Below are 120,312 nucleotides of genomic sequence, written 5' to 3'. Positions count from 1 at the left end.
TCGGTTTTGTCACGAGACCGTCACGCGGTGACAGGCGGCTGATTCATGCCGACGCCGAGCTCCTCGCTGTGACAGAGCCCATGCGATCAAACCCACGTCCGTCGGTATTTCTGCTCCTGGGCCGAGCGATCGATTCCGGTTTCCCCTGGTAACAAGGCTTCCTGATCACAGCCCGCATGTGTTGTCCCTAAAAACTTCTCAATCCATTGCTTCATTGCAGCCAAAACGACAGCAAAGTAGAGGTCTGGAGGCGATGCAGTCCTTACAAGCTTTCTGAGGGCAGGCTGTAGACACATCAGTGCCTTCCTGTCAGGCAGAAACTCGGTGATTTTGCTGGCCACCAGGCTCCTCGGGGGGCAAAGCCATGGTGAGCGCCGCAGCTGGGGAGAGCTTCTCTGGCTCTGCTCCAGGTGTCCCAACAGAGCACAAGGGGTGTTAACAAGTCCCTATAAAACTGGGACTCTGTACGTGGGCCCCCCACGGAATTGCCTCAACAGAAGTTAATGGTTAAAAAGGGGGGGGGGGGGGGGCATTTGGAAAAGCTGCCAGCCAAGCATTAGAGAATGAATTCTGCCAGCAAAATGCAACGTATATCAGGAAAAAAGATGCACATGGAAGTATTATTTCTTGCTGTGCTCAGACAGACTCAAACTTTTACCCAAAATTAACTGCATTTGACTCCAGCAGGTGTTCGGACTGGGTAAATCCCAGTAAAGCAAGGCTCCTGCCCAAACACAGGCCAAGAAGGAAGGTGATAGGCACGAGAACAGCTACGCATCTGGCCTCACGCACAACCTACCGAGCATGACAGCCAAATAAGGGTGGTTGTGGGAGAATTGCTTGGGTTTGTAAGGAAAACAGCCTGCCAGAAGGGTGCCTGCACCAGTGCTCCTGGTACAGAGCAGTACTGCAACCTGTACCAGCACCCAAAGCCAGCCCCCCCCAATTGGGACCCAGCTGGGAAAACCGGGGAAATGCCTTCCCTGCTCCAGCACCTCACAAACTGAGAGCCCCAGCCCTGCTGTCCAGCTCCCTCTGTAGCTGCCTTCACAGCTCACCTGACCTCTGCCCATCTTAGTTTCCTTCCCTCACTGCCTCTTCCTCTGCTGTCATTTCTCCCACCCACGGCCCAGCTGCGTTTGTACCTGCTCTGACCAGGCTTGCGTGCAAAAGGATTAAATCATCCTTTGAACCAGATCCAAGGGACAGCACTGGGCACTGGAACCTTAAAATATTAACCCCAGCATCCACTTTGCACTTTGGAAGTTGTTTCTCCTGCATTGCAGATGGGGGGTGAGCACTCCCGCCGTTCACCATCGCTCGTCCTCTCGGAGTGAGCCGGCAGGCAGAGGGCGTGCAGCTGATGGAGAACAAACGCACGAGGCGAGCCTGCTCTTCTCCGTGAGCTGGAAACCCAGAGGCTCTTCTATCTTGCGTTGGGAACATTTGACTCAGCAGCCCAATTTCACCCGCTGCCTCCAAGCCTCTCCTCCCCAGGGAGTGCTGCCAGCAGGCAGCTGGGTGCAGGCAGGTTTAAGGGGGAAGGAACTGGAGCAGAGGCTGCACGTAGGGGTAGGATGCAGCAAGCTCCTTGCCTCCAAGGAGCAGATTAATCATGGCTTGGGAAGGGAGAAAGGCTTTTAGCTGAGGCTTGCTGAGCCCATTTTACCCGTGACCCCACGCAGCAAGGGAGAAGACCCCTTCAGAGCATCCTCAGCCCCTGCCACAGAGAAGGGGCCATGACGCGGACACAGTACGTATTTTATTATTAAAAAAATGCATAAAAACTAATGACATGCTTCCCAAAGTTAGAATCTATATGTACATCTGCGCTTCCCAGGCAGCTGCAGGGAGCATAGCCTTCTGCCCTCTGCCACCGTGTGCACTGCACACGTCTGTTACCCTTTGTTAGGTGTTATCTTCTCACCTGCATTTACGAAGAGAAACCCCTTAGTGCCTGGGCTGTAAGGTTGTGCAGTTCCTATCTGTGACCGAGGAACCATACGGAGCTTCTGGAGACAGCTGTAGGCTGTATTGTGGTAGGAAACCTCACAGAAAGGACCCATGCCCAAGCCCCAGACTGGAATTTCCCTCCCTTACAAAGGGCTCGCCACAAGGGATCAAACTGGACCCAAGCTTTGTAGCGAGCCCCTAAGCTTGCAATAACCAAGAACTTGGCATTGAACAATGGGGTGTCCCGATACTGAGCCTTGCAGTCTAACTCTACTCATTGGTCCCACCTTGGCAAACTTGGCAAGTGATGACAGCGGTGGTATTTGTTTCCAAGGAAGAGCAATGAGGAATCCTAAGTCTTGTGGTTCTGCCGAGTTTTCAGCGCATTGGAAATAAAAGAAATCAAGATCTAGCAAATATTTAGGATAATTAGAGTAAGATGTAACTGCACTTCCTTGCTGGGAACCACTGCACAAAGCAAATGCTGATTTTACATTAAAATATTAAATTATTAAAAACCACAGAAGCGCTTGCAGTTACAGTGAGTCAGACATGCTGATTGAAAAACAAAACAAAATCCAAAGAGCAAAACCATTAATTTTGCCCTGTCTGGAAGGCTGCAGTGATACAGGTCTATGATCTGATGTGGCTTTTACAGCGTGCCAAAAGACCTCCTAAACAGAATGGCCAGTGGTTCTCAAGTTTTTTTGTGATGACAACTCCCTCTCTTTAGAATGAGATCTCCCTGTTCTTCCCCCCAACACACACGCACACCTTCCCCGAACTGATTTCACACCTTCACCACAGCAGCTACAGCACTGGGTTATTGGAAAAAGTCACTGAATGGTTAAAGAGAAAGATTAAAGAAAACCCATTCTAAATCAAATACTGAATCCTGCCCCTGGTGAAAGTGATGCAAGGCTGCCACTCTGCAGCTAAGCAGTCTCCTTCCCCTCCTGGAGGACAGAGCTTAGCATTAACTGGCACTGCTTCCCCTTACTGCTGGCAAGTCCTCTCTACAGCTTCCTCTCAATCCCTTTGAAGGTAGATCCTGCCCTCACCCGCGCCAGCTGCTCTCCCTCCTTCCCCTTTGAATGGCAGCTGCAAGTCTGGTCAGACCTGAGCTGATGCCAAACAGAAGAAAAAATACAAAAGAGGTGTGTGGGGTGAAGACAGATGCTGGATTTTCTTTTTTTTTTTTTCTTCCTAATTTCACCACTCATTGAAACATCTGAATCTCCTAAGAGCCCTGGGCTGAAGGAGCTGCAAGTGTTACCGCATGAAGTGTACCAGATGTTCAAACTCAATGCTGGGTGAAAGGAGATCTGCAGATTGAGAACCACTGAGGTAGGCAACATGTCTAGGCAGCACTGCTGGGTGAACACCAGGGGAATTTTCCCTGGTGTCCTGAATGACAACGTAAATACCCACTAGTGTTTTCAGAGGTACCAGTCCCAAGTCATGCAGCCAGTACCGAAGACAACATCTACACGAGAGCGAGCGCTGACTGAACACAGAGGGTGCATTCAGCTCTGCTCCAGCTGTCAGTGAGAAGGACCAGAGCACAGACTGACTGCCCACCTCGGCTTTGACCTTCTTTCAGCGGGAGGTGATCAACCCCCCACCCTACCGCCCCCCCTCCCCAAATCCAAGGGGGTGTCAGGGTTGTGGTCCGTCCAAGCTGTCCACACCTGCAGCCCACACAGCTGGTGAAAGCTGCCACAGCTGCCCACGAGCTCCGGCCGGCGTTGTTCAAAGCCATTCCAGATCCGGCATCGGAGCCCCAAGCGACGCGGCACCGTGGCTGCACACATCCCGTCCCAGGGAAGCAGAGTGTCACTGCTATGTACAGACTAACAACTTTTCTCTCCTTCTGTCTCCAGCTCATACAGAAGGCTTTTGTCCTCCCCTTCCTGCCCATCTGGATGCCTTGCAGCCTCGGCATCATCTCCAAGGCACAAGGGGCTCATGATGTAGCGATAGTCACTCGTGACAGCAGCAGCTGCCCCAGCCACGGTCTCATCACCGTCCGTGTTTGCAAAGGAGGCGTGCAGGGCAGGGTCACTGCCGGACACCTCTTTGTCCTTCCCAATGTTGACATAAAGAGGGTCCTGACTGGCAGAGAGCGTGGACATCCTCCCCCGAATCATTTCCAGCTGGTACCGGAGCATTGCGAAGCTCGGGCGTAGCTTGGGCTCGGGATGCCAACATCTGCACATGAGATCGTAGCTGCAATAGAGGAAGAGAAGAGCACTGAGACCCCACACAGCCACCCCAAAACATCCCAGCAGGGGCTCTGCACAGCGCAGCTCTGCCCAGCCATCAAGTGAGGGGAACGCCTGCAGAGGAGGTGAGTGGAGCCAGCTCCTCACCTGCTGCTGGAGGGCTCCGTCCCACCTCTACAACACTGGAGCTAGTGCAGCCCTGCACTGCTCCGGCATGTGCCTTGGAGAGGTACCACTACCTCAAGACATCCAAATTCCCTAACCTACAACATGGGTGAACATGTTCTGACCTCCTCCAGGCAGTGGCTTTGCTGAGCGGAGAAAATAGAGAATAGCAAGAATTTTAGCTTCAGTGTGTGTTTATTTGCACAGAATTTGCATAACTTTTGTTGTTAAATTAGACTGGGTACGTCCTCAGGGTATTAAATACATTTAGAGCGAGGCATTTATTTCTGCAGTCACAATTAAAAAGCACTGAGAGTTTTCCAAAACTCATTGGCTTTGGCTTCGCACAGGTGATGGCACATGGGCAGGTATTATGGATCTAAACTCGTTCCTTCCTATTTTCAAAAGCATTTTAATCAAAATAATTATTTAGAGAGTAATAAAAGGCCTGCCAAGGGATGCTGAACTTCAGCACCTGTTTGGTGCTGTTACTGGCTGCAGGCCCTGTCTTGCCACGCAGATGGTGTTTATCCTGCGGCCAAACGCCAGCCAAAAGCAGCAGTTGCCTGAGTGCTGGTGCGAGGAGATGGCACCAGGGGACGGGGGGTGATGGGCTCTGCCCCTCAGCTCACACCAGCCTGGCTGCAGCATGGCCAGAGCCATCATCCCCCTCCTCCTCCTCACACATTGCCCCCCAAAGCAGCAGCTGTGCTCCTGTTTGCTGTCACCAGTTCTGCAGGGAGCAGGGACAAAGCACAGCGCTGGCACTGGAGAATACTGCAGACAAACAAGCCTCAGTTAAGCTTGTAAGCCGAAAAGATCTGATATGGCCCTCACTGGGAAATTAAACAATTCATGATAGCTTTTACTATGTCCCTCACTTGCCATTGGCTTTATGAGCCTCTTTTGGATCTCACACTAGGTTTGCAGAAAGCTTCAATGCCTCAGTTGCCTGAATCCTGAATTATGTCCCTCTCAAGTGGCCAAAACAACTCTAAATGCTGAGCATAAAACAGAACCTTCCTATTCTGCAACACCAAATTAAAATACATGCTTTTACCCTGCCGGGTAGACACCAGGAATTCATTCGAAAGAAAGGTAAGGAACTATTGGCTGTAGTGGATCAACCCCAAAGCCCATTTGCCTCAGGATGCTGCCACTGACAGCAGCTGCCGCTGACAGAAGCCCAGAAGAAGCACATAAGCCAAGGATGAGCATATAATAAGGTGTTTCTGGCATATTTCCTTGGGTCTCAATCACTTGTAGTTCAAAGGCCTCTCAAAATGGAGGTTACTTTTTCAGTAGTTTTTGATGAATTGTTCTTCAGTGCCAGGCAGCTCACTGAATCTCTTCCCTACATTTGGCATCTTTAACATCCTATGGCCGTAAGCTCCACAACTGGGAACCACCGCTACTCACAGCAGTCAAGATGCAGACATAATGAATTTAAGCAGCGGCATAAGAATGTTTTCATTTAAGCTTGGGAACAGTTAAAATGAGCTGCTGAAAAGACAAAAGTGCACAGCTTCAGTAAGGAGTACAGATTATTCATTTACTTGGAAAAAAAAAAGTCTAGGGAGAGGAAACTATGTGGAATATTGCACCATCACAGCGTGAGGGACGGGGACTTCTTGCTGACCCTTTCACACACTGGGTATGGCTTGAAAAGGCCACTAAAGCCAGCGTTTGTAGATATGCCACAGGACTAAAGCAGGAGCATGGACTGCAATGTGCAGTTCTGTGCTCCGCAGCAGGCTACTTGACTCCTTCCTGCAAGTCTGGAATTGCCTGAAACCAATATCCACAAGGCTGTCCTGGTTTTGTTTTAGCCTGCAATTTAAGGTGGGACACTGAACTACAGAACCTTAAATCCTGTCTCCCGTGCCTTTATCATCCTGATTTCTGTGCGAGTAGTAGATCCAAGTTTGAAAACTGGAGGCCTAGCTTTGAAAAGCACCTGCAGTCCACTGCCTTTGCAATCTAGTTTCCTTGTAAACTTGCTAGACTGTTCTTCAAAGATGCTGGCCTGAGAAGGCAGGGAACAGTGAGCTTTGGAAATGCAGTTACGGTTTCTACAAAGCCAAGAGCTTCTAGCATTGATACTGTTCAAGCTCTTGAGCCAAAGTAGCTGCTTGTGGAGCTACCACGGGTTCCAGGGAGCTCTGCCAGCAGAGCAAATTTGATAGCTAACCCAGAGACTTTCTAGTGAATGCCTCTGTGTGCTGGTAAGTGGATGGATTCAGGTCACAGTCTCAGCCAGCTGCCCCCGTTTCCGTCCCATAAGCCAAACCTCTCAAGGAAGCACAAGTCAGCAGGGAGAGGAAGTACTCACACATCTTCCAGGCACTCCGGCGGCTGCTTCAGCCTGTTCCCGGTGATGAGGTAGTTGTAGATTTCTGCGTTCTCAATGCCAGCATAAGGGGTTTGCCCTCGGGTCACAATCTCCCACATGGTCACCCCGAACGCCCACTGAAAGGGAACAACACAGAGAACTGGTGAGCTCCCCATTTGCGCGACATGGACAAATGAGAAGGCAAGTCCACAGGCCTGAAGGAGAAAACTAAGGCAAAACCCAGTCAGAAGGCAGCAAGGAATACGGGAGAAGGTATCAGAAAAGAAAAACAGAACAAGCAAACAAGGGAAAAGGAAGCAAAAATCTCGGAGGATTGAGAGAAGTTATGTGGAAGAATGTCTAAGCACTGATGTATTCCTGCTACAAAGTTCCATCAGTGCTTTCTGTAGGATGGAGTATCATTGCTACACATGTACATGACTGTATGGGTTACGTGCAATTGAGATTAGGTCACCTTCAAATTTTAATGCAGAAAAGTAAGAAAAAAGAGTGAGTAAGAGACTGTCCATAGAGAAGAAAATGAGGAGGATAAGGGAAAACGTGAAGGAGACGATGGGGATAACAACTGAAGAATGAAGAAAGACCAAAGGACAGCAGGAAAAGGAGAAAAGAGTTCACTTCTTCTTCTTCTTGACATGAGTCACTCATGTATTTTTAGTCCCAAGCTCTGAGAATACCCAAGGCAGAGGTGGCACTGTCCCTCCAACACAAGCTACCAGACAAAGTCCCTTTTCCCACCACTAGGGAGTTTTCCCATCCTCCACGAACACAGGATTCCTCCACTTCTGCAGAAATACAAGCAGCCCCCGAACACACCAAAGCAACTCACCACATCACTGTGTGTTGTGTACAGATTATCCGCCAGACTTTCCAGAGCAAGCCACTTCACTGGCAGCTTGGAAGCACAGCCCTGACGGTAGTAGTCTCCACTGTAGATTTTCTTAGAAAGCCCGAAGTCTGCAACACTCACATTCATGTTCTCATCCAACCTACGGGAAAGTGTTAATGACTAAGAAAAGCATTTAATGGCTACCTCAGGCAAGAAAAGAGGTACGTCCAAGATTTCCTGGCCGGGAAACTGAGGTATGTAGTCATCAAGTATTACCCAGAAGGATAATGACTTCATCTATTTGATGACCAATGTGAAATAGTTGAGTGGTCTCACATCAGTTCCTTGAGACTAACAGGGTGACAATTAGGAACAAGGAAGTAAGCAAACAGCCACGCTCAGATGATCCACTCTGTCATCCAGAGTGAACTCGGATAGTTTCTGCAGGCTCAAAGATCAACAAACGACACTGGCATTGCTCATTGCTGTCCGTGAGACCTGTACCCTGTGTAAGTGATCAAAAAAACACAGTGCTTGCCTAGATTGCACATTACAAATGCTTGAACTACATCTGCAAGCCATTCTGATCAGGCCAGGCTAATTTTCTGAATTGATCCGTAACCTGCTTAAACCTAGGCACTTTAGAAGGTAGTACCAGTGAAGCCCATAAAGATATTATGCTTCTCGGTTTCATAACGGACTCTCCTGCTTTCCCCAAGATGTGATGAAATAGGCATTCAGCTTCCTCTGAAGGAAGTCTGCTATTTTTTTTTATTGTTCTTTAAAAACAGGAAAACAGCATGGGTTTCTCAGAAGTGTTGGAGCAGACTAACTCCTCATTTTTCATTACAACCATCAGGCTCCTGTCTGTACATCCGGACGTTTAGATGCCTTTAGAAATCAGTGTCTTCTTGTTGATTTTATTGGTTGTGGTGGTTTTGTTCAGAGGCAGAGTTCTGTCTGCCAGAATGGGTTGTTCCTTACTCCATTCTCAGGGAGGAAGCAGAGAGGAAAGGACAAAAACCAGACTTTTCTTCCCTTCAAAGCAGGCAAGGCAGTTTGGGGATGTGAACAGCAATGTGGGATCATGCAGCATGTTCACCATGCAATTATTTTTAAAGGCGTTCTCCATATTAGCCATTCTTCACATGCTTTCCAGGAAATTCTACATTTCTTATATTGTGAAAATCAAGTCCTCCAAATAGACGCAAAGAATACAGATTTCAGGCTATACTTAAAGTTCCTTTCTCCTAACACAGCCAAACCCTTTTTCTCCCGTTGGTTACATTATAAGGCGGAACAAATAGCCCATGCTGACACACAGCTATTAGAATGACTAATTACAAGCACATATTGTAATCAACGCAGTGAAAATATATGCTCAAACCAATGATGGGATGGGTCCTTATAAATAGGGACAAGCTGGAAGTTGAAGGTTAAGAATTGCCCCCCACAGCATTCCTGGAGACGATCCCTCCCCACTTCTGTTGTGCATCCCTCTATTATCCCTTCTGGTCATTCTCTAAAAGCTCATGGTTCACTTACATGCAGTTCCGAGCTGCAAGGTCTCTGTGTATGAAATTTTTTGAGCTCAAGTACTCCATCCCGCTGGCAATGTCAATCATGAACTTGAGGAGTGTCTGAACAGGCAAGTTCTGAAAGAAATAATAGTTTGAGGTCTGTTCCTGGACACTTTCAATGACTTATGGCAAGACTGCAAGATTTACTGCTAGCTTACTAAGCCAGAACATGTGGATACAGGGAGGGAATGGAAAGCACAAGTTGGTCCTCAATGTGCATGGGATTAAATACTTCAACATCTTATCCCAAACACAGCTTTCTCTGGTATCAGAATCTGATCATCTATCAACACCTTTGGGAGACCAAGCCCAAACTGATCTGCACGTTCTCTGAACATCCACACCCTCCCTAAAGGAATTTTAAATAAAAAAGACTTACAAAAGGGTTTTCCCCAATCCGTGACATCAGCAGAAAAGCGTGAAGGTCTCCATGCTTCATGAAGGGCAGGATCACCATGGGAATTGGGAGACGGCCCTTGGGACGGCTCCGTAGACTGACTCCTGGAGAGCACACACAAAGAAAAGAGGTTTTAGCAAACAGATCAGGACCATCTTACAGGCTGCTGGGCTTTTCTCTTACAAATCTGGAGGAAAAAGACGTGCATTTTTGGTGGATAGGTTCTAAGCTCGTTTGCGTGCTCCTGTAGTATTTGCAAGAATGGGAGGAATGGCTTAAATGAGATTCTTACTGCAGGTGTACAAGGGCTGCACATTTGTTTTGAGCACTTACACCCACTCCAACCTCTTCTAGGCCTGGGCAGGAGCACTTGCTTGCTCCCTACAACACCACAGGGGTGGCTGCACCACCACTGCTGTTGGACAGCAGCACAGGTGGGCACGTGAGGCTGAAGGGGATGGTGCAGGAGCGGGAAGTGCTCCATGACACCACGAGCAGCACTGCTGGCTTACCAATCAGTTTGGTGACATGCGGGTGGTCGAACTCCTTCATGCACGCAGCCTCTCGCAGGAACTCCTCGATGTCTGTCGAGGTGAAGATGTCCGCTAGAAAAAAAAAAATCATTAAGTTTTTTCCTCAGTGGGTGGCTCCAAGGGACGTTGCAGATAATGATTATCAGAAGCTTTTCGTAGAGGATGTTTCGCACATCCTCTCAGACCTACAGCTAGATGAGCCAGTTTACAACAAAAGCAGAGCCTAACACTTTCTCCTGGGACAGAATGCAGTAAGCATACATCAGGGACATCTGGTAAATTGCTTCTTGGCACAGGAAAGACCTGCCAATTAGCAGCTCTTTTCTCAGCAACAACTTTCCTTGGAAGCCACAGAAATCACGTGTGGATTAAAGATGTTAAGAATACATTAGCTAAAGGGACCTAAATTACAGTGTCAGGGAGAGGAGATGGCGCACAGAATTAAAGAAGACACTAAGACAGAGGAGATGGCCTGGAGCCCCGAGCTACAGTGGCAGAAATCAACTCATCTTTGATGAGGATGGCATGAAATATCCACACTTTCGCATCTCTTAGCACAAGTGAGTCTTCTAATGCGCTGGAGCTCAGATTTCTTAAATAGCCACAGTAGTGGAGAGCTCAGACTAAATTCAACAATGACATACATCAGCATAAATTTGAAGTAAAATATTTCTCACTTATTACCCGAGATTTATGGAATTGCAACAATATAATCAAGAATTAGTCCAGCAGTCTACCTCCCCCACTGGTGCTGCTGAATTTAGCGGGAGCCCTCCAGCACTGCTGGCAAGATCAGACTCAGACCTACACAGGAATATTCACATTATTTGCTGTAGGCAAGCATTTTAATATGATTCAGAAGACAGAAGTGGATTTCCTTTCTACAGCCAATGGAGAAAGAAAGGTGCCTCTGGAAGGTGATACAGAGTTCAAGTTAGATGGCTGAACGCAGACAGTTTGACTATTCACAAAACTGCTTGCAAACTGATTTATTTTACTGTTGAAACTGGAGAAAATGATATAACTCACACTAACTGGTATCAGTGCACTTAGTACAGACTGGCATTCTGTGGCAGCCAATTTTAACTTCAAAGGTAAGCAAGCGTGACTCTGCTTTCAGCCAGTCACAGTTAATTTTTGCCCTACAGGCACGAGGGCTAAAATAACATAGGTTAACATATATATAGGAATGCACACACACTGTTTCACTTATACCTGCTAATTGCTTTTGCTGTCACACATTTCTACCTGATGAACGTTAGCTGACCTTGTTATGTATACTCCTCAAACAAGCGACTGGAAGGCAGTTAGACTATTCTGTCACCTACTCCTGACGGAAGTGAGTTAGTTTGCCCCTACATTCAGTCCCAACACTCTTCTGTTTATTCTAGGACACATGCTTGGAGAAATGTGTTTTTCACTGCTGGATTGTTACTGCAAAGCAGACCTGCCTGAGCTGTCTGTGCCGCATGATGTAGTACTGTGTCGAATCAAGCAACTGAACAAGATCCTGTGCACACAAAAGCTGTAGCTATGACTTGCTTTTGGTTGCAATCACTGTTTGTTAGATGCTGTACAATCAACTAAGGTGGCAGAGGTCCTTCCCGGAAGAGTTACTACAAAGAGACTGAAATGAAAGCAGTGGGAGAAAACACTTGTAGAGGGGTTGAGTGGGAAGCTCAGAGAAGAGGAAGGAAGAACGTCAGGAGACATTTGCTGGAGAACAGGACAGACAGCATTTAATCTTTTTAAGCTCTCTTTCTCTTAAGGACTTCAGGTAGCCCTACTGCCACTTACCTTTTAGCATCTTTACTGCCACTTTCTGGAAAGAGCCATCATCTAGCTTCAGTAGTGCCTCTCGAACTGACCCAAATTCCCCTGTGAAATGACCAGAGCAGGCAGTGAGGGAACAGCTTCTACTGAAGAACGTATGATTCACAGCAGGTTCACACGAGGGGTCGCTGACAAAGAAGCTGAGCAAGCACAAGAAATGCAGCTACCAGCTTCATTTTTTCCATTCTGCAGCTCCACTCGGCAGTTTTCAGCATGTGCGTGCCTAGAAGTAGCACTACCAGCAGACAGACGCCACTGTGCTGGCAGTCCAGAAAACAAAGGAATGCAACAGGCAAAGAAAGCAATCCTCTACCAGGCAGACAACGCAGAGTCAGAGCATAAACCGGGATCCCAGGCAGGCATTTCTGGGGAAGACACATCATGAGAAATGCAGCTACGCAAAACTCTGGTCAGGGAAAGGACTGTTAGCTGGAGAGACGAGTGGATGAGCTGGCTGAGGAAGCTCAGTGCTGACCATTTTTGGAGGTGACAGCTGTCAGAGCTTACAGTCCAGTAATGGTGCCAGGACTCAGTCAGTTGAGACACAATCAGGCCTTATCTCTCAAAATTCAGGGAACAGTTTGCATGAATCATTGCTGGCCAGACAAAACATACAACACCTACCTGTGTGTACATGGTATGTTAATTCATACAAGGAAGAGTTCAGCCTTGTGTGTTCTCAAAGGGAGGTTACAGGAAATGCAACTAGTTAAATCCCTTAAAGATTATTTTACCCTGGAATAGCTTTATACCATAGCATAACAGCCTCTTTGCATTAATTCTGGCTCTAGATTTGCTCTCCATAATTTGGTAACTAATTACCCCATCCAAGATGTGTTACTGATGAGAAGAAGGCAAGAATGGCACCATGCCACATACCCCAAAAGCATCATCTTTCCACTATCTTTTCAACAGTGTCCTTGACTACTGCCTGGCATGTGTTATTTCACAATAATCACAAGCAGTGGATCAGACCACAAAGAGGACAAAAGGTAAGGATCACAGCAATTTTATATTGCTCCTGTATTTTGGAACTGTTTCTCAGCTGCAGAGTCAGCAGAGCCCAAAATAACACAGCCATGCCCTCTTCTAACACACACACTGAGCATGAGTTTGGGGGAATGGGGCTGACAATACTGAGCAGATCCTGCCAGCTGGCATCCTTCCACCAAGGGCCCCAATACAGCCAATTCCCACTTTGTTACCTGTTATGAGGGCAGCCCAGGAGGGTTAAAGCAGGATCCCAGAAACTGGCTAAGAGCTGACACTGTTAGCATTGTTCAGCCCTCTGACCTTCTGCAGGAAGGTCATCTTCCTGCTCTGAAAGAGCCTTCAGAAACAGATTTGTTCTGGGAGGGATGGAGCGGAAGAAAGCTCCCAGTGGGCCAGGGTTAAAGTGAATTCAATAAAACTAGTCTTATAAAGAAAAAGGAAGCCAAACACTCCAGCTCCCTTTTGCTTATGACCCCTGATTTATGATACTCTTTTAGTTATTCACTTTATCATTACACACTTTCACTTATTCCTAAGAGATTGCCCTCGGCTTGAAAAAGTAGGATGATTCAACAACTAGTACACTAACCAGCCTGCAATTTTGGAAGTCTAAACCCAAAACCATCTTTTTACAGAGTTCCTGGGCCAGTCTATTAGCTAAAGATAGGTGAGAAGCACCCCACTTTAACTCTGCCCATACCTCTTGACCTAAAAATTTCAGAGGAATGGTAAGAGCACCTGTGTGGGAGATCCAGCTGGAAACCTACAATAAGAGTTCCCATGAACCTAAATGAGGACAAATGCCAGCAAAATTCAGAACCTGTTCCAAATGTGCCTCCAAATTCCCAAACCAAAATCTGGAGCCAAACCACCTGACATGCTGAGAACACATGAAATTGAATCAATGTATTTGTGAGGCATTGTGGTGCCTGTGGTACATCATCTGTCTCTGTATTGTCTTAGTATATTTGAATGTATGCTGGTATGGAAGGAATTTTATATCATCCCTTTGTAAGGAGAAAGGAGAGAAGCTTAAGTGAACATTCCTTTGTTTAAACCTCTGAAAGAAATTCACACCCCAGTGAATCAACAGCACTTTGGAAAGCTGAACATTTTGTGACTCTGTAGAGCCATACTATAGGTATGGCTTAGCTAATATTCCCTCAGTCACTCAAAACTTTTGAAATCTTTTACCCCAGTGGAACAAAGTGTCATTGAAATTGCCAGCTACATACAGAAGAACAGAAAACCAGTTGCTTGTAATTGCTTCTCTGTGCTCAGCAGTAAAGGCAACACACGTGGACTTTTACTGTAAATTCTTATTCAGGTTTTGGTTCTTACCCTTGCCTAACATCCTTCCCAGGGTGAACTGCTGTTCCTGGATTAGGACATCTTTGAGTTTTGTCTTCAGCTCATCACTGATCCCCACACTCTCCACTAAAAGAAAACAAAAGAAGGGTCAAATCATGGGTACTTAAATGTTCTGTCACAACATCAAGAGTCACCTGTTCTAATCTCATCTCCAATCTGATTGGAACTATTGTAAATAGCTGAGAGTACAGAATGCAATCAGAAGGGACACTGGATGGACACCAGCTCATCCAACTTCATTTAAATTGATGGAGCTGTACCTATTTTCAATAGTCTGACTGGCACACAGACTATTTTAAGAACAGTACCAGTCTCACAATACCTGGCTGAATGGGTAACAAGGTCCAACACTATGTTCACTAGACTAATGAAAAGATCTCTAAATCTTTGGGAGCAAAGTCAAAGACAGCTGGAGCATCATCCTAACCCAGCTGTTCAGAGCTGATACAGAGAGCTGTGCCCAGGCTGAATCAGAAGGCAGAAATGGATCATCTGAACTCTGGCCATTCCTGGGACTCAATCTGCTGTTTGAGAAGTTACCAGTTCCTGGCCTCCCAGGACTGATCAGTTGGTTCATGCTTATAGAAAACTGAGCTAAAGCATACTGCTAATATTGTTAAGCCATACTCATTTCACTGTTACATTATATTACAGTTAAAAGAGTCCCTGTAGTGTAAAACTGGGGCAGAAGAGCGATGCATTTGAGTGTAAGGCATTAAGTTTCAGTCATCGTGAATTTAAGTGGCAAGTAAATGATGCTATGTAACTGGTATGGTAACAGCAACTCTGGCCTTTCACTTTTGCTATCATCCACAGACTGCCTAAGCATCGTTGTATATTATTTCCCATATTCTTGATCCAAAAACATCAGGTTCAGGGAAAACACAGAGCACAGTATATGCATGCATGCAACTTCTCACATAGAATCAATTCAGGTCATGTTACTTACACGTTGCTTCAATGAGCTCTGGGCCCTCCCTGTTGAAAGACCTGGCAGCTCTGAAATGGACTGCTGGATCCCCTCGGCCAACCACACTGCCAAAGGCATGGCTAGAAGGCAGAAAAGGGTGTGATAGACAGTATGCATGATTGTACTCAAACCACAAATGTTTTTGCAAAATAATCAGTCTGAAAACCACACTGGAAGAAAAAGCAAAGATGTCTCTAAGCAGCACAAGGAGAACTTTCCTTACCCAAACCGTGTTTCCTTCCTTCTTTTCCGAAGCAGAATAAGAGCCAGGGCAACAGCTGTGACCAGCGCTGTGAGAATGCCCAATGCCACAGGAACCCAAGATGTCCCATAAGGAGGTTGTCTCTGGCCACCTAGATGATGCAGAAAACACCAGTCAGCAAACAGAAGAATGTCAATGGTAAACAGACCATATCAGGATATATAATCTTTGTTTTTAAACGGAAAAATCATCTTGCTGAGGTTGATATACACAGGGTAACATCGTGCACTGGAATGTGGCATAAACAACTACTCTAGCTGTTTGACGCAGCAAAGGCAGTGCAAACACATCCAGTTATCAGACCCCATTCTTAGCTTGAAGCACTTAAAAAGTAAGAGGCAATGCTCCAGATTATACTACTTTATACGACATCATGATCTGGGGCACTTTAAATTGGAGTCTCATGTTAAAACCCTTACTTAGTAAGAGGATTTTGCATACAAGTTTCACTTTGTCCTGTTGGTGGCAGCCAGCAGAGGCTTGACCAGGCTACATAGTACTGCCCGAAAGCCATCCAGATAACATTTTGAAAGACAATAGCTCCTTGTGGCTATCTGGTTAAGGCCATCTACATTTCCCCTCCCACAAAGAGAAGCACCTTGTGGGACTTGGTACTGGCTGTAATCTCCCAGTGTCGTTTTTTGGTTTTAACTTCTCAATGTCTCTCTGCCAAAGAGAAGTAGAATAATAATAAAAAAAAGTTCCCTACAAGTCAAGAAAGAAGTTACCCAGCATGCAGGTTACAATTCTGGTCCAGCATTTGCTTTCAGATTATGCATATTTTGCCTACAAACTCTCCTCCACAGAAGACATGGACATGCTGCCAATCTGAGTAAGCTACCAGTGAAGGAAGATTCTGCACCAGTATGGTTATGAAGAGAAGAATATTATCTATGCTTGGCAAACAGCAGATAAATTAATCCAATTCCCTGAGAGATTTCTTCTCCAAATACAATTGCTGAAGATTAAATGCCAATTTGAATAGGTTTATTAAAATCTCGGATAGCCGTCGTATCTTCTAATTGTTTAAGAACAAATAAGTACAGGTAACAGATCCCTAAGCACTTTTCACCTTGCTCCCTTGCACATCTTCAACAGTTGACTGTGCTTTACCAGAAGCCAACGAAGAGTCATCTAAAATGGTGTAAATAATCCTATTATGTTATATGCCATGAGAGTGTAAGTAAATCTGTCCTTAAAAGAGATGGTAGGGTAATGGGCTGAGATTGGGATGAATCTCTGCACAGATGTATGTGAAAAGGTGTGAGACATTCTTACAGGCAGAGCCCTGGCAAGCAAAGGGCTTCTGCAGCTCGTTTGCTAGTTTCATTGTCAAGCCTTATCACCCAAGTTTTCAAGGAAACACTGTTAGCCTAATAAACATGCAGGGCTTAAGGAAACAGAGCTCTAGAGAATTCTGCTCTTACAAAACATTATCAGAGCTTTAGCACCCATTCATCAGCATCTTATCTTTTTCAGAGACTCTCATGTTCTCTTCCCACCCAGAAGGTTTTATGGACTCTGAGTTTTATGATGCCCCTTTTTTGCTGCTCCTTTTGACCTGGCCTTCAAAGCTGCTAATGAGGAGGGAGAGGGATCAGAAACAGAACTGCAACTAAAATACAATGCAAGGCAACTCCAACCCTCTCCACAATTCCCAAGCCAATCACTCAGACTGTTTCTGCCACACAATCAGGGGAGGAACAGGTAACAACACTGAGGTAAAAGGTCCTCTCTGACAGCTAACAATAAGGTTTCCTTGCACCCACAGTGAGACAAGTCTCTCTCTGACTGTTTGTCTACTCTGCCTGGTCTGGCCTGGTAGAGAGCAGGACTTAGGTCACTTTAAGGGGGGTTTCTCCAGAAGGAAGACAGCTGAAAACAAAACACAAAGCGACTCCTTGTTTCTGAACTGCCAGGAGTCAGGAGCCTATCCCACAGTTTACAGCAAACATGTCAGAAAGAGATGAGAGTTGAAATTCACTGTTTCTCCTGCTCTGCCCCACAGATCTTGGCTTCCCACTCTTGCCACTGAGCTAAGGAGGATGGCTGCAGCCCAAGAGAAGATCAAGCTGCTTCTCCTCCCCCGGCTCTGCCGCTCTCAAAGCTCCTGCTCTCCCCTCTTCCGAGCAGCATATGCCTTACAACTGCACAAGGCAGACAGAAGATGCTAGTGCCAGATGAGCTTAAATGAGTGTTTAGGAGCCCTTTGATGATAAGAACGCTTTTTATTTCTGTAGTAGGTCTTTTATTGCAAAGGTGTACAAAAAAAACAATCCAGGAGACCTCTCCTGCTTATCATCATGAAGATTACAGAGAGAAAAAATGCTATTAGACCACCCTATTCCTTGCCGCAATGAAACAGGTTTCTACAGAGGATGCTTCTGAACATATTAAAACAACCTTTGTTAATAGTGCACAAGATCTCTGCATAGGCAGGGTGGAGCTCCTACTAGCTCGCTGTGATGACAAATACGCCTTAAAGTTTATACAAGCTTAGTCATCCCTACTGCCGCACTGGGAGCTGGTCAGAAACCACCCCTGGCATTTCTCACAGAAAGCAACCAGTGCCAGGCTTGCTATTTTAGGAAAGGAAGCAACTTATTTTCTACCAGGCCTGAAACAAAACTGCAGTCTTTCTGCAGCTCTGCCGTTTAAACGGCCTGTCAGCTTTTCCACAGTGAACCTTTATTTCCAGGCTGTTATGCTTGTGAACAAATTATGTGTTTTCAGACAGCACTTGGCCAAAACATGCACCACTCCTGACGCTACTTTTTTTTTTTTTTTTTTTTTTGAAGTGGTTTGGTAAATAAAAACAAGCAAACATTTTGTGCTTTCAGGATTATCCCATTCCAGCCTCATATAAAATGCAAATCCTGTACATTCCCTGGGGTTTCTTGCCGGTGCCGGCTACTTTCTGGAGGGATTTTCTAGTCCTTTCAGGTACTTTTCTCTGTATTTGGCTGCCACAGAAGACAACAGCAGAAGAAACATGATGGAGCAGATGCCTAACCTCTAGTAGAGCCAGCCCTGGACCTCTGCACCTATTCATTCTGCTTTGAATAATTCAATAATCCAATTCCACAGTGAGTGTGTTCACACACACCCTTGAGTACTGCCTTCATCATGAGAACCAGGCTGCCAAGGGGCCTTTGAATAACCTGCACATTAAAGCCAGCATCAAGTGGGGCTGCAGTTCTCCTCCCCTAGCTACTCTGCCCCGCTCCCTCAGCTCTTGCCTGCCTAGGAGCCCCACTCCAGTTCCCCCTGCCATTCCTCTGCCCAGAGGGATCCATGTCCATATGATTGCCCAAAAGATACATGGGTTGGGAAGAAAGCAGCAGCACGTGGGTTGGCACCAGAGATTACAGACCGATGTCTTGGCCCGCAACAGGAGCTGGAAACAGAACACAACGTGTCTCCCCTGCACACTGTCCTGCCCTTCTCCATAGCCTGACTCCTATTTCTCACTCACTGCGAAATGCAAGTGACAAGCAAATCAGCAGTGATGAGCCAACCTGCCCTTTACCACTAGGAACGCACTCTGCACTTGCATCTTGCATGCTCTTTGCTCCCAACACACCCTTTGCACAGGGCCCAGGCCATCCAGCGTGGCTGCTGTACCATTACCTCCCTCTTTTATCAGTAGCTCAGTCTTTCCATGGTAAGCACCACGCGGGTTTAACATAAACACATTCAGTAAAGTCGCCACAAAAAAGCTATGCAGCCATAGTTTAATTCAGGCTCAACTTAAACAAGTCTGGAATGGCCTCAAATTAAACCAAAGAGATTTGCACTTTCGCTATTGTGACTCCCCGTGCCCTGCCTTTAAAAGAGACAGAGCAGCAGCCAGAAGCTGTTTTGCCAATACCTGCTCCTTAAATGTTATTTGATTCCATTCTGCTTGATAAAATGTGCTGTGGCACAACGTCATGTGGCTCAGCCAGCCATTAGCACCAAAAGAACAGGTGTCAGAGAGGTCACAGCAGTCCCAGTCACTTCTCTCCTCCCACGCAAAGGGGTGCAGAGGACACTCACCCATGACCTCCTGGGCTTCGAGCAGGAAGAAGTCACTCCATGGCCCGCAGCCGGCAGAGTTCAGCACGCACACCCTGATGATCAGGTCTTTGAGAGGGTTCCACGTTGTGAGGTTCGCTTTTGTGTCCTGCACAATCATCTCCCCCTTGAGAGTAAACAGTAACGAGCTGTAAGCTGCCTGAAAAGGGAGCTAAAACATCTAAAATGTCACCTTCAAAACAAATCACTGCTGTGCAGCACCAACGCACAGGGGTTGGGAGCTGTGATTCCTCTGTTCCAGTCTCAGTTTTGCCCCTAACTTAGGGTATCATCTTGGGTTTCTCTTCTCAAAAAATGCTAACAGCTTCTCAGGGTGTAAGAAAGACAGCAGGTTTAATGATTCTGTTCTTTGAGATCTTTCTATGAAAGTTGCCATAGAAATGTTATTTTCTCCTGTTAAAAGACAAAATTCTTTCATCTGTTTTAGACACAAAGATGCACTATCACGCTGCAAAGCATCTGACAATTTTGATTCAGAGGAGTCTTGTCTGGTTTGCCTTCTTAACCAAATCCCAAATTGCAACTAAATTTTATGGCCAGTTTTCACTTTGGAAGACAAGGCCAACATATTTGCAGCAATTTTGGGGATCTTCTTACAGATCATTTGCAGTAAAGACACAAAGACTTGGCTGCCACTGCTTACACAATGTAAATTAAATGGGGATTCACAATATTACTACTTAGAAAGTCAGTGACACTGACCTAGCATGAAATGGATCATAAAAAAGGAAATAAGTCTTTTTTCCCTCTAGCTCTCTGTTATTACAGGCTTACTCATCATTAATGATGCTGGTGAAATGCATATTAAGAAACAAGAAACCGTAAGAAATGCTGTGAACTTCAAAGGCAGATACCTGGGAAAGGTCAACGCTGAGAATCAAATGAAAGGCCTTCTACCCTGACAGGGTCCTTTCAACTCTCTACACCTTGTAAATGAAACTGCAACCTTCTTTTTGTAATTTACAGTACAACTCATCCACTTGTTACGTACACCTTTGCTGCTAGGATTTGAAAAACCAAGTCCAGTCACAGGAGAGAGATCCTGCACTGTCTGAGCTGCTTTTGGGACAGAACTAGGAAGGGGCAGAGATGAACCAAATCCTCTCACAGTTCTTGTTCTACAAGGAGCAGCGGGGAAGTGATCTGTGTACATAGAAGCATTCAAGCAAAGGAACTTTGCACTAACAGGTCCCAAATATTAAGGTGTTACTATCAATTGCTACAAATCAGAATAGTTCTGTTTATAGAAAAGCAGTGACAGCATCCCTTATCCTAGTCTGGATAAGGGATGAGGCACCCTAGTGTTCAGAAAATGCAATCTGACCATTCTCCAACTCTGTGCCCAACAGCTCAGCTCCCCTCTGGATCTGTTACCTGAGTAATGTTATCCTGAATCCACTCCAGCCTGTATCCCAGGACATTTTCTTTTAGCACATCTGGAGCCACACCTTCCCACTCCAAAACCAAGCCAGGATCTCTTTGGATAACATGGATATTTTGTGGGGTGCTGCTTGGAGCTGAAGGCAGAGGAGAGAATACAGTCACTGTGCAGGAAATTCAGGCAATATCCACACTGAAAAAATCTCTGACAAGACAGCTTCACCCTCTTTCCTGAGATCAGTCAGAAGAGAGCACGTGAGGAGTGAAACCATTTCTGTAAGCCACCAAGCAGTATGGTGGCTTCAAGTGGAGGAGATAAGGTTAGTCACTGTCTCTTGTTTTTCTCTGAAACCCCAAGGACCTTGGGGAGCCAGTGGGACACATGCCCAGCATGCAGGTGCCCTGTGGCTGAATCAACTTGTTTCTCACATATCACAGCTGTTAAACACATTTGACTATGTATTACTATTTTATGTTAAGAGGCCCTTAGAGCAGAAAAGAAATCTGACGGCATAACCTCCCTTGCGTTTTGGAATTAGCAAGGACTTTGGTCAAGTTTATCCTCTTCTCCTTTTCAGTTTGAGAACTATCTTCAGAACGTGGCTGCTATTTGCTTACCAAGCTCCAGGGTCTGGAAGTAAACCCTGTCTGTGAAAGGAGAGCTGCCCATCTCATTGCTGCACTGCACGCGAACGCTGTAGTTGGTGGAGTGCTTCAGACCTTGCACACCATAGGCAAAGGGAGGCACGGGGGCAACTTCAGTGGAAACCTCCTGGCCATCTGGTGACTCAGCTACCTGTGCCAAGCATGAAACAGAGCAGTCTGTTACCATAAGCATATGAAAAACAGTTCCATAGGGATACAGATATGGTATCAGCAACATTCAAAATACTGGAAAGGGAGCTGTCAAATAAGAATCATGAGCCATGCCTTTATTTGGTTAAGTAACATCACTCCTAGCTGTAGCAACAGTGTTTTTCCACCAGCAATTCCACATTTTAATTCATTTCCTATGTTAAATAATAATCAACCACAGAATTTTATTTCCTTTAGAGAAAACTAAAAGCGCTTGTTGCTTTGGGTGCCAGCAGCTTGCTTCTGAGCTGTCTAAGTTTGGGCAATGAAAACTGTTAATCAACTTCCCCGTTGCCTTGTGTCACTTCTTCCTTGAGTCCTTTTTCAGAAATTTGTAGATTTTCAGTCTTGTCATTGATTAGAGACATGACAGACACTGCTGGCTTGGTTCAACTGAACTGTTTCAAATCAAAGAATGAGTTTTATCACTCCTGAAGCCCCTCTCTTCCCCACTCCCCCAGGTTCAGAACTTCTAAGCAACATGGGTGTTAATTTAAATCTGGTATCAGTATGCTTTTAATGCACAGACAGGTTCAATGCTCCCACTTGCTTTTGTACTGACAATAGCAGAAATCTCTGCACAGCTCCTGGGCTCAGCCAGTCTTCTCAAGTGCATACAAAACAGCAAGCTAGGAGTAAAAGCAAGATACACTGATGAAAGCAAAACACTCATGGGGACTTTTCATTCTCTAAGATTATAGCAGTTTTTCCTCCCTGCCCTTCCACTTATTCCTAAACACACTTTTGGCCCACTGCTTTATTTGGTTGATAAAAAGAATGGTTCTCACGTTTCCTTAATAGAAAAGCATATTGTTGTCATTATCAGTGTCCTCCAAAGCACGGGAAAAACAATCAGACCTTTGTGCAAAACCCTGACGTGCTGATGAAGTGTTTCTGTTCTCTAGTCGGAAGAGCAGGGGGTCTTGCATCTGCCCCCTTTATTCCCTGGAGCACGGCTTGTGTTAACAGTGTGCAAGTACGTCAGTTTCCTGCCCCATCCCTCCAGAAGCAATCTGCCTGTCTGAACAGGGTGCTCTCAGGGCACCCGCTGCAATGTCAGAGTGCCAGAAAACCAGGGCCAAGTCTTGTCTGCCCGCCCCCTCCCCTCCCCACAAGGTTCCCAGCAGAAGGACAATCGCTCCCTCACTGGGAGCCAGGAGCGTGTGCATTTTCACATGGAAATGTGGGTCAGCGGCTCTCACAAAATCAGAACCATGGGAGAGGGAGGGAAGATGAACTGTGGCATTTCTGCCCCCGAAGACCCTTAGAGGGATAGCAGCTCTCTGTCAGCAGAGAACGACCGCCAAGTTAACCTGCTCCCAGATCCAGATGCAGCGACTTTGTCCTCAGAAGAACAGGAAAAGTCTGCAAGGCTTAGCGGAGGGTGGGAGACTGCTGAGTGGACAGAAACCAAGCTGCTCTGATTCAGCCTCTTTTCCTTATGTCCTTGTCCCCTCACACCCCTGCCAAAAGCGCGAGGAGGAACTCAAAACCCGGGGTGATTAGCACTGCTGAAGCTGATGAGCATGCAAACCAGAGGGAATAGGCTGTTCCAATTGGAGCTAGCTCAGCATTGTAAAAGAGAGGAAGAAAGCCATTTTCAGCTGTGAACAAGAACAGAAGCAGCAACAAAAACCAGAGACAGGGGCCAGCTATATTCAAGCATTCTTTCTGCCAGGGAGTTAAATCAGAAGGATGGTTTCTTTTACTTAACATCAGAGCACGAAATCTCTGGTTTCCTCTCCACCTCCCCAAATGAAAGAGGACTGACTGTAAGGAAATTAGCCAGACTGCTTCCAGCATACCTTGCGTTTGTAAACCCTTCCTCCTCTACATAGTTGGCAACACCCCACAGAAATTCCTTTCCAGCTCATATTACTGCTGCAGTTAGGTGGGGAAAGCAAAGGGGCCCACCCTTTATATTGACAGATAAACCATGGGGAACGTGCCTAGCTGTGTTTGCACACTTGCTCAAGAAACCACCGCTTCTCTCACCCACTCGGTTACTGTTTGATCAGATTTTACAGTTACGTGCATAACTAACTTTGCCCAAAGTTAGGCTCGTACCATTGTTTCCATGAAGCTAACAGGTGTGGTCCCATTTTAAAAAGGTCTTGAGCACTCAGCACCAGCTGGAGCTCACTGATAACAGCACCCTTCACCCTTGATTTCCTTGGCAGAAGTGGTCTTTGACACCAGGCTAATCAAGAATAAGAGGTAGTGCTTAATAGTACTCTAAAACATGCCTAGCTTTGTCTAAAAAAAGCCCAGCCTGTCACCTGCCTCCCCCATCTGCCTCTTTTCCTGTACCATCCCATGCCCTGCAAGCTCCTCGGGGAGGTGGCTCCGAGGAGTCCCACTCTTCACGCAGGGCAGGGGACAAAACTCAGAGGGGACGGTGCAGAGAGGCCGTACCTGAAGAGTGCAAGAGTGGAGAGGAGCGCGGCCATCAAACCCCGGCACCCAGACCACGCTGGCGTTGCTGCTGGTGACTTGGCTCACAGTCACATTGAGAGGCGGGAGAGGCATGGCTGTGAAGGAAACAAAGGCACTTTTCAGCATACACAGAACTGAGCAGGTATTCACATGGAAATGCGCAGAGGCTTGAGGCTAGAAATTATGCAATGAAATTGCTGGCAGAAACGGTACAATATCACATCTTTAGAGCATCGCTGAGTGTTGTGAATTAATCTATTATCTTAGCGTTGAACAGGCTATTCTCATCCATTCTTTAATAGTCCAGCACCCTTGCTCAATGCACAGAAGCAGCGGTTGACCTCTTTGATGGCAGCACCAGTGGGTGATGCTCACACCTGCACTATGCGGCCCTCTCCCCTGCCCCCTCCATTGCAAAGCATGACCCAGCCCTGATTACACAACTGCCTGTGGACTTGCATTGTGAACCAAATCAGGCCTTGAAAATCCCTCCCCCAGCTCTCAGTCCGGCCCCAAACCAGCTCTTCCAGCAGCAGCAGAAGGGTGTGTTGCTGCATGACCCCAATACCCCACAGTCGGGGTTGCAGCAACCTGCTCGGTGCCGTGACAGTGCTGCCTCCAGGTGCCTGCCACTGAGCCTCCTGCTGCGCCCAGGGACAGGGCCTGGATGGAAAACCATGTTCCTCCAGCCTCGGAGTTAATACACTCAACGGCACTCTGTTTGACAAAGAGGCACTTCGAGGCAAAGGGAGCGCCTATCATGTGGCTGGCACCACACTACCAATTAATGGCTGAGCCAGGAACAAAATCAGGGTTCTCAGACAGGCATTTAATCAGATGTTTGTGCTCCCTACCATCACACAGCAGCACCAGAGCACGGCTCTTCTGCTCGCTCTGGCCAGACACCTCCATCAGTGCAGGGGCCTCTAGGATTTCCTTGCGTCAACAAAAGCTCATCAGCTCCCTTTTATAATGCTCAATACTTCCATTTGCCTTCTCTTTTTCTCCCAGTGTAATTTCACGCAGTTACTTCATATTCTTCCTGATATATTCCTCATCATCTCTTTTTCACTCCTGAGTCTGTTTTAATTTAAGCATCTCACTCCTGAAAAACTACCAGTTTCATAGACACCAACCTCTCCTCCGACCTTTTGAGCCTCTCTTAAAATCACAGCTGCTGTACTGAGAAATTCTTTTCTATTGCTCCTCAACAAATTGTACCTTCAGGAGCCCTCTTTCAAAAACCCAAGGGGACTCAGGACAAGGTTCTACATAAAGATCAAATTTTCCACCTCTCCTGGGTTATATTCAGTGAAAAGAAGAAGTGGAAAAGTAATTGCAAACCAGGACTCCTCCAGCTGCAGCTCCTACTCTGCCAGAGAGCTCCTACATCTCTCACCATGCTGAGAACAGCCTCAGCATCTCCTCCACATGGGGCCACCTCACAGGAGAAATGCTTAGACCCAAGCCCATTCCCAGGCTCTCCAAAGAGCCTTGAGGAGAGGATGGGGCAGTTGATGCCACAGATTAACCCTATAAAGCCTTTGCAGACCAGTAACTAGTTACTAGGATCCAAGGGCAGGGGGCTGCCACCCAGGCAAGAACAGTGCACACATGGGTGTGCATGCACACGTGGGGTGGCAGAGCATGGGGCTGGGACACAAGATGGGCAATGAATTCTTTGCGAGTTACCTTAGATTCTTCCATGTCTTGGTTTCTCTCCCTTTTGATCTTGGACATTCAGGTTCATAAGCTCTTTGAGGAGAAAAGAAGGCTGTTTTTTGCTTGCTTGGATATCACCCAAACATTGCCCTGAAGTCTTTATTTAGCTAACGTTCCCATAACTTTTGGGTTCAGCGATGTTATTTTCAACACTGGATTGTTTACCCAAAGGAGGCATGGGCTGTAACACCAGCAAGAATAATCAGCTGCTAAGATATCCAAGCAGTGATGGAAACAGGCACGGAAGAGACCAGCACCTTCCCCTATTTCTGCAATAGGCAGGAGGGATGGATGCACTTCCCCATCACATGCTGGAAAAAAAAACAGAGTGGCTGTGGTTTCTGCTGTGCTGTGAAACACAGGATGTGACCCACAAAGTCTCAGCTGCACACACGAAGGAGAGGAGAGCAAAGCCAGTCTGAAAACAGCAGCTTAAGTGTTAAGATAACGTGAGTTAACTTCCTCTGTGTTTGCAGAGTGCCTGGAACAATGGGGCTTTGTACACCGCTGGGGACTGTGGGCTACAATAACAGTAATTTTCTGCTTGGAGTACACCCAGCACATTGTGGGCACTACAGAGAATAGATAATGAACAACAACAGCAGCAAAGAAGAAGAAATGCTAACAGTTTGTAAATGCCCTAGCAAAAACATTTGCCTCTGAAAACACAGAAGAAACAAATTGTTTAATAAATTGTAGAAAGACTTTAGTCTCCTCATTAGCAGATGGATCTGTGCAAGAGAGGAAGGCCCTGACCACGCACGTACAGACAACTGCTCCCAGGAGTCATTTCATTCAATTCCACGTCTATAGGATCAAGGACTAAATGAACATTATCACCGTCTGCTCCTGTTCCTGCTGATGCTCTTACTGGGAAGCTTTGCCTGAGCTTTGACAGAGGTTGTACTGGACCTTAAAGGCTTTTTTTTTTTTTTCCTATTTAAAAGAGCCTCATCGCTTCCCTAAGCTCATAACTAATTTTTAAAACATTATCTTTGAGGTATTACAGTTCGAACCAATAGGACTACTGCTCTGGACTCGACATTTAAAAGCTGTTTTTATATCTACAGAAGATGTCACATACTGGTGAAACGTCTGCCAAATCACTTAAATTCACTTTCCTCAGCTCAAAAGCGTGTGCGCACACAGAGGCGTATGCTGGTGGTATGTCCTTCACAGACAGGTTGTGTGGATTCATTACCTGACAGATTGCCCCTGAAGCATTTGGAGGACTTTTGGCAAAATGTAATTGCTGGGAAATATGAGAACTGTGAGGCCTTTATCCTGTCATCTTATTAATGATTAAAAATGTGTTAACATCAAAAAAGAAGAAAAAAAAGCTTGTTCATGCCAAACATTATCTCAAATTATGGCTTTATGCAATTTTTAAAGCTTAATAGCTTTGCGAACTAAACTCTATCCCAGGATAAAAATATCCATACAAGATATATTCCACAATAACTAATTCCCCTGCGTAGACAAGCTTTTAAGGCAACAACTCCAAATGTTTTTAAATTAAGTTGTAAATCTTACTAGTCCAGCACACTGCATTCTTGGCATAGCAGTAACCACAACATTTGTCCTGAAGAAAAACACACCGTAGGAATGGTAGATCTACAGCTGGGTTTTAAGCTATACCTTATACTAGCTAATACAATTCTGAATTTGATATAGACATAAATGTTTGCTCTTATTCAGGCTGAGCAATAAGCTACTGCTTGGAACAAATTATTTTTGTGACACGTCTCTTTCCTGGAACTGATAATTATATCATTTAATGCGCATTAAAGCACGACTAAAAATTCAAATGCAGAAGCATCCCAACATGTAGAGGAGGGGAAGAGCTGACTGCTCCGATTACCCCCGTTTCAGTCGCCTGGATGCACAGAAGAAATGCGGCAGTAGCTTAGGGACTCCAAACAGCAGCTGCCCATGCAAGTGCTAGGGATTGTTTTGAACAAGTTTCAAGAGGGGAAAGAACAAAAAAATAAAATCCATAAAGAACAGTGTAGATGAATAGGTTTTACTAGCCACTGGTGATTGCCTTCCTTTCCTTTTTTCAGCATCTAATGTGACGCCAACAGAAGCGAGCAGAAATAATGGGCTCTTTAGCTCTAACAAGACCCATCCATCTCCAAGCAGGAAAGATTTCCCCAGCTTTGGTTTAGATGATATCCAGCTACATCTCTCACGAACAATTTGAGTGCTCCAACTCTCTACATTTCAAGGAGAAACTGCTATTTGACATCATGTTTCCATTTCTGTATCAGATGCGTTTTATTTCCAGCAGCCTGGGATACGGCCCCGCACAGCAAGCAGGAGTTGCCAGAAGAGCACAAAGCATTATTTCAGCTGCTGGCAGCTCCAGCCAGTGCTGCTTGCTGGCAGCTTCGAGACAGCCCCTTGCATTAGGGAGCCCTTCCTTCCCTCCCCACAGAGCAAACCCATCTCCCGTGCCCATTCTCTCACCTTTAATTTGAACAGTGGCTGTCCGAGATGAAGACAATCCCTTTACGTTGTGAGCTTCGCAGGAGAACACTGTGCTTTGATTAATACCTGGAGGTTGGCCAAGAAAAGGAAAGGAAACACAAACAGCTATATAATCCAGCTCCAACCGTCGGCAGAATTTCAATTGCGTGACATCCAGCTCATGCTGCACAGGCAGTTGGAGGGCTGAGCTGGGTGCCAATCAAAGGCACGTGGATTTCAATGTAATTAATGTGCCAACCACATTTTTAATGGAGAGTGTGTGGCAATGTAGAAGAGCTTCCCTTGGAGCTTGAGAAAGCACTGAAAAAGAAGGATGAACCTGGCAGAACAGCAGATCACAGCACTCAGTTCGGAGATGTCCCTTTCTCGCATGCTGGCACGCTTCCTTGGAGCAAGGATGGTGGAGAACCACAGGTTTGTACAACCCATCAGCACCCTGCAGGTCAGCTTGCCACCTGAGCACCTCTGTAACCTGAAGCACAGCCACCTGCTAACTGGGCTGGGAGCCCAAGCAGACTTCCAACCAAATGCTGCAGACTCGGAGCTAATGCCCACCTGTACCTCACCTTTCATCCAACTTTTGGAGACAAGCAAAGGAGATGAAAGCAAACTGCTACTGCAGCTACACTGAGGCACTCTCCAGGGTGACTCAGTACAAGGGACAGCTATGCACCCTCTCTTTTACGAGCATCTGTCCCTCTGAAGGGCCTGAATATGGCATCATACTGATGCCCTGCTGCTTCAAGGTGTGCATTGGCATTGTTAATCAATCATGACTTGGACACATTTGCAAAGCTGCCTGGAGAGGTGTAGTCAGCATCTGTTTTCACTCTGCTGCCTTATAGGGCTCTATCTGATAAAAGTTAAGGGTTGGCCCACTATGGGCATGCAGTCTAGGAGGCAAAAGGTCTCTCAGAACTGCACAAAGCAGCTTGCACAGTGTCCACCTTTGCCTTTCAATTCATCTTCCAAGAGCCTGCAATTGACTGTACTGCAAAGAAGGTGTACTGAAGGAGAGGAGGGACTGCCATAAAAAGGAAGAGTAAAATGTTTTGGCTCCATCCACTCACCCCAGTGAACCAGAGGAAAACTCTGACAGCAGGCAGCAGAGCAGAGGAGTGCCTGACACATGAGACGCTCCCAGAAGATAGAAGCAAGCATAGTCCTGTCCTGAGGAAAACGTGAAGTACACCACAAACCAAGACCCCCTTGCTGTCTGGCACTATTGTCAGCACTGCTTTCCAAGCACAATAGCCCTTTTACCAAACTGACTGCTTGCTGAACAAAGGTTTGCTTTCTGGCTACTACTTTACCATTTTCTTCAGGATTTGATACTTTCTTTAGCTAGGAATGCCTGACCAACCTTATTTTTTGACACGCCTTGGCAATCTGACCATGCAGCTCATGTTCTCCTACATGTTCTCTATTGCGAGACCCACCCAAGGAATATCCCAAAGAGCACTACGGAGTTAAATTTCTAAGTTACCCAGAAATGAGTTTCCATGCTAGAAAACTATTAATTTTGTGTTCTTCCCCCTGATTAAATAAAATGAAATGCCAGCACCTGAGTGCATTAAAGCTGAGCACTCTCCTGCAAGACAGGGTTGAGCATCTCAGCTCCCTCAGCACCTGCTGAAGCCATGTACAAGAGAGGCACAGGTCCTCTTGTCACTAACAAACAGCTGCACACAACCCAGCTTAATTCTCAGAACAATATTATCCCTAACCAACAAGGCCTCCTGTCTATCTGGAGCGGAAGAGAAAAGGACAAACAAAGGTGCTGGTGAGGAAAATACTTAATACCAGTCTATTTGTAGAGTCGCTAGGAGCAGCTGCCCTTCTTCAGGCCCCCACATCACTGCTCTACAATGACAAAAGTTTTGTGAGGCACCGTGGGATGAGTTCAGGGGAGGAGGGGAGGAAGGGAGACTTTTTCTTGTTATCGTCTTTCCCCTCTCCATTATGCATCTTTTCAGTTTTCATTTCAACTGGCAGATTCTATCATAAGGGAGCAGTTTTCATTTCCAACTTTGAACAGCACCCAGTGGCTACGTAAGAGAGGGAGCAGATGATAAAACCATCGCAAATCACAAACCGAGTTTTGATTTACATACAAATCAGGTTTAAACGGAAGGCTTAATAGAATTGGATAGCTTGAAGAATGGCCAGAGATTTACAGAAAGAAACTCCCCCTGGGTGTAACTGTATTAACACTGAGGAAGAGGCCCCAGAGATGAATTTGAGTCGTAAAACCTAGCTAGTTCAAGTTTGACTCACAGCTGCTGAGAATAATAGCAGCAAAGAGAAGAAATATCACAAAGCTGTTGGAGAAGTAACTAGAATTGTTACCTTTACAAGGTAACAACAGCAATAGCTACAGTCAGTTCTCAGTAGGTGTATGTCATCCTTCCCTGAAAGCAGGCTGAGGAGAAACCCAAACCCCTACCGCCTCCTGAGGTCTCCAGCTGATGGCTGGGGGGAAGGCAGTCTTACCATCACATGCTAGCACCCACTCTGGGACAAACCTCAGTCTCTGAGAATATCAACCAGCCCACTTTAGCACCAATACAAACAGTCTAAAAGCATCAAACAATTACAAGAGGTGGTCAGGTTTTAGTGATAAGAGCATCCAGCAAGCCTACAAGACCAGAGCAGGGGAAGAGAGCAGAAAGCAGTGTGGGATGTGGCTGTGCATGGGAGGAGGAGGTGGCATCTGTTACATGCAAATGCTTTTAGGTTTCTAAGCCAAAAGTCACCAAGAGAGTCATTTGCTGAAGCCATAAACACTCCCCATGAGGTGGAATAACAAAAGAGGGACCCAATGCATCACCTGCCCAGTAGCATCTTTGCCACGGTGCCAGTCCCACCCAAGCTCTGCAAAGCCTGCGTGCCTCAAGCCAGCGAAAAAACACACTGGGCTACAAGCACCCCTTGAGATGATCTGCCTTCACGTGTGATCATGGTCTCTCAGCTTTCAAGGTGCAGTCAAAGATTGTTCCCACACTATGTGGCTACCCAGTGTCACTAGGCACATACAGAAAAAAGCTCTCCCTCTCCACACTTCTGATGCTCAAAGTGATCCCCTGCATTGGCAGTAGCCTTACCTGACACATTTAGGATGGAGGGGGAGATGTCTGGAAGCCCCACTCTAGAGTCTCCCATCCACCAGACAATTGTCACTGGTTCAGGGGGACCAACAGCAGCACAGGCCATATGAAATGGGGCATTAGGGGACACGGATACATCCTCAGGTTCCACAGTAAAGTAGGGTACACCTAGAAAAGCAACAGACAAGTGATAATAACTTGAGAGGCTCCTCCTGTCTCTGTTTGTTACCACTAATACCAGTGCCCAACACTGGACACCCATCTGTCCTGCCCCTATACCTAATCTGACCCTGTCCAAGCCCTTCACAAAATAAACTAGATTACCTCGGGATGTGAATGGCCACACGCTCTCACTACAAGTCAGTGAGAAAAGAGTGCTTTCTTCCGAAAATGCCTTTGAAAAGACTATTTCACTGAATGTCCTTCAAAAACTCCCCTATAAAGTAGCCTAAAACAGTAGAATCTGCTCAACGTTTCAGCTGAGAAATTGGGGTTTAAAGAGGAAGCAGTCAATATCTGTAGCCGTGTCTGCCACCACTTTTAAAGGACACCTAACCCGGCTGCAGGTACTTCTTGCCATGCATTAAAAACTGAACTTTGTAAACACGCTGAACTAGCTGCTGTGACAAACCCATGAATGAGGAAAGAATTCCCCTGGTGAGAGGCAGGGATCACTTACACTCTCTCTGCACAATCTAATTGACTGGAGCAGCCGCCCAGCATGCTCGGCACCGAGAGAACCAGGCTGCCCTGAAATTAGGGGTAATTTGTTACAGAGCTAACATGGACACAGCTCTCTCAATAAGTATCTGTCTGCTGCAGTGGCAAAATTCCTGTTTGGTGCAACAGGCCTTGGATCAGACCCACAGGGAGCTGCAGTGCTGCTACCTCAGGTCTACTCTCAACCGGTAAGAGTTAATGGAGCTCAGCACATCAAAACGTGTGGTTCCTCTTACAGGCAATGCCAAGCCTCTGGTGGTTTCAGGGCTCCCACCTAGTTGCACAAAGTTTCAGCAGCCATCAGTATCAGTGCTGATCGTGCAGACCATGCAGACCGGTTGACACCACTTCTGGTAACTGCTGGAGGAACCAAGGCCTGGAGAAGTGTTGGGCTCCTTTTAAACTCAAGCACAGCTGCCAATGACTGTCTACGCCAAAACAAGAAATAAGATAACCTCAGCTGGAGAAAATGTTTGGGAAACTGCTGATCTACCACCTCACAGAAAGAGGAACCAGCGATACTGGGCATTCACATGCTTCAGTCACACTGCCCTTGGCCGCAGAGATGACAGGCCCGAGTGGCTCCAGCTGGCATGGCACATGCTGAGCACCCCCAAAAACAGGCTGGTGCCGAAACATGGATTTAGGAGCCTAAAGCTTGACATTCCCCCTGCACTCTGACTGGAAACGGCATCCTCAGTCTTTTACTGAGGGGTTCGTCACTTGTTTGTATTTTTTAGGTGGCAGTTTCTCTGTGCCCTCCTCTCTTCCTTGCCTCTTGTCCCTTTAGAGTGGCAGGTAAATGAAAAAAAGCTAACATAGGTCTAGAAACAGGTCACCCAGGAATGACAGTGCCTATCTGTACAAAGGCTAACGCTCAGGACAGGTACATCCATCATGATTCACCACTGGTTTCTGCTTACATGCTTTGCTTTATTTTTTTATTGCAGTCCTACTTAAACAGTAAAAGTGAACAAACTTTCCAAATACCAGCTGTGACACCTCCACCTGCTTTGACCTCCTTTTCTAAGGAAGGCCCAAAGGGAAAATACCAGCGTCTCTTCTACCCGTGAGCTGGATCCCTGCCTGTTGTCCCTTTGCCATGGTACCCGAGGTAACCTTTCAGGAGGATCCTGCCCAGCTTGGCAGGTTTTCTCACTTTGGGAGCAACTAACCAGATCAGACAAGACCACAATTAAAAACTCCTGTAGTTCAGGGTGTGCAGCTGATTCATCCAGCTGAGGAACTTGTCAGGATGTTACCTGGACACCTTGCAGTCTGTGGCACATTTACCCTCCTAGTTCTTGGTGCAAGAGGCAAGTGCCAGCACCCACACCTCACAGATGTACCACGGAAGCAGTGAGCTGCCAACCGCCAGGAAAGCAGTGGCAAAATAGGGAAATGAGCCTGTGTATTCCCTGTTCCAAGCCCTGTTCCATATCCTTCCCACAAGGACAGCCTTTTTCTACAGCTCAGTTTTCAGACGACATTAAGGAGACACGTCCATGTGGGTTGGGCTGGTGTGCTGACTCTGTAGCCACAACAAGGGCCAGCCCCACAGCCAGGGGTGTAATTTCAGAGGGAAAGTTCTGTAAGAGAGATAATCCTTATTTTCAGATGGTCACACTCCACAGCATGCCTCTTGGATTACATCTCCAGGCACTGAACACACTATCATGTTCTTGGTAAGGCCAGAATCTAGTTTCTAAAACAGAAAGAGTTTCAAAGTCTATTTTTTTGGGGGGTAAATTCTGAAGAGTTCTTCATAATATCAAACATTTTAGTGGTATCACAGGCACAGTTCAAATACCATCGATACAACTTCTGCTTGTTAAGACTACCTAACTGGATCTCCAGCCACAGACACTCGATAGCAAAGAAATCCATTCTAGCTCTCTGAGTTTGATACCAATAGTCTATGTTTGCATTGTACGGCATACTTGAAGGGTGTCAACACCTCCCAAGGGCTGCAGGAGACGAAGGTAAACATCCCCTCTCAGCCAAAGAGAACAATTGCTACAAAAACAGCAAATAACTTCTAGACAAAGCTGGTGTGCCCAGGGAAGAAATACATACAGAAATAACAGTGCCAGTGGGACTGATAGGCTTTTGTAGTCCCTAGTTTTCTTACACTAACTGCTGATAGCTTTTTTTAATCCACCCCTTATCACTACTTGTTAATTTTTATTTTTTCCCCACTGAATCCCATCTCATGTGACTACACACTCAGTTCAGGTTTAACTAGCTTCTGTCATACTTGCTTTTCTCTTAAAAAAGACCAGTTACATTTTTAACTTATGGTTCTTCTGTTGTAAGCTTTGGCCTTCATTCTCAAAACTCCCCCTTATCTAGCTGCAGCTGTTTTTTGTGACTTTGTTATTTTTTGCCTGCACTACCCAGAAGGGCTCCTTTGTTTTTCAGATTGCTTAGCACACTGAGCTACCCAATCACTACCAATGCACCCAACACGCAAATGCAGCCACCTCTAGAGTGGGCCATGGTATTGGAATAGAAATAGAAACCTGCACAAAAGAAAATTTTAAGCTGTAAACAGTGGTCTCCAGATGAAACCACCTTAAATTTTAGGTGGATGAAACCCTGGAACTCATGGAAGACAGAAGGTAAGCATTCCTCCTTCCACGAGGTCTGCTACAAATATTTCCATGGCTCTGGATGAGTGAGACCTGTGCTATAAAAATGTCACCCAAATCATACCACCTCCTGAGGCACACAACCCGTGTCCCCTCTTAAAGAGTACTCATTCAGCTCGGGCCCAAAATATTACCAATTGCATCCAAAAATCCAGCTCTTGCTGCAAATACACTGTCCCTCTCAACTGCCTCACTAAATATTATACTATGTAAGTACTACCACCTTCTGAGGATCTAAAATGATCATGGGTCAAGGGAAATGAAACTAGAGACAATGAGAAGCCATCAATCCACTCTGCCTTGGGTAACTTTTGGACAACTACCTACAATTTCCTCTTTATCAGACAAGACTAAGCAAAACAGTGCAACATGAACAGTCCTGGCTGTGAGGCACTGATGTATAACACTTCTCCTGAAACTCTCAAAATCATGCTAAAGCCGTACTTTGCCCAATACATAGAAACAGCTGTAGCCCTGCCTTGAGAAGAGGGTTGGACCAGATGATCCCTTTCAACCTAAACCATCCTGTAATTTTATGAATACCAAAGCAACAGTGGATTGAGGGGCTGGAAGGAAATGTGTGTGCATGAAGGGGTTGCTCAGAGAAGCTGTGGATGCTCCATCTCTGTTAGTGTTCAAGGCCAGGTTGGATGGGGCCTTGGCCAACCTGGTCTAGTGGGTGGCATCCCTGCCTATGGCAAGGGGACTGGAAGTAGATGATCTTTGAGGTCCCCTCTAACCCAAGCCATTCTATGAAATAAGCTTTCACTTGCTTCCCAGTGTGCCAAAATAAAACCAGAAGGCTAACAGATGGACAGCTCCTTTCCTTGAAGCCACTCCCCTATCATTTCTTATCTGCCCTATAGTGATCTCACTGCAGTTATCAGGTTCAGAGCTAAGAGGCCTGTCACTTCCACCTACGGTATATTCGTGGGTCAACCCTGAAAGGAAACCAGCACTACTACTACTCCTTACCTTCCACTATGAGCCACACTTGCTGTGATTCTTCCTTCTTCCCCCCGTTCTCAACCTGGCACCAGTACTTCCCAGAATCTGTCCGCTCGACGGATTTCAAGCTGAAAAAAGTCAAAAGCCATATCGATATTTTACGTGGATTAAGCATGTTTTTGCCCCAAAGGACCCTCCAGTGTTTGACAAACCAGATGCATGGATAACACCCACTGAAATGCTGCCAGCCCTAGAGAGGAAGACAAAGCCAGCCAGCACAAAGCACGCAGCAAAACAGTAGAGAAAGGAGCCTCCTCTCTAGGGTGGATGGAAGGAATCCTCAGCAAACAGCCTTCCTCCAAAATGTGCTCGCAGGAAACCCGTAATTTGTGTCCTTTGAGAGTAGGAAGGGGTTGCTCATCTCCTTGACTCTGAGTTGTGATTCTAGCTGGTCTTCAAGAGTGGCAGCTTAGCCTACGGCGCCTGAGCTAGTGGGAAACTCCAAATCACATGCTTCCAACGAGCCCGAATGTTTTGCTCTGGTTAGGTGATAGGACAGCCTCATATGGGAATAAATGGGTCAGAAGACTTCCCCTCTCATTTCGACTATGCTTAGTGTATTCTTACCCTAAGAGCATTTCGCACCGCAAAACTACTTGGGCCTTTCGCTTGGTGATTTCAAAGGGGTTATGCTGGCTTCCAGCACAGGGCCTCACACCACAAACCATTCTCCATTCTCCCTTGCTCAGCAACAACTCTCCTTCTGAGAAGGTGCATCCAAGCAAGGGAAAGCAGTCGCAGGGACTGAGTGTTTCAGCAGATAAATTCTCTTCCTCATTCCACCACTGTAAGGTCTCAGCTACCAAAGGCACCAGTGTGACTCTGAGTGCCCACCAATGTGCAAGTACTAATTGCCCCCCCAGGATGAACAGCCATGCGTCGGCTGTCATGCAAGATCCTCAGCAGGTTCGATGCTGGCTTTTCTAATGCTAGCAGTCCATCTTGGGGAAGGGGAGGAATTTCTCAGATGGAAGACTGAACAGGGAGACCATTTGCTGAAATGCACAAAATGGTCCCGCTACAGCCTGATTTTCAGAGCTGTACCTTCAACAGGAATCAGCTGTCCTGCCCATCCAGCCGCATGTTCAGAAACACAGCGATCGCAGCAGAGAGTCACACAGCAGGTGGTAGAAATGATCACTTTAGTAGGAGAAAGGAAAAAGAGAAATACGGACACATCTGGATTTAACACCCTAACTTAGCCCTGGGGCTGCAGGAAGTTCTCAGTGGAGAAAAATAAGATGTGAGAAGAGATCAGATTGACAGTGGCAAAGCAGAACAGGGAGAAGTAAATGGTATAGATTTAAGACAAACTGTTTCCACAACATAACGTTATGCAACAGTTTTGCTAGGCACCGATTTTTTTCCTACCAGAACATTTATTACAGACAAGCTCTATGACAGAGACTTCTAGTTGCTAGAATAGGAGACTCCATGCAATGGCAAGCCAAGAGACCTAAGAGGAGATAAAGCCTGAGCTCACAGAAGAGTGATTCTCAGCCAGCCAATGGTTTTGAGCCCTCACAGCGATGGCACGCTTGCTTGTACAAGCTCTCTTTATACGTAGATAAAGAGCCAGAGGAGAACCTTGGGTCTTGTTTAACCTGGTACCTCCAGAACTCACCGACATCCACCTTCTGCTGCAGGAAGGGCAGAGAGCTGCTCTGCAGAAGGGAGTTTTTAAGCCCCTGAGCAGGGCAGACTTGATATAACTTGGCATAAACGTATAGGGAAAGTTTCTGCAAAATAATTCGGGGATGGGTTAAGGTGCCAAATGCTCCTTCACAAAGAAGGGAAGGGGACAGAGTCCTGGGAGTCTCATTTCAATTAGCAAGCCTCATCCCTCAGGCAGACTGACAGCTCAAGAGAGAAAAAGAGCAGAAAGAGTATGAGAGAGAAAACCTACACATCAGACCTTAGTCTTCCTGCTGCGCAGCAGAGCAAGATGAACAAACAAGGCAAGAGCATATCCTTTCACCTTGCAGTCGCATCTCAAGCATCACAAGTGTTAGCAAAGCACCTGTCACCAGGGTAGTCAGAAAACCAATACGGCTCTAGTGCACCATCTCAGCCCTCAGTGGCTTCAGTTCTGCTCTCAGTTATGGCTTTGCCACACACTGAACTGCAGACCTGAGGACCCTGCCACAAAGAGGTCACTGCAGTTACATAGCTATAGCTGACAGCAGAAAATTGTGCAATAGATTCCATGATATTCTTCCTTCTCCGCATCTGTTGTACCTGAGGAAGCCGATCCAGTGCTCTTCATCTACTGGAATGTACACCTGGTCTACGCTTTGCACCACTGCTCCGTCCTTGATCCACAACATCTCGGGATCTTCCATTCCCTCGAGGCTGCAATTTAGTTTGACGGGTTGACCCTGGGACACCTTTAATTTGATTGGAGATCCTGTAAATTTCATACCTAAAAGAAAAATACTACTCCGCCCCACCCCCGGAAGAAGGGGGGTTGGAGTACAGCAAATTACTCCAAGTCGGTGGTCTGGAATTACACACCCTACCGGCACGGCATGTGCTGCAGAGGGGTCTGTGGACCTCGCCTCTGCCCACCTGTGCCTGCTAAGCAATAATCACAGGCAAGTACTGAAATCGCAATAGCTGCAGAGTGGTGGCGGCTCAGTCTGCACGGGGGGCTTTTCTCAACTCCGTGCTCGCTCGTGGAGCAGCAGGGTGAGCTTCCGCAGAGCAGTGCCCAGGCAGAGCCCACCACAAAGGCTGGGAGATTCGCCGTGCCCGTGATCTGGCCGTGCCGACCACGCTCTCAACGTGGTACCACACCTCCCTCTCGCATTTCAGCTACGGTGCTCCCGCACCGCTAAGAAATCATCGCGCTTGCTCCATTGTATGCATTTGTAAAGAGCTGGGACACGAGAAAGAATCAATTATGCCACGTTATTCAGCGCACACGGTTCCTCTGCGTTACAGAAAGCTTCCCTGCAATTTACAGAACCTGTGAAAGCAAAGCCTGTTCTACAGCACCTCGCCGAGGAGCAGAGATTTCTGTCGCGTGACGTGGGCGTGCGCTCCAGCGAGCCTCCCTGGGTCCAGCCGAAGGACCACGCCGCGCTCAGAGCCACGGAGCTGTGACTCCAAAGCAGCAGGACCCCGAAGCAGCAGGACCAGCACCAGGGGAGCTGCTCAGGTCCACACTGCCACAGATGCGATCGGAATCCGGCCCGGAGCATTGCTGTACGTGTGGGTGGATGGGGAGTGTTTCCCTCAAGCAGAAGTGAATCTATGGAATGTGTTACCATGAGAAAACACGGAAGCCAGCTGTACAAGCGCATTTTAGAAAGACAGCAAATAAAGGAGGAACCGGAGGATCAAAGGAGACCGTGGGAAAGCAGGAACGTGGAATATAAATGTAAAGCTAGTTTTGTTAGGGAGAGTGGCCATTTCCTATGCCGTGGCACAGGACTGACAGACCAGAACAGGTTTTGCCCAGCTTAATATTATGCCCTAGCAGCAGCTTCCGCATATTTTAGGGAAAAACACACAACAAAACAAAACAAAAACCCCAATTCCATCACTCCACTACTCTGGTGCAGCCATGTATCACCACTGTGCATTCCAGCTTCGCCCCGGTCACTGGCCGGTCAGCTTCTCACAGGACACCTCGCTACCCTACACAACATCACGTGTGAAAGCCAGAGCACCAAGTAAGCAGCCCTGTTGCTCTCGCACTCTGTTACAGTCTGAGCAGTGACCAGACACGGAGACGCCCGGTGTGCCGCTTCCCCCCCACCAACACGCCACCCTCCTGCGGGGACAGCAGCTCCCCCCGCCACCAGCACCCCGGGAGCATCCCCGAACCGGCAGAAAGACTTCGTGCCTGTTTCTAATGAGATCCCCCAGCCTGCTCCCAGCTGGTGTCCAGCGATCGGTATTTCTGCCTTTCTGCCTGCTGCTGTTAATTCAGCGCATTGACAAAAGGCACAGCAAAACTGGTAAGGCGATCGTTTTAGGTTAGTTGCTGCAGCTGGTTTGCTGGGCTAAGGATTTAATCACCTTGGGTGAGGATGATCTAATCTTGCATTACTTAACTCATCTGTAACACAAATTACACGTCCCAGTGTGTGCCAGAAAGCATCCTCCCTTCCACCACTCACAATATTGGAACAAAACATGAAAGCTTCACAGCAGCTCTCTCAGTATTACAGAAAACTAATGCAGCCAGGTTGCTAAAGGCACACGTAAATTGACAGACACTCTCATTACAGGTGCCTTAATGGAAAGGCAAACTACTTGGCTTTCCTCAGACTGCTCTGCCGAAGAGTTAACCACAAATTAAACAATGAAGTGTCATTAGAGACCTTTTATGGTTTCAGTTCCCATACAAATTAATGCTGGAGGAAATTAATATACAGCAGGAGTGTTCAGCCTAAGTTGTAATTCTCCACATTGCCTAATATAAGCCTTCTGTCAAGATCAACTGAAGGGAAGAAACACAAACCAGGTTTTTTTTTTAAATAAATTCACAAGTTTTTGACAAAACTCAGCTTTAGCTGTGGCATCCCTTCCTGTAGGTATCTGGAAGAAGCGCACAGGAGGTCAGCACCGATTTTAACGTCCACCTTTCCCCCTTGGGCTCTCCCACTCACGATTTCCCACCCGATAACGCTCTCGCCAGCCCAAGCGGCTTCCCCCAAGCCTCCCCGGAGCAGCCACAGGAGCCGAGCCGTGAGCCGGCCGCTCGTGGACGCGATTCTATCGCGCTCCTTATCAGGCAGCACCGACAGCGGCAGGGCGCACCGCCTGTCGCGACAGGCAGCGGGTCGGCGCGTCTCACCTCCTCGCTCCTGCCACCTCGGGAGGTTGGGAGCGCGACCCCGCGAAGTTATTTGGGGAGCGGGGACAGAGGGGGCTGCGGGAAGCCTTGCTGCTCCTCCTGCTCCCGGCCTGGCCGCCCGCTGCAGCCGGCAGGAGGCTGCCCGGCCTCCGCAGCCCTCCCGGGGGGCTCCAACTTGGGCAGCGCGGCTCGGAGGGCGCGGGGCTGGGGAAGGCACCGTGCCCGGCTCGCCCCCGGGCTGAGCGGATCGCTGCTGCCGTGCACGGGCAGGGCACCGAGCCTGGCCGCTGCCCGGCTCCCGGGGCTCCCCGAGGTGCAGCTCCCGGCTGTGCCCGGCACCGCAGCGGGGCCGCCGAGCCCCGCGGCCACCTGTAGCCCAACCCCGAGCCCCTTCGTCCCCGGAGGGCCGCCAGCGCCTCACCTGCCGCGGCGGCGGCGCCGTCCCGGAGCGCCGCAGCCCAGAGTCCCAGCAAGAGGAGGCGCGGCAGAGCCATGCCCCGCTTCAGCTCCATCGCTCCCGCACCACCATCGTCCCCCGGCTCCTCGGCTCCGCCGGGCTGCCCCGGGAGGCTGCGGGGAATCTCCAACTTCTTTCCGGCGGCGAGCAGCGCAGCGGAGCGGAGCGGCTGCGGGCGCCGGTCCCGGTGCCGGTGCCGGTGCCGGTGCCGGGCGGTCTCCCCCTGCCGGCGCGCAGCCGCTCGGCGGCTCCTGGGCCGGGCCCGTCCCTCCGCCGCCGTCGCCTCCTCGGCCAGGAAATGGCGGTGCCGGGCGGCCGCGGCGCGCTGGGCTCCCCCTCTGACATCACCTCATGAATATGCAGCAGCGGCCCCCAGAGCACACAGTCGCCGCCCCGCCGCCGCCCCCGGCCCCGGGCGGGCAGAGCCTCGAGGGGGGCTGCGGGCAGGGGGGACGCGAGCCCGAGCACCGAGCCCCAACACCGAGCCCCGGGTGCCTCAGGGCGGGGGGACGCGGGAGGTCGCTGATCTCCCCCCCCCCCCGGCTCCTCAGGAGCCCTCACGCACCCGCCTGCCCTCGAGGGGAGCAGGGCTTGGGGCCGGCCCCCACAGCCAGGGCTCTGAGGGGATCCCCAGACCCCCGAGGCACCCACACAGCACCCCTCGGCCTCCCCTGTCCCCGGGCCTCGCCAGCCAGCACCCCACAGGGTGCACGGCCATCCCAACCCCGTCCCTCCAGCGGGATCCACGTCCCCTTGTCCTCCTTTCTGCTGGAGCAAGAGCAGGGAGAGGTCTGAGGAAGGAGATCTACGCTCTTACAAAGTTACTGACATGGTGTGGGAAAAGTCACTGGCAATTAATATATATATATATATCTGGCACTGTCTTTCTGTAGGAATTATGGTGAGGATCTCGGTTGAAAGACACCATAAGGAGCAATGTCGCTACAACACAGTTTTCAGCTCCGCAGCAGCAACCAGCGTACGACACTTACCTAGCGGCTCCCGCAATACTCTGCAAACCTAGATAAATAGAGGAGTGCGAGGAAATAGCGTTATTCCCACTAGGCGAATAGAGAAACTGAGGCACAACAAGGTCACGTATTTCCCTCCCGAGTCATAGGCTCTGATCTTTTTGGTTTTTTTTTCCCCAAAGCCATTTGCCTTTCTGATAGGAATTCCTAGGATATTGGAGCAGGGCCAAGGGGATTTCATGACTGGAATTAAAATGTCACTCCCTCCCAAGTTCCTCGCTCTGCAAGGAGGAGACACTGACAAATCAGCCCCCGGAGAGCATGCGGCAAGCCTGGGTGCTCTTGGGGATGGGAGGCAGTGACATCCCCTTCATCGAGACCGTGACGGCGCTGGGGCTCAGAGGTGCTGTGCAGGTGGTTGCTAAAAGCTTCACGCGCAGTCGCTGTCGCTGCTCTCTCCCCCGTGTATCCGTATATACCCATCTGTCGAAGTGCACTGCGTGGTTCGGCGCTTACTCATATGGAGAGCGCCTTCTAGAAAGTAGCTCCTTCTTCAGCTTTTAGTTGCCTCGTGAGAAAAACAGTGGCCAGCCATTACAACAACGCTGCTTTTCTACGGCTTTGTGCTCCCAAGGGTTTCAGGCAGCTTTACAATTAGAGGCTTACGGCACTACATTGGCCCTGTGGGCACAGGGAATGTGCTGGGTTGTGACCGGGAGCAAGGAGGCAACAGCAACGGTGGAGACTTGGCCAAGACCATCTGGGGAGGCAGTGGCAGAAGGAGGCTGGCCTCCACGCCTAGATCTCAATGGGCACAGTGTGCTTTGCCCAAATGTCGTGTGTGACCCTTCCAAAGGCTGAAGGGGAAGGGAATGGAGAAGGGAAAGGGAGCTTTTATCTGCCAAGGGGAGCATGAGATGGGAACTTCTTGCAGCATGATACAGGCCAGGCACTGAGCTGGTGTAAGACAGCAAAGCTTTGCTGGAATCAGAGGAACAATGGGAATTTTCACTAGCAGGGGATCTGGCTTCAGCTCGTCTGAGAAGGGCTTTATGTCAACAGCGAGAGGCAGGAAGAGCCATATGAAAATTGGACCAAGATCCTGCGTGCACTGCCAGTTGGAGTGCAAAATGCTGTGGGAAAACTTACAGAGGAGTGCTATATTGCCATGCAGAAATCAAAGGAACTGGCGATTCTGAAATGCTTTCAGGAACTGAAGAAAAATAAACTCTCCTGGCCGTTCGTGTCACTGAATTAAGTGGCATGGCTTTGTTCTGCAAGCTGTGACACCAGTGACAGTGCCGCTGTGAACAGGCAAAGGACAAACGCAGTGGCTCACAAATAATTTGGTGCTTTCTTCTTTTTCTTACTTCTGCTGCTGTGACAGTGTGTTGCCACCTCTCACCAGACTTGCTGGGCAGTGTAGGCATGCTTGAGAATATGCCTAAGAGCTACACAGTAACCAGGAGGTGAAATCCCCATACTAAGAGGCTTCTGAAGACATGGGAGGAAGAAAAAGGCAGAGAGGGAAAGAGGGAGGCAAGGAGGCAGGGTGGGATTTGCTGGATTTCCTCACCTACCTCCGCCTTTCAGCCTTTTCTAGTTATTGAAACCCACTGGGACAAGGATGAGTTGGCCCATCCCTCTCACTTCCGAGCAAGACAGTGCTCCAAAACACCCATACCTAAACGGTCAGCAAAAGTGGCTTGCTTGTGCCACTGCTCCATTGCCAAAACAGTCTGCAATTAGACACAAAATCCTCTTGTTTTGTGCAAGGTGTTTCCACAGCGCTGCCAGGTTTGAGGACCTGTCCTCTTTGTCCTCTGCCTCAGGATTTAAAGGGCAGCAGCATTCCCTCCATCGTTAGGGGACTGATCCATCACGTCAGGAAGCTGCAGCAATGGCAAGAGTGGCAATGACATGAGGTCCGAGGGTTGGCAGGAGCAGCCCTGCCCTGCTGGGTAGGTGTCCCAGGATGACTGCTCAGGTGTTTCCTGAGGGGGTCATCTATTGAAATCAGCTTATTCAGGCCTAGGTCACTATGGGAGCTGCTCCCAGCTTTCCAGTCATCATCACCAGTGGCTACAGCAAGTAAAAGGAGGGAGCTCCAGCAGGGAAGGGGGGACTTTTGCAGCTCAGGGAATACTTCTCAAATAAATTCCCCAAGGTTGGGCCAGATCACAAGGAGCAAGGAAGTAGAAACCCTCTGGGCTTTTCAAACACTGACAAGAACACAGCTTGAGAGCGGAAGGATCTTTTTTTTTTTTTTTTTTTTTTTTTTTTTTTTTCCTTTTGAGGACACTGCAAAGGTTAAACTTGGCATAAACTGTCTTCATTCTCTGCCCTACCCATCATAATAATGGGATTGCTAGAGCTTGTTCATGTCGGATAATAACACTGTTTAACGTGGCCACTTCTGAGGACCCAAATATAACACTCAGTCCCGAAATACATATAGGACCCAGCTGGCTATGCCAAGACCTTGGACATGGCATTTAAAGTTGCAGGTGGCTGCAGCAGCTACTTGAGAAGACTGAAATGCACCCTGACTCTGCCCGGGGCTAGCTTGCCATAACTGAGTTCTGCTGCTTGTTTGAGATTTATCTGAGCTGCATCCGAACTCTGTTCTCTTTTAATTTATATTATTCTACCATCTCTTCATTTCTCCTTTCTTGTCTCCCTCCCTAACACCTCCTTCAGTCAGTAGCAGTGTTGAAATATTCCAGCCTCTGTGTTTCTTGAAGCAAGCTTCAGCCTCCTCCAGTTCTCAAACCTTCCATATGTGCTGGTTTAAACTTTCTGTCTGAGTGAAGACAAGGGGAGGGAACCATATGAAAGACTTGCATTTACTCCATCTTCAGAATAAAAGTAAATCAGAGATGAGTCTGAGCCTGGAGTTTCGAGTCTGATCCTTTCCTCCTTCCTAGACTCTTGACTTGGTCATTATGGGGTGGATCTAAGTCTGGATTTTTTTTTTAATTTTTATTTTCTTTCCTAAATTTGACTTTTATCCAGTTAAGGATTTTGGTCCCAGTCCAACAATAATCATTACCCTGAGCCCAAACCTGATTCTTCCATGTGTCTGGGTTGGTTATTCTTTTTTAGAGGTGATAAACTAACACATCGTATGTGTTATCTATCTTTTGCAATAAATGCCAAGCTGTCAGAATGAAAATGTCACATAAATCATACATAAAGTATTTACATTAAAAAAGATTGACTCATACAAATTTAAACCTTTCTGATGGTGCTATCCTTCGCAGCAGGTTGGCCAGGTATTGCCGACGTGAAAGCAATGTTTCTGTCTCCGGAGTTGAAATAAAACACAGTGCATCAAAACGGAGTCATCAAACCAAAACAAAATATATTTAACATGGTGCAACAGTCAATGCCATAAGAAATCACCATAGAAGTATGCAGTTATATATACTCTACACATACCGATATGACTTTACAAATCTCGTATTACACATAGATACACACAGAACTGACTCGGGAGGAAGCATTTGTTGCCAGCCCCTTGGTTCCTTACCTACTTGCCATAGGGAGTTACAACGCTTTTTTTTTCACAGTTACTGTATTGCGATTGTATTGCGTTCCCCTGCAAGTCATGGTTGATGCCCATCTCTGCCATCCACGCGATGAAATGGTACAGAGCTTGCTCAGTGCATGGCTTGTCCCTTGTGGGACAGAGGTTTGGCAGCCTGAGGGGTCCCTGATGGGTCCTGGGCATGGCCAGGAGCGCCTGGGTCAGTCCCTGGCTCTTGGGAGGACTCAGTTGGCTCTGCCAGGACTGGTCACCTCCTGGCTGTGACCCTGCTGGGCTGATCTAACAGCTTACTGAAGGCTCTGCACCTGCTCATGGGGAAGCTGTGCAGGAAGAGCCTCTGAACTAGCAGTGGGTGGGTTGTGGTGGGTTAGCACCACCTTTACCTTTCCCTCCCTGGCCCCTCTCCCCTTTGCCAGCCCTTGCAGCTCTGAGCAAGTGGTAGGAATGAAATAACCACAAACCTGACCTACAGTCCTAAAAATAGTGGCACTAACAGGGCACTGATCTACATTACGGCTCTCAACGACTGCTAACACTGGTGGAGCTGAATGAGGTTAACTACAGCTGGAAATGCAGCAGCATCTCTGCCACAGACCAGGCAGGGCAAGGTTAGCAAAGGGCATGCTTTTTGCTTTATTCATGTGTCTCACTAATCTGTGGTGAAAGTCTTTAGCACTTCTCAGGGACATATCTTGTGGCTGTGTCAGTGGTCAGTGAAATTTGTGCTGCAAATACCTAATTTGGGGGCAATGGAAGCCAATTATAGGCTGAAAGATACCTGGCAAAACCCCAGAAAGACCCAGTGAAAAAATTGGAAAGCAGAAATGAGAAAAACGAAACAGGAAGATAAGGGTAGAGAGAGAAAAGAAAGTGACTGGTGAAAATAAATTTTTGAAAAGCTTTGCTTGGGGTTTGCTGCAGGTAACTCAGAGCCTGCAGATCTGAATTCTCCTCCTGACTTGACATTGACTGGCCGCAGGCGTTTCAGTGCCTCGCTTGGCCTTGCTGTCTCTGAGTTTCTTACCTTGCAGGGCATCCAAGAGGGCAAATGCACTGCAAAACACGGGCTTTATGAATCCTCCCGTGGAAACAGCTGTCAAAGACTGTGATTGGAAAGTAAAAGAAAGAGTGGGATGGGAGAAGAGGCAGAGACCCATGGAACAAAGAAATAGTGAGGAGTAAAAGAGCGAAAGGAAGAGGGGATAAATGAACAGGGAGACCAATGGGAGAGGAAAATAAGCTTTGGAAATGAGGTTGGCCACGTGTCAGGGTGACCATATCCTCATGCAATGGCAGGTTTTGAACTGAAATCCGCAGCTCGTCCTGCAGACTGACGTTTGCAGGCTTGTGGCATCTCTGCAACCACAGCAGTTAATCTGTCCCAGGGCAGAGGAGCCGAGAAACCACAGGGGCCCATCACAGAGACGTTTCCAGACAGGAGGAGCGTCTGACGTAGAAGGGCCGTCCATCGTGCCCCTCTGGCCTGTGAACGATCAAGACGGGGAAGAAGCGGGCATCGTGGTAGGTTGGGGGGTTTTCGTTGACAGCCAGCTGGCTGGAGTAGGAGCAGCACTGCTCGTCGTGGCAGCCCCGGTCAGCGATGCTGCTGCTGCGGCTCCTCCAGAGGCCTGTCCTGTGGGAGCCGTGGACGCGGCAGAGGGAGAAGCGGCTGGTGTTGAGGGACAGGCGGGAGTTGCCGCTGCAGCTGTGGAAAGCGTGGCGCGAGAAGATGGAGGAGGTGCTGGAGGTGCGGTTGCAGCGCTCGCAGCCATGGGCCGCCTCGCTGTACCGACACATGGTGTAGCTGTTGTAGGCCGGGGAGTCGGCCAGGTCCATCAGCATGGCCTCCGAGTAGCTGGGGATCAGCTGCCGGTTGGTGCAGATGTGCCACTCCAGCTCCGTGCTGTCCTGCGTGGCGTCTCGGGGCATGCGGTACCTGTAGAGGGGCTCCTCCACCGCAGTGGGTGCCGTGTACTCCAGGCCCAGCAGCTTCTCCACGTGGTAGTGAACGTATGCAGTCCGATACTCTATGAGTACCCTGAGTGGCCACGAGATCATCAGGATGGCAGCCACCCAGAAAGCGTAGTGGGACACATACCATGGGAGGTGATCCGGGTCCCCGTAGGCCATCATAAGCTCTTTAAAGTCCACGTTTTTGAGCTGCATGCCTTCCCTCACCTCCATGTAGTCATCCAGACCCTCAATCTCTGTGAAGAAGTGAGCTCTCTGGGTCAGGTAAGAGTTCTCAGACTCAATGTTGGCAAAGCTGAAGCATTTGGTGAACCTCAGCTTGGTGGCTGTGTAGCTCTCCAGACCCAGGAGCTCCTTGGAGATGTCCTTGTACCCACAGTGAGAGTAATCAAACTCAGCTTCAGCCACATGGGTGTTGACCCTCTCGTGATAGACTTGCGTGGTGGTGTAGGCATCGCCGTTGCGGTACCGGGTCACCTGCCGGGTTCGCCGCACAAAGTGGTAGCTGATGGCCTTCCACCAGATGCACGGAGTGGCTTGCTGCATGCGGTTGATGCATTCGTAGACACTGTCCACATCTGCCTTGTACTGCAGCTCTCTCTTGACGTGGCAGTGCCAGCACTCCACCAGGTAAACCACATAGAGCATGGAGAGGAAGGCCAGTGGGATGTAGACATAGCCGTCTGAACAGGGGCTGTCATGGTAGATCATGGACTTGCCCTTGAAGGAGCTATCGAAGCTGAGCTTGGTGACCCGGGCCAGCTGACACCAGGCCACCGCTCCCAGGCAGCCATACATGAGGATGGAGAGGAGGAGGCATTTCCAGTGGGACTCTCTGCACATGCAGGCACTCAGGGACTGCTTCACGGGGCGTTGCTTCGAATCACACCACCGGGGACGGGGGGAGAAAGACAAAGAGAGGAACCTGTCAGTCACACTGCTTTACATAGCACACACATGGTGCCTTTTGCTTTCCAGACTGTGTCTGGGTTCACTCTCAACTGCCTGAGGACTGCGACACCACCCTACTTCACAGAAACAGGAATATAAACTGCTTTTCCAGAAACACCGGGGCCTCCGTGGGGGCAAGACAGGCCCCCATGTCCTTCTCACTGCAAGGAGCCAGCACCCGCCCTCATCTACACACCCTCCTCTGAGGCCAAGAAAGCTTCACAGCTGATAACCGGTTGAAAGCACAGGGCTGTGGGCTTGCCCCTGTGATTTGGGGGTCTCCTGCACCACACTGCCGGGGGGGCAGGGAGAAGTGTCCTTGGTGGAGCCACAGCCCCCTGGGTCGCACAGCACAGGGGACCAGCGCCTGGCGGAGCCGGAGCTGCTGCCTGAGTCAGAGCTGACTCAGCCCCAGCCCTGAAACCTACCGAGTGATCGACACCATTCTCTTGGAGGCGAGCCATCAGGAAAATTACCAGATTCAAGCACATTTATTTGAAAAAAAAAATGTCAGAATTACAGCACAGTGCAGGATAGCTGCAGGCTGGTTAGAAGATGAGCTCCTACCTAAAACACCTGAGTGGTTTAAGTGTTAGAGCTAAGGGTGTATGAGTGAACATCTAAAATGCAGCAGCACATCCCTGTCTTTCAAGTCACAAAAGTCAGGCTGGAAGTGGAGGGGGAGTTTGCATTCTTGTGCTCCCGCTGTGCTTGCTGAGGCGATGTGATTGCAGTCCTTACCCCAGCGATGTTGCAGCGAATCAGCTGCATTGTCATGCTATGTTGGGCTATAATAAAAAAGACCAAATCCAGCCAAGCAGCTAGCAGAAACAGAGTTGTCTTTCTGCAAAGAGCAGCAGCAGCAGCATGGGTTACACTCCTGGCTGGCAGCTGCTGGTCCGAAGAAAGTACATGACATGTGGAGGGCTGAATGCATCTCTCTCGTCACCACCATCCTTCACTTCCCCCTAACTCTGAGAAAACGACAGTGAGAAAGCAGTTACACGCTGATATTCGTGCATCATCATGCCCTCTGCTGAGCCTGATTTTATGCAAAAATAGAAGCATGCTGCTACTCCTTCTCTCAAGGGGCCACCGTGCATCAAACTACTGCATAGACACCAGCAGATGCTAGGTTTGAGAAATGTCTTCTCTTTTTCTCCAGAGATAAAGTTCTCACCCAATATAGCTTGCTCAGACCCAGAGCAGTTAGGATTCAGTAAGTAAGCTTGAACCAGCGAAGAGTTTAAGAACCAGCATCTTATGACTCAGGAAATAATAGCGCGGCACCACTAGAAAGAATTGACTGTTTTCTCAATGAGATGGAAGCATTGGCACCTAACCTTGCAGGGCTATCAGATCAGGTTTAATACTATTTAATACTGCCTTTTTTTTTTTTTTTTTTTTTTTTTTTTTTCTTTCCTGTGAGAGAGCCACTTCTAAGTAACTGTAGAGGTTTTTATGATTCGCTTTGAGCACTGCCAAATAGACTACACAGGGTTAGGTCTTTGATTTTGTAGCATCTAATCTGATGCTGTGTAAGTGCAGAGTAATTTTATTTATTTTAGGGAGCTACACCATTCATCTTCAGCAACTAAGGGCAGAATTTGGCCCACGATTCTTCCTGATGCATCCAGAAGAAACCTACAAAGAATTTCTATTCTGATCCCAAGCCTTCTGTATATATTTGTGACAGAAGGAAGAATAATTATTTTGGACTGTGTTCTCTTTACTAAGGCCATTGACTGAAACAGTGGCCAGAATGGGTGCAGAGGAGCTAAACAGGGCATGGTACATAACACCTTTTCTGCAGGTAGGGCAGAGAAAAGACGTTAGTATGAGAAAGAATAAGGCTGTTTTTTTTCCTAGCCTTTGGCAGGAAGCCTTGTGGAAAGCAAGGAAGTGGTTTCAGGCAGACCCAAATCAGCTGAATACTGTCTATGGGAGTTTGGGGGATGAATTCCTGAGTCTACATGCAGTCATTAAGAGTTTCATCTCTTGAAACTCTTGTCAAATACCCACTGCTCTGTCCCAGTGCCATTACTGCTCTGCCATAGCCTTCTCCCCAGCTGCATGCTGGCTGTCCTGGCTCTTGGGGACTCTGCCAGGAATCTCTGTCTTTTGTTCTTTCTCTTGACTTTACATGGAACTAGAGTTTTTGAGTGCTGTCATAATGCAAAAATATGGACTACAATGAAGAACTGCAAACCTCCAGCCTTTTTTCCCCTGAAGGTTTACTGAGGTGAAGAAAACTCTGCGAGTGAAACTCTCTACTCCAATCTCTGGGATGGAGCAGAAGGAGACAGTGGGGCAGGGTTCTGTCATGGGAATTGAAGTCTGCACTCAGCAAGTTGTTTCCATAGGTACATCTCACACGAACAGCATCTGGTTAATACTCTGCAGAAACGCTGAGGACCCAGCTAAGGATGTCTAGCAGCCAGTTGTAATGTAAGGTGTGTGCTTCAGTACTCCAGGAACCCCAATCCTTTCCAGAACCCACTGAAAGCACTCTCAGCCTGGCCATGCAAGGGCTGTCCCATGTCAGTTAAGGCACTCTTCGCCAAAGGCACTGCAATCCCCACCTTTCATTTATCTCCATTCCCTTTGCCTAATAAACTTCTCTGCTCTCTGAAGCTCTATATTCCAACTTGCAGCCCACAGGTTGGCTCCTACCCAAGGACTGATTCAACCAGCCCTGCTGGTTAGGGTTATCAGTGGCCATAATGGAGCCTGAGAGCTGGCAAATGCCTCTTAACATGCCTAGCCCCATGAAATGCCACCCCAGCTTTGGGGAAAGGGGTGGCTGCAACCTCACCAGTCCCAAAGCAGCACAGGCCTGAGCTGGAAGCAGATCCAAGGCTTGCAGGTCCAGGTCTCTGGATGTGTCCTGTGGAGATACCTCAAAATTGGCCTTCAGACCCCTGCACTGAGAGGGCTGGGTCTGCCCGAGCTGGGGTACCTACACTGTTTTCACTGCAGCTTGTAAGAAATGCAGCTTTTCTCCTTCCTGCATTAGTGAGGACATGCAGCCATAATGCCCACTGGCAGATCTCTTGGATGCACATACACCTATCAGTCCAGCTCCACAGGGCCTTTGTGCTCAAAACCCATTGGGAAAACCATGATTCTTTTCTTCTGACCCACCGCCTCATACCCTCCTTTGCTGCCAACCAGACCTGACTCTTTGCAGTCCTCAGGTATAAAAGGATCTTTCCTGCAGGGTCTGCCCCTTCGGCTGTCCCTCTCATTTCACGTCCTACCTATGTTCATCTGGCCTGTATCTCCTTATTTCTCCTTATAATATTAGAAACACTCTTAGTGTGTTTGTAAGAAAGACAGGAAATATAATAAATAGTTACAACAAAAGCATCAGACATTCAAAAGTCAAATAAGGAAATATATCTTTCCATCTATCTTTGCATAACAAATTCATTAACATGTTAAACCAGTGGCTCCCAGACTTTATTAATTAACATACCACCTTCTTGCAAGCATGGTGTTTGTGGTACTACATGGAATCTTCTCCTTGCCATGTGCAATGTTTCAGATCAAAATGGGGTAAGCTTGTGTTTTGGGATGACTACAATAAATGCTTAAGAAAACTAATAATTTCCATGATAACTTGGGCCAGTCAGCAACTGAGGGCTGCATTCTCTGGGGAATGCTGTGGCTTCTGTGTCGTTTTGATGTGGAGCAAAACCATAACCCATGGAAAATGTTAACAGAGAAATGTAATTGAAGAAAGTGAGTTCAGCGAGCCCTTCAGAAAGCCAAGGCCAAGTAGCAACTGTCCCAAAACAGGGGAAAGCTCAGTCACCAGGCACCTTCCCTGCAAACTAGGGCCCACAGATTTGGGTCACTAACCCAAAACAAGAGGTAGCCCTGCCCCAAGCTGCCCTTCCCCACTCTACCTTTACATTGGGGCTTTTTGGCTCATTCTTTCCAAAAAAAGTTCAGGCAGAGAGATGTATCTGCATCCCACACAAAATGGAGAGGCGGGTCCGTGTTCTCCCATGGTCTGTTTGTTGTCTGGTGGCGTGGAGTCTTCCAAGACACTAAATGATAGATGTTATTTAATTTGTTGCCACAGTTGCTGGAAAATAGTCTGGAAAGCCCTAGCTGCTGAAGGAAAACTGGAAATTCAACTGACACCTACAGCAGACAGGAGTTTCCAGGCTAGCAGCATTTCGATTATTTCTCCTTCAAGAAATTTTGTGCAGAACTTAGTTTGCAAATGATAAAGCACCCAGGCAGTGGCTGAAAGGGCAATTGCCTTCAAAGACACCCTCGGATGGCGGATGCTGGAGATCAAACGCTGGTATGCAGGGACCGGCACACCCACCCTGCTCCTGCCCCAGCTCTGCAGCAGCCAGCTCGGCTTCTGGCTGCAGCAACAATAATTAAAATCATTTAAAAGTAGTTCGTGCTGTAACAGCGTGCAAATTTGGGCTGTTAATCCTGCCTAGTGTAAAGGGCTGGGGAGAGAGGAGAGGGGGAGCGTGTGGCCCAGCACTTGGCAGCTGGAGAAGAGTGTGGCCAGGGGCTGGAGGGGCGGGTGACCAGGATTTTGGCTCTCTCACCCATCTCTGGACTGTTTGTGAGACCAGCATGAAGATGCAGGCAGCTGGGTTGTAACTGGTAACCATCCTACGTGAGCTTGCAAGCAACAGCACCGAGGTGGCCAAGAAGGCAAAAAATTACACACACAGCCCAACACACACACAGACACACACCGAGCCCTGATTTCTCCTTAAAAGGTACATTTGAACTTTAAGACTTATGCTAGAGAACAAAATATTTCTGGATGATTTGTGTCCCTGGGTCCCTTCCTTGTGACAGGTGCATAACCAGGAATGAGTTTCCTGGGGTGCAGGTCATGGAGGGCTGGATGCCCCTGCTCCCACAAGCAAGCATCTCCCCATTAGCATGCGGAGGAAGGGATGCACAAAGAAGCCCAGACTGATTCCACCAGCACAGGATTTTGGGTGCCTACCTTGAACCTCAGGTGCCTCAGTTTTATCAGTGAAGGCTCACTGCCTTTGCTGACCTCTGGACACCAGCTTATCTGATGGCCAGATTCACTCACTGACCACATGGCTGTCCTAGGTGATGGCTGGGATGGTTACAATACAGTAAAGAGCCACTAAAGAACTAAAGTTCGTTAGTCCTCACAGGTAGTCATAGGGATTTCTCCTATCAACTTTGCAAGACTATTCTGGGTCAGAAAAGTTCAGCTCCTCTTATGATCGAAGCTACCTTTACACCTTAAGACCAGGAGACACCATACCTTCTCTCTTTAGCTCTTATACCTCACGGGCAGTGCAATTTCACTCTACAGTCCTATGTACATTCCAGTAACTGGTGGCTGGTGAAAGCTCATCTTCCATAAAGACATATTGCATTAATTTATAGACAAAAGCAAATGAAGGGCCTGCAATCCCTTCTGCAATTTGTTCTGATGTTGAAATTTCACTGCCATTGTAATTTTGTCTCACTTTAGTCCCCACTGATGGCAGTGGGGATGCCCATTCTCCATGTGATGAAAGACTTCTTTCATACTGCTTCCTTCTCTCTCTGAAGGTGCTTCTCCATGCTAATTTTGACACCTCTAAGCCTTCTTTTGACATATGAAATGGGTCAAGGTCTCAATGTCCTTCACTGCACAGCTTTTATTCCTGCCCTTTGGTACTCCACTCTCTCTCTGGCACCTTGAAATCCTTCTTAATGTGTACCCTGCAAGTGGATACAGGACTTCAGCATTCATTTCACTGAATTCATACCAAAACATAAAAGGACCTCCCATTCCCACACATTTTCCCTTTTTAATATCACCAAAAATTGCATTAGTAGATTTTGGACCAGCACCACCCTGCGTGTGTAAATTCAAACACTGACTGCTCCTAGGTATTTTTTGAGTCATGGTTTTGAAGATAGCTAAAGATTTGGCTGCACTCTCCACCCTGAAATGAGTAACTTCAGATTTGGCTTTGGATTGAATAACCAAATTATTAAATGAAGCAGATCCCTCTGTAGGACAGTGCTCATCTCATCATAACAGAACAGCCTGGTAATGTTTGTGCCAACTGTAAATGTTACCAGCAGTGATTTTATGCTTAAATCCAATGGCTAGTGTCAAATCTAGTCATTATTCCTCCAGAACTCTGCCAATCTAATGGCTAAATACCCCATTTACATATACAAGTCTTCATAAAGCCAAGTGTCAGTCATTAGAACAAGGCTGTGGGTGTTGTGTGCACACCGAGGTGCTCCTCACACTTCCAGTGCTGACTGCCGGGGGTAATCCCGCAAGCAGCTCTAGATGCAATGCTAAGACAAACCCTCCAGAGCTTCGGTGGAGCATGTCATTACCTAGCTTGCTGTTGTCACATGCTATTAATCAGTAGTTGCATTTTACTCCAAAAGCAGGTGTATGGCAGTGTGGGCTTGAAGCATTACTTCTTTTTCTGTGCTGCTTATGGCATGCAAATGGTTATGGTGACAATTATAAACCTCTTGTTTTGTCCACTTCCAATCTGGGCTGCTAGAATAAATTTGAACTGAAGGCTACCAAGCTGACCCTGATGGACGTGGAGAAATGGCCTGTGAAGTTCAAAGGAAGCTGTTTACACTGCTTTGGAGTTAGTCCTTAAAAAAACACCCTGTATATTATTTTGCCATATGTTTACTATTTCTCTGTAGCTCTGTAACAATAAAATGGCTTTTTCCTCTTCTGCCAGACTCAGTACTTCAGTCTCTTTGAAAACTCCATCATGAGCTGGATAGGCAGAAAATATGCTGCAACAGCAGGAATTTATTCTAGTGTTTGTTTTGTGGACAGTTTGGGGTCCAACTTTGACTGCCTGTGTCTGGTTTGCAGTCAGATATCTGGGTTCCCCAATTTCAAAAGCATTTAAATTCTCCTTCGGGGAAATCATGCCAAAAGCGTTTCCTGTCCCTTGAAACCTTATGTGTGAACGTGTTTGCCCTTGGTGGCTGACCTCAAGAGCTGCAATTTTGCTGAAGCAAAATGCTATCATGTCTGAAATGAAAGAATGAGAGAAAACAGAGGGTGGTGAAGACGTGGCCTGAATGGAAATAGAGAAATGAGAAGGAAACACAGGAGGAGGGAGGCGAAGATGTGGAAGAGAGAACAGGGTGGCTTAGACATGCTCTAAATGCAAATGTCACTGGGGCAGGGGCTGTGGTGGGTGAGGATGGGGACCTGCCAGCCTGGGCTGGGCTGGGAGGGAGTCGGACCCTGGGAGCAGAGGCATGAGGCAGCACCCGGCGTCTTGGTGCATTCCTGCTCTCCTCCAGCACCGTGGGGTGACCTGAGCACCATCTTCAACAGCAAAGTGACCCCACAGCTCGGGGCTGCTCATGTGAGTAGAGTCAATCTTGTCTTTTGTTTTTGTTTTAGTTTTGCAAGCGTAGTCTTCCTGTCCACAGGGGAAAAAGAGAAACACTGACATAGGACTGCAAGAAGAGAAATAGATGTAGAGGAGAAAGAACTGAAAATGGGGGATAAATTAATGCCAGCCACAATTTCATTTGCCTCTGTGGATTTATACTTGTGACAAATACATCCCAATGAGATAGATGAAAGGGGAAGAACAATCAATAACCACAAGTCACACACTTTGGCAGGTGGCGACCTGCCTGGATGAAAGCAGATCTTTGTCTCTGACTATGAGGCTTCTTCCATCCTGATCAGGAGAGGGCAGTGGAAAATGTTTCACCTCCTGATGGACGTGGCAGGATGTAATGCAGAGAGGACCAGCAAGTCCTTGCCAGGTGAGCTTTCAATTGTGCTGTTGACCGTAACTGAGGTGAGCTCTGATGCCAGGACCAGCCTCCGGTTTGCTGAGAAAGGCCTTGCATGTGTCCAGTGAGACAGGGACGATTCAATGAGGGCAAGGAAATCTCTACCCCACTTCCCCAATTAGCCACCACTGACCTGGGTGCAGATGTCAGCCTCCAAGTCCTGAGGAGATCCTGGTGAAAGGATCAAGGAGAGCGGGGTGACCAGGGAGAAGACAATGACAGGAGAAGAGTCAGAGTACAACCTCTTCTTGCCTCTCAGGGCCAAGTGAACTCCTAGGTGAGATGCTCATTAGTACAGAAAGAAAGGAGCCTGCAGGGCTGTGCTAAACCAGATGTTGGTGTACGACTGTTAGAAGTACTCCTCCACCATGTGACCCAATCTGGGCACCACATGGGGCATCGATAATAAGGCCTGGTGAGGGAAAAGGGAGATATTACAACAGTCATCTCATAAATTCCCTCCTGGGGAGCCTGAAATAAAATCCCTCCTCCTATCCATCTTGAACTACAAGAAGCCCATTACCCCCAGCTCACGCTGAGCCAATAGAAAGTGCTCTCAGCATGGCTGCCAGCACGGAGGGAAAGGGAAATATCAGGAATAGAAGGCAACGGAAAAAGCCATTTAGCATCAAAGAGAGTTTCCCTTCGGTCCTTGAACACGCCGTATGGTTCTGCTCGAACATTTCGAACGCACCATTTGCTCCTCTGCCATGGAGCTCCTGCCGGAGTGAAAACCTCACGCAGGCAGGGGCTGTGACGCCAGCACCGAGCAGAGAAGCTCTGTGACTTGGTTTAACAGGAGCAACCTGCGCGCATGCCACATGTTGGTTGTGTCACCAATGCGGAGGCGTTCGCTTCAGCAGCTGTACTCCTGCGGTGAATGGGGATGGCTGGGCTTCTGGTTGGTCAAAGCCCCGCAGAGATTTAATCTCCTCCTTCCCTCACCGGAGGGCAGAAAGGTGCACAAAACGGAGGCACTCAATTCTCTCCCCGGCAGAGGCTATCACAGGACAAGACAAACCACAGAAAGGCACACATCTTGCTGATCCACCTGAATATCAGCAACAGGACCCCCCTGAGGTACTGTAGAAAGGCAGCCTGCTACTTCACACCATTCACCTTCATGAATTCAAGCATTAAAAAGTCACTGTCTGAAGAAGAGGAAAGCAGAGGTCAGGACAGAAGGAGCTTCCAGTCCTCTAAAACATCAGATCCAGAGGTAGCTTTTGCAGGATACTTTTAAGTTCTTCAAGCATAAACAAAGGAAATCCTGAAAAAGAAAGGCATTTGGATCCCAGCCAGTATCCATGCAGCACATTGCATCGGGATGAGAAAGCTGCCCACTAAAATGTAAGGGGAGGAAGGTGAGGGGCATGAAGCATTCGGCCCCAGCCAGCTCACAAGCTGCTGCAAGGAGAGCCACACAGGTACATTTTTGGCGCAAAGGAATCCTAGCAACAAAGCAGTCACCATTTGCAAACAGAAGTCAGGGTTGTTTCAGTGACAGCTTCCTACAAGCTCGCGAAATACTACACTAACAAAATTATCCCTTTCCCCCCCAAATTACTGACATTGCTGCCACTGGCTTTTGACTCAGCAGTGCCACAAAGTCATATTCCCTACGCCTCCCCCTTGGATATCGACCATTCCTGGCAGGCACAGAAAGCCTGGCTCCACCAGGCAGCCTCTGGTGAGACGGGGACAGCGGGAAGGGGAGAGATCCACGTGGTTGACATCTTCCAGCTGGATCCAACAGGAAGCCAGGCGTACCGTCTTGCTAGCTCCTCACAGGCTGTCGGCAGCCTTGTTGTCTAACGCCCCGGTTTAGACAGCCTTTGCAAATGAGAAAAATAGTTTGTTATTATTAATGCCATTTAATCTTCGCTTACTCTACAGGAACACCCTGAGATTTGAATGGGGGATAGAAGCTGGTTACCTAAGTGGTAACCAGAAAAACCAGAACAAAGTGGCTCAGTGAGTTGGTGTCTCAGTCTCCATCCTCCTTACTTCCCATGTGGGACCTCCCATGGGCCAGCCGTGTCTCAGCAGAAGACCTCCCGGCACCACGGCGTTGGGCTCAGGCTGCGGCTGTGCCTGGTCCCTTGTGCTGCTGAGCTGAGCCTCCCCTGCAATAAGATCTACCACTGCTCTGCCAGACTCAGAGAGTGCCTTTCCCCATCCCTGCACCTTTCTGAACACAGCTGGGACCTCGGTGCTGTGAGATTTTATAATGGTGCTCTTGTTAAGACGAGGTAGCATCCCAGCAGCTTATGCTTCCCAGTGAGAAAAGAGGATTCATGATGAATATCACTCCTTTCTCTCTCTTGCTACTCTTTTTTCTTTCAGAGAAACATTCTGTCATAACCTGTGACAGCATGTGAAAATTTCACTGCAGATTCATTTAAAACACCTAATGGTTAAGAGAGCTCCTGGGAGCCAGGACACCTGGGGTTTATTTCCTGACCTGACCATGGCGTGGCTTCATCACACCTTTCTGCACCTCCTGAAGGTATTGAAAAAACAGCATTTGTAAAGTGGTTTTACATGAGCATCGCAGCAGCACTCTCCTGGAGGATGTGTAAGCTGTCCCACCCTGCTGCTCCATGTTCCTGCTGCTGAGAGCCACGGGCTTTGCCTCTTGCCTTGGCTGCAGAAGGACGGGCCCCTGCTGAGACCCATGGCTGCTCCAGCTCCATGGCACACCTCAGACCTGCAGGCAGACTGCCACTCACACCTTTTCACCACATGCCCTCGTTGCCTCCTTCCTCCACCAGGTGCTTGCACTTCTGGCTGGTCTCCTCACCTCCAGGCAGTCCCAAGGGGTTGTTTTCCACTTTTTGGGTCCCCCATGCTGGCTGGACCCTACTGATGGATGCTACCACCCAGCCTCTGTGGTGTTCCATGCAGGAGCTCCATGCTCGGGGGGCTGAGGCTGCTGGGGCAGAGCCAAGGTAGCTGTTCCAGGGCCGGGATGTGCAGGGAAAGAGCAGAAAGCATAAACTGTTAAGCAGTCAGGCCCAGGAACTTCTCTTCCTTAATTTTGTGTCTTGGGATGAGATGTGCTGTGGGCAGGGCGGCCGCAGCTTGTGTAGGGTCCAGCATGGGCAGCATCCCAGGGATTGTAACCCGCCTAGAGACAGCACTGCCCCTTGGGTTTTGGCTAGTTAGCAGCACTGCTACGAGAACCGTGACCTCGGCGAAGTTTCATGGTGCACTAGTTTTAACTTTGTAGTTCTTAAGCTCAGAGGAGACGGATGAATGATTATAGTCTGAAAGCGAACCCTTCAGTGAACTATATTTTTCATGATTAGAACTTAAAAACTAATTAACTACTTAACCACGCTTTTCTGGAAACTGGAGCTCCTGCTATAAGTGAGAAATCAAACAGAGCCTTATCTGCAGTGTCACAACAGTGTCACCGTAACAACTGCAGGGACTTACGGCGCTGATAGCTCGGCAGCAGCTGGGTTTGGTGTTAACTCACTGCTGTGTGTCAGAACACACCGAGAACAAAGCCCCACAAAATATGGACCATTTGGGGACATTTCACTCTTCTAAATCTCTGTTCCTCTAGTGTCCCTGGTCACCAGCAAAGCTGTGAGCTATTTTGTTTCAAGGTGTAGGAAAAAAAGGGGAGGAAGCCCCATACTGTTCCCAGGGAGAAGACACCTTCTACCTCTGCCGTGGCTTCCACTGAGTGAAAAGGAGCCTTGGTGACCACTCTTCCCTCTTGGGGGAGATTATCTTCTGAGGTCTCTGAAGTGAGAAAGGGAGAACAAGGAGCATATTTGGGGCTTCAAAGCAGTGTGCAGACCCCTTGCCTTCCACTGGTACCAGCCGTCCTCATAACCCTCCAGTGATGGAGCTCCACAAGCTCCCCAGTCACCCCAGTCCACTCCCCCGAAACAATTCTCTTGCTGGAAGGAAGCAGGAACACCAGCCAGGAGGAGCAACGCAGTTCAGCCTCAGCCACGGCTGTGATGAAGCGCTCTCTGTTGCAGAGGACGGAGGACCTTGGCCCTGGAAGCCCCCCCAGCTGGAGCCCAGGCTGCTACTCAGAGCTCAGACACATCCATCTGCTGTTTCCTATCTATTTTTTTAAACTCTTGTCAGCTTCTGGTTCAAAGTACAGAGAAGAGAGACAACTTCAGGGCACCAAGAACAGGCACGTGAGCAGAAGATAAAGTGGGGCACAGAAAAGAACAAAAGCAGAGTAAGATGTGATGCCTCAGCATGGATTTTCTTTTGACAGGATCTGCAATGCAAATATTTCCTGGAACTGCAGGATCATGAAAAATAAGCTTTCCTGTTTTTCCATTGCCACTATTGATGGAATTGTTCCTTTGTCTTTATGAGGGAGACGACTTGAATCAAGAAATGAGGTGCTCTCCTTGATTTGTGTTTGCTGAATGACTGGGCAGGAGGGGTGGAAAGGGGCTAGCACTGTTTGACCCACATTCAAGAGGGGCAATACTGTGCACCATACAAATATTACCTCTTTGGTCAATTATACTTGCCTGGGATGGTGACAGCCTTCCACTGGGCCAACCAGTAGCTATTATTCAGGGTGCTACTGGAGTAGGTCTTCTGCAAGAGGTTTGGAAGAGCCGAGAGGAATAAAAGTGCTTCCCTAGGTCCCACATTTCATGCTTGGTACCTTCTGAGCTTCTGCTTAAAAGATGGCAGAGACCAACATTAACCTCCTTCACAGGCCCTCTGCCCGCTCTCCTTTCCAGCCCTGGTTCCTGATTCTGTTTCTGATGAGCAGAGAAGCCTCAGCGAGGACAGTGAGCCTCTGCAGGAGCAGGGGCAGCCACAGAGGCAGTGGGAATCCAACAGCCGCAAGGGGGTCTGCAAGGGAGAAGGCTTCAGCAGAGCAAGGGGGGCTCCTGATGAGGAAGGTGCAGCTACAGCAGGGCTGATAAACCTGTGAGGGCTGCCTGCCTGGTCCCTCCACCACCTCCCATCCACGTGGGTACGACTCTGCTCATAGATGGGCACAATGTAAAGCTACCAAGTCTAAGTTATTTGTGGCCACAAGCAGTGCTTTTGAAACCAACTCCTGATGGGCCTTGCATTGGCAGCAAGAGGCAGATGAGACAGCGTTGAGTGGTCTCCCTCTTCTGCAACATTTCTAAGTACATCATCACGCTGGTGACCATGGGTTTCAGGAATGTTTACCCATGAAGTTTTCCCTCTTTTATTTAGATGGACTAACTGATTGTGCTATGTCATGCCCAATTAGAGTCCTCAGATACGTGAGACAAGACAAAACCAGTCATGGGCAACTGCTGTTTGACTCTGCCAATACAGACAAGACAAATACGTGTTTCAAAATGTCAAGTGGCTGCTGCTTTCAGCTTCCTTCAGTGATTAGTTGGCTTTGGTAGCAAATAAATGATGTTTGTACTCACCAGCTTCACTTTCCTGAAAAAAAAAAATCAGCTAAGTTTTAAAAAAATATTTCAGACCATTTCCTAATTGAGGTGTAAGTTGGCAAAAATGCAGAAAAGTCACTATCAGCTCTTCAGCGTAGGTGTAGGCTGTCACAGTAACAAGCAAGACAAGAAAAGTAGCCAGCCCACAGCCTAACCAGGGCAGGACAGAGCAGTGGGGAGGAAAGTGAAGGAAAATATGTCCAGAGAATAAATTGACAGCAATAACTGCTGATTTTTTTTTTTTTGAAAACCATGTCCCTTCCATTCCCTCACCTCAAAGACCCTCATTCTTTTTCACAAATGTTGATGGGGTGGTAAAATCCTACACCACCACCAAAAGCATGACTGGTATAGATCATCCAGCTCTAGCAATCGATATCTCAACAGAAAAACAACAACAACAACAACAACAGAAACAGCCACCAAACCACAAAACAGCAGAATAGTGGCAGGTAATCCAAGGGCTTGCTCTGACATTCAGCACTGCCAGCAGAAAACCCAGGTGGCCCTGGGAAGGACGGGGCCAGGGCTGCAGCCAGGGACCGAGCAGCCGCTCTCCTTTCCTCCGCAGCTGCATCCTCGCTTGTCCTGTTTTCATGAATAAAATCTCAGACTTGAGGCGCGTTCTCTGCCACTCACTCAGGATTTTATCTCACATTGATTTATTCCCCAATAAAGACAATTTTAAGTCACTGTTAAGATTTAAGTCCATGTATTTGATCCAAGTAAAATCCATAAATGACAAGACTAATATAGAAGACCATGAAATGCCTATTTAATTCAGGGCAATTCAATGCAACTGCAGGTCCCAGCACCAAAAAAACCCAACACTATTTACATGGAGATGAAGGAAGCAAGAGGAAAAGACCAATGATGTAGGACTGCAGGGTTAAGACATCACTGTTACAGGCATTTGAAATATAGACTCAAACGTGCAAATGTTTGTATTGGAACAGAAGAAAAACTGAGAAGAGGATGACTGAAGCAAGATATAATGTGCTTAGCAGAGAGATCAAGTGCTCTCATGTCTAGAAACGGCTTAGATATTTTTATGGTGGACTTAATATATTGGAAAGCCTTCTGTAGCTTGTGGCCATTGACCAAATAAATCAAAAAATCCCTTCCAGCATTAACCATCTATTGATCTTCTGCAGGGCTGTAATTACATTGGGGAGCTCTACCGCTCGAACAGCGGCTGTATCCTGGGCCCAGCCACAGCTCGTAGCGGAGAACTGTATCGCAGGTGTTTAAAAAGCAATTGGACAGGACAAAACCCTAATTTTCACCCACGGAGGATAGTTTTTTCAGCCTCAGCTGAGAAGTCAATTTTCTATTATAGGGACTTTAAAAAGTGTTGCTTGGTTTTAACCCAAGCGTCTGGCAGCTCCACATAAGCTTTGCTGAGATTACGACCATAGGACCATGAGACCGTTGACGAGTAATGTAAACATGAAGAGAAGCTGTAAGCAGACAAATTGCACACAGAAATGTTCCGGGGTTGCCTTCGCTCCTGTTTGCAGTGTTCTCTGCCCGCTTGGAGGCTGCTCCATGCATCCCCAGGAGCATCTATGCTTGCTGGTAACTATTATGAAGAAAGTTCAGCCACTTCCACGACTTGCACACGGATTACGCAATGCAAGTGGCAGACCTGTCAAAACAGTCGGGAGCCAAGGCTACATTACGGCTAGAAGGAAACCTCAGGCATTCCTAACACCGGACCGCTCGCTGTCCCAAATGTACAGGACTGTGAGCATATTGTCATCGGCTGCCACACAGCCCTGCAGCTCTGTCTGGCCGGTGCCTTGTGGCTCAGTGTTTTTTGTGTCACCGCTCAGACACATCAGTCATTCCCTGCCGGTGATCTGCAAGGCCACAGCGAGGGCTTCGCAGCTGATGTGAAGAAGCACATTAAGCTGTTATTTCCTACGGTGTTTTCTACTGCAGATCAGCCAAGGAGAGTGCCTAGGCCCCGAGACAAAATGGGAGGGATGTCCTCAGTCCTGTGGCCCGAGCGTTTGAAACCCTCCAAGCCCCAAACTGCAAACCCAGCCTGCAAGTTATCCCAGCGCCCGAGAGCTGCAACCCCACGACCACCTCCGCCCCCTGGGCAGCAGCAGGCACCCCTGGCCCCCCAGGTGCCGGGCGGGACAAACTTCCCCTGGACAGGCCCCGTTTCTCCCCCTGCATCCTTCCCTCTGCAGCCTCCTCCCGGCTGCGGGGACCCCGCCCGCACCGCCGGCGCCCCGGGCACTGCAGGGCGCGGCGGGCACCGCTTCCCGCACCGCTCCGCACCCCGCACGGCGGCTGCAGGTAGAGCCAGGCTGCGGGGCTGCCTCCCCTCTCTGCGGGCACCCCCCCGGGGCTCCCTCCTTCGCTCCCCCGCCCCCTCCCCTGCCTTTTTTCCCCCGGGACCCCCCTCGGGTGGGTGTCCCCCTCCCCATCCCCGGCCGCTCACCTCCTCCCGCTCGGCGGCGGCCGCCCCCGGGGCGGGGGTGCTGCCCGGCCCGCTCTCAGCAGCCGCCTCGGCATCCCCCTCCGAGGACATCCTTGGCCATCACCGGCGGGCGGCGGGGGCTGCGGACCCCCGAGACGGCGGAGAGCCCCCTCGGGCCGCCCCCCTGCCGGGAACGGGGCCGGGAACGGGGCCGCTGCGAGCCGCCCCCCGCTCCCAGAGCCGCCCCGCCGGGTCCGCCCGGCTCCTTCCAGCATCCCAGGCAGGCGGGCAGCGAGGGAGGGAGGGAGGGAGGCGGCGGAGGGGAGGAGAGAAAGGCGAGGCGGAGGGGGGTGCCCCAGCCTCTCCCGGCCCCCCCAAGGTGGGAGCCTCTGGGGGAGGCTGGGAGCCACGGGGGGGTCCTTCCCTCCCTGCCCTCCCCTCCCTCCCCTTCCCATCCCATCTCATCCCCTCTGGTCCCCTCCCCGCCCCGCCCGGGGGCTCCCCCCGCCTCCCCCTGGGGGCGAGCATCCCTCCTTCCCTCCCCGGGTGCCTCTCCCCGCTTCTCCCCAAGCTCACACCGCGGCCGGGGCAGGAAGGGGGGCGCGGAGCAGCCAGGGCAAACTTCCCCGCTCCTCTCCCCGGCCGCACCGGCACCCAGCCCTGGGGCTGCCCCGGCCCGGCAGGAGGGGGCTGCACGGCCCTGCTGCCCCCCTGTTCCCCTCCCCGAGGAAATGGAAGCGCCCCGCTTCTCCTGTCCCTTCCTCTTTAGGGTTTCACCCACCCCCAGCTCAGGTCTCCCCCCCAGAGCTGCAGCCTGCCGTGACCTCCCCACACCGCCAATATTTCTCCCTCCCGCCCGCATCCTGTGCATCCCGTCATTATCTGCTCTCCTGCTGCCCAGGACTGGTGTGCTGCACCATCTTACCCCGGCATGTTTGCTTCATGTTTCATTACACTCTTTGCCTTGTGAGGCTCATCTCATTTGATCTGTTTCTCTCTCGGTGCCCTACAGCAGTATATATCTTAAATACTCCGTAAAATCTTGCAAACGGGCAAGTGAGCAGACTTGAGGCATCAGCCCTAGCTTTAATATTCGCACCTCAACTCCTGCTCCAACATGCTTGCTGCTTTTCAGGCGTGCTGCTCTGTACAGCTCCACTCCAGCGTAAGGCACTCGGGCTGCGTACCAGGCTGGTTAGGAGGGCTGCAGAGCAGGGAACGGCGCTTGGTGTGTGGATGTACAGGGAGAAAAGCCCCAAAGCTGGGGTTTTCCAGAAGTGTTGCACCTGCTACATCTGGATTTCAGGGCATGGATTGCATTGGGCAAATCTTGGCTGATCCAAGAGGGGGAAACCCACCTAGCTTTGGAGGAGAAGGGCATCCATGAGAGACAACGGACAAGTTCCCTTTGGCTCCTGTGGCTTTGGACCAACAGCAATGCACACACTGCTGCTGCAACTACAGCCGCAGGTGCCTTTTTCTCCCCAGAGCTCATCTCCTCCTGCCAGGAGGGGCATTTGCTTGGCTGCACCCAGTACATATGCACAGAGTAGTCTGGCTTTTGCTCCTGCCAGCCCTGCAGAGGAGCTGCCAGAAGCACTCAGTGGCAGACAGTACAATGCAGGTTCTCTAAACCACATGAAAACGCACATTTAAAATACCTTGTTTCCTTTCTGCAGGTGGCACAACGGGGAAGGATCTCTAGGGGACAGGTTGGGCAGCAGACGGGCAGGGAGCAGATCACATCTGGGACGCAGGAAGGAGCAGTAGAGAATGCATAAGGAGTGCCTGTGCTGTACCCGCCAGGACCTATAGGGGAAGAGAGAAATTTAAAATCCATTTTGCTTGGTCAGCTCGTGCGTGTTTGTCTGGACAGTTTCAGTGACCTTACATACACTGTAAAAACGGTGGTGGTAGCGGTGCCAGGACAGGATGGGGCTGTGGTTAGAGGGGAAATGTGCCCAGCCAGAGAATTGTCCACAGAGAAACCCAAACTGAGCATTACGCTTGTGCCAAATTCTCCTTGTGGGGGCTGTTGAACAGCAGCAGTCAAAGGCATCAGTGGCAACAAAGGGAGGTGGAAAAAATGGGCTTTGGTGTGCTGCGAGGCAGTGGAGAAGATGCCTCCCCATATGGTAAGGCAAAAGGGGAGGGCAGTTTTCTGAAGTCGGGGACCCCGTTTTTACAGACAGCAGGGAGAGAGAGGCTGTGCGTCAGGGAGGTGTCAGCCAGGCCAGCCGAGCAGCCAAGGAGTAAGAGAATCAAATTTAAGAGCTGAGTCACACAAGGACAGAAAACAAAGACCTGGCAGAGCTCAGGTTTGTCTGTCATCCTATACCGAATAGTCACCTCTGTTTAATAAATACATCTAATACCCACTGGGCTTTGGGGCAGCCTGAACAGCTTCATGAAGGTTTTTAATTTATTTTCATTTCCACAGACACTCAGCTTTTGATGTTGAATAACCTGTGAGCTATTTAATCTAAACCAATCCTGACTGGTGCTTGGGTTACAGCTACAAGCAGTGCCAGGGACTGGATAATCAGCCCTTCCACCTTTAAGGGAAGAAGATGTCTCTTGGGGTTAGGTAGCCCCCAGTTGAACTCAAGCTTTTGATCCGAAAGGCACAGGCTTGTACATCTTCCTACCTGACATGCTGTCAGCATCCAGGTGGCACCTGAAAAACATAGGGAAAAGCCTGCAGATGAAGCAGACCTGGAGAAGGGAAAATGAATGTTGCTGCCCCTGAGATTGAAGCTTTGGAAATGTCATATCTCACTCGGTGCCTTTATTTCCACCTCTCTAGCTCCAGATTCAGTGCATCAATCTCTGTTATCAAGGCTGCCTTCACAACCTGAAGAAACAGGGGAAAAAAAAAAAGGAAAAAAAAAGAAAGAAAGAAGCTTGAATTCCAGAAAGTACTGCAAAAATCTGTGCAAAGCTCATTTTTTAATTTCAGAAATGCAGGGGATCAGTGTCACTGGTGTAAGCTGCCTGAAGGGGCTATTTTTGTTCTTTAGAAGCTTTTCCCTCTATTCTAACATAGATTAATTATGAATATTTATATATATAGTACCAAAAATGTCATAAGCAGTTTGCAGGCTGGCTTGCAAAATATGTATACCATATTGTAAAAATTAGCTGTCGTTTCTGGGCTTTGTGCCTGGTCACTCACACTTTCTAAATGGCTAACAGAGAACAGAGACAACACGGGTTGTGGTGCTGCCTCCTCTATTCAGAGCACCAAGAAACTGGTGCAGTCAGAAACTGCAGTCACTGTTGGTTTGAAATCAGCCCCCTGTCACTCAGAGCATGCCTCTTAAAACGCTGCTAATCCTTTCTCTGAGCTCGGCCAGGCCGGTGCACCGATTTAACAGGCAGAATTTTGTTCTGCTCCTTAGTGCGACACAGCATTTGGGCTAAATTTGCAAAGGTCTGAAACCTTTTTAAGGTATACATAGGAGCTTGTTGCCTGTCTTCCAGATGAGACAGCTATCGGGATCCTGAGTGTTTATGGCCATCAAAACTCACAGAGCACTTTAATGGAAGAGAAACATTAAGCCTTCTGTCCAGGGGAGATTCCTAGCAGGGAAACTGCAGTATGACAACTTCAAATTACTTATTTGCTGCTCCAAAAACCAGTGTAAATTAATATATGCTGTTAAGAAACTGCCACATGCTGTCCCAAAAGCTAAAAGTAATGGAAAGAATATTTCCAATACAGATGGTTTGTAAGTTGACTTATGCAAATAGACATATTGGAAGAGAGGAGCTACTGCTAAATATAAAATACGTCATACTGTCCTACGACTTGTGTGAGGTGCCAAAGAACTAGACAGCCTATCCCTAAGGAGCAAGCCCAGTTATTTCAACAGGCTTTTGATCAGCCCTTAATGTGTTAAAACAAACAAACAAAAAACCACAAAACAAAACAACAACAAACAAATCCCAACCACAGCGTTTCTAGTTAATACCAAGCTTTCTTTTTTTAATTACAAATTCAAATTTCTATTGGAGTCACGAGTGGCATTTCCTTCACTGTATCTGTTTATGAGCCTGTATAATCCAAACCACGTCTATTAGCCTTTGCAAAGTCTGTAAAGGGAGAACACCACATTGCGTCAATATTAAAGCTTAGTGCAATATTTGTGAATTAAATTGTAGATATAGAAAAAGAGAATCTGTCTGGACCATTCACAAACTGAGCTTTGATATCCTTTTAGTAAGTAAAAAGCTGAAGGGAGACATCAATAATTTATTAGCACTTGGATTACATCCTCTGGTGCTTGTAGTTTGCTGCCTTCTTGGAGAAAAAGAGGACAAAGGCAATACTGTCTCTTGGGTTGTAAAGTCTTTGCATTCTCTAATATAGTGATGTTGACAAAGGATGCCTCATTCTGACTCAAATAATATCCATGGCTGTCAGGGTGACGGTCACAGTTCCAGGAAGCACAGTGGGATGAACCAGCAGCCTGATGTCGTGTGGTGCCCTTCCAATTACCAGCATGAAATGAGCTGGGTGGCATTGGTACCATGCCCGGTATGTAGCTACCCCTGTTGTCAACTGCTGTTGTCCAGAGGAGCCTGGGTTTTAATAGCTAATGGACAAAATTTAGTGGGTTGTGGGGACACAACATGGCTGGACAGCATGGCTGTCACCCATAGAGATGTGAGGCCCAAGACAAGGGCCCTCGCTAGAGGAGCAAAGAACTCCTTTTATTCCTTGTCACCTCCTGCCCTGGTCACCTCCTGGCACTGCTCACCATCTTCTCTTAACTTCTCAGTCCATCTCTACATCCCAGGCTCTTTTCTCCTGCACTGCCTCCCTCCCATTCCCTCAGATGTCTCTGCCCTGCCTCTCACAATCTCTTTCCTGCTTGCAGTGATGCCCACTCTCAAGATCTAGGTTTAATAATACCATTGCTGACTTGTGCAGATACGACAGAATTTGCACTGACATTTGCTTTTTCCCCTCAGAATGAAATGTTCTCCCTTCTCATCTATTCCTCTAGCTTGCGCCTTTCAAATTTGGCACCAGTTGTCTAGTTCTCTTTCCCTTATCTTGCTCCTTCTGAGGTGCTGTTTCCAACACCTGGACAACCACCATCACCCACAAGTTCTTTCCCAGCTTTTTCAGTCTTTGAGTCCTGACAAACCTTCCCTAGTTGTGTCCCAATCACTGTCACCAACAGCTGTCACACACTTTCCCCCCAGCCCTAGGCAGGACACAACAGGCCGCAGGCAGCACGAAGGACCTACAGCTGCCTCAGAGCAACTCTAGGCCGGGATATTCACCTGTGGCTCCAAGCACCAAAACAGGGGGTGCATGGTCAGGGAAAGAGCAGATAGGTGCCTCTGGTTCTCAGCAGGAAACACCCAACTATCACATGGCTTGACCAACTTCTTTCCAAAGTTAAACCCAGAAGCCCAGATGTACGCACTGACCTCCGTGTCTCACGCCTTCTGATGCAGAACGGCCATCTGGGCAGTGACATCCCAGAGCCAAGTCGATAATTTGGCGGGTTCCCAGCATTTTCCCATGGGAAAAAAGCTGGGCAGTCGCTGCTGCTGTATGTCTCCAGAAGGCAGCCTGCCAGCCCCCAGGGCTGTTGTCTAGTGCCAAACAGACTTTTAAATAAATGCGTGGACCCCAGTGACAGACCAACATGAAAAGGTGCTCACATGCATCTGAGCAGTCGGTGCTCCAACACGGTGACATTGTGCAACCATGAGATCTCTGCTGTTTCTCCTGTAACTGTGTCACAGAAGAAAAGGGCTTCAAAGTGTTGGCGTTGCTAGTGGTGCCGCTTGCCACTAGCAGGAGGGGGGCTCTCTGCCTGCGGGCCTTCCTCTGGGAGCCATCGACTTCTTCTCTCCTCATGAAGGTAATTGTCACAAGAGATCACAATAGCTATAAATGCCCTTGAAAATAATAACAATAAATAATAATAAACAAACACAAAACACTGAAGAGAACTTGTTGTCAGGCAAACAAAGAGCATAAGAGAGCACTCTAGAAAAATGCTTCCACATCAACCTGGTAGAGAAGTGCAGGCAGCTGGAGCCTACTTCTGATGATTTTGCTTCCCTCACCAAGTATCACCAGTGAGGGAACAGTCTTGTCCTGGTGCTATGCATGGTTCAAAAAAGTTCAGAAGTGATTTAGTACCAGTACCACATATAAGTGTTAAATATCCCATGTGATACCATGGTTGTTTCCTTAGAAAACCCCTCTTCCAGACACCACGTCCACTGTGCTGGGTAGTCCTTTCAGATAGTTATCACCACACTGCCTGTCTCTCCCTACCTGGACAGCTGGTGAATGCTGTGTGTTTTCCTCCCAAGAAGTAGAAATGCACACCACCAGCATGCTCCTCTGGGAACGCACAGCATTTCATGTCACCCCCGGGGAGCTGGGAAACCAGCTCGGGCCTAATAAGACTCCATGGGTGAGTCCTCACACAGACAAGGCAGAGCCAGCCACTGCAGCCCTTTACATTTTCAAAGACAAAGGCAAAAACCCAACTCTGTGTGACTGCAGTTAGTTCTGCCAGATCACTTAAATCATCAGGACAACACGATCATCACTGTTAAAAACTCTTGGCAGATCTAGCAGCATTAGCATAGCTATTGACAATTAAATACTTCAGGCTTGGGTGTACAGGCAGTATGAACTAGCTGCTGAGCATGCATCCGCAGTGAATATTGAGTTCCCCAAACTGAGAGCATAGCAAAGGCCACCTTTCCTGTTCCCAAGGTGCCAGAGCTGGATTTTGGGGAAAGTGAGCCTCCCTGGGCACTCCTTTTGGTGCACATTCTGCTGGTACAAGTGGGATCTGGATGAAGCATGCATGCATCACTCTCATCCTGCTGGGATGCAGAAGGATAAGGTTTTCCACAAGATACATCAGGAAATAATCTGAAGAAAGGAACAAATCCTAAACTGCCAACAAAACAGCCAGTTCTCCAGGAGATTTGCCACAGAGGATAATCATCTGAGCACAGCCAGTGCTTTAAACTGTCTTAAATTGTGTGAAATATGAGGCTTAGGCACTTTGACAGGCTTCCTTTAAAATCTATGACAGTAGACTTGATTGCATCCACTACATTGCTCAAATTTTGGCAGACAGATCCAGCAGCAGTAGCCATCAGAGACACTGTCCTCAGCCCAGGGAAGCTGAAGTTCAGAAATGCTGCTTCCCTTGGTGATATTAGGGGCAGAGAGCATTGCCAGGCAGGGTCAGCTCAGAGACTATTTCCATTTAAGCCTTCTGTGAACCAGTGAATGTCATTGATGATGCATTCACCATCTGTGCAAACAGTGATTTTCACCTGCAATACTCTTCAGATGCAGTGTTTGAAAGACCTGACTTGAGAAACGCATTTGCTTGACTGCCCCTTCTAATTTCCACAGCAGCCTGCCCTCTGGAGTCTCAGCTGTATGTCATTTCTCTTTTAGAAGGATTTTATTTTGATGTTGTAATGCGGTGAGGAAGTCCCAGTGTGATAGGCATACATTATACAGACTGAGCAAGAAATATCTTTATTTGCTGAAGATGTGTTTTATTTCAGGATATTTTCATCTAGTCTGATAAAAATGGCATTTCTATAGAAACAATTGATAAAACAAACAACCAAGAGGAAATCCCATGCTAACTGTCAAGAACCAACATAATGTTTGGCAGATGCACTGCTAGAGATGAGTAAATACTCTGTTGTTTTGGGCTTTTAAAACATGCAACCTCTCCCCCTCACTACATGGTTAAATCAATTTACATTGATTATGGATCTGTGCTTTTTATTGGTGAGTGAGTAGAGGTCTGATTTAAAATATTCCTGCTTTACCTAGTCCTAGGAATCCACAGCAGCCTGAAGTGTTTTTCTCACAGAATCCCAGGGTCTCACCCCAAAAGTTGGCTAGAGAGCTGCAGAAAAAGCCAAAGCTCTGCAGATGGATCTCTCAGGACATTCAGACTTATGCTCCATCTCTGTTTGCCTACCCTGTTCTCCCACCAGTGAGAAAGCTGCCATTGATTACTCACAATCTGGTTCTGCTCTTGCGCATGCACATTTCTTCAAGAACACGTGTATTTTTTTTAATACCACAGGGACTCCTGCTGTGCTTTGTGTGACACCGCTGTGTGTACTTCCCTGCCTTCTGGTTCAGGCTTTTTCTCTTCCAACCGGATTCCTGCAGAGATTGGTGTCAATGTGCAGTGCAACTATTCCTTTGAGGCATGATATATTACCGTTCCTTTCAAGTTCAAGGCCCAATCCTTGCAGATTTGAACCTATAGCTCAGGTGACAACGTGCCACGGAACACTTTGTTCTACCAGTCTCAACTCCTTTTTACAAAGAACATGCGTAAGGACTTGTATCTTGGACCTATCCCGTATTATTACCAGTTCTCTATTCCCCAGCAAACCTGTGTACTTCTCACCACCCTGCTCTTTACCTACTCTGTTACTGACTTCGGTTTTTGTCTTCTGGAAACAAAACTCTAGGATTATCTGTCTCCGTGGCCATTTCCTTCTTAGGCAACTCACCCAAATATTTTCCACCTCTGCAACACAGATAATATTGTTGCATTTACAGATTTACCTTCTAATCCCACTAAGGCCACTGCCATATTGTCTTTGTTGTTCTGATCCTCTGGATTTTACAGTCTAGTGAGAAAGCATTTGGTTGTAGGCTCTTATGCTTCTCTGCTTTGGAAGATCAAAAACATCCACCAGAAAGTCACATGAAGCTACTCGCTTGTGGCAAGCAAGAAGCAGGGGGTGAGGGAGAACATCAGGGCCTGTGACAAGACTGATGAGCTTTTAAAATATCATAAAACGGCTCTCCTTAAGTGAGGAATTATTTGAGTTCACCTCCAATGACTCTTACAGATGCTCTGGTGGGAATTTCCTTGCCAGAAGAGCTTAGCAGATCCCCGCAAGTGTGTAGATACTTATAATTTATAGGATAAATATGAAGACGCACAAGCATGATTTATTGATAGAGCATCAGCTATATATAGTGTCCTTAGCTGTATTATTAAAACAAAAGGTAAATAATTAATAGAATGAAGAAAAGATACATAAAACTCCAGGAGTGTTGACAGGAAGTATTCCTGTCTTGCAGTAATTAAAATAAAAAACATTTTGAGCATATTTTTATATCTTTCTGTCAAAAAAAAAAAAAAAAAAAAAGATTATCTGTTCGCTTCATATGCATTGCTAAGAATCACCATGTGTGGCTGTAGAACTTGTGCAGCCAGTGTGAGAGAAATCAGGGAGGAAAAATGCTTATGGCTGCTCAGTTTAAATGCCACACCGCCCTCAGGATAGGATTACCATCTGTGGATATTGACCAGTTACGCTTGTTTGCCATCAGATTAGTTTCAGATTAGATATAACTCAGACAACACTTGCTAGCTTTCTTAAGTTCAGTGCTGATCATTCACATGAGAAGTATTACAGAAAGGTGCAGGCTTACTTCAGAAGAAAGCAAGAGACAAAGTTAACATGTTTATTATTATTATTATTATCATCATCATCATCATCAGAGAACTACTAAGGCAAAGCAAAATTCTGCTAGCAACTGGTTATGTATATCATATACATGTTTCCTGGGCTTAAGACAAAAAGATGACAAGCGGATCACCCCTAAGAACTGTAGCTCATACATGCCCTTTCGTGTCTCAGGCTATCTAGTTTGCTGAATTGATTCAGTATAAGATAAATAGGACCAAATATCCTGTAACACCTTTAGGGTATATATTTTTTTTAATTGGATGTATAGTAATTCATTTACTTCATTTCTATACTAACAATGTCGGTAAGGTCAAAGTGATTTTACAAATAGTTATTAAATTCTCTGAATTCAGAACAAGTCAACTTCATGAGCAGTTGTCAGACAATTAAAACAGTCTCAACACTTAACTGAAATACATTCCAATGCAACCAGTGCTAAAGCTTTTCTGCCTTATTATCCAGGTAACAGAACCCAAATGTCCTGGCAAATTGTTCAGAAGTTTAGCGCCAGCAAAGCCTCAGAGTGAAAAAGGTCTACTCCTACCAATGTATCTGCCAAATCCTTCTGTAAAATCAATGCTCTCTTGTCTGGTCTAAAGATGAACAGCACAATAAACTAAAATCCAAATTCCACCTTTTGCCTCAGGCAGAGACATAATCCATTGATTTCAATAGGTTTTAAAGCAGCTCTACACAACCTTAACAGACCCACAAGCACAAAAATGCGCAGAAGCCAACAAGGCACCAAATAGAACATTAAACTTCTTGCTTCCAGGTGCCATTCTTGTGGTAGCCATGGACTCCTGTTGCCAAGAGCAGTGTCAGATGGTTCCATGGAGAAGGGACTAGAAAATGGTGCTCTCGAGGCTTAACTGCAAGAAACCTGAACAGTTATTTCAAAGTGTTTCTTGCATCCCAAACCAGCAGAATCTGTGAATGACAAAATTAAATGACAGATGGTGGGGGTAGGGCTAACAGTTGATTTCAGTGGAATGGAGAATTGGACCTTACATTTCTAAACAGTCACTGCTATTATTGAACTAGGTTTGACTTTGATTCCAGTTCCTTTAAGGAGTGCAAAGATGAGCTCTGCCAGCTGATGAACCACAGTCTGGCATGGCAGCACCAGGGAGGCACTCCAAACACTCTTAAGGCTCTCTTCTGAGAATCTCCAAATGTAATTTTATTCCTCCTGCTAGGGTCACCTATAAGCACAGACATAATAGTGGTAACTGCTCAAACACCTGTGCCAGAACCAGGTAGAAAACTGTCCACCCACAAGCCTAGAATTGGGCTCACTCTTGGCTACTTAGTTGGTCATCTTCAAATGATTTTGCTGGTTTCTGCTTTAAGAAGTATTTAATGATCTAAAGCAACGCAATCTTCAACCTTACTATCTCAGGAATAGCACAAAGCATCAGATGACAGCTGAGGGAGATGTTTTCTGCCCAGTATTTTCACTGAGAAGTTCCATTTTGTACAAGTTAATCACAACTGGTTCACAGACATTGTTGTTGAGACCACTGTTGTCAGGGTAAGGGTTTATCTTAATTTCTATAGAGAATTAAGTGTCAAACTTGAATCTGACTGCAATTTTGCCAGTAGCATAGTTTTCTGAAGGAATAAAAAGCCTAATGAGATCCAGCAGATGGGAACATACTGCATTCCTTATGGTATTGGGGCACTTGTGGTGAGTCCTTCTCAAACAGGGGGACCACCTGGCCCAAGAGCTGCAACCTGCATCCCTACTCATGCCCACTGAGTTCACCTCTGGTAAAAAAAAATAAAAATAAAGCTCAAAGTTGATTAAGCACTAAAACTAATGACCACTATTAAAATAAATGCTTCTGCAAGTTACGACTGCTTTCCAGAATTCTTTAATAAAGCTTGGTGTATGTGAATAATACATGAATAATTAGGCATGAATAATAAATTATAGCTCTGTTCATGTAGCTTTATATATCCGTCCTCCTGAAGTACCTATAGTCTCAGGCACACCAACAACCTCTAATAAAAGAGAATGGGCAGATCAGAGATTTACATAAATGTGTTTTAATACTGGCAGGCATATGTTACTATTATGAGGTGGTGCCCTATATTTACACCTGGGGGAGCGCGCATTTGTGCTGTGCAACCTAAGAAAAATTTGGGGGAAATATTTGAGCTCATCACCGAGCAGGGCAAGGTGCGTGTGAGACCCCCAAGGACGGGCACTGAGGGGAGGCAAAATGGCGCCGCCCCCCGTGGAGGAGAAGTGCGGGCGGAAGTAGCGCTACCGGGCGGAAGTAGCCGCTGCGGGGCGGAGCGGAAGTGCTGGCGGCGAGCGGTGCGGGCCGAGCGCAGGTGAGTGGTGGCGGGGCCGGGTGCGGGGCCCCGCGCGTTACCGGCCGGCCCGGGAGGCGCTGCCTGCGGCCCTTGGGAGCTCTTTTCTCTTTTATTTCAAACTCGGCAGCTTTAATAAACCAATATAACGCTGGAGACTTGAGGACGGGGGTGAAATGCTGGCAACTTGCAGAATCTGTTCGGAGCCTGAGGCGGTTTCTTGTTTGTACGCAGCCCTGCGGCCTGTAGAGCCATAAAATCACAGACGCAGAAAGTTATTAAGGTTGGAAAGGGCCTTCAGGGCCAGCCCGTGCCCAGTTCGCGGCTGGTGTGCGGCTTTGTGGCTCTGCGGGCCTCTGCTGCTGCAGGAGAAACAACGCCAAGTAAATGCAGGTGACCTAGAGCAGAATAAAAGTCGCTGTGACAGGGGATTGCACCGAGTGTGGTCTTCTGTAGCCTGGTGGCAACTACACATCTTGGGCAGGAGCGTGGTGTGTTGCTCGTACAAAACTGCACTTGATTTGGGTACTGTTCTATGTTCGGTAGGGGAGGTGGCAGGGAGGAGTAACACGTGCCTCCGGAGCTCAAGGGCTGCTTCAGGGGAGTGTTGCAGGAGTATTACAAACCTCAGTGTGTCTGTAACATAAGTGCCACCCTCTGTGATACACCAGTGATGTGTTAGGCTGTGACTGGAGGCCCCTACTGCCCTAACCAGCCTTCCTCCTCGGGGTGACACTTGAGCTGAAGTTGGGTAATCCAAAAACGTGTCTTTGCACTTGAAGCACTCAGAGACTTCATCGCCGTCTGTCCTTTTGCACCTTTTTTTACTCCAACTTCACCCATTGGTCCTGACAACGTTTGTTAAACTAGCTGCAGCGCTGACAGGCTTTTCAAGCAACCATATCCACAGTCTATATCCATGAGTCCAACCATGAGTCCAAAGCATAACAGAAAGATATTTATTGAGATTCTTAGTCCAGACAGAGGATACACCGGCAGATGATCCCATATCTGCATAACAATCACAGTGTTCTGGTGTGTATAGGTGCTTATGGGCCTTTCACTGTATTTTTGATCCCTTGCAGGCATCCCTAGGTCAACGTGTCCCTGGCAGGCCGTTGATGTTGGTTAGGTGGTGGTCCCTGTAGACAGACAGCTTTTGGGCAGGTAGCTTTTAAATTGCAGGTTGTGAGACTGAAGATAACCAGGCTGTGTGGTGCTGGTGGCAGTGCTGATGATCAGTCCCGTTTGTTATTTGTCTTACGTGTTTTCTCTGGGTGCTGATGGGTAAGAATTGCTCTTTGTGATGGCCAGGTGAGTGTTGCTAAAGTGCTTAGATAGCCTCCAGAAGGCATGGAAAGAGGTACTGTTTCAAAGTAAATTATTTTTACCTCAGTCTGTCTGCAAGTACCATGTGTATTTAAACAACTTCTTGACTGCATTAGACTGCAGAAGGTCCAAGTCAAAGGCCTTGGTTGTATTAAATTTCTAGACTCAGAAAATAGAAAGAACACATTGAAGTTTTTTATCTATTTTTCACGCCAGACTAATGCCCCACCTCCGTATTACCACCCTGTAGCTGTTTGGGTGTCTTTCGTATCCATATGGAGGAAGGACCGACTTTGAGGAAATGGTTCCTGACACGTTTCTGTCCCATCTCTTTAGACAGTGACTGCAAAGTTGGCTGCTTCTGCCTGACAATTCTCCAGGCAATTAAAGGCAGCCTCAAGGCCCCATATATTCTTGAATAATGTAAGTGATATGCAGAGACTCAGACAATGGTGTGTGTGGAAGGGGCTTAGCGCAGAAAGATTAGCAGCACGCTTTGCTTAGAACCAGGCGTTTTGTGTCTGCTAATCCTAGCATCACCCTCGCTCAGGCTTTGAAGCCCATGATGACAGGGCATGAAACACTTGGCTTTTGATGCATGCGATGCTGCTTATGCATGTGAAAGGGGGACCTATCTATTGAGGTATGACTACTGGAGCCCCTGTTGAGGCAGAAAGGTCCATAAATAAACCGCAAGTAGGTGTGCGTATGCTAGGAGTGCACAAAAAAGGAGCTGTCTGCAGGAGCTGCAATTTTTGCTGTGCAATTGGAGGGGAACTGGGAGCGTTTCTGCCTGCTCAGCATCAGTCAGAGTCACAGTGACATCCCAGGTGTGCGAGGCAAGGTAGCAGCGTGCTCCCCTCCCCTACCTTCATGCTGGGAAGTTGCCCCCAATGGTGGCCGTGTTCCGCAGACATCCTTGACGCTGTCTGGCAGAGAGGCTGGGCATCTTTTTCCTCTATTGGGAGGGTTTTATGGTTCAGAGGGTACGAGGAAGCTCCCCTTGCTGCTGCCTATGCCATGTGTAGGCCTGGTGTAAATGGAAGTTGTTGTTCTGGGACTCTTGAGCTGACAGCTTTCATTAAGGCCAGCGTGTTGAGATGTCTGAAATCGGCAACTAACTCGTGATGCTGGCATCGGATGAAGAGGCCTGTTTCCTCATTACTGAGTGCTGCAGTGAATGCAGTCCCTGCAAACTCAAAACCTCTGAAAATCCACCTTGTATTGGTGCACAAAGCTCTTAAATCTGAATGGTTTTAGTCTAATTTTTGCACAAAAGCAGGGGCAGGAAGAAGTATTTCAGCTGATCTGGTCTGGCTGTTGATTTTACATGAAGGTCTTGATTTAAAAAAAAAAAAAAAAAGAACGAGAAAATCACCAAAACCAAAGAACAACACAGAACTGTGAAAGTGCCTGGGTCTCTTCTTCTTTTAGAGATGATGGAGCAAGCAGCATCATATCTAATCAGCATTGGTCAAGAATGGGATCGTTAAAAATGGTAGAAATATTCCAAGTGTAGGCCATAAATACTGCATGAGGTAATACTTGTGTAATTCCTGTGTCTTCTAGCATCCTTCCCGCAAGGTATCTGCCCACGTACTTCACAGAAAAGGGTGGTAACAGAGTAAGACAAACAAAACATTGGTTTCAAGGCAGGCTGTCTCTGCACTGGGGTTGAACTTTGTTTTGGTCAGAAATTGACAGATTCACTTCAAAGCTTTGCATTTTCTCGTGCATACAGCCTGTCCATATGGGAGATGAACAAAGCTTTAAAAATCCACATCTACATCCCTTTCCAGCTTCAAAGTAAATTATCATTGAGTCCTGATCATCTGTTAGAAGTAGAAGAGATCAAATGTGTACAAAGCATTTAAAAATGCTGGGTATGGGAGGGTGTCAAGTCTGCAGCACTAGTTCCGATCAGCAATTCAATTCAAGTGTTAGGTATTTGCAAACCCTCGCTGCCTGGGAGAAGTAGATTGATGGTCCCAGGCTGTGGGAATGAGAGGTGTAGTATTTGCAAGTATTTTCATGGCCAGTAGATGGGAGGTGGAAGAGTTTCTTTCTGTGTAAGCTCTGATATAGACTGAGATACAAGTGTTTATAAATACCACCCATCTCTCATCTGAAAACTGGTCTGAGCAGTGAAGGAAAATGCTTGGGAATAGCATAAATTGTGCCAGTAAAAGGACAGTGAAACAGAGAACTGAAGAAGAAGGGTGAGATAAAGAGGAAAACCTTTTTTTTTTTCTTCTGTTGGGAGATTAGAGAAAGGGAGTGATAGTGGTGAGTGTATTGTCCAAAATCTACATGGACAGAGTCTTGCATCCTGACAGATGCTGGTGGCAGGATCTTGAGAAGAGGGTATGGTGGAGGCAGGAGGTGTGCATGTCCCTCCCCCTCTGACGTTCTTGTTTGCTGATACTGCCCTACTGCCTTGGCACAGGTACTTCTGTGGCTTTGCAAATCCAAGGCCGTGTGGCTGGCATTCTGGCAGCGATACACTTGTTGGCCAGTTCTGTGCTGGAAGGATGCCATTCTGCTCCCAGCTGGATGCTAGAGCAGGTGTTGGCTTGCCTAGTGGTACGGTGTTTGGCAGTGAAGAACAAGGTGAGCGGTTTGTCTGGGACTCTGGTACAACTAGTTGTATCCTGGGGTGATCCTGAAGTAGATCCTGAAGAGCTGCAGTTTGTACAGAAACAACAGAGCAGGACAGAAATGTGTAATTTTTGCTTGCTGCCCTCGTGTTTTCCCCAGGAACACCAGTCCTCTAACCTGTTTTCCACGTCTTCCATGTGAACACCACACAGGGCCGGCCTGCAGGAGCAAGAAGGCAGGATGTTGTCAAGACCAAAGCCTGGCGAGTCCGAGGCAGACCTGATACACTTCCAAAACCAGTTCCTGGCAGCCAGAGCTTCACCTGCAGTGAAGATTGTGAAGAAAGCAGACAAGAGAAAGGGGGAGGAAGGGAGCACAGATGCTGAGAGACCCCCGCTGCAGGACAGCAAGGATGTGGTGATGCTGGATGGTAATTTCCCTTGTGGGGCTCCCTGAATTGCTTGGCTTCTCTCTGCCTTTCAGTTCTTCCCTTTGAACTTGCTGTTGTTTTCCTGCATGTATCCCCATTGTAGTATTTGTTCTTGGCCTTGTTTGAAAATGCACTTGTCCAACATTACTATGTGCAGTAGAAACACCTTTCCAACACACTGTCTTCATCCACATTTATCAGCTGTCTGTGGTACCTTGCCAATCACAGAAAATACCTCTTGCAATGAGATGTGTATTCATTGGACTCTGGGTGCTTACTTTGCCATCTATCCAGGCCCTCTTCTCACTGTCTCTGAGATTTAGCTCTGCTAGCAGTTCCAAACTTCAGCCGGCAGATCTCTTTTGATAAACTTTCTTCTTGTGGTTTTGTTTTCCTCCACCAGTAGTAACACTTCTCATGCACTTATAGTCTCAGAAGCTCAAGGTGCTTTCTTAAAAGCAACAATTTAAATCTTTCAGAGCTTGCTTCTAGGTAAGAAATGCGATCCCAGTTTTGAGTGAAAAGAAGGCCTTGACTGGCTAGCTTGTGATCATACTAATCACTCACTGTTGGAGCTGGCAGTGGAACTGTGCTTTTCTGTGCCTGAACACAACCTGCAAGGACACCAGTTGTTTCTGTACAGCCTTCTTTCTTCCCTTAAGATTTGCAGTCAGGCCTCATTACCCTTTTCTGCTTATGCACCTCTTTGAAAAAACTTTGGTGCCAATACATAAATAATAAAATTCTTAAGCATGTTGCTCTCCATTATCCAGTGCAAGTCAGAGACGGAGGGTTCTTAATTGTCTTACTGCTTCCTCATCTGGTTTGTTTCTCATCATAGCAATAATGGGTGCTATTAGGGAGAGTTTGGTTTGATACCTATTGTGTAGTAGTTATACATGAGTAATCTGTCTGTTTTTTTTATTTCCTCTCCACAGATTTTCCTGATATTCTCCCAGCTCTAACTCCTGGTCCTCCAAAAAAGTCCAAAAGTGCCTCTGTCCACTTTGAGGATGAAGATCCAGAGGAAAGACTTGAGAGTCATGATCGACACATTACAGCAGTCTTCAGCAAAATCATTGTATGTCTAGCCTTCACCTGATAGTCCAGTGGTTTTTGAGTGCTATGAACTGTGCACTGCACAGGGATGAAGGGTTCTGTTGCTGCTTTTTATTTCTGCAGTGTAATGAAGCAGTTGTAGCAGCGTAGACCAATGTCCTGAAGCATCGTGGGGGAAAAAAAACCTCTTTGGGTATATTTTTGCTGTCAGCTAAACATGGGTTTAAATCTGCTGTTCAGTCCAGAGTGCCTACAGATCATGCTGCATGCGTACAGGCTTGTGCTCTAGTGTAGATTTGGGTGAAGTTCTGGATTCTCTGAAGGGGATGTTCTTACTGCTCTGCATTGGCCCAGGTTTCCCTACATCTGAATCTTCGGGTGGTTTGTGGAGCTTGGTAACACAGCCTGTTGGAAGATAGCCTCACCTTGGCTTCAAGTAAGCACAAGGTGTTCTGAGCCTGACAGCTACGTAACAGAAAGCTTGTGAGCTGCAGAGCTGAGAGTTTAGGCCACTCTTAGCTAAATAGCATAAACATGTGGGGCTGTTCTTCTGGTTTCTACAGCACTGGATTTTTTTTTGCTGCAGGAGCGAGACACGAGTGCAGTAGAAGTGACCATGCCAGTGCCTACTGGAGACCCATTTCCCAGGACATTTCACCGTTCTGAGATAAAAAGTGAGGTAAGAGTGGGACCAACTGTTCTCTGCTACCTTCATTAACTATTAAGTCTTCTCCACAACAAAGTGCAGTGCCTGGTGACTGGTAGGGCTCCAAATAAGTGACTTTGCATGCTGGAGATAAGGAGTTGGCTCAGCATCGTTCTGGCATTGCCTTCTTGGTACAGGAGAAAATTCTCCTACCAAACTGCCATCAAACAGGCAGTCCATACCCTGCAATTAAATAACACTGGAATTCTTTCAGTTTAGGAAAAGGCAATCCCCTTCAGCTAACTTTAGTGAGAAGGATCAAATCTGCCCTGTTGTAAGACAGTGTGTTCTGCCTTGCTTTTTTTGAGAAACAGTTTCTGTGAATTTGCCCATCAGGTTTGTGTTGCCCCTGATTCTTCCTGGAATGACATTTGAATGCGGTTGCTCAGATTATCTTTTGCAGCTTCTTAGATTTTGACATAAAATTTGTTCTGAGACTGTAAAGCTGGAAGCCACGGCTGCTATCATCAGAGTAGTTGTTGTAGTAGCAAAAGCTGCTAGCTGAGTAAGTGTCAGATACTGGGAAATGGAATGCGATTGATAGCTATGGTTGCTTTGAAGAGAGGGTTGATTTTGAAGGACAGCTCTCTTGAGAGGAAGTAGTAATTTTTAAACCTACCAGTTCTATTTACCTGATGCAGGAGTACACAGTAGCTACTAAATGTTAAGATTGCCTTTTAAGCTCCTTCTCTGGACTGGGGACATGCAAGAGGTTTTTTTGTTGTTTTGTGTTTTTTTTTTTCTTAGTCTTCTTTGGATTTCCCGTGTATCAAAAGCTGTTCAGAGCCTTGCCCTTCCATCGCCTAGGCAGGCAGAACAGTAATTTAGTCAGGATTATTTTAGCACCACTTGCCCACTTCTTACTGTGTAAATCTCTTCACCCTGCTGCTCTCTAATCACCTTATAAGAAGCCTGTTCCAAGCATGTGGTGAGCACAGTACAGCCCCATTTATCCTCAGAAATGCAAAGTATTCAGCTATGCAGGGTTTCCAAGCAGCAGGAAAGCTGGAACTGTTATGTTTGGTGATATTTTAGGTGTACTTGCCTGGTCTGAGTTATAATTAATCATCTTCTCTCCCTAGGTAGAAAAAACATTCAGGTGTTTTGTCTCTCTGTCCTAGCATTAAATTGTATGCTAAAAAACGGAACAGCACACGCACAGAAAAGGGCAGGTGGCTGCCAGCAGCTTCTCCTGTGTTGTGTCCCAAAGTCTGATCCGAGGGTGTCTTTAGGATCAGATTTACATATTTTTTTAGTGCCAGGTGTGCGGGGGAGTCTGAGATGGTGACACATGGCTTCCTTGTTTGCAGGTGAAGGTGGGAAGAAAAAGCATCTTTGCACAAAAGATGGCAGCAAGAAGGGCTGCTGAAAAGGAAGCAACAGCTCCCTCTGCTGCTGAGTGCGTGCAAGTAAGATCAGCTCCTCGGGATGCCCTGGATCCTGAGCGATCAACAGAAGAGGCACCTCGCCCTGGCAACAGGGATGGTAAGTGGAAAAGGTTCTGCTTATCCGGTCTACTATATTTATATAGCCTTAAGGTGCACTGGTTTTATGATATTATTATCTTTAAATTAGGGAAACCTTATTGTCCTTAGTTCAGACATTGCAAAGTCACTTGGAATGTCTGTGGCATGGCAAGGATTTGAAATGGTCAGAGACCCAAATTAACGTTCTAAAAATTGGGTCAGCTTTTACACTAATTTTCTTTTCTGTTTTTACACAAGGCCAAATAGTTTTATTTTTCAAGGTTCTTGCCCTCCTTCTCTGTCTGTCACATGTAAAGCATTTATTGGTTCATCAGTAGTTTTTGCAATTTTTGGAGAAGGGTCCATCTTGTGCACCATGATGGTTCAGGACCCCTGAGAAAGGTTCCCATTGCTACTACCTGGAAGTAGAAAGCTCAGTCTTCCATCCCTGGATGCTCTGCCATGAGACTGTGGCTTTGCTTTATAAGGAGTGTTGTGAGGCAGCGCTGATGAGTCAGTGCCACCTCCAGCAGTTATTTGTCTGACAGCAATGTGACAAGGAAAGAGGAAACCAATTCAGGTGGTACCTGCAGCTCCAGGCTTCTGTGTGCGCGTGCACGTGTGTATCTTGAGCAGTCCCCTCTGCACAGGATTACCATATGTCTGGGTTTTTCCCTGACATCCTCTTTTTCACGTTGGAACGGATGCTAGATGTCATGTAAAGGTTCTCACCATTTGGCTAAGGATCCTGTCAAATAATTGGTAAGAAAACCTTCAGCATGCTGTGCGGTGTTTGCACTAATCCACCACCCAGGTCAATTGCTGTTTGCTGTATACCCTGTTACAATTGTGCCAGTGTTCTTCTGTCTGAGAAATACCAAAGGGAAACAGCAGCCCCATGGCTGTGATCCCCTTGAAGCAGGAGAACACTTATAAATGTAGTAACACAACAGAGAGATCAGGAAATGGCTTAGCTTCTATAAGATTGCCGGGGAAGGGTTTCTGTGAGAGGGTTGCTAGAAGCAAGAGGAGAAGCGGAGTAGCTCCATTTCTTATAATAAACATTATGCTCAAGTTCACCTTTTGTTGCTTTGCTTTACAGAAACTAAGTTAATTCTCTCTTGTCCCTCCCCAACTCCTAATGAAACAAGGCAGAAGTGGTGTTTTGTTGTCACGTGGGACAAAAACCTGAAAGCCCAAATATTTTGTTTCAAGATAAATTAAACTTTCCTCCTGTTTTAACTTGGCTACCAAGGTTTCTTTAAAAACAAACAAACAAAAAAAACAGGTGTATGTGGATTCTGCTTGGTAATGACAAAATTTAAATGAACTTATAATGCCAGAGACTTAAATCACTAACTGCTTTCTTTGCTGGATCTTTTAGATAAAGCTGATGACTTTTTCACCACTCAGCGGCCTTGTATCATAACGGGAGAGGGTCTTGGAAGCCAAAAGAGTGAGCAGGAAGCTCAGGCTATTCACAAAGAGAACTTGGAGAAGCTGCAGTCCATGTCCCAGGAAGAGATCCTGCAGGAACAGGAAAAGCTTCTGGCTCAGCTGGGTATGTGCTTCCCAGGGTGAATTCCCTCAAGGCATGGAAGTTTACTGAAGTTGTAGGTCTCTCGAAGTCTCAACAAATATGCAGATCAAAGATGGGAGCTCAGGATCACCAGTCATTGCACATGGGGGTAGTTTAACTTCTGTGTCATGTCAGTAGCTTATGAGTAAGAATCAAGTGTGAAGGAGTTTTAAGAGTGCTTATTCTTCAGTGAGAGGGGGCTTACACTAACACCCTCTTCTTTCCCCTTTGCTGTGGGATTGCTGTGTACTTTGTACACCTGATACCCGGTTACATGTACATGTATTGGGGTCCTAAAATGTAATTCTGTGATGCCTATAAGAAAGGTAACAGAATCTTGCTTTTCTAACTTCACTGTTTGTAACAACAGCATGTGTATGAAAAATACCTTGTTTGTGCACATTAATCTTTTGACTGATTTGTTGCCTTTGCTCCTTGCACCCACCACTCAGCCTGTCAGGACATTAGTGAAGCAAACACTTAAGGATTTAAAAAAGGATAGGGTATATGTTAAGTATTTTTCAACAATTAATTATTTTTTTTTAAACCACATATATATTTATGTACCCTATGGGTTGAAGTTATAAATCTTTCAGTCTTTGAGGCCTGAAGTATACTGGGGGTTATTTTGGTATTCTGAAAATATCTGTGCCCAGGGAATCATACACAATGAAGCAACTCCTAAACTAAGTTGCCTGCTTGCGAATGAGCTTGGGAACTGGACAGGTACAGACATGTGGATTCAGGAGACTTTGACTGCTGAATATGGAGGAAGAATAATTTGTGGGTGTTTATTGCTGACCAGTTTCAGAATTCACCTCTTAAGCATGAAGTAAATGAGACTGCATGGGGTGGATTGTGAGGATGGGTAGGGTCTTCAAACTCTTACAGTTGTCACTAGTTTGTTTTTACCTATGGATACTGTGTGCAGAAATAGTTTTTTTTTTTTTTTCCATATTGTGCACAGATTTATATAATTGGTGACTTTTGATTAATGTTTTTATGAAATAGGGCATATAGCCTCTTCATTGCTGCATACAGTAAAGTGTGGGAAAGTGAGAGCTCTGCCTGCATTCAATAAAAAAATATGGATGCTTTAATGAGATGGGGCTGAATGCCTCTCCCTCACTGAGGGAGGTTTATACTGCCTCATGAGAAGAGCATGCAGCAGTCACAAGTGTGGGATGGATCCCTGCATCCTCTTCAAACTGTTCAAGAGATGAAGCAGTTGTTTCTTTTTTGGGGGGTGACTTCTCTTGGTACAGAAAACTGAACTGTTTGTCCTTTGTCCTCCAAGGAATAAATAACCAATGGAAGATATATTCTTGTTACTTTACACATGACTGACATGGTTTACCAAAGTGTCTCTGTGTGTTTTAGGGAGGTAGTGCACAGGCTCTTGCTATTTGTCTCAGGCATAAACATCCCAATACCATCTTCTAGATGGAAAATCATCTTCCAGAGTGAGAAAATGCACTTCATCAAAAACGATGTGGTATATCTGTAGCAGATTTGAAAGTAACATGTAAAAGTCTCCTGATGCTTTCTTGTTTGAGAGAGGAATCTTAGCTGTCCTTCAGAACACCCCTGCCTCCCAAGCATTCCTCTTCTCCAAAGCATGAAGAGAACGATCACTTATGTTTTCTGGATGTTATTAGACCATAATTAAGTCTCAGGATGCGGAATCAGTTCAGAATGAACAAGATCTCCTTCTCCTAACTTAATATGTAGACCGTGCACTGCAGTTCTAGTGCAATTCAGTACAGCAGGTAATTCTTTTTGTGGTGTCTGTTCTGTGTACTCTCATAGCATTCAGAACTGAACAATTCACAGACAGGGTAGGCAAACTGTCAGACCTGGCTTCCTCCCATAAATCACAGACCAGAGTTCTCTCTGTAACGAATGGTCTTGTATGGCTGTGCCTTTTTCAGTAGCAGTGAGGGGGAAAGAAACAATTCTGGTTTTGTTTGTAAGTCAGGAGAATAAACAGATTTATTTTTTTTTTGTTGCTGCTTTACCTTGAAAAACATTTATCATCTCTCTCTCTCTGGTGTCACCTCACCAGAGAGTTGTCCCCAGTTTACATGCTCAGGAGATCATAAAGCAGTTAAGTGCCTCAATTTGAAAAGAAATGACAGCTGGCACAGAAGAAGGGGATATGTGGAATGGGAATGGAAAGACTAAGATAAATAGCAAGACCTATAGGCGTTATCAAGTATTTTGAGACTTTCTATCACTTCTCTGTCTCTCTCTTTGTCAATACTTGCAGATCCCAGTTTAGTTGCTTTCTTAAAGTCACGACGTGGTGTTAATGTAGGCCAGAAAAACGAATTAAAAAAGGAACAGAACAGACCGGAGGAGTTTGTGGAATCTCTGACTGTGCCTCAGCATGGTGTAGGAGCATCTCTTTCCGTACAGGAGTCAGGTCTGGAAGAATCTGTAAGGAAGGAAGAAAATATGAAAATGGAAATGACAGGTAAGAAACAAAGTACATGTTGTTAATGTTCTAAACGTAAATGTAAAGTCTATATAGAGTTTGCGTCAATCCAGATTGGAGTTCTTTGGCACTTTGTTAATTAGTCAAATCAGAAATTTATCATGATATTTAAGGAGTTTTTTTTTTCGAGCTAAGGAAAGAGCATCCTTGTCATTTCTAGTTGAGGTCTGTAGATTAGAAGCATGATACACTATGTAATGGAGGTGGTGAGCTATGCAGTGGGAGATCTTGCTTTGTTTTGGGAATTTGCTCTGAGATCTCTGTTCTTACCTTCCTTTGGAAGGAAAACGTGTTTTAAACAGTAAGTGTCATTGCTTTTCTGTTCAGTCACGTAAACAGGGAAACAGAAGAGTATGATAGATTCAGCTGCTGCTTGAATAATTTCTTTTAACTGGGACTAGGTGGGAACAGAAGGTTGTTGGGTAAATTTCTTTAAAAAGAATCACTGATGTGCTCACAGGATAGCATGAAGGTGACAATCTAATCTCAGTGAAATTGCTCATACAGCATGCAAATGTCTTATCGTGACACTGCTCCTGGTGGCCTCACTCTTTGGCTTGTATTACAGAGCCCGCGAAGTCATTTCCAAGTTTTCCTTTGTGTGCCATAGGTGGAAGGAGGTATTAAGGTGTAGGGAGTTCTGCTCTTTTGGAAGAATTGCACAGAGCTGTTGCCTTTAATGGCAGAACACTTTAATACTCAATTTTGCCATTGGTTCTTTTATCTTGTATATCTTGGTGATGCAAGAGAGTGGTAGTGTGTCAAAAACAATGAAGATGTGAAAGTTTGCTGATGGAAATCTTTATTTTAGCCCTCAAACTGGCAAGAGACCTAAGTCTGTGTGTGCACTCAGATCAGAACTGCGTCCCCTGAACTTGCCTGCCTGTGAATTTCTGCATGTTGTTCGCATCTCTTATTTCCCTTTCTAAATGACGTAAGGAGTCTTTGATGGGCCACTAGGGGAAAGTTTTACCTCTTGCTTAATTACCTGCTTGTAAGTGTTGGCTTGTCCCCGTGTTCCAGGCAGGCTAAGGAAGCTTGCACTGATGCTGCCTGTGTTGCTTCTGCAATTTTTGTGCTTGCATCAGAAGAAAGCTGCTTTATCCGAGGCATTTAGAGCAGCCCTTATATTCTCATGGCAGACAAAAGAGTTTTCCTCCTTATGTTTCTGCTATTGTTGCTTTCCTCACTGCAGGTTTTTTCTTCTTTAGTCATTTCTTTGTCATGATTTTAGACTCCCATTCTCATAATTCTGAATGCTTTTGTTTGTAGCATGTATGAAAGAGACATCTCTCCTTCATTAGCACGCTTTTTTCCCCATTTTCATGTTGATCTTTGGCTTCTGATGCATTCTTTGTGTCCCAGTGCAACATGTGGACTGATGAAGGAGGTCTCTGAATCACTCTTGGATTTCAGCTTGATGTTTGCAAGAGACAACTGTTTACCATTTCCTTGATGAGGGGGATGAATCTATGAGTGTGTTTACAAGTGCAAGACAAGGGAAGATGATTAGCCTCTTATTGAAGAAAACACCTCACTGAGCAGTCCTTTTGCTGTTTTTCCCCAAGTTTTACTTTTTCACCAATCCATGTTAATCAAAAGAACTGCTCTTAATGCTTTTTTGAGAACAGTTGGGTGCACAAGTAGCACCTGTTTAAGTGACATTCCTTTACTCACCTGGGAACAATCAGAGGAGTGGGTTGTTCAGCTGTAAAGACTGAACAAAATTGTGATGGTGCTCTTGGGAATAGCTCAGTGTTCAGAGCATTGCGTCCTGACCGTATCTTTTGCTTCCCAAGGAAGACTGCAGAGGAAAGAAGAAACAATTTTCTTGGGATATTCAAAATAACAAAGAAAGCACGAGCAGGAACATCGTTATAAAACAAAGGGAAGCCTTTCTAGCACCTGAATTTATGCCTGCAGCCTATCTTGGCTAACAGGAGACATAAAAATGTCATGAACAACCCAGCAGAAATGGTCATCCTGAGTTTCCTCAGGAAGAGGAGGATAATAGAAAAGAACACAATTAATTGCTCAGAACTCAGACTTGCCTCTCTAATAAGATAAAAGGCCACTGTTTCTAATAAACAAGATAGTGAGGCCTTTATCTAGCAACTTGTAATCTCATCAAATCAAAAAACAAATCCTGGCATCAAGACAAGAGAGAAAGCAAACAAGAAAAGGAAGAATTTGTTTGGTAGCCCTTAATTTAATGCAACTCTGAAAAAGTTCAGTACAAATGTTGTATTCAGACTGTCAGCTTGTGTTTCTCCAAAGGATTTTCTCAGTAGCTGAACAATCTGCTGATGCCTTGGAATATATCTGTCTTGTTGACAAGATCATAATGCTAAGGGCTGATGGTAATATGTGTAATCCTATTCATAGAATGATTAGCTAATCATGTATTGATTATCCAATTTAGTGATTAATGGAGGAGAAAACAATTTATTGAATTACAAATGTCAATAGATTTTTTTTTTCTGTTGATTTTATTTCCTCTGATTTTGCACCCACCACCCACAACCATTCCACTTACTTGCATTTCAGATGCTTTTTCCGTCTCTTCAATTAAAATGTGTGCTGAGCCTTTGGCTGAAATTCTGTGGAACAGCTTTCTGGCTGGAGAAGATAACACTGTGCTTGGTTCCTTGCCTGACTCAGTACCACATTGATAATAAGGGTGAAGTTTCATCCTAAAAAATGATAAGTGCCCTTCCTGAAAGTTTATCTGCTAATTGGTGTGAAGTAAAAGGTTGGGTTGGGGCCAGTTATCAGCAGGGAAAGATCTGATGAAAGAAGAGCATCTCAGCTGGACTTACTATTCCTTAATAAAATCACAGAATGGGTTGGGTTGGAACGGACCTTACAGACCTGGTTCCAACCCCCTGCCATGGGCAGGGACACCTCCCACTAGACCAGGTTGCCCAAAGCCCCATCCAGCCTGGCCTTGAGCACCTCCAGGGACGGGGCACCCACAGCTTCTCTGGGCAGCCTGTGCCAGGGCCTCACCACCATCCAAGTAAAAAATTTCTTTCTAACATCTAATCTAGATCTCTCCTCTTCTAGCTTAAAACCATTCCTCCTTCTCTGCAGGGCTGCTCTCGGTGAGTTCTCTCAGTGTGTCCTCTTGGCTGGGATTGCCCTGACCCAGGTGCAGCACCCTGCACTTGTACTTGTTGAACCTCATTAGGTTCACGTGAGCCTGTCTCAAGCCTGTCCAGGTCCCTTTGGATGGCGTCCCTTCCTTCTGTTGTGTCAGCTGCACCACTCAGCTTGGTGGTTTCTGCACACTTGCTGAGGGTGCACTCGATCCCACTGTCTGTATCATAAAGAAAATAAACAGCACCAGTCCCAGGACAGACCCCTGAGGGACACCATGTGTCAGCAGCAGCCACCTGAATGTAGAGCTGGTGACAGCTGTGGATGCGGCCATCCACCCAGTTCCCTATCTGAATGGTCCACAGTTCAGATCCATCTCTCTCCAATTCAGAGATTTCCTTGCAACAGAAGACCAGAGCACTAGGATTAATAGCTGCAGTGCAAATTAATTTGGGGCTTGTTTTGCTGCAGTAGGAATGATGATCCTGCTTTTCATGCCCTCAGTCTGCCTGTTTCTGTCCACATGTGATTTCTCTTGAGATAGCAAAGACTTAGTTCATTCTTCTCACAGCAGTATGGGATGGTTTCCTACTAGCAAAGCACTACCTTTGCTGGTTTTTAGATAACTCCCAATTAAATCTCTCCTGTCCCTTCACTTGGGAGATCCTTCCACATGCTGATCTGTCTCTTTCCTAGGGCAATTCTTGTGATGACAAGCATAAATGTCTTGTTTCTCAAATTGTTCTGGTCAAAGCTCCTTAACAAGTTAAATCAGTAGTTTCTTTAGTGCTTGCACCTCTGAAATTCTTGTTCAACTGCTCAGTTTCCCCACTGAGCTGTTTCTCAGGCAAGCTGTGTAAATTTTCACTTGTTCTGTGTTTTTTTTTTTTTTTTTTTTTTTTCCCCCTCCCAAGCTGATCTCCTCAAGTCTTTAGAGAGAGACGCAGAATGAAGAGCAGTATTGGAGGTGCTGTGGAAGCATGAGTATTAGCACCGGTGCTCCCGCTGGTGCATCTAGGCTGACTTTGTACTGGCATCTTTAAAACCATGCTTCACAACAGAGCAGTAATTTGCCTGGAGCTACTTGCATTACTACTTCTTTTGAATCATTTCACATCTCCCCTAACACTCCCTTCCTTGAATGATATTCATTTGCTTTCTTCAAAGTAGGACTGATATTATTTTCTGCCCTGGTTCTGATCACTTTGCTTAATTTGTATCCTGACTTCAGTTTTCCACCAAATTAGCAGTCTGTTAATTTCATTACAGTGCTGTTTACTTCCTTTTCTAGCTCTCCTGGAAGATGAAAACAGCTTTAAATCTTTGATATTTATGCATCAGCCAACAGTCAGGTTGAAAATTGTTTTCTTATTTTACATGAATACTATATTTGATGCAGCCAAATCAGGTTTTTAAGCCAAATAGTTTGGCAAAGAGGGAGTAGTATTTTCTTAATCTTTGCTTCAAATGTAAGGCTCCTTTTTTTTCTTTTTTTTTCTTTTTCCCCCAAAGATGATGATCTGCCTGTGAAGCCGAAGAAGGAATGGATCCACATGGACAATGTGGAATTTGAGAAGCTGGAGTGGATGAAAGATTTGCCTTCACCCCGACAGAAGAAAACTAAAAAGGTTTAAAAGCAGAAACCGATTTTTCATGTTCTTGAGGTGTCTGGTTCATGTTTCTCAGCAATAACAGTTCTGAAGGTTTCATAAACCACTCCTCTGGTTACTTAATCTGAGAGATTTTTGTAAGAATGAGAGGTCACTTAGTCTTTTTCATGAGGTGGGATGATACATGCTCTCTTTAGTCTGCAGTGCTCAAGAGAGCTACAAAGTGAGAGTCTAGCAACTGTCATCTGTGATGAAACAGGTCTGAAATCTAAGAAAAAAAAAAGGAAAGAAAATTGAGTGAACTTTTTTTTTTCTAAAAAGAATTTGAGGTCTGATCTGGGGAGTTGGAGGTGTCACTTTCCAGAATTTGATTTAAGAAGTGGAATTTTAAATGGTGAATAGAGTACAAGGCACTAGAAATAATCCTTCTCTCTCCCCCCGCACCCTTCCTTTATATTAGGGAATGCAAGCTCGATTCAGCTTAAAGGGAGACTTGATTCCTGCAGACGCTGATTTGCCTACTCATCTAGGCCTGCATCACCATGGAGAAGAGGCAGAGGTAGGTGTAATGAAGCAGAAAGGAAGGAGCACACCCATTTCCATTTTCTGTGTTTAATTTGTCAGATTCCTTTTGTGTCAATGCTTTTTAGTGACAAAACCCTCAGGAAAGCGTGGATGTATGGTTTCCTTTTGAAACAAGCTCCTGAAGAGAAGTTGGGTGTGCTTGCATTAACTTGCGTTGTGCATTTGTTTGTTAACTCCATTAGTACTTTTTGTCTTTAACGCCATCTGTGGTGTGGAGAAAAAGGTGCACGCACTTTCTTTTCTTAAGAAGTAGTTTTCTTCCATATGTAATCCATCAGAATCTGTTCCACGATTGATGTGAAACAGCAAACAACATTGAGTTGCAGTTTGTCTCCTGTTAGGCACTGTTTTACAGCCCATCTTACTTTATTTTAAGGGGCCTGTTTTTGCCTATAGTAGTTTTTGTTTTTGTTTTGTTCTTTTCCTTCCCTGTTTAGAGGGCTGGTTATTCTCTCCAAGAGCTCTTTCATTTATCTCGCAGCCAAGTTATTCAACAGAGGACGCTGGCTCTACAGGTTTTGGGTCGTATTGTTCAAAAGGTAAGCCACTTTCCATGGAACTTCTTCCCATAATTCAGATTTGCAGTGGATCAGGGTCCATGTTCTCTGGTGCTAGTTGTTTGCTTTCTTTTATTTAATGAAGGTGAGCAAAATCAATTGCAGAGCATTCTTTTTACCCTGAGGATCTTGCTGTTAGAAAACCTACAGTGTTGGCAGATAAACCGAGTTTCAGGTTTCTCTGCGGAGAGTTGCTTTCAGATGTTGCTCAGCAGCAGTGCTGAAATTTCAATTCCTTGTTTCTTTGAACACAAGTTGTTTTTTTGGGGTTACTTCTGTGATAAAAGCTATCCTTGGCAATGACCCTTTCATTTTTGTTGCCAGAACCAGCTACATGATGTGCTTGTTCTGTAGGTGGTGAGAATGAACCAGCCTACTCTTACAGTGACGGGCATAAAGCAGAGTGAATATTTACTTCCATGCACCTTCCCACTTAACGCTCTTGGGGGAAGTACTAACCTTTCCTCCAACAGCAGTGGAGGCAGAGAAGAAACAGTATGGTTTTGAGAAGAAAGGTGGGGCAGAACAGGATGAAGTCGTGAGATGGGTCCAGACTTCAGAAAGATGGGTTCAGACTTCTCTGGACTAAGGAATTGGAGTTATGCCTCTCTATAGGATGAAAGGAAGAGAAAATAAAGAACAGTTTTTCTTAAAACCTCTTCTGTGGGAAACAGCTGACTCGCTTCCTTGATTATTATTATTATTATTATGGTTGTGGACTACTCAGAAAAGGTAGCCCAAGACTGACCTAAGCAGAAGAGGATTTCTTGTCCTCTAAACCAGATGGGAAGTATGCCACCAAGTTGCTGAAATATCATTGGAATATGAAATTATTCAATTAGAACATTTCTTTTTTCCTGTGTTGGCCCTTGAGTCACAGAATTGTAAGTGGGAAGAGATGTTTGTAGCATGCTAAACAGGGTGGGCATTCTGGTGGATTCCTGTTCCGCTCTTGGGAGCATGCGACCCTCCCTACCCGTGTGCAGAGAGGAAGAGTAAGCACAATGCAAAAACAGGAGCCATTCATCAGTAGGTAATGCTCCCTAGAAAGGCTCTCTATTCTGTCGTGTACATTTATGAGTACTTACCAATTTGTGTTACCTTGCTGCATAGCAAGGCCCTGGACTGTGGGAAGTTTGTATCAGTCAGTGATGTCCTACGGTAAGGTTGCATGGAAGACTCCTAACTCTGTAGTGATAACAGCTGGTGGTCAGAATGTGGCTCAGGTGCCCAGTTTCATAGTATCTACACAGAGTTTACTGCACTGCTGGCTTTGTAGGTCTTTCAGGATCTCTGAGGTCCTACGCATTTTGTCTGCCTTTTCATATCACTGCACTGAACTGGGTGATACAAAAATTACCTGTCCCAGTAGGTAGTTCTGAAGTTCCCTTGGAGAACAGCCAGCAGAGCAGCCTGTTGTGCTGACTGCATGCAGTTTAGCTGCTTTGCAATTGCAATTTGCAATGGGAAGAGGCAAACATGCAAAATATCAAGAGCTTTAACACCGGCTCTGTATGGTGTACTTTTCAGGCTAGGGCTGGGGAGTTTGCATCATCCTTGAAGGGCAGTATTCTGCGTCTGCTGCTTGATGCTGGATTTCTCTTCTTGCTGCGCTTCTCGCTAGACGATGCAGTGGATAATGTCATGGCAGCATCTGTTGGCGCTCTCCGGGCTCTACTGGTGTCACTCGATGATGAGGTGAGAAAATCATTACGTGCTCCACTTTGTTTTCATACTAAGCTGTTTACAGGAATCAGAATGAAAAGTCGTGGTAAGTAGTTTCAAAGTCTTGCTGGATGGGTTAGCTCAACTGTCAGTAGAACACTATTGCTGTGCTTTGTGACAGACAAGAGAGTGTGTTACCAAGTCTGAGCCATTCAGTCATCTGTTGTGTTTGAATTAGCTCTGCCTATGATTAAACTCAGTGCGGCTGCTGAGGGATTTTCTCTTCCTTTTTGACACCCTTACAATCTAGATCATGTCACTACTAATGAAAGTGTACAATTTAGACTTGTTATTTTTATTTGTAATATGGCCTCTTATGTTGTCAGCTTCTTTGTGTAGTTTTCCTGCTTCTGAACAGATTAGTGACTAAATATTCTCCCTGCTTTCCCTCATGCCTCACAGTAGTACTGTTCTCTTTCCCACTCATTGTCCATTATTTGTTGTTCTCTCATACTTTTCTTTCACTGATAAATACCTTGTTTTCTCTTCTTACGTGTTTTATTTTCTCCATGATGCTTGTTCTCTTGTTAGAAAGTTGAAACTTCTTTTGGATGTTCAGAGATACTGGACAGCCCTGAGCAGCAAGATTAAAATGTCTTCCTGGTTGGACAGAAGCAGATCATTATGAACAGAGCAGGTTATGGCCTGTGTTTCAAGTTCCTTTCATGAGAGCTACTTCTGTCATGCTGGAAAGGGCCTGGTGTTAGAGAAGAGTGGTTAGATCTCAAGAAGTCCACCATAACTTCTCCATTCCATCAGAGCTATCCCTAGTGGAAAGGCAAGGGAAATGAAGGATTGGGTAGCTTTCTCCACCTCTTGCTCTTTTTCTAAGTTATCACCATAATGGTGTTCTGTTAGTTGAGTGCTGCCCACCCGTGTTAGGTAATTAATGCTATAAAACATCTTCTTAATGTGACTTTTTTTTTCTGACATTACTCTGGCTTACATATGTCTGCAATGCTGTGATTCTAAGATCAAAACTTGTGGTTTGATGTCTTGTGTATGTGGGAATTGCTAAATCTCTTCATGCCAAAAGCAGTACTGTAAGTGTTGTGTCAGTGTATTTTCCTGTTTGGAGGGTCCTTCCTAGAGTCTCATGCTGCTGAATTTCAAAAGGACCTCGATGAAGTGGCAGGGTTGGAAGTCTAGCCTGCTGCTTCAGATTTTGTAAGACAAAACTGGATTTATCCCTGCTGTACACACAGAAGAACAAAATGTATAAATATTGTACTACCAAAATGGTTTGTTCATTCATCAGTGTCTATAGGAAGCACCTTCTTCTTTGTTTCCTTTGAGGACCAGAGTCAGATACTGTGTTTTTCCTTCTCTTGCTGGAATGAAGATTATAGGACAAAGTTGGTATTCCAGGTGGGCCTATAGCCTCGTACAGTAAAGACAGGTCTCTTCTGATCATATCACTCACTCACTCACCAACTTTATTTCATGTTGCTTTTTATTTTTTTTTAACGTCTGATAACAACTTGCACTTTAATTTGATAATTTTCAAAAAGGACTCAAGGTTCAGTTCAAGTCTACCACTTTTTTCTGACTGATGTGGTAGTTATTTCTGATTGCTGCTTCAAGAAATGGAAATTTAAAGCAGTTATTAAGTAGTGCAAGGATCAATTTAAATTGTCTTTTATATTCTAAAACATTTTGGGGGAAGTAGGTCTGTGGGCACAATCTCCTCTCCAAAGAATCGAAAGCTGCAGTATACTGCAGTATTGCCATAGAACTTGGGAGTATTTGATGCTGTTGTTGGTTGTGAACAAAAATGTTTTTTTTCCTTTGCTGAAGCTGGTGGTCATTCAACAGAAAGCTAGACAAGCATGAACAAACATGTTGGGTAGTGTTTATTTTAACATAACAATTTTTACATGGCCATTCTGTTATTTGTGACCAGACTTCCACACAAGTCCAGAAATGGGAATAGAGCCAATAAATGCCAAATTCCAGTTTAATTTCTAGACCCCTCAGTGGTTATTTTATTTAGTTTTTATCTTAAATGTTTTCCACTTAAGCTGCATTTCTGTTCCCTGTCTAGTGAATTTAATTTACCTCACAGTAATTGCTTTTCATGGTTTCCCAAGTGTCTGTAGGTCATAGGTTAAAAATCACTTCCCTGAAAAAGCATTTCATCCCACTTGTATGTGCTTAGAGTACCTTTACTGTGTTCTCTTTTCCTGGGGTTAGGTGGAAATCAGTAAAGCATTCTTGATTTGATCTTTTTTTTTTTTTTTTTTTTGTCTTCCATGATATATCTTTGTGTGAGAATTTTGTGTGCTTTTACTCTCCGTATAGAAATATCTCGATTGGACTTTCTCATGGTACCAAGGGATGGCTGCATTCCCCTTTGTCCCCAACAATGAGGAGGAAGAAGAGGAGGAAGAGGAAGAATTAACTGGAACAGAGAAATCTCAGAATAAAAAACTAAAAGATGAAAACAAGCCAGATCCAGATGTGGCCCGATATGATGTTGTAAAGGTAAGCACAGAGCTAGGTCTCAAATCTTCTTAGGAAAACAGTCTCTGCATGGTAGCTAGGCATGCTGTTGAAATGTGTTCCCTTCTGTGTATGCTACTAATGTTCCAAACAAAACTGTTTTTTTAAACCTGCTGAAAGATTGCATGCAGACATGATTTTCAAGCTCATTTACTTGAGCTAAAAGTGAAATGGCTGTAGCCACAATTGAAGTGTCTATATGTACTGTTGTAAAGTTAAGCAGGAGCATTGCAGATGGGTAGATCTGAATTAGATAGATTTGTACAACAACATTCCCTTTCGTGTTTGACATAGGGTGGCTACTTATCGTTTCCCCAGTATTTTTTTCATGTTTGCCTCTCTCAGAAAAAAAAAAAAAAAGTTGTAACATTTAGAAGGAATTCTACATATATTTAAACCCAATCCCACATCCCTAATATGAGATCTAACAATATTAATCTGTCATCTCAAACCCAATCCTGGGGGAGCTGATGCAATTCTCTTGCCTGCAGCAGTTGCTAGTGTCTGTGATCACATCACTTAATCCGTGTGCTTTAGCCTGTATCCGAATGGCACTTGCTTATAAACTCACTGGGCAATTGAATTACTGTACTTGGGCATCTGGTCTCAGTTAGTGACTTCATGATTTCAGATCTGTTCTACTATGTTACGCTGTTTAAAAGGCTTAATAAAAGAGGTGTAGATAACGATGAGGTTAGTTTGTCATTCTGGAAACAGTTACATGGTGCAGCATAAAATATATTAACTTCTCCCAAGTGGCCTGAACTCAGAAGAGATTTGGGATCAAATTCTGCCCTGTTCCAGCTGTTGTGAAATCCATTTCACATCTGCTAATTGTTACAACCCAATTACCCCACATGTTGGAAAAATAATATTGAAACTAGCAGCTGAATTCATTCAAGCCTAGAACCACAACCTTGCCTGACTGCAACTCTTTTTAAAAAATATCAGTTCTATGAACTCAGGTGGTATGCCTTTTCCTGGAACTAGGAATGCATAACAATGTCACTTATACTGAAGATTTGTTTCCTAGCACAGTCACTGATCATGGCCTTCTGCTCTGTGAACCATACAAAATCACATCATCTATCTGCATCTTTCTCTTCCTACTGCAAAATAGGAATTGGTGTCTGTTTTCTGCTTCTTTCAGCTTTCTCTGATGTAACAGAGACTATCAGCACTAAAGACAGAATACTGCATTAGATGGAGGTGGTGGCTAGCAAAAATGAATCAAAGAGCAAGAAAACCCTTTTCAGCCACATTATGTTTTTGTACTCCTTTATAGGGGAGGTACTCACTGTTACTTGCAGTCTCATACTCTGGAAAACAGAAGTATCCAAAAACCCTGCTGGTGGTCTTATTCAGTCCAAAAGTTCTCCCTGTTGCCCCACTGGTGATTTTGATACTTTCTGCAGAAGATTTAATTTAGTCTGCTTTTCCCTTCCAGCAACCGTTCAGTGAGCTTCTCCGCTGTTCAGAGAGCTACCATTAGGAGTATAACAGATATTTAATTTCTTTCCCTTTTAGGGACTTTTGAAGACACGGATCCAGCACCGCCTGAGGTACATTCTTGAGGTGGTACGACCTGTTCCAACAGTAGTCCTGGATATCCTGCACATCCTTACCCATATAGCGAGGCATTCCTCTGAAGCATGCAGCCAGGTAAATTTCCCATTGTACAGGAGTTCCGGAATGGTAAGGAAAGGTTTAAAAAAGGGAAAAAAGCACACAAAGCTATGGCAAGGAGTTAGACAAACCTTGGTGTTCTGTATGTCTTGCTGCTGGAATTGTATTTCTTTAGTTGTTTGTGTTGCTTGTTATTTCTCTGCAGCTGCTTGACTGTCCTCGGTTGATTGACACCATTGTCAGGGAATTTATCCCTACTCAGTGGGATCCTCATGTGGCTGAACCGGGGTGTTTACTCACCAGTCTCCATGGAGTTGCTTGCTCCGCTGCTATGAAGTTCATCAGAGTATTGGCATCTGGAGGCAGAAATGCAACAGCTAGGCTGGTGAGTGATTCTTACAAGAGCTTTTCTGATGGCAGCTGCTGTTGTTCTCTGTGCCTTGCTTCTTAAGTAAAGATAGACAATTCATTGGAGGTGACTGAGCTGAAGGTCTTGATTCAGGCCTGATGAATACATGTGAAACTGGGAGAGATTGTGTCAGGATTCCTGTTGCAGTCCCACTCTGTGGTAAAGAGAAGCAGTAGGGCCACTAAGTTGGTTAGGGAATTGAAGCATCTGATATACAGGGAACAGCTGAGAGCGCTGTAATTGTTTAGGATTGGCAAGAAAAAGTTCAGGTTGTAGTATGTTTTGTCATTGTGTGTGATGTTTTACATGGGAGGGACCGAGGAAAACAGAGCAAAACTCTTACCCTTTCAGTGGATATACTGATGAGTAGCAATGGGCACAAGTTGAAATAAGGGCATTCCAGATACACATAAGATTTTTTTTCTACCGTGGAGGTGGTCAAACACTTGAATGAGTTGCCCAGAGAGGCTGTGGACTTCCTATCCTTGAAGAAATTCAAAACTCTACTGGACCCAGCTCTGAACAACCTTCTCAAGCTGACTCTGCTCTAAGCAGGGAGGACTGGACTAGGCAATTGACAGAAGCTCTTTCTGACCAACAACTAATCTGTGGCTCTATGAGCCTATGAATATACACTTGCCTATGGTTAAAGCACAGCGTAGCTCTTAACAGCACCATCTCTGCTCCTTTGGATTTGTTCTGCCAGTTGCAGGCAAACCTTAGAAATCTTGGAAGACAGAGTGTGAGCTGGAATAAAGAAGCTGAAATAATCATTGTGAAGAAGGTGCATGTGTATGTTTGGAAGGAGTTGCTGACAGTGTTGCAATAATGCTATCTTCTGTTACGTGCCAGTAGAGGAGCTGTCTCAAGCTTGTATCTACTTTTTTGTTCTGTGTAGTGCAGCTGTGCAAAACCAAATAGCACAGCTGAGTGATGCTGATTGATAGCAGATGCTTAGAGCACACGTTGGCACATAGTGCTCTGTCCTCTCCCGTGTCCTGGCAGTTTAGGACTTCATAAGCCAGAGATCTAATTTGTATCCTTGTCTTTTACGGCCCTGGTTGAACTTTTCCTGCCATGAATTTCTCTTAATAACTCTGAGGTAATTTATCAGTATTTCCAACCCCTCTTAGCTACTTCTGGATGGGTTTTCCACTTCAGAGATAATTGTGTTCACTCATATAGGTCATCACACTAGTGCTATAAATACACAAGATCTACCCAGAGCAGCACACATTACAGAGCAATGAGCACCTCTTAGGGTTGTTAGTTCAGTATTTTTAATAGCATCTAATAAATTACCATACAGGAAATTGCTAGCATCAGCACGAGAGTACTAATTTGTGCTACAAGATATATAGAATAATATGCTGATAACAGATAGTGGGATATTTAAGGGCTGCAGGTGGTGGTAGGAACATAATAGAAAATCTCTAAATTTTACTCTTCCGTGCTTTGTGTACTCCAGCTGTTTCAAGGTATGCAAAAAATGTTTACAAGGATCCTACTACTCAGGCTTTGGTTCTGTTGTGCTCCTATATGTCTCACTGCATGCACTTGAACATGGGAATTGAAGGTAATCAAAACCCAAATCAATACTGTCAATGTAGGAATTTATTTTACCGAGCAACAAAATTCTTCCATCTTCCTCCTCTGAAAGTAAATATAACTTTGCCCTCTGTTCTGTAGGAGGGGTGTCAAAATTCATAGTTTGATTCATCAGCTCCTTTGCTTTCCTACTGGTGTGCAGTGATTTCCCTACAAGATGGCTCTAAAGCATTTGAATTTTAAATTATCTATAATATGTCATTGTGTTGTGAAAAAGACATTGTCAACTCATTTGTTTAGACAGAGCACACACAAGCTTTTGTATGTGTGGGAGAAGGAAAGAGAAGCTCTTTTTTATGGTTAAGCAAAAATACCCAGTTGTTGGGGAGGATAAAAATTATTTCTAGAGAACTTCAGATGAGTCACATCATGTTTAATTCAGTACTAAAATAACCTGAGAACATTTTCAAGGCACCAAAATTCCATAATTGTATAAAAGTAATAGGCAGGAAGGTACCCTTTTCATGAAATAAACAGAATCATAGAAAGATTCAGGTTGTACGACCTCTGAAAGCCATTAAGTGTGACCTTCTAAGAAAAATGTAAGCATCTATTCAGTATTTTTGTATACAGTGTCTTCATAAGATAAATCTCTGTGTAACCTTGACTAATAGAGTTCTGCTTATGACTAGTTAAAGAAGGATAATTATATATTTTAAAAGTCAATTGAAAGCTGCAGAGAGCATCTAAAACAAGAGTGTGTGTGGGCTAGACAAACCTCCGCCAGGAGTGATTTAAGTGTGCTTGATCTGTGTAAGGAACAGATTAGGTAATACCTAGACATCCCTCCCAGGAATACTTCTATCTTAATAGCCATTAACCATTTGTTGATTCTTTGTAATACGCTCCCTAAGATTACAGATGCTAAAGACAGATTTGAACAGCGTGAAGGGAGCTTAGAATAGTTCAATGCACCAACAAAGCTACAGGTTTCACTGCAGCTTAATGAGTGTCATGATGCATGGGAGTGAAGCCTCTTATTCCTTTGTCATTTTTGTTCTTTTTCCTGTTTTTTATTTGTTTTCAGCTTAACAAGTTTGAAATGAAGAGCCGATTAATTCGATTTATAGCTGAAGATCCACAGGATCTGCTTCTGCCAAAGGAAGAAGCCATCAGGCTAAGCACTGAAGCCTTCCGGCTGTGGGCTGTGGCTGCTGGCTATGGTCAGGCCTGTGATATCTACAGGTACAGTCCAAAGCTGGAGGAATGGGAACAGTGGGGTGGAGTCACAAAAGGAAATGGACATCCTGTTCCAGAGGGAGTGAATTTGGGATCTCTAGGATCACTTGCTCCTTCCTTCAAGGGAGTTTTACCTCCCTTTCTTTGGTCTCCTGCAGTAAAACTCAATTTCTAAAGCTATTCATACTATTTTCTTATCTTTTTCTTTCTCTCCCTTATCTCCCACATTTAATCATAGGTAATCTCTTACTTCTCTGTACTGTGGGAGGGCACCTGAACTTTTTAGGACTACATCTTTTTTGCCCTGGCAGGCATGAATAATCTGTGTTTGCATAACATCAAGACACAGTGAGTGCAGCACACCCAGCATTGAATCTGATGAGCTAAGGGCAATGTGAGCAGCAGTCACCAGCATGCATGCTAAGTGAAGCAGACTAATGCCAGCAAACTGCAGTCTGCGTTGACTCTCAGTTCAGTATAAAATTAAAGTTCTTGTACTTGACCTTCAAGGTCTGCACTGAGGTAAGTCTGACCTATCTCAAGCATTGAATCTTCTTCATGTAATTACACTGACTTGAAACCACAGATAAGCCTGTGGAGTCACCCTGAAGAGGAGTAAAGAGGAGGCCAGGAGTAAGTGTCAGAAGGGAGGTTCTGTCTTTGCAACAGCATTTTATGTTCTCCAGCCCCGTCATCTGTCTTGGCTAATAGAAAAAAAAAAAAGTATATAATTTTTAACGTGGTAAATAATGCTGAGGAAAGAGAAGCAGCAGAAGATTCCTTAAATTTGCATGATTATAACCAAAGACACTGTGAGCATTTGAGAACTAGAGAAACAAGAATAAAATAACATTTTTCAAGAGTTGCTCACAATGCTTGGAGGCAGGGTAGGTTCCATTCAGTCGAGTTGGGAATGACAGAAGTCCTTCTCTGTCACCTTTTTCCCATGTCTGTTTATTTTTATTATGTTGGTGGTGTTTGTTCTCATCATCTCATTTTAGCAATCCTTATAAACTTGTGATGGGAGGGTGCATAGAAGATAGAGCCGGGAGCTTCCTATGGCATGCAAAGAAAGTTCAAGAAGCAATGGGCACAAATTGAAATACAAGGAATTTTATTTCTCAGTAGGAAAAAGTTTTCTTATACTTTTAAGGTGTTCACACTGGAACAGATTGCTCAAAAACATTGTGGATTCTGCATCCTTGAAAATACTCAAAACCCAGCTACGCATGTTCCTAGGCAAACTTGCTTGAACAGGGAGTTTGACTGCAGATGATCTGTAGATCTCCATTCCAATATCATTTATTCTGTGATTCTTCCTAGGGATCTCTACCCTGTGCTGGTGAGGATACTTCAGTCCCTGCCTGAATTGCTCAGCTCTTGCTGTGAGAAGAACCCAGTGCGTGAGTTGTCTGTCCAGCGAGCTACAGCAGTGATTACTCTGCTGATGCACGTGACACAAACAGCAGGCTGCACGGTGGAGCTGCAGGCCAAGCTGAGCAGGTAGCCCCTCTGTCACAAGTGCCGTTTGTCTGAGCAGTTGGTGTCCCGTATTACTTCTCTTTGGTTAGGAGACCTGGCTGTTCCCTTCTGTTTCTTTGTTTTGGGAGTGGTGTATCGTCCCACGTGTGAATCCCGTCATGCCAGAGTGTGTTCCCTTTGACGTGAGGTCAGAAGGGGGTATCTAGATTGGTAGACAGCTGGATGCCTGCTAGCCTGAGGAGAGGGAGGAGTAAAGATGTGCATTTAGCAGTGGGTTACAAGGGTGGTGTTAGCAAAATGCACTGCTGAATTGAGCTAGGAAACTCCTATAACTTAACCTTTGGGAAAAAGAAAAACCTCTGAGGTTTGGAGGAGAGAACCTCTCTGCAGAGACCTAGGTGGGTCAGAATAGAGAGAAGTTGGCAGTGGATTTGGTTTTGGTATATGTCACAGCAGAAGTTGCTGAAGACACAAGTACATTTTCTGGTCCAAAGCAAGAAACGCTGGACTATTTTAACCAAAGCTGGATACTGGGGTAACATGTCCAGTAAATCTAGAGCATAATTTAAGGACAAAATATTACAGATGAAGAAACTTTTGCTATAGTTAGTAGATTCTTCATTTGACCTTTCTGCCTAGAGTGGTTTGGTTTGGTCTGCGGGAATGTGCAAATACGTTTTTCCCCTAGTGGTTGTCATTAGGCTTCTGTTTTTTGGGCTACATGGAACTGGAAATCTTACTATGATGTTTTGATCAAATAATTTATGATTTATGATCAAATGATGTTTTGGAGAGAATTGTTTTTTGAGAGATTTTCACTATCCTGTCATTATTCTGTTGTGTTTCAGCAATAGTTCAGAAGGTAGTGATCAGATTCCGCCTCCTCCAGTAGCATGGAATCAAGTGTCAGGCTTACACCCTTTCATTGAAACCGGTCTGAAAAAAATCCTGCAGGAGATATCCCAGACAGAAACTTGGCAAACTCTCCAGCCTCTGACCACAACTTATATGATCTACCTGGGAGTTTATTACAGGGCTTGCAGCCAACAGGTAAGGCCTGAAATATATAGGCTGTCTTTTAATCTCACCGGCATCAGTTTGTATATTGCCACTAAAAACCTAAAAAAAAGAAAGAAAGGCATTGAAGAACATTAAATGAGGACTGGATTTTGTTTACCACACCTCATATCTAGAGTGGGTGGCATTTAGGGTCAAACGAATTTGCTGATCCTTCAGATTAACAATGCAAAATATCACTGTTGTCATTTCTTCCTTTGGGCTTGGAGTCTCAATCAAAGTATGTGGTCATACTCTGACTGTTTAGATTTACTGCAGAAAACCATAGCATACAGCAAATATGACCTAATACAGTTTGGCAGTCCTTTCTTTCTGTGGGCTAAATTAAGCTGAATGTTTTTGCATTTGTTATGGTCTGAGAGCTTACATGTGGACAGTTACTGCAATAACCTGGTTGGAAGATTGAGCGCTGAGGATCATACCGTATGAACTTTGGATAAGAGGCAATAAAGATAAATTTATTTGCTGCCCCACTGACATTCTAAGTCAAATTTTGTAACCCAGTCACTGTATATGACCATCTTCTAAACTGAGTTTTCTGAAGGTTATACATCAGTGTGTTGTTTTATGCTTATCTTAAAGCTATCTCAAAGATTCATGTTCTGAAGATAAGTGCAAGTTTTTTCTTTACTGCCCAACTGATGTGCACAGGTTCTGACCTGGGAGAGCTGTCTTCAAGGTGTGGGGATAATTTAATGCCCATAGTTATCCAGACATCTGCAACTCTTCTGAAATTTGCCCCAAACAATTGAATTTGCTTGCCATGGCTGGCGTGGAAACTGCTAGGATCTTTAAAAGCTATCTTCAATGCCCCAAAGGTCATTCGCACCTTTCACCTGCTGTCGTTAGGTTATGAGTGTTAGGGAACCAGGATGACTATTTAAAGAGATTAGTATTCCTTTTTAACCTTAATAGATATACCAGAAGAGTCGATGCCTAAATAATTCTTAGATCTTTGAACTATACCATAAGAATTTTTATTTCCATTAAAAAAAAAAATGTAATCATCCATCTGTGTTTAGCTGGTCTGATTTGAAAAATCAAACATGCTACATACAATTTATTTTTATTTTTAATGGGCTAGGGAAAAAAAATCAACCTGTATGGTAACTAGACTCGTGAATATTGGGACCTCAGAATATTTTTGTTAGACTACCAAGAACTGAGGTTAACATTTTCATTTAGGTTTTTCTGACTGGTTTCTGGAGGGAGTTTTCACCTAGGGAAAATCAGATTTTGTTATGGAAATTAGTATCTCTGTATCCTAAAGCAGCATACTAATGAAGGGAAAGTAGAGTAAAAAATTGCCAGCAAGTTCCTTCAACCTGGAATATTGCTTACTAGGGTCGGAAGAATTCGTATGGTTCTCTAAAAGCCACAGATCCTCCCCTATGCAGTGTTCATCCACAGCCATGTCTTGATGGGTAGGTCAAATGTACTTTATACAGTTGATTTTTTTTCAAGACCCTCATGATGCCACTCTGCTTTCTCAAGGTAGTTCTGATCACCTTCGTGTTTTCTTCAAGTTAAATGGGAAGATCAGCACATAGATAGTATGGGGAGGGTGGGGTTAGCCACTTAGGGCAAGTTTTCATTTAGGAAATCTCACTCCCTTACTTCCAGCTAAATAAGAATTCTCTATGATGCATTTAATACTTGAGTACTGAGGACACCTTGAGGTGCCAGCTCTCGGCTTCCACACCTTGAGTGGTGAGGCCAGCTCTAACCTGTAGCAGTACCAGTATGTAGATGATAACTTGTCTCAAAGAGGTAATTAACAAAAGAAAGAGAAGTTAAATCAGCCTGTCTTTTTCTGCTTTCTCCTGTTTTCCCATGTTTTATGCAGCCATCAGTCAATCCAATTGACTGCTTAGAAGAACTGGAACGTTTGACGTCTGAGGTGCTACAGCCCCTTCTCAGCCAGCCAGCCATACACAGCATGTGGGATTTACTCAGGTAAAATCATTCCATTGCTAAGAAACAGTTGCCTGAAGCTAAGGGAGTCTCATTGCTATACTATGTAAGGGAGCCCTTTGTACTGTGTGGTCAGGAATGGACAAAGCTCAGTGGTTCAGGGACTGAGAATCCACTTACAGCAAAGAAATTCTCTAACGTTGGCCTAGAATATATAAAAGCACAGTTCTGCTTCAAATACTTCCCCCCCTCCCATTTATTTACCCTGTACCTAAGTGCCCTGTGTGCCCAACTGACAGTTGGGTGAATTAGAGTGTAGTAGGGCTGTGTCTACTACACCCTGCTCTGTCCTCTCTGCTCATACCAAAAAGCAGGATGGCTACAGAGGTTCTCTAGTTCTTCCTTGCTTACTGGCACTGCTGCAGTGCCTGCATCTCTACCCTTCATGTAGCTGTGTTTTATATTAATTCCAAATCAATGGTAGTCACTCTTGGCTTTGATTCTTCTTTGGTTTCCCTGATTTAAAAACAACAAGAAAATAACATCAGTTTGAGTCCCTCTTATGTTGGTGGGGGAGTACATGTGCAGTTCACACACTCTATATGATGCTTCTTTTATAAAATAATTCAAGCTCCTGCAGAGTTCCACAGGGGACTTGAAAGCCCCTGCAGGAAAGTGAAAGGCCAGATGACAAACTGTCCTTTCAGACATTTGGGTAACGTGACTTTTCTCGTGGGCTCTGGGGACTCTTGAGCGCTGCAGATATTCTGTCTTTCTGCTGTAGAGGGAGCCTTGCTACCAGCCTGTGAATCAATCCTTTGAGGAGGGGGAACCTGAAAGGTTCCACTTGTAGCCAGGGAAACATCTAGTTGCTTCTAACAATGTCTGATGTGAGGGGCACTTGAAATTTTTGGTTTTAAGTGGCATTTGAATGGTCACCAAACTGTCTGGCCCATGTTCTTTCATGATTGAAAAATCGGAAGCTTCTAGCACCAAAGAGTCCAACACAAGGGGCAGCATTTTTGCAATGTCAGTTTTAGATATAAGATGGCTTTTTGGCTTTGCCTGACGGTTTATTTTTGAATGTCCCAAATGTGTAGGCAGCCTTATTAGTCTGGCTTACGTCCTTGTGGGGAAATGTGTATTTTATATATATATTTTATATATACACACACACACACACACACACATATATATAAGCATATATATATTTATAAATTTATATATTTATAAATTTGTATTTCATATTTTATAAATTTATATTTTATTTAATTTATAAATTTATATATATATATATATATATTTCTTTTTAAACCAAGGGTCCAATGCTTTCAAATGTTTGAAATCAGAGATGTATCAGTGTATCAATATTTCTGTACATCATGTACTATTCAACTGAAGATAAGAATTAAAGATGTGTGCTTTTGATCTGATCTCTCTCTCGTTCTTTGTTCACACAGGCCATGTTCTGCTTTGTGCAATCCTCTGTCCTGTTCCCCGGGACCTGAATCTGTGTTGAGCATCATATCTTTGAGCTGTACTGGAGGCAAACCTCCTTTGAACCTAGTTGGTTCCAAGTCCCCTTTCCCCTTCCTCACTGCCCTCCTGTTTCTCATCAATAGCATCACTCACATTCATAAAGGGCTGATCAGCAAGGTGAGAATAGACTTCTTGGCTATAAATTCTGTGTGAATGGTAGTATACTTGGGAGGGAGGTTAGTGTTTGTGTATTCCCAGGCTTAAGAATGATGTTACTAAGATGATTAAAATAGAATTGTTGTATATTTTTAATTTAAAAGTATTAAAGTACTATAGAGAGAAATACCCCCATTTTCAGAATGGGTGAAACAAGCCTCTGAAAAATATCCTGCCTTTGAACTCAAATATCCAATTGACACTGGGAAGCTGGGATTATAAAGTGAGTGTCAAATGACAAGGAGGCTTAAAGGATGGATTTATGAAGAATATTTAGAAGGGTTTAGCAACTGTTGTTTGGCTAAACAAAATAATTGAGCCTCAGAGGAGGGAAAAGAGGTGGTTGAAGGATATAGAACAAAGGAAAATGGGATAAAAATAAATGAGAGGATGAAAGCTACAGTGGCTGGAAAGGTTTCTTCCCACTTCTTGTTGCCCTGAGTTGTTAGAATAAGAGTGAGTCATGGAAGAGTGCTAACTCTGAAGAGGAAAGGCAGCATCCTAGGGAGATGGAGTACCTAGCATAAGCTTTCTCAGAGCTTTCCTCTGTGATCTTATGTTTAATTAGCTGATCAGTTACTAATAGCAGTATATTGCTAGGTGAGAGAAAAACCTTTTAAGTTGCTGACTTAAAGTCAGCGGTTAAGGTTCCTGGCTTACAAAGCAAAATGGAAAATGTAGGCAGTAACTATTGGTTACCTGAGGTCAGGGGTGGTCATGATGGATGCAGGTGAGCCCCAAGGCAGAAAGGTGGTTATCAGCCCATTTCTAAATGTCTCTCTTGCAGTAGCCAACAGGAGTTCTTATGGGAGAAAGCAAGGGGGGGTAGGCTTCAGAGAGGACTGTTTTACTTTCCTCCATGCATGGACTGTATTAGTAGTGTCTGTCTCTGCTTCTGATTCCGTTATAGTACAGCTCTGTGCTGAGCTTTGGAGGCCTGAAGGATTATCTGCACCAAAGCTGGCAGACTGGACCTCCCTCTGTAACTCCCTCATCTGCGTGGATGCTGCGCCATGAATATCATCTGCAGTACTTTGTGTTGGCGTTGGCTAAGAGAATGGTATTCTCCTGGTCCTTTCATTTCTTTCACCCCAGGAATTGACTTCACCTCGGTTTCTGTAACTCAGTGTGTCAGACTGGCAACTGGCCTTTACATCACAGTTCTTTCACATAGCTGGCTTAGGTGTGGTGACTCTTCTGCTGTCTTGACTGTTCTGCCCCATTAGCAAAGAGCATCTTCACTTTACAGTTGCTGATGTGGGGATTTAGATCCAAAACACTTTGGATGGCAAAATTAAATTTTTGGCTGTCCTTGGGCTAAAGGGAGAACAACTTCTTTAACAGCACACTTGAAAACTGTGTCTGCCTTTCTAGGGCAGTAAGGGGAAGCAGAAAAATGTCCATATGAATGCTGATGGTGCTCATGGTGCCTCAGTTTCTAATTTTCCAGCTGCCTCAGCTGCCCCCATCCTTGTTGATTGCCCTGATGACAAATGCTACAGTGTTTTTACCTGGTGTTTTGTTTCCATACAGGTGGGCACTTGTCCAGATTACAGGCAACATGCCTCGCTCCATCACTGTGTCGCCCTGGCATTGCTAAGCCGTCTGTTACCAGGGAGCGAGCATCTGGCTTACGAAGTCCTACTGGATCTTGCCTTTAATCCAGAGTTTCTTCCGTAAGCTTTGCATTTTTTGTCCTTCTTTCTGTAATCTGGTACGTGGGAAGATTTGGGAAAGATTAAAAAAGCAGAGGTTGGCACTGGCATTTGGTTATAATTTTTTGCCTTTAATAGGGCTTGTATTCAAACTGTAGATACTCATTGACATATTCTTGAGAATATGACTTGACTTGAGTCATGGAGCTTTCCAGTCAGACCAACAGCATGGCTGCAGATTTCTTTCCAGCGTAGCCATGCAGAGAAATATGAACACTTTCTTTTGATCTCCTCTGTGGCCAGAGTCCTGTGATTCATGGTAGAATTGATTTTCAGTAAGGTCCAGCATCTACTGTGCTGAGAGTAGTGAGCATACAAAACGCATTGCAACCTGACCTACTCTGAAAAGCTCACTAAGTCTTTCTCTAACCCTTACTATACAATTCCTTACATAAACTTTTGCTGATTTGACAATGATGAAGTACTTGTACTGGAAGAAATCTGAGTATCTCAAATATAAAGCCTTCATGTCTAACCAAGATGGCAGCAGTTTTGGTTCATCCCAGTCACTTTGAAACTTGCCGTGGTGTATCCATATAGGAGGTTGGACAAATACACTGCAAAGAGATACCATACTTCTCCAGAAAAGTTGCCTTTCAAAAGGAAAGCTTTTTTAAATTGTATTTTCTTGCAAATATCTGCTATAGAGGCACTGTTTTGCAAGAATTTGACAAGTAATCAGAGACAATGGTCAGTCTCTGATCTGAAATCATGGCAAATGGGTTTGACAGCACCCCTCCTTCCATTTCAATTTACCAGTCTGTATAGTTGCAACTGCAAGCAGCAAAGCTACTGTAGTGAGAATTGTCTTACTGATTCATCCTCCAAACCAGAATGCTGACATTGTGCAGAGATTTTTAATGCAATACCTTCATGTTTCTAGCTCCAGATATAGTTCTGGGAATTTCCTGTAGATATCAAGGTAGCTGATGCTTTACAGGCACACAGTATTATTATAACTGAATGCTGCAGAAAGTTTTGCAACTGCTGTGTGTACTACTAATCTCCCTGATCCAGGGAGATCATAGAGATGAATTTTTGTGTTGCTCATTTTTTGGCAGTTGGCATGTGTGGTGTTTTTTGTTTGTTTAATTTTAACTGATGTTTATTTCTGTCTTACAGTGAAGGGAAAACTGGAGGGCCAGAAGCAGCTGACTTTTTTGATATCCTGCATCTGGGTACCAGTGCCAAACTGGCACAGCCTGGCTCTGCAGCAGCAGCATCTTCAAAGCCTACACGTGGTGCCCTGCTGAAAGAATCATACCAGAATCTGCCTGTCATCCGCTCCTGCTACCTCTCTCATTTTGTTCACTTGCAGCCTGCCCTTGTGCATTCCCAAGCATCCTACGAAGGACAGAATTACCTCATCCAGTCAATGCTGCTTCCTGAAGTCAAAGGGCCCATCCTTCCTTCAGACTGGCCTTTCTTTCCACTTATCAGCCTCTACAACAAAGTGACTAATGCGGAGACGCGGGGGGCTGTGCTGAACTCTCTCCCACTTGATCTAGTCAACACTGTGACCTGGAACCTTCAGTGGGTCTTGTTGCTGGAAACCTGGCGTGCTAAAACCCTTCAGAGCATCCCTACTGCTGCCAAACTTGCACGACTTATGTGTGTCTTCCTCACAGGTGGTGACCTCTTTCTAGAAGCACCGATCCACTGCTACACAGCTGCCCTTCTCTCTATCTACTGCCAGCCCAAGGCGCTAGACTCCCTAAACTTGGATGCTCCACTCCCTGGTTTGGCTTCCTTCCATGATCTCTATATAAGTTTGCTGGAACAGTTTGAAGGCGTCTCCTTTGGAGATCCACTCTTTGGAGTCTTTGTTCTTCTACCTCTGCAGAAGCGTTTCAATGTTCATCTGCGTCTCTCTGTTTTTGGGGAGCACACAAGCATCCTGCGGGCACTGGGAGTGCCGCTCCAGCAGGTAATCCTGGCTTAGTAGTTACCTGTCACTGCACGTTTCTGAGATACTGGGCTCTTGCGTGTTTCTTCAACCTTGATTTGGGCATCCTCCCAGCACTTCCTCTTCTTCCTCATCCCTCAGCATCCGGTAGAATAGTAATGCTTTCTGTCCTGTGCTCTGCTTGGTCTAGTGATTGAGAAGCTCCTCATTTGTGGCCTCTATGTATGAAGGGCTATTCTGCACCCAATGTTCTTCTGACATACATTACCTTTCCCTTAAGTCTGGTGAGAGCCTTCTCCTGTGCAGTGCATGGGCAAACACTTGTTTTTTCCTCTCATACTGTGTTTCCACAATTGGTTATACTGGAGTTGTGCTTTACTGGGTCACTCACTGAGAAAGTTTGACCTGCCAAGTGCAGGACTGCACTTCTTTTGAATGAGCAGAGCATAAGGCATGGAATTTCTCTTTAAATTCTATGTCTCTTGCAAAATAATAGTTGACACCTGATTTTGCCTAAAGTTTGTTAATACAAAAACAATGTTTCAAAAAAAAAAAAATCAAGCAACTGTGAACCAGCAGTTTACATGAGATCAATGCTTTGCATCACTTGTTTGCGATACCTTTGTTCTGGATATAGTAGCCCTGCAGCCAGCTTTTCTATATCATTATGGCCAGATGAGCCTTTTGTTTCTTAAGCCGAGTAAGCCAAGATACTCTGGCTTGCTTCTTATTATAAAGCTCTCTTGTTGCTTGAAAACAAATTGTGCATTGGAAAATCTGAGCAAAATCATTTGGGGGGGAGGTGTGTTTTCCCTTTCTTTTGTCTTAATGTAAGTTAAATATACCCTAGCGGGCAGGGCAGTAAAAATTTTAGTAGTACAGTCTTCGTAGCCAAAGACTGAAGTTTGGCATAGATGCTATGTTGTCACTGCAGACTTATTGAGTGTAGTCAATGATTGTCTTCAAGTCTTGCAAAGAAGATGCTTCAAAGTGAAATACATAACGCTGGTTCTAGAAAACGTCTGTAAAAACGGAGAAGAACAAAATTTGGATTTCTGGAGAACAGAGAAGCAAACAGAACAAAGTTGTTATTAAAAGCTTTTATGACCTGTTTTTCAAAGCTAGAAGGTGAAGTCAAAATGCTGGAAACTTCATTTAATAGCAATGGTAACTCTGGCATAAATACCTGCTTTCCTTTTCTCACTAAATGCATAGGTCAGTGTAAGCCTCTCTGATGCATTAGCAGGAGATGCTGCTGAAAGCACTTTGTCTCCTCACTTTGAAACACCTCTTCTTACCTGTGCCCAAAAGCAACTATAGTCACTTGACCAGTAAAACGCTTCTTCATAAAGATGAAGAGGTCTTGAGGGCACTTTGACAAAGGCACATCACATTAGTCAGTGTGGGTGGCAACAGTTCTGCTCCAACTGGGAGCTGTGCCACTGAGATGCATTGTGGTACACGGGAGTGTGCACCAAAACAACTGGGGAAGGGGACACTAAAATCCTGAACTTCCCCTCACTACTTAGATCCCGACACACAAAGTAATGTTGCTTTTGGGTGATTTTCTTGCAGTTTCCCGTGCCTCTTGAGCGATACACTTCCCCTCCTGAGGATAACCTGAACCTCCTGCGACTCTACTTCCGAACGCTGGTCACTGGCTCACTGCGCCACACCTGGTGCCCTGTTCTTTATGTGGTGGCTGTGGCTCACGTGAACAGCTTTATTTTCTCCCAAGACAGTACAACACAGGTAGGTAATGAATGGCAGAGCCTCAGGGCTGGAAGCTTTGGGTTTTGCACCTGCTCTTCCCAAGAGTCCATTGTGGCTTGTTGGTGAATCACTGACCCAGAGCTTGAAAACAAAGATTGTAAGCACATGTTGAGGACTGTGCAGCTATTTGAGGTCTGAAAGTTGGAATCCACATAGGAGAGAGCAGATGATAGCCATTATTCATTATAAAATAAGAAACTTGTACTAATGGCAGCCAATCCTGTATAAACCTTTAAAGTCAGGAACTGCGGGCTATTGTACAGAAGGAAAGAATGAAGCACAAATGATGGAGCTGATTAGCTCCATAGCCTGTAATAGACTTAGCCTCTGTTCGGGCAATCTTAAGGTGTCATAGAATCATAGAAGGGTTTGGTTAGGAAGGGACCTTAAAGATCATCCAGTTCCAAACCCCCTGCCGTGGGCAGGGAAGCCCCAGCCAACGTGGCCTTGAACACTTCAAGGGATGGGGCACCCTGCTTCAGTGCCTCACCACCTTCTGAGTGAAGAATTTGTTCCTTATATCTAATCTATATCTACCCTCTATCAGTTTAAAGCCATTACCACTTATTCTATCAATACATGTCAGATGGGCTTCAGGTCAGGGGAAGGAGGAAAAGGAGCAGGATCCAAGTGATTGCCACCTCAAGGCTTTTCTGATGGAACAAGCTGCTCTTTGGACCATCATCATAATAAGCAGAGCATCCTTCTAGAGTGCTGCATGGCCTGTGGGCAAAGCTAGTGTTGTACCGTATTAATTTAAGTATGTGTTTTGTTCTTAGGAGGCTGATGCTGCACGGAAAAGCATGTTGCGAAAGACTTGGCTCTTGGTGGATGAGGTAGGGTCCGTAAGGATCAGCGTGTGGTACTGGGGCTTGAGTTTTTCAGGTGTGGTACTCTTACAGACTTAAATTTGTGTTTGAAGTCTGAAATTTGCTTTTGTCTACATTGCTAACTTGAGAATGAGAGATTTGCAGAAGGATTTTAACATGCAGTGGCTATATGGAGTATTATGCAGTTCTTGTTATAATTGAACTCAGTGCACTGCAACACAGATGAATCTCCTGTACTGTATTTCTGAGCCTCTTGCTAGAGCAGTATTTTATCTGGATAGTGAGGGGTGGTTGTAGCACAGCTGTGAACAGGCAGCCAGCAGGGACCTCCCTTAACTCTTAGTTGGATGCTTTCCTCACAAAAGAACAAAACAAATGTGAGGTGTCTGCTTTTCTGCTTTCCGTCCTGCCTTATCATAACAGATCTTGCCAAAGTCTATCACTTCTGTAACAGAGCTGAGTCGTTTGGCCCTTTATGTTTCGTGTCTAGGGTAAATTCTTAGTTCCCTCTCAAAACCCCATTTTGGCATCTGGCAAGAGATCATTGAGAGGGGTTGTTGAGGAGACAGTGGACTTGTGTTCAGAAGTGGAAAACTCATGCAAATCAAGAGAGTTTCTTGGAAGAAACTCACCTTTTACAGCTCTTCTATTGAAGATGATGCAGTTAAATATGTTGGGCATGGTGGAGTTGTATTGTCTGGCAGGTTGCTATCTTGTGTTGGAGATAGGAATGATTAGATTCTTACTTTTAAGACATGCTTAATGATTGCAATTTCTTTCTTCAGACCCTGAAAAAGCACCTTCTCTACTACAGACTGCTGAATGCCGAGAGCCCTTTGGGATTTGACCTTTATGAGCAACTCCCTCCCATGCGACTGAAGTACCTGCAAACGGTGATACAGAAAGAAAACAAGGAGAACACACCAGTGCTAGTCTCATAGCAAAACACTTGTGGAAGAGGAGGGCTCAAGAGAAGAATAGAAGAGCTCAGTTTATGCTTCACTGATGAGACTACGTACAACTTAAACAGTTACAGTGTCTTGCTTGGACACTCTCAGCAAAGTGAAGCACTGGTAGAATGCTCCCAGCCCTGCAGTACAATGCAAACCTCAAGATATGTCAATGTGTGTGTGGCCTCTCCATTATGAATGCCTGGGCATTTTCCCACATTCTCTTTCAGGTTGTTCTACTTCTTCCTGGAGGAGGTAAAAATGTGTCTAAGAGGCACTGGACTGTTGAATAAATTGAAAGAACTGAAAAAGCCATTTTGTTCATTCAGGCTGGAGATTGTAAATTCTCATGACGATGTCTGTCTTCCCCAGATCTTTCCCTTGTTTTTCTTTTAACGTGAGTTTTGAACAGTCCCTTTCCCCTACTGTCCCTGCAAATAAAATGACAGTGCTGCAGGGAAGAAGCTGATCCTGTAAACTTTTTTTTTTTTTTTTTTCTTTTCACATACGGTTTTTCCATATATAGGATCATATTCTGACCAGTCACAGATGTATGGAGCCGGATCTCTAAGAAACAATAGCTCCTAATGCAGTTGACATCTTACCTTGTCTGTCTTTTGGATAGTATCTAAACTGCTTTATTTTCTCCCTTATTTGTTTACATATATAACAAGATAAGAAATAATTTATTTGCAGTGAGAATGCTTGTCAGAAACTTCTCCCCCTTAGAGAAAAAAAACGTATCTGCTTGTTTAAGTAGAACATGTATTGATTGTCTTCTGAGAAGAAGGGAATGTAATTTAAATTTTCAAGTAGTATTCCAAAGTTTAGACCTCATTTTAAAAATCTCTTATTTGATTCCCACTTCTACATCCAAATTCTATTTTGCAGCTGCCAACACATGAGCTACAAACGTAGTGTCCTAAAGTGTTCATCACAAATGCCAGGTCAAGCCCAGCATTTACCCTAAGTGTAGTCTCACTGAAGTGGATGTTTAATTTGTATCCAATAGTTTTTGTAGAACTACAGTCAGTCTGACAGACTTCTGTTTCAATATTTTTTATGAATAAAACTTGATAAAGTTATTTATTTTGCTTTGTTCTTATGAACAAATACCTCTGGGAGGTGCAGGGTGATGCCTAGCCTAGAGACATAAGACCCTTTCTACCTTGCAGAAAGTTTTCTAAGTCTACCAGCACCCCCTAAGTTTCCAGAAGATACTGTCTCACCTTTTTTGTCCTCTTACTTCAGATAGGACATAGGTGGAACTGATGTTTCATTTTGATCTTTCTTTTTATTTTTTCCTATTGCAATTTTTGATCTGCAGCTGGGGAAAACTACAAAAGCAGAAAGTGGTCAACAGTCATTTTCCTTGTTGCTAATTATTTTAAAAGTACTTGATGAAAGTAAAAGTTTAATCAAAGGTATTCAAGTTTCTATTCTGTCTAGATGGTGAGAGTCCCAGCAGTTGTCTTTCAAGAACAATGAATGCATGGTAAAAGTTAAGAACTCCTAGCTGGCCATTTAAGAACTGCCTTCATCAAGGACTTCAACTTTTGCTTTTATGACCTACAAAAATCTCTTGTGTAATACAAAATTGAGTTTTTAAATGTATACAGAGTGTAAATAAATGTTTTGATAACTAGTGTATTTTTTTTTTTAACAATGAGAATGCTCTCTATTTAAATCTTTCTTGTCTTTGCATAGTTCTATGTGGAATTTATCAATACATTGGGAATGCCACATGCTGTGAGGTATGGTGGGCCAGTAACACAGGGTATCAAATGCTGTGTATACATGGCAAAGGTGCAGGGTGAGTATTGTGTGACTTGTGCCACAGCTGGGAATGCAGTAAAAAAACCTATCCACAGACGATATCTGTAGGTGGTAAGAGAGGAGGTAAATTTCATTTGTTTTGTGAAATCTGGGAAGGAAAGGATCAGGCTTTTGTCTCTTTCTGAAAAGCCCCCTTTGTTCCCAGATGCTTCTCAAGCAATTAATATATGCCCAGAATATACTTCCATCTTCTGGGATGGAGTTCTGCTGCAAGCAGCAGGAACAGAGGGAAAAAAAGGATCCCAAACAATTCTGTAGGCCATACTTGTGTGCAGAAATTTTACACATGTTGTGCATCAGCTGTAAGCTCTCAAAACTTTGGCTGTGACTGAGACAGTACAGCAGTCCCAACCTTGAGATTTAGAAGGCTCTGGGCAACCTTGTTCCAGATTTCTCTGCAGAACACTAGAGGGCATTGCTTTATCTAGTTTAAAAGCAAACTTTCTCAGCTGCGATGCAATTGAGGGAAAAAAAAAAAAAAACAAACAAACAGAACTATAACAACAACAACAAAAAAACCCTTAAACCTAGTTTGGATTTTCTGCCTCTTTTTTTATTATTATTATTGAATATACTTTTGGAGGAAACATGGAGAATTCACTAAGTTTTACTTGATGTGTTGCTAAGAGTTATTCCTAGAAGAAACAGTTGATGTGTGACCCTTCTACCCTGTGAGTGATTTGAATTTGCTAGGTTGGGATCTGCATTTGGTGGTGTGTGTGGCCCATTTGTGCTGAACAAGAGCAGGTCCCAAAGGAGATACAAGCACCTTGGCAGCTGGCTCTACTCCACACAGGGGTAGGACTAAGTGGTGCAGGACAAAATAAAGAGGCAAGGAAGAAACCAAAATGGGACTAAAACCCCACTGTAAGAAGGCTACACTTGGTACCTTTACAACAGTAATATACACATGAAGCTTTGTGTGATTAATGCAGTTGCATCCCACTGTATTTATTGACTACTTCAGTTTGATGGGGGAATGTAAAAATCCATTTCTTGGCTAATACCTTCTGTCTGGCTACTTCATATCAGGTAAACCCTGAACACCTTTTACTGACAAAGTCATGGACAGACAGAAGCCGTAAGGTGCAGATGTATAAATACACAACAGATCAGACACGTTTCTGGTGTCAGACAGCAGCAAGGCAGCTTTTGCTCTTTCCTACTTGTACAACATTCTCCTTGCAGATCGCTGCAATGAAGTGATGCCTCCAGCTTGTAATCAAATTGGGGAGCAAAACATGTTTTCTTTTTGCTTACAGAAGCTCTCCGTTCACAGCGACAGTCCTCTGATTTTTCTTGTACAAATAACTTTATGACAATTTACCAGCCTTTGCCCTAGTTTTCAAAAACTTTTATTTTTCCTTTGAAGGGAGAACCCACAGTGGAGACATCCCTTCAGCAAGCCCTGACTCCGAGCAGGTGTTTTGTGCAGGTTGTGAACAAACAAAGGACATTTTAGACCAAGCGACACCTGGCCCACATTTAGATAAAATTATTTTCTGCTGGAGTGTTATCAGCAGATTCTGGTGACACCTGTGGCTCCAGAGACCAGAACAGCATCTTTTATTTTGCCCGTGAGCCCTGATAACCTCTGTGCCCACTTGAAACTCCTTCACAGGCCCCCTGTGGAGCAGCCAGCCCAGGAGGGCTGAGGGGGCTGTGCGGAATTTTCTAGAACTCCCTGAGGGGTGCCAGCTGCGCTGAGGGGAGCTGAGGGGAGGCAGCTGTGGCCGGGGCAGGTGACTGAAGGGGGGCACCTGGGCATGGCCCAGCAGCCCTCAGTGAGCTGTGGAAGGATCAGCGGCGGCCGTAGGAGGAAAGCAACAAGTTTCTTCAATTTTTATCCATTTTCTGTCATGTAAAGCGGCTGATGGGCTGTGGAGACTATAAACCAGGTCAGGAGTGCTGTAAATGTGCATTGTGTGGGTTGGTGTGTGCCTGCTGGGCAAGAAGGAGGCTAGCTGTGCCTTCTCACAGGGGCTGTGGGGGCTTTTGTCCTGCTGAGGTGATAAATGTGTTTTTGGGCTACCTGAGGTTGCCTGTACCCCTCAGGGGAAGGAGGAGAGGGAGGGCCTCGCTTCAGGGTGGTTTGTGAGGGGAGTGTGCGGAGGGGGCTCTGGCAGGCCCTGGGATCCTCTGGCATGAGAAGCCTGGTCCTAGCAGCTGTGGGGCATGGTGAACAGGTGAACATGGCATGTGGCTCAGCTTTTGGTTGCATTGTTCCTGGGCATCTCATGTTGAGCTGAGGCTGCGGATCCTCTGCTCTTTCTGGTGTTCATTTCCTCTCGTGCTCTCTGGCATCTTCTTTCCTGTCACGGTTTTCCTTTACCAGGCTTTCTTTCTCTCCCAATCTGTCTATTTTGAGTTTTCCTCATTGCTAATTGCAGCTTCTTTCTCATCTTTTCTCACTCTT

At 45.8% G+C, this 120,312-nt stretch overlaps 3 protein-coding genes across 5 annotated transcripts; 1 reads left to right on the top strand and 2 right to left on the bottom strand.

The window, feature by feature from the left end:
• Positions 1-1,740: 1,740 nt before the first annotated feature.
• Positions 1,741-41,455, bottom strand: TYRO3 (TYRO3 protein tyrosine kinase). Of its 2 annotated transcripts, XM_032188441.1 has the most exons (19): positions 41,139-41,455; positions 38,149-38,332; positions 35,878-35,978; positions 31,529-31,699; positions 28,404-28,490; positions 24,192-24,307; positions 21,540-21,717; positions 20,916-21,058; positions 19,503-19,647; positions 15,426-15,555; positions 15,182-15,282; positions 14,203-14,298; positions 11,833-11,913; positions 10,015-10,107; positions 9,485-9,606; positions 9,071-9,180; positions 7,526-7,685; positions 6,676-6,812; positions 1,741-4,182 (listed from the first exon to the last, which is right to left on the bottom strand). In XM_032188441.1, the coding sequence occupies exons 1-19, from the start codon at positions 41,227-41,229 to the stop codon at positions 3,807-3,809; spliced, it is 2,622 nt and encodes an 873-aa protein (XP_032044332.1). In that variant the 5' UTR covers positions 41,230-41,455; the 3' UTR covers positions 1,741-3,806. The 2 variants fall into 2 exon arrangements, with proteins under 2 accessions (XP_032044332.1, XP_032044333.1); XM_032188442.1 differs by lacking the exons at positions 28,404-28,490; positions 31,529-31,699.
• Positions 41,456-45,489: 4,034 nt separating this feature from the next.
• LOC116490230 (transmembrane protein 151B-like) lies at positions 45,490-64,640 on the bottom strand. Its single transcript, XM_032189226.1, has 2 exons — positions 64,335-64,640; positions 45,490-48,542 (listed from the first exon to the last, which is right to left on the bottom strand). The coding sequence occupies exons 1-2, from the start codon at positions 64,422-64,424 to the stop codon at positions 47,112-47,114; spliced, it is 1,521 nt and encodes a 506-aa protein (XP_032045117.1). The 5' UTR covers positions 64,425-64,640; the 3' UTR covers positions 45,490-47,111.
• Positions 64,641-76,123: 11,483 nt separating this feature from the next.
• On the top strand, positions 76,124-117,677 carry RPAP1 (RNA polymerase II associated protein 1). Of its 2 annotated transcripts, XM_032189034.1 has the most exons (25): positions 76,124-76,175; positions 80,294-80,511; positions 81,450-81,592; positions 82,157-82,249; positions 83,587-83,761; positions 85,127-85,303; positions 87,591-87,797; positions 92,430-92,545; positions 92,988-93,086; positions 93,550-93,651; positions 95,200-95,367; positions 97,696-97,878; positions 99,424-99,558; positions 99,728-99,907; positions 102,567-102,724; positions 104,042-104,221; positions 105,049-105,250; positions 107,124-107,233; positions 108,652-108,847; positions 109,797-109,946; positions 110,420-110,562; positions 111,724-112,528; positions 114,083-114,259; positions 115,060-115,116; positions 115,896-117,677. In XM_032189034.1, exons 2-25 carry the CDS (start codon positions 80,322-80,324, stop codon positions 116,049-116,051), a joined length of 4,302 nt encoding a protein of 1,433 aa, XP_032044925.1. In that variant the 5' UTR covers positions 76,124-76,175; positions 80,294-80,321; the 3' UTR covers positions 116,052-117,677. The 2 variants fall into 2 exon arrangements, with proteins under 2 accessions (XP_032044925.1, XP_032044926.1); XM_032189035.1 differs by lacking the exon at positions 114,083-114,259.
• Positions 117,678-120,312: the final 2,635 nt, after the last annotated feature.

Source organism: Aythya fuligula, chromosome 5 (assembly GCF_009819795.1).
Source record: "Aythya fuligula isolate bAytFul2 chromosome 5, bAytFul2.pri, whole genome shotgun sequence".
Lineage (NCBI taxonomy): Eukaryota > Metazoa > Chordata > Aves > Anseriformes > Anatidae > Aythya > Aythya fuligula.
This window is presented reverse-complemented; position numbering and strand designations above follow the sequence as displayed.

Coding starts and splice junctions, on each gene's coding strand:
- TYRO3 (XM_032188441.1), bottom strand. CDS start 41,229: ATGGAGCTGAAGCGGGGCATGGCTCTGCCGCGCCTCCTCTTGCTGGGA. Junction 19,648..20,915: donor TTCAGGATAACATTACTCAG/GTAACAGATCCA, acceptor TTTACTCTCAAG/GGGGAGATGATTGTGCAGGA. Junction 15,556..19,502: donor CGAAGCCCAGGAGGTCATGG/GTGAGTGTCCTC, acceptor TGCATCATCTAG/GTGGCCAGAGACAACCTCCT.
- LOC116490230 (XM_032189226.1), bottom strand. CDS start 64,424: ATGTCCTCGGAGGGGGATGCCGAGGCGGCTGCTGAGAGCGGGCCGGGC. Junction 48,543..64,334: donor CCGCCGCCGAGCGGGAGGAG/GTGAGCGGCCGG, acceptor TGTGATTCGAAG/CAACGCCCCGTGAAGCAGTC.
- RPAP1 (XM_032189034.1), top strand. CDS start 80,322: ATGTTGTCAAGACCAAAGCCTGGCGAGTCCGAGGCAGACCTGATACAC. Junction 108,848..109,796: donor ATAAAGGGCTGATCAGCAAG/GTGAGAATAGAC, acceptor ATTCCGTTATAG/TACAGCTCTGTGCTGAGCTT. Junction 109,947..110,419: donor TGGCGTTGGCTAAGAGAATG/GTATTCTCCTGG, acceptor GTTTCCATACAG/GTGGGCACTTGTCCAGATTA.